Source organism: Crocodylus siamensis, chromosome 9 (assembly GCF_052110815.1).
Source record: "Crocodylus siamensis isolate JL-2025a chromosome 9, ASM5211081v1, whole genome shotgun sequence".
Classification (NCBI taxonomy): Eukaryota; Metazoa; Chordata; order Crocodylia; family Crocodylidae; genus Crocodylus; species Crocodylus siamensis.
Window position 1 is genome coordinate 58,607,887 of NC_143403.1, and position 117,903 is coordinate 58,725,789.

Here is a 117,903-nt window from a genome sequence, read left to right on the forward strand (position 1 = left end):
AGTTGCTTTAGCAAAGCAAGGAAGCATGAAGGAGGGTTTCACCTCAAGCCAATGGATGATCCCCAGCATGGACTTTCACCTTCTAAACTAAAAAACAAGCAGCGGAATAATCAAATGGAGGAAACGTTCAGTGGCTGAAAATAAGTCAGTCTCCCCATCATTTTGTCCTGAGCCCACCGCCCAAGAGTGAAATGTCTGCGACTCGCATCGACTCCAGCAGGGCTTCTGTGTGCTCAGCATCCTAGAAAGTCAGGCCACACTCACAGAAGTGCTTTCATGTGGATTTTGGAGCCATCATTAGGCACTCAAACCTGACTATTCTGGGTTTGAAGTGTTCATGCAGCATTGTGAAATACAGCAATTTGGCAACCAAATCTGAGCTCCATCTCACTCTGCAGGGTTCAGGTTGTATTGGTACAGGTAACCGAGGAGCTCTAACATGCTTAGGCTTCTGTACAGCATCTGATGTAAACTTTGGACACTGGCAGAAAAGTAAGTGCCATGTAATATCCACAGAGCAGGGGCCAAATGGATGAAGAACTAGTTGACAGGCCTGACAGCAGGGATTCCTTGCTGAGTGGGGGGCAGCTTTGAGTAGGGGGTTACCAGGGTCAGTGCTACATCAGGCACAGCTCAGCCATCTGGAAGCAAAGAGAAAAATCAATGCTGAAGTCACAGAGAGAAGGGTGACAACTACGCAGAAAAGGACAGCTCAGGAGACTCGTGTGTCTTCCTCCGAGTGCTTTCTCTAGCCTCTTCACTGGCCACATCACCTTTCTGTTCCCCTTTCCATCTCCTCCCCTATGCCCTCCCCTCTCGTGCCATCTGCAATGATTTCATTGATTTCATAGACATCAGGGCTGGAAGGGACCTCAGAAGATCATGGAGTCCAGCCCCCCGCCCAAAGGGCAGGAAGTCAGCTGGGGTCGTAGGATTGCAGCAAGATAAGCATCCAATTTACTCTTGAAGGTGTTCAATCTAGGTGCTTGAACCACCTCCGATGGCAGGCTGTTCCAGACCTTGGGGACTTATGTCCAGCCTGAAAAAGTCTTGCAGCAGTTTGTAACCGTTTGATCTTGTCATCCCTTGGGGCGCTCTGGTGAACAAACGTTCCTCCAGAAACTGGTGGTCACCCCTGATAAACTTACAGGGGGCCATCAGATCACCCCTGAGCCTGCAGTTTTCCAGGCTGAAGAGCCCCATGGCTCTCAGCCTTTCATCATAAGGCCTGTTTTCCTGACCTCTGATCATGCGCATGGCTCTTCTCTGGACTGTCTCAAGCTTCTCCACATCCTTTTTGAATTGTGGAGTCCAAAACTGGGCACAGTACTCCAGCTGCAGCCTCACCAAGGTCGAGTACAAGGGGAGAATGACGTCCTGGGATTTGCTTGAGAAGCGTCTATGGATGCAAGCCAGCGTTTTGGTCACTTTACTAGCTGCAGCATTGCATTGCAGGCTCATGTTCATCTTGTAATCAATGATGACCCCCAAGTCTCTTTCTTCCATAGTGCTAGCCAGCATAGCACTGCCAAGCTTATAAGGATGCTGCAAGTTTTTCCTCTTAAGGTGGAGAACCTTGAATTTTTCAATGTTAAACACCATCAGGTTCTCATCTGCCCGTTTGCCGAGCCTGTGCAGGTCAGCCTGGATCACCCGCCTGTCTTCTGGTGTGGATGTTTTGCCCCAAAGTTTGGTGTCATCGGCGAACTTGGCCAGTCCGCTCCTGACTCCGATGTTCACATCGTTAATGAAGATGTTGAACAATGTGGGTCCAAGGACAGAGCCTTGAGGGACCCCACTGGTCACAGCACATCACGATGATTGACTTCCATCAACCACCACCTTCTGGGTCCAACCATGGAGCCAATTTCCCAGCGGATCGTGGTGGACCCAAGGCCACAATTGTCCAGTTTCGCCAAGAGGTGATCATGGGATACCAGATCAAAGGCTTTTTTGACTCTTGCTTCCACTTGCAGTCCTACTGCCTCTGCCCCTTGAGATTTCTGGAAAAGGTCTTGGTGGCTATCAAGCTCTCCGCAGCTGGAGCACCATGTTGCTTGGAAGTAGCTGCTTGCTTTGGTGAAAAGTCCTTGGCTTCAGAGAGGGGATGGCAGCTTGGACCTTTCTACAGAATCACTGTTGATTGGGATGGATGCCACCACATCATTCACCTGGGACCAACCAGATGGGGTTTGTTCATATTTGACCATCAGATTGGTCTCCATATAGCCCCATAGGGAAACACAGAGATATTGACCATACATAATTGTGAAACTCCACTCAAAAGTCCAGTGCTCATTAAGAGTCAGGAATTTGGCCCCTATATGCCCAATGGATGGCTCCCTTCATAGAAATAACACTGCAAGGAGCTCACAAGGAAACTCGGTAGGCAGGAGCCTCTGGGGCATAATCCCTGATTCTTGGATGATCGTTTTTAACATGAGACTGCATGCAACATGGAAATTGCTGTGTACACTCCTTTATCAGGGTCACACTCCCTTCCTTTTCATAAGTCTCTGAGGATGCCCATGCTCAGGAGAGCGAGCGTCTTGAAGATCCTGTGCTGCACAAGTTTCCTCCCTGATGCACCCGTGGCAGAAACCATTCACATCAAGCCTGCTACAGGGGTGATAGATGAGAAGCACTGGCCCAAGTCACCCTTGTGCCGTTTCACTATGAAATGCTAAAGGCGACCGGTCCAGGCATTTCGAGAGCCCTTCGAGGGCACTTGTCTGAGCCTGAGCTACAGCCCACATCGGACACCAAGAAAAGCATCTAGCCCAGCATCTGCAAGGGTGCTGACAATCCCCTAACCCAGGTTATAGCAGAGCCCCGCTCTTAAGCCTAGTACGAAGGCTTGGCTAGGCTGCGGGCCGTCAGCCGAAAAGAGCCTCTGCTGTTCCCTCTGCCCTGGCATAGCTGTGCCAACACAGCCCCCTTGTGGAGATGCCGAATACACTGTCAGCAGCTCTCTGACTGTCCGCCCTACCACGCCCCATGGGCATGAGCGAAGACGGTGGCGCTCGACCTTCCTAGACTCATGGCACCCTCAGAAAATGCCAGCTCTTAGCTTTCACTCATTTTTTTGACTTACGAAAAAACCAGCAGAGCAATTCTTCTGTTGCTCAGAAAACTCAGACCAGGGCAGGATGTTTTTAACACTATGGATTCCTATGTGAAATCTCTGGATTTATTCTTGAGAATCCTGCGCAGGTGCTGACGACACACCTCACAGTGGTAATACCGCAAAAGACTCCCGTGGGACCCAGGGCGCCGTTAGCTTGGTTGAATGTCATGGAGCTGAGCTAACATGCCAAAAAGGGCGCCCTTGCTGGCATAGCTGCATCTCCAGCAGCGGTTCTGGTAACAAGGCCTAGTTCGAGTGGCCAAGGTCTGGAACGGGCTCCCAAGGGAGGTGGTGCTCTCCCCTACCCTGGGGGTATTCAAGAGAAGGTTGGATGTGTATCTAGCTGGGGTAATGTAGGCCCAGCACTCTTTCCTGCTTATGCAGGGGGTCGGACTCGATGATCTATTGAGGTCCCTTCCGACCCTAGCATCTATGAATCTATGAATAAGGTCCATCAGTCCAAAGTTAATGCAGCTGCAGGCCACATGCAGGTGAAGACAGCGCTCTGTATTAACAGAGCTGTCAGAGCCCAGTCGTAGGATGGCTGTGGGGACAGGAGATGCTGCAGGTCACTGGCAGTGTTGAGGGAGGGGACCCTGAGCTTTAGCTCTCATGCTACGAGCATCTTCTGAACCATGATGAAATGAGGGGAAACTCCCAGTAAAGGGCTTTGTTTAAAGCCTTCATCCCTGATCCTTGCCACCATCATTGCCCTCAGTTCCAGGAGTAAAATACCCACCTACACCAAGGAACCTTTAATAGAAACCAAAACACCTTTATGCAGAGCGGAGGTGCTGGAAGGCTCTGGCAGTGCATGAAAGAACAGCAGCATCCACTCCTCGTCGCTAGGCTCCTGCCCTTCAGCTCCCAGGAGGACCAAGCCACCCCAGCAAGCGATGCCCCTCGTCATAGCACACAGGCCTGATGCAGCCCCTGCTACCAAAGGGAGCGCTGGCTTCGGGGAGGGAAGAGGAAAACATCTATCCAGCAGCACCAGAAGCTGCTTGCTCCCCAGAGAAATGAGGGGGTCTTTTCTGGCACCAGCTCCCACCCCCTTTTCAGCACTGAAGCAAGTAATTAAACAACTCGACCTCACCTGTACAAGCTCCTTCTGCTTTCTCCTAGAGACCCCATGGCCTCCATCGCTGACCTCTTGTTCCTGGGCATTGTACTGTGGGAGGTTTTGTGGCCCAAGAGACTGAGCAGCAGGGGGCCAAGGATTCCCTGCTTCCATTCCTGATATGCTGCCTGGCGCTGAACCAGTTGCATTATTGCTGAATGGCAGCTTCCATTCAAGGGCCCAGCTCCCAGCATGCGGGGCCTAGTTTTCTGAGGGTTTGAAAATGGAAATAGCATCAACACCTTAGTATCTCCCTCTGCAGCTTACAGGGGCTCTAGAAATGAGCCTGCAACCTCTCATACTGGAATCAAAACCCCTGGGCAGCCTTCCTTTCATTCTCCACGACCTTTGCTGCTCTTCACTTCTTGGGCTTTGCACTCCGGTTTACAGCAGAGCAAGCATGATCAGGATCATGGGAGCTCGTATTTAACTGCTGAAGGCTGCCATTGGCATAACACATTTAGAGCTGGGTAAGCCCCTCCTAGCTGCACCAAAGGAAAAAAACACATTAGCAGGTCTGGGCTTTTCCACCCAGTAAAAGGGGACCTGCTGAAACTGGAGGAAAAGATTCTGCACAAGCCTTCTTAGCCTTGGTCTTTACTCATAGTCTGCAAAGGCAGCATCTGGGAACAACTGGCAGCCCACAGCCTGTAGTTCCTCTCCTAGTATAAAGCAGAAGTGATCCTCATAGTAAGTAGCGCCCAAAGGCTGAGAGCACAGTGACTTTTGACAGGTCAGAAGCAGCACTCAAAAGGCATTGTCTGCAGTAGTTTGGGGCCTATGGTATGTTAGGGCATCACTGGATTTAGCACTAGGCCACCAGAGCCAGCTCTTTTGTACAAGCATGTGCACAGGGGCACAGGAGCATCATAGCCAGCCCATGGTCTGCCTCATCTTGGGGTCTTCCCTAGTACCAAGCTCTTCAGAGCACTGCAAGAAGTTGCATGAGGCAGAGGTGGGATGATGCAAAGCCCAAGGCTTCACCCTAAATGGTCTGGACTGGGCTTAAACCAACATGTGAGGATTCCTCCCCCGTCCGCCCTGTTCACCTCCTCAGAACATGCTGCCATTCCCAATTCTGTGGTAGATCATCCTTCCCTCTCTTTTCCAGCTGGGGGCTGCTGAAGTGCTGACAGCCTCCTATTCTAGCCCCGTCCTGGAGACAGTTCACATCTCTGGGAAGCACAGGAAAGCCAGGAGCAACCCCCCTGCTATCCTTTGCTCCCTGTTCCAACTACGGAAGGCATTACCCTTTGGCCCAGTTACCCAAAGTTAGCAAGCCTCCTAGTTCTCAAAGCGATTCCTGAAATACAAGGGAGGATAACTGCCCAGCAAGGGGCCCTGGTATGTGGGGCTGACCCCGCAGAGGACACGTCTCCATCCCCAACAGGGCCTGGTCTTGCGAAGAGGATCCTGCTGCATTCTGAATTGTGACCCGACACAAGCCCCCATTTAATCTACCAGCACTGCGCTCCTGTGCGATTAGAGAGTATCCAGGATACAAAGCAGACCAACCAACCAACCAGAGGACATGCTCAGCTTCCTCCCTAGCGGTGTTGCTCACTCCCACATCAGCCTGCATCCCCACACTGACTTAGTCACAGGCCGAAGGACAGAGAAGCTGATGCTGTCCTTACAGGGAGCACCCTGGCCATGTCAAAGGAGGCAGCTCCCTTTGGGGACTGATGTCAGTAAATAAGAAATAATATATGAACATACTGGGCCCAGAGGATTGGACCTTAATTAGTCCCCCATGGGAAAAGCCCTCCCTAGATGTCTCCCCATCCCTCCCCCACTCAGCAGCCCTTCCCCCCACCATTTTTCCTGCATTAGTTTTCGATTAGGGCACAGATCTCACTCCCAACACTGAACTCCGCAGGTATGAAGAACCAACCCAGACTTGCTTTCGAGGCCATGGCAGCCACCAGTCAAGGAAACCGACTGCTCCCCAGGTCAGGCCTTTGGGCATGTCTATGGAGCCTAAGGAAAGGTGTGCTGCGTGGCAGGAAGCCACCTTTGTTTCTCCCCCAAAAATCTCTGCTCTGTGACAAATTGAGGATGGGCCCAGCAGAGACATCCCTTTACCCTCTCTCTTTAGGTAACCTGAGCTGGCTACATTCCTGAGGGAGGGGGACACCTGCTCCCTCAGCCTACTGACTTGTATCAGCTACCTGGGTGAGGGGCTTCTACCTGGTAGGCTAGAGTCTGCCCGGCAACTAGTGATGTATTTCAAATTGGTTGGCCGACAGCCAACAGGTGCTGGCCTCCATTGGACCAGGTGAATGAGATCACAGGAGCTATATAAGTTAAGACTGCCCAGGAGGAGGGGGCAGCAGCCCTGCGGGGGACTCAGACTTAGAGAGGAGCTTTACCATCGGAAACTGGCTTTCGCCCCCACGACTCATGAGTGAGGCACGGCCTGCCTCCAGAGGGGATCACCAACAGCCTTGGGATGATGCTTGTGAGTAAGCTACTGGAGATCTGGGTAGATATCTAGCTGGCAGTAACTCAGATGCATGATCAAAAGGCTACCTCAGCCACACTGTTTTGTTCTATGAGATTTCTATGATATTGCTCTATCTTGTACCCTATTTTCACCCTACCCCTGTAATCAATAAAGTTCTCCTTTGTGACCAGTGTAGGAGACTTATTGAGGGGTGGGTCTAAATTATGCCTAAGAGGCCCCTTAGGTCTGTGGACTAAGGGAGACTTTCCTTTTTGGCCCCGATTTGGGGAAGTGCCTCAAGTGCCTGTATTGGGTCAAGTACCCACAGGACTATTAGGCCTGTGTTTGCCCAAGGACACAGGGCCGAGACAGTCCCTTCTCAGGGTGGTGGCAGCACACGTTATCCCAGGGCTAGTGAGTGTGCTCCAGGAAAGGGGGCAGCCAGACATGAGGCGCCCCTAGGGAGGCACTTGGAGCTTGGAAGGTGGTCGGGCACAGGGAGGTGGGTGGCTCAACACAGGAGCGCCCCTACTGGTCCACCACATGCTGTAGTGATTAGTCCCTTCAGGACCTCACCCTGTGGCACATACCGAGCGTCAGGCCCCAGATCTCACTACCCAGCCAGGAGAGGAGTGGACTGGGTGGGAACTCCTGACCTCTTTGCCATCACATGGGGTGTCAAGGCAGCAACAGGGCAAATACCCTGCAACCGAAGGGGAAGCACATGGCTATTTGTGTACTGTAAGCCAAACTGCACCACACGAGGGCTAAAACAGCCTCAGCAAGTGACCTGAAAGCAACAGAGTGGGGCAGTTTCTATGTACTCAACCACATCAGTGACACGGGGTTGCGGGGACTGGGCCCTGAGACCCAGGACTTCACTCCAGATGGCTTTGCTCACCTGAAAGGCAGGAGAGGGGGAGTTTACATCCAGTGAGCAAAGTCTTCACACAGAGGCAGGATGCCACTGGCCCATACACAGCAACCAAGAGAGACTTGTTAAACAGGAAACTTTGGTTTATTGTGGATGCTCTCACCAAAGAGCACCAGTTTGGCCTTGACAATGGCAAGAGAAAGACTTGCTCTACCATTCAACCTCAAGTGCAATACTAACACCCTCCACCCCAACAAGCTTCAAAACGAACCCTTGGGTTCTACAATAGTAGCAAGAGAGGAACAAAGCACCTGACCAGGCGTCCTGTATAGCACTCCCCCGAGAGCCAGCGTGCACCCTGGCCAGCCAGACCACTGCAAACAACCGTGCTGCGGGCAGCTGCCAGTGACTGTCGGCAGATGCATGGCACACCAGAGGCTGCCAATGCTGCAGTAATGTACGTGGCTGGAGCTGCAAGGTCCGGGACCAATACTGTGGAATAGCGTAGTCAACTACTGAACACGCACTCAAGTGCACTTGCACCCTGGTAGGGATGTGTGCTGGCTTTTCATGCTCAGGCTTCGTTCAGAAGAGCTTTCGATTTTATTCAAGTTGCGAACACAAAATGTAATAGAAAAAAAAAGTCTCCATGGCTTTGAAGCAGAGAGTGACACTCTCCTAACTCCTCTGGTATGGTAGTATTAAGGCTGTATTTGTTACCAACAGAACATTGAACAGAGAGACCCCCACATCTCCATCATAGACAAGACACACAATTTGGCACAAACAGACTGGAATCATTATGAGCACTTGGCACTGGGCAGAGACCTACAGTTCTCTTCAGATACAGTGCAGGTGTTTACTAGGTCCACATTGAGTTCATTTAGTCTCTAGGTACTTATATGGCCCTCATCACCTGGAACAGAGAAGCAGAAAGGGGGCAGGAGGCAGGAATGCACAAGAAGGAATGCCCTAATGAGGGAAAGGGCCTCCTCGCGAGTGGTACAAAGGCCAAGCGTAAGGCAAGAGGGTGTCACCTGTGCTCTTGCCCCACCCTCACACCTTCAAATTGTAAACAGAGGGGCTTCAGCAGAGGTGCTGCAGGTTCTGGTTGTTCTGAGGATGTTTCCTCAGCAATGAAAACCAAAACTTCACTGAGACCCAGTGGCATGGGTGCCTTCGGTCCATACCAGAATGTTACATGTCTGGGCTGGAGAGTCAGGGATGTGCCAGGCCTGCAACAGCTCTGCCAGATGCCAACGGTGAGAGGGGAGGACAGGACAGGGCATGCTGTCTGCCCTCAACTACAAGGAGAGGCGGTGCAGAATGGATTCTCCATTCTCCTCCAAGGGATGCTGCTGGCCTGGCAGAGCTGACAGGAGGGCGGGCGTGCTCAGAACAGATTTAAGGCCATGGGTCATACTGGATCTGGCTCAGAGGGGAGGGACAAACCAACACTGGCTGCCCTGTGACACCCCCCAGCTTCCAGAGGCAAAACAGCCAATATAGGCCACACAGCATTAAGTTGCCCCTTCCAATGGGAAATGCTGCACTTGAGGCAAGGATGAGGTCTGCTAGAGCAGGCTGGGGTTCCCCATCACTGATGGAGATAGGCTGAGATCCAAACCATCCCCTCTAGCAATTTCTGCATCTAGAGGCTGGCACTGGAGTAGCTGGGAGCTCCCCTACAGCCAGGGCCCTCACAGCAAGGCAGGGGATGCAACAAGCCCCCCAGCCTCCCTCAGTGCAGTGCAGCCTGCTAGGATAGACATGGCATAACAGTGCCTGTCAGTGGAAAGCTACTTGCTGGCTAATTTGGTCCAAAGGCAAAAGGAAACTGGCTGAATTCTGAGCTGAAGAACCGTGGCGCCTTTCTCACTCATGGGCACCGAGCTCCTAGCTCCTCCCACCCCTCCAAGCAGCCACAGCTGGCCACTGTGAAGCTTGAAGATAAGATTTCCCCCTCCCCCCCATCATGGCATTGCACAATCCATAATTTAAACCTATCCACAGTTCATTCCTATAAATAAAGGTCACTGGGTTTGTTAAAAGAAGGGATGGGGAGGGGGACATGGGGTGGCTTCCCCTGCCTGCACACACATGGGAGACTTGAGCCCCCAGCACCGCCTCTGGTGAAGTGTCCCTCTGGTTCCTCTGGGGTTGGTCATCCTTCTCCAGCTGTGGCCTGGCAGAGGTGAAGGCGGTGCCACTGCCCGGAGCCATGGGCTCAGTCCGTCTTCCACACCTTGTTGAGGAGCTTGACCACTTCATCATAGATGACAAAGACAATCGCCACGTCCAGACAGACCCGACCCAGGCGCGGGACGGTGCCCTTGTAGAACCTGTCAGCAGGGGAGAGGCAAGGGGTGAGCAGGGAGCCTGGCAGACTGGAGTGAGGTAGTACCTGGGCTTCCTTTGGTGGAGCAGGAAAGGCCAGGACTATGACACCTCACCCTGCTCTCCAGCTCAACCCCTCCACCATAAGTTGTGAGCTGCATGTGTCCTGGTCCCTGCTGGCAGCAAGGTGTTATGGAGGAGCTCCCTCCAGGCCAGGGAACTCCAAAAGGAATTTCAAAATCAGCAATGACAAACTTTCAAGTACCCTGACCAGGGGCTTCTACTAACAGCTGTGAAGCAGGATCTCTTCTACCCAGCTGGCTCAGCTTCTCTGGAGGTTCTGGACCAGTTCCTCAGCTGGTGCAAGCCAGAAAATTTCATCGTAGCCCACAGGCTGGCGTCACTTGCACAAAAGCTAATAAAATCCTTACTTGCTCCCCACTCCCTTCCCTATCCTTCCAGCCTTCTACATCTCTGCTGAGCAGCTCACACCCAGACCACACCTACTCCCTGCCCCTTCTATTCACCCTGTTGTCTTTTTTAGACTGCCCCTTACAACCAGGGACAAGCCTCCCATACACACAGGCCCAGAGGCTTCTCAGCCTCCAAATCCCAGAAGCAGATGCCTGTTAACCAGGAACCCCAAGCTGACACCTGTTCCTCTGTTCAGCTGCTTTGCCAGTGGCACTGGATTGTGGTGGAGGGATTGTTCTCAACACCACCCTCCTCCGCCTCTTTCAGAGCCCCAAGCACCCGTGCTGCCCTCACACCAAAAGGAGACAAGACACAGGACTCACGCCAGGGGCCCTTCGTATTTCATGATCTTGTAGGCACAGTCCCAGGTGCTCTTGTATTTGTGCGCTTCCAGCCCCTAAAGGAAGTAAGAGAGAAGGGTCAAACACTGACATCACAGCCCTGGGGTAGGTTAATAGAAAACTCATTCCTAGGCAAGGGAACCTGGGGCCTACACCAGTCGTGTTCACCATCCTGTGGTTTCCCTGGCATAGAACTCATGTCCACACAAATTATACACAATGGGCCAAAGGTACGGCCACCGCTATTCAGGGCAACCCGAACCACAGCTTGGCAAATCTCCCGTGAACCTCTCCTTCAAGGAGCAGCACAAAAAGGTACCCAGAGGGCAGTGTCACTTACAGCCAGGGCTATCAGACGAAACTACACTAGCCCTAAATCCAAAACAGTTCAGCTAGTATGGACATGACCACCCAAAGGCACCAGTGTTGAAGGACTGTCATGGGGAATGCTCTTGGCCCCTGCTCTTCTTTTGTACAGCAGTTCCCTGTGCTGCCATTTCTACACTTGGCCAATGGGCCCTGAACAGGTATACATCACTGTGGGTAGGGAGGCCAACAGCAGGCTCTCAGTAAGTGCCAAGGAGTTGTGACTACACACTGTACCTGCATCCTGGTTTTCACCACATCCAGCGGGGTGTTGCCAAAGACGCTTGCAGCTCCAGCAGTGGCCCCAAACACACCAGTGATAAAGGGGTTAATGACCTTATTTGGATCATCCCCTGGGAAGAGGAAGGGGCCAGGTGTTGAGGGGACAGCAAGAGAAGGTGGGTGGGAGAAGGTTGAAGAGAAGAGAAACATAGGACAAAGATGGTTAGAAACCAAGCAAGGGAAGGGACATCACCAAATCCTTCTGCACATAATGGCTGTGCAGGCTCTGAAAGGCTTGGGTGGCAACCCAGAGCAGTACTAGTTTGGGCCCCAACAAGCAGGAGTCATGATGCCTTTGGGGACACAACAGGGCTGCAGGGACCAGAGACAAGCTTTCTGCAGACACCAGCAACAGGCAGGAGCTGGTGCAGCCATTTGAGGCCGACTGGCATTTACAGAGACTTGAAAGCTCACAGAGCCCCTAAGATCCTACTGGACTCAGGGCCTGGAGAGCAGGAGGCCCTGGCACACTGGTCTGGAGTGCAGGGGTGAGAAAGTAACTCCTGGTGGCTCAGTTCTGTGTAGATCCAAGTGTCCACAGGAACCCTGGAAATATGATGAGGGAGCCCTGGAAGTACGATGAGGGAGCCTGAATGATGCAGCAAGCAGATGTGAGAAGGCAGAGCACAGCATGGGAGGGGGGCCTGTTCCACTGCTCCTGCTGGCTTATGTTTTGAAGTCCCTGGGCTCCTCTTCTCCCCACCTCTGCACTGTCCCTTTCTCCATCCAGTAGAAGCAAAGCTGCAGAGACGGAGAGGGGGGCATTCTTGTTTGAGGGAAGGATTGAAGCTCAGGGGAGGCTGGAAGAAGCCTAAAAACTCCTTTTGATGCAGGAAATCTTAGACAGTCTTGGCCAATGGTAGCCAGAGCTCCCGGAGCTGTGCAGAGGCAGGGGTTGGCCTAGAGAAGCTGGGAGTCAGCAGCTGTACTGGGAAGAGCAGAGTCCCCATACCTTTGTACCAGTTCTTAAGAGAGGTCATGACAAAGAAGCGAATGGCCTGGTTGGATCCCTGCTTGAGGACAGTGGCTGTCAGCCCCTGGTAGGTGCCCTTCAGACCTGCAGCAAAATGGAGACAACATTAGGGGAAGGACACAGCAGCAAGAACAGCTCATCCAAAACCACCACAACACCCTGCCTCTCAGCCCTCAGCCCCACAATACAGCCCTTCCCTCTCCACATGCACACCAGGCACAAACAGCCACCATCTTCCCCTGGGGTCCCACCTGCTTGGTTCACACATATATTTAGCTTGGACAGGATGGTACAAAGTGTCGATTTGTGCAGGATGTGATGTTCAAGTTCACACTGGCTGCAGGGGTGAAGTCTGCATGGCTTTGGTGAGCTGCCAGAAAGCTACAGCCACCTGTCATTTGGTCTCCCCTTCCTTGCTACCCTGCTCCAGAGACCTCACTCACCTTGCTCACGGACAATCTCCCGCACACCATGGAAGAAACCATGGTACTTGGGCTTGGGGGAGCATTGGTCATGGATAAACTTCACCTGCGGGGGGGGTGGAAAAAAAAAATTAGAGCTTGCCATGAAGCCCCACCAGGATGTAGAGAGACCCCCCCCCCCTTGGGTATCCCAGAACTACAGGAGTCTCAGCACCCCCACCCAGATGTCCAGCAGCTGTGCTTTGCTTGGGAATTCAGCAGTGCAGGGCTAAAACTCTGTATCTACCCATGTGCAAGCACTAATGGAGGCCAGTCAGGAAGAGCACCCTGCAGTCTAGACATTTGCCTTACCCAGAATGATTTCAGCTGAGGAATACCCAAAATGTACAAAGGTAGCAACCTGTTGAAGAGAATCTGGAAGTCCAGGGATGGACAGGAGGGTGGGTATTACTAACTCATGTCACCAGATCACAACTGAACCTACTGATCACCTGTGAGGTCTTAAATACATTAGTAACAATTGCTTCCCACATGGGAGAGTTGAGGCAGAGGGGTGAAGTGATTCACCTAATAAATATTGGTCTAATAAATGGTATCATTTTGGAACCAAGATTTCTAGTTTTTCTGCATGCGATTCACTTAAGTCATTCAGCAAGGTCAGTGGCAGAGCCAAGAACAGCCTCCAGGGTCCCAAATCATCTGAGTGACAGCACACTGTGTTCTCAACCTCCTCTCAGGGAGAGGCAGGAGGTGGTCATGATTCCTCTGGCCAATTGTCCAGCCTGGGTTTCAGACATAATATCACACACTACAGGATGCCTTTGTGCCCAGTTACCATTTACAGGGACATATTTTGCAGTTAAATTCCTGTTTGCAGCCCATGCTTCACAGGAGATGTTGGATCTGGGTGTCAAAGTGAGGAAGGAAAACTGAGCCCAGCACATGGGGAAAGAGTTGAGAGAGAAATAGCTTCAGAGCGTGGAGCAGCTTGCCACTGACTGAGGTACTTGGCCATGCTTTTTGCATTATTGCTGTTCATGTTAGTATGTTGAGTGTCAGGTTCTGGGGTCAAGCCCCTAAACAAGTCTGCCAGCACGGGAGAGGTAGGCCAAGAAAGTCAAATCCAGTCTGAGTTCTAGTGAATACAGGCAACCCTCACTTAAAGAGGTTTCGTTATCGTGCTCATTTAATATACCTATCTAGTTTCACTCAGCACTGAGCGCTTCGTTATAACGCTCAGCATGGGGGTGGGAGAAGCAGTGGCCATGGTGGTGAGGGAAGTGGCAAGTGGCAGCCGGTGGGAGCCCAGGGAGGGGTGGTAGAAGCCTGGGGTCTGCTCCGGCATGTGGTGCTGGAGTGGGCAGGGAGGAGTGGTAGCAGTGAGAAGGGGAGGGTGAGGGGCCAGGCGGCGTGAGCTTGGAGCCCAGGCGTGCAGGGTCTGCTCTGGCACGTGGCGCTGGAGCGGCAGCGAGAAGCGGTGGGTGGGGCGCATTAGCACAGGGGCTGAGCCAGCAGGAGCACGGGGCCCAAGGCCAGGGCTGGCAGCAGTGCAGAGCCTGAGCCAGTGCAAGCCAAGCCCACAGAGCTCTCCCACCCCCGGGCTGCAGCCCATGCTGTTTTGCTTCAGGTCACACACCCGTGGGGCACAGAAGCCGTCTCGAGCCTGCAGCAAATTTGGTGGTGGCGGCTCATCCCAGTGGTGGTGGGCCTGGAGGGAACCCCCAGTGGGCAAAGCAGGGCATGGACAGGTAGGTGGCCCTACTGCTTACTCTGCGCCCCATGGATGGGTGGCTGGGGGCATGCACAGGTGCTCTGGCAGCCGGTAGGTGTGGGCCAGCAGGGGCCATCACAGCAGGGGAACAATGAGGCCAGGAAGAGCTGAGGCCTTCCCTGGTACAGCCCACGTGGTGTCTTGCTGGGAGCAACCTGGCCAGGGCTGGCAGGTGGTGCGAAAACCAATTATCTTTATTTACACTAAATCCTATGGGGAAATGGGTTTTGCTTAACGCTGTTTCACTTAGCGCTTGGTTTCTCCAGAACCAGTTAAGAGCGCTAAACAGGGGTTGCCTGCACCGTCCATCCACAAGGAAGTCCCTCTAGGGAAAGCCTGCTCTTGAAAATCCCACTTCTCACCACTAGGGCTCATCAGAAGGCCGTAGTCATTTCATCTTCAGCAAAGCACAACTCCATTCTTGGCCACAGCAGAAAAGCTGAGTTTGGCCAATGCACTGCTCCCAGTGTTTGGAAGTGGTTTACTAGCTTGAGCTCTAGGTCATGCAGCAGGTATCAGGGCAAAAGCTTCCTCCAAACATGCAAGTCTTCCCAGCCTCTTCCCTCCTGCTCCGACTCATTCCCAGAACATCCCAGGGGCAGCAAAGAGCTCCCCTCTGTGTAGGCCCCTATGTAGGCTTGCAGGTCTCTGCTGTACCTTAATGGTCTCCATGGGACACACCACCATGACTGCCTCTGCCACCCCAGCTCCCAACCCACAGAAGAGGCTGCGCGTGCTGTCCAGCTTCCCCTGCTCATCTCTCATCTGGTTGCTGAGGAACTCGAACATGCCGAACCTGGCAGGGGAGAAAGGCCACAGATGCGAAACTTGCTGGACCCTGCAGAGAGCTAGATGGTGGGCACAGAGCTGGGGGCAGCTGGGGCCCTTCAAATGGGATTCACTCCCTATTCCTGCTCAGTATCGAGGTGGAGAGAGGCCATAAGAAGGGCTTCCCTGGCCTGGCCCCTCCCTAATGCCATGCCACTGCCTGGCCTCCCCTGCATCCATCATATGCAGACCCTCAGGCCCTTCTCCTTTGCCAGCTGCACCTGTTTCTAAACAGTCCCCCGGGAAAGCCAGGTGCAAATCTCCCAACAAGCCAAGGGGATGGGGCCAGGCACCAGGCTGGGACTACTGACGGCTATCAGTGACAAGTAGAAACAAAGACGCAGCAGCCTCTGCCAGGGCCAGTCTTGCCAGCCCCAGCATCTCATCCAGCCTCCTTCCTTCCTGATTCACGACCTCATGTTGCCACACCAGGAGAACTGGCCAATTGCAAACATACTGCTTTACATCACTGGAGAAAAAGTCACCTCATGGAGGTGGCACAGAGAAGGGGTGAAGAACAAGCTACTCAAACCGCTCTTTGAGCCAGCACCTCTGGCATGGCTCTCTGCCGCAGCTCTGGATTGTTTTCTCAGGCTGGCCCAAAAGGTGAAGGGCACATAGGGCCACAACCTTGCTGTCTTCTGGGGGATTGAAGCACTGTACAGGAACAGCTCACCGAGAGCGAGCCGCCCTAGTGACGTGCCCCGTCACCCCTCTGTTCCCTCACCATTTGTCCCAACAACACTGCACACATTGTTATTATGGAGAGAACCACATGCCCGAGAAGCTCCTCTGCTCTCAGAGTTGCTCAGGGCTCTAGGGACAGACCCTACTCTGCAGCTCCTTCAGGGGATGTACATCCACAGCCAGCCAGGAGAGGTGCCTGGAAGGCAGGAGGCCTTGGGTGCTAGGACAGCACAGACCCGGCTTTGCATTTCTTCCTTCTGCAGTGCTAACCCTGGCCAGGGCAACAGCCCCAAAGTGCCACAAGGCAAGGAGGACAATTTTCCCATGGAGATTCCAAGGGATCTCTTTGGGGGTTTGCTCCACTTGGTCTGGGAGACTCGTGGGAGTAAGGGAGACCATAAGGACCTCCACAGTGGTGTCCAAGTCAGCTGGGGACAGCCAGCTCACACACATGGGTAATGTTAATCCACTGGGCCTCAAATACATACTGCTGCAGCCAGCCTAACTGGCTGGACATCATCCAGAGCCATCTCAACACCCCAGCCCCCACCCACCAAGAGAAAACCATCCCTGGAGCTCCTTACCTCACAGCAGCTTTGGGTATGGAGCCATACACCAGCGAGCTGAGACCTCGGTACAGCCCCTTTACTCCATGGTCACGCACAGTCTGCTTCACACAGTCCGCTAGGGAAAATGGCATGGACCAAAAGGTTTGGTCACCTCTTCAAGCTGACATGGCAGCACCCCCACCAGGCCAGGCACTGCCCTCACCATCCCCAGTGCTATGGATGTTCATAGGGGCAAGAAAGAAGAGCTGGGGGTAATGTGAAAAGCCGGCTGCAAATGCTCCATCAGAGACCTTTAGACACCGGCCAGTGAACGTGCTCACATCAGCTAATACCTACAGCCAGTGAGCTGAGGAACCAACCTTGCCTGCAGTTAACGGATGTGGGCCACATGGCAGAGCACGGAAGTCGTGGCCTCTACAGGTGAGGTTAAAAGTCACATGCAGCAAGGTCTCTGGCATATGGCTGACTGCTCATGACTCCCAGCACACGGGCTCTGCTGGGACGCACATGCAGCAGGACATTGCCTGCAACTGCAGCGACGTGCTGGACAAAGGAGCACCTGCAACAGCAGGTGGAAGCACTGGGTTGCAGAGCTACTTTTCAGCTGGACTTGGAGCGAGTCATGGGCTGACATCTCCACAGGTCCTTGGGAGCACAGCTCCAATCCAAACACAGAACCAGCAGCTTTGGAACCACATACTCTGCCCTGACCTCAGCCTGCCTTGCCAGCCACTGCCTGGCTGGCTGTCTAAATCTCAGCTGGGAGAAGGGTCAGAGGGCCAGCAGCAGTGCCCAGTACTGACACCATGCAGCAAGTGGCCTGGACCCCAGCAGGAAGTTTTGGTTCTGCTAGTCAAGGACTCCTGCAGCTCTATCTGGCCTGGAAAAGAAGCCATCATGCCTGGGACTCCTCCAGCTCCTTTGTTCTGATGCAGCCTGCACTTGCCTAATGCACACACTGGCTTGGAGCCTTGCCTAATGCATACACTGGCTCCCAGGTGCCTTGCATGATATGTGATGCGATGCACTGGGGGAAGATCTCATCTAACCGAGAGGCCTCTAAGGTTGGTTACTGGTGGACATTTAAGCTTGAGAGACTGCAGGGATCTGTTCTAGACATACCACAACAATGGAAGGGTTTCTTGGTGGCAGGGGAATACTAGGGCCCCTTCCAGCTCAGAGGCAGATACGGACTGCAGTCCCCATGAAGCCAGCATGAAGCTACAGAGGAAGAGGAGCACCCACCCGACTGCAGTGGCTCCATGGGCTCACGATCCAGGCAGACTCCCCCATCCCATGGCCAGGCAACTCCAAACCTGCAGACTCACCGATGCCAGCATACCGCGGTGGATGCGCCTTCTCATCTAGCTGGAGCTGTGTCTTCACGTACTCAGTGGGGAATGTAATGCAGATTTCAATGCCACCAGCAATGCCACCTGGAGATAGAAAAGAGAGGGAGCTGTAGCAGGGGACTAAATTATTATTCCAACACTGAGCATTCCCCTGGCATGACCCATCTACACACTTTCTGACTGCCCAGCCCCATCTCACAGCACTTGGAGATGGATGAGTGCCCACTCTCCTCCCATTCCAGCACCAAAGCAAGGAACAGGTTTTCGGAACCTCCTCCATAACTTACAAGCTCTTCAGCAAACCTGCTTTTATCCTGGTGTCAAAAAAAAGGAGCAGCTCTTGAGATGAGCAACTCCAGCCACTGGGTCTCAGCTGAACGCCTGGCCCACAGTGGTGTCTGCTTACTCTGTTGAAGAAGATGCTCTCTGCTCTCCCTACACGTTGGGCGCGTTCAGACAAGCACACATGTGCCTGTTGCCGCGCCTCAAACCCCTTTGAGGGAAGGCAACAGGCACATGCAAGAATGAAAAAATGTTCCCCGTGCTGCAAGTTTGCAGCACGGGGAGAAAATAGACCCATGGATATCCAGGGGTCTAAAAAACACACTCCGCAATACAGCAGAGCAAGGCACGGTTCAAGACTGTGCCCAGAGCCAGTCCTCCAAAAGAGACACTCTGGTTTTGGCCAGAGCATCTCTTTGTATTCCTGCTTCCCCCAGCACTGTCCGAGGTAAGGGGGGGGGGGGAGGGTGAGGACCTGGCCCAGATCCCTGGAGGCTTGCTAGTTTGGCTTTGCACTGGAGCGGGTCACAGGGCTCCGGGAGGCACGGCTCCTGTGCATGCTTCCCAGAGCCGTGCTACCCGCTCCAGTGCAAAGCAAGACTAGCGAGCCTCAGGGATCTGGGCCCAGCCCGGCTGGGCTGCAGAGGGGCCCCAGAACCCAGCTGGGCCTGGCACATGGTCCCCGCGTCCTACGCCAGGTCCTGCTGCCAAAAGACCAGGCTGGCTAAGCAACAAGAGCAGTCCCAGGGACGGCAAAACCAAGCTGGGCTTGGCACATGATCCCCCCGCTGCTGCTGTTAAAGGTTAGTTATGGGCCCTGGGCAGGGGCCCTGTGAGGGTAGGGGCTGTGGCCCTCCAGGGTGGAGCTGTGACCCTGGGCGGGGGGGGGGGGGGGGGCTGCACCTTGAGGGGGCCAGGGGACCCACCCTTCCTGAGCAGCCCCCACACAAGGTCCCCCACACCCACAGCGCCCCCAGCAATTGCCCCACTCCTACCCACAGACCAACCCACATCCCTCCAAATCCACCCACCTGCCTTCCCCCACACCCCTTATCACCCCCTTTCTACAAACACCACATCCCCCCATGACACACCCATCATGTATGAAGATAACCAATAGCACAGATCAACACATATAGGTATTCAGAATTTACTTTTTCATGATGATAAAGAAACTGGTAGGTTTCCACACTGCTTTAACATCGTAAATATACCAATAAAGCATTACCCAGCTTATCACTGTCTGTCTCTCTAGGTGTGTGTAGAGTGGTTTTTTGTTTTAAATATGGAAGAACATGGATTTTGGAGTATTTAAAAAAATGGATTTGGGATGCTGCTGCAGCAGTCCAGCTGGCACAAGGGCTGGCACAATGACCCCAGGTATCAGTTGGCTGGGCCCCAGAAGCTCCAGAGAGTGAGTAGCTCCAGGCTGCTTGCCAGGGTAACTTTTTATATGGATGGGACCAGGACAAGGCAGCTTTTTATACTGCTGAGGACAGCACAGGTGCTGGTCCTGGGCTCTAGCTCCCCCTGGCTACAGATCCAGGAGGAGCCAGGCAAGGTTATTTTGCCCCAAGTGGCACAATTTGCTTCACACCAAAGTGCGCGTCCGAGTACGTGCGCCGAGGGAAAAAGCCCCGGCTCAAATTTGCACCGTTTCTATTTGCACGTGCCATGACCTTTTCAGGACAAGGTTTATCTTCCGTTGAGCATACAAAGAGCACCTTGCACCATGGGTCTCCAACCATCACGGAGCTTCCAGGTGCCCCGTCCCATAATCATCAGGGGGTTCTGCTGCCAGAAAAGCGTTTAGTGCCATTACGCTATGGCACCAGTGGAGCATATCATCTGAGTCAGGGGGCACAGGGCAGACCACACATTGTACAGGCCAAGGACACACAAATTTTGATCCTAGCTCTGGCCCCAGGTACAGTCAGTGCCACAGGCAAGTCCTCCGTCTCATAGGGGCTTGTTCCACCTACTTGTGTCAAGTAAGGATGCTGCTCACAAGACACAGAAAATGAACCCAGCTACTTTACAGGTTCAGAGAGATGGTTCTCCAGACACTCCTGCCAAGACTTGCTTCAACTTCCCTCCCTCCTCCACTCCTAGCTCCTTTCACCACACCCAACTTAAGAACTACCTCTCACTTCCCACTACCAGCTCCCTGGGCTCCCTGACAAGTTGGTCTGCACATGCACATACTGAGCTGCAAAAGATGTGACCTGCTGCATAGAGTTGCTTGCATTTGCCTGGTAAACTCTGCCTCTGCTCACCTCCCACATGGCACCGTGTGGCAGGGCTGGCACTGGACTCCCTGCTATAGAGGCTCTGCACAGACCTGGAGGCATGTGCAGCAGCCTCAGCAAACTCTGGTTCTCATTGGATCCTGGGAAAAGGGCCATCCTGGTGAAGCTGGGCAAGCAGACTGGCCCGTTTCCAGGGCAGCTATGCAAGGCTCAGCCCCAGGTTCATCTTTGGGGTTACGCACTAGATGAGCAACAATGGAGACTGCTTAGGATTTTACCCTCCATGACTGCCTTTATGGTAGCCTGAAGCAACAGGGACAGCTTCAAGTCTCCAGCCCCCAGCCCAGCAGCTCCTCCTGGGTGTCCCACCCTGCGAGGAATGCCAACCTGGCCATGCAGCTCCCTGCTGCCCCTGAAGGGCCCTCCACCCCTTTCCCCTCACTGGAGGGGCAGGCGCCTCGCCTCCCCTCCCCTGCTGCTGCAGCCCCAGCACTGGCAGGCACCTGCCCCCCTCATATAGCCATCCCACTCCACACCCCACTCATACCCCAAACAGTCCCCCAACCCACCCCTTCATGCAGTTACCAGGGCTGCATGCCAGCCATGTGCATGTGCGTGTGCAGAGCCATACGATGCCCCTGACTCTAAGTGCCCTCCCCCATTCCCCCAGCCCCAAGCACCTCCTAAGGCAAGCCAGGAAGTGCCAGGATAAACACCAGTGCTGAGCAGAGCAAAATGCTGGACATTTGTTCATATTTTAGAAGACTGCCCAGAAGAAAATGGTAGGACCCACTACACAAACTCCCAGGGAGAAGCCAGCCCTACCCCTTAAAAGCTGTCTAAACAGGCATGAGGGACCAAGTGCAGCTGGGGAAGCAGAAGCACAAAGAGGTGAAGTGTCTTATCCTAGGTCACGCAGCAGGTCAGTCTCCCAACTCTGTCTGGTGCCCTATGTACTAAGGCACACTGCCTCTCCCATGTAATCCCATCCCTTCCATGACTCAGTTTCCCCATCTGTAGAAAGGTGGCATCTTGCAGGCACTGAGACTAAGTTACTGGCTGCTTTGGTAGAGCATGAAGAATAATTGCTGCTAACTGCCCCAGAGATACAGATGGACCAATAAGACAGGAGCAGAAGTAATAACCCAGAGGAAACTATGCAGGACTGGCACTTCTCTGAACGTGACTGCAAAGTGCACCAAGATCTGTCTGACTCTCTACTCCCATGTGTCCAGGGGAGATGGCCCATCGGAGCTGGAGAGAGGCCAGGCTGCCCAGCTCAGCATCCTGAGGAAGGGGGCTGCTCATGTGACAGTGGCATCTTCACAGCAGTCCTACCCTGGGCTGGGAGAGGGCAGTTCTCTGTTCTCCCCTCAGGGCTGTGCCAATCCACCCGACAGCTCGCACAGCGTGTTGTCACCATACAGACAAACCACAGCACAGCTTCATTCCTCTCGCCCAGCAAGTGCAGTGCCAGCAGGGAGGCCAGCAAGAGAGCTGGAACAGCACATAGACAGATGGTGGGAGACAGAGCAAGGAAGGGGACAAAGAAGGTGCGTCAGACAGCACGGAGGTGCCAGGAGCAAGGCGCTGGCGCAGCACAGCAGGACAGTCCATCTGTTACGATGACCTGCCCCTCTGTTTCAGGCAAGACGGCCCTAATTTGTCCCAAGGGGCCTTTTCTGGCATTCATCCTGTTCAACCCACCAGCCTGTGATGGGTTAGCTCAGCTACCTTTTTTCTTAAATTCTGATCTCTCAGCCAGCCTGCCCTACCCCAGTTCCTAGATTGCAGAGGACCCCCTTCTACCCAGGGCAAACTAATCAACCCTGGGGTGCCTTGCAGGGCTTTAAATAAATCTACCTCAACACCCCATGCCTCTAGGCTAAATGCTGCCCTAAGGAATATGCAAAGGCAGCTCTCTCCGGAGTCAGGAGCAGCTGCCTGCATGTACGAATCTGAACCCACAGCAGGGTCCAAGGAAAATGTAGCTCCCTGATGTTTTGTGAGCATGAGATCAGCAACAGGAACCTCACTTTCAGCCAAGTGCTGCAGAAGCCAATTTGCAGATATGCAGACCCAGCAGGGCTGTGTTATTATAATTACGCCTGCACAGGTATTCCAGGGCTGACTCCGACCCAGGGCAGGGGGAGGCTGGTGTGTGTTAAGAGCTATTCGAGAACGATGTTCCCATGCAATAAATAAAAATAAAAATAACAGCTTTCAGCAGTTAGCAGTGTTGGGGTGGCTGGTGATGGAAGTGTTTGGGGCTCTCACCAAGCTCTAAGCTTTCCAAGACCATCTCCAGCTCCCATGCTATGGGCTCTAGGGTAGGCACTAGCTGATACCAGCACAGCAAGGTGTTCTGGTTCAAGAGGAAGGATCAATTCAACCCTGAATTCACAGGATGTCAATTCTGGGTGTCAGGACAGGATGAGTATTAAACTCACTATAAAATGCCTCAGAAAGCCTGCAGAGAAGAGCGAGGAGCCATGGAGAACCCTTATAGACAGCAGCTTAAGTATAAAAAATAATTGAAGTATTTTCGCCCTGCAGCAGCGGTTCCCCAGCAGAAAGGGCCTTGCAAATATGCCTAACCCTAGGCACAGGGATTTCTGAAGCAGATTTACCACCACATGCTTCTTGTACAGACCCTGTGGTTTTTAATTCGTATGGATTAAAAGGCACCAGGGAAAGCCTGCACAGAACCCAACCCAGACCCACGGTCACACTCCCTCCCTGCCACCTTTTAAATTTAGTTCTTTTCAACACAAGACCTATTATTTGACTCCCACTCCATTACTACTGAATTAGGGCCTTCCTTATTCATGGTACAGCCATGAAACAAATGTAGCCAGCCCGAGCAGCTCTCAGGAGGCAATGCCAGACAGAAAAACTGGCCTTAATTAAATCAGAAGGACAGAGCAGACCCCTGGGCGGTTGTGCCAGCCTCTCTGACTCAGTTCTCCTGCCTGCAGGCCTGTGTTTCTGCTGGAACCTCAAATAAATTGGGTTAAGTCCCTAGCCCGGGCAGGGCTAATTATTTTGCACCCTGAAGTGGCACCTCAGAAGTCTGTCAGGGCTCAGACAGGCTGAAGCTGAGGAAGCGAGACAGAGCATGCCAGCTTTCCAGCCTAGGTGGAAGCAAACTGGTGCTGAGATCAATAGAAAGTCTTCTCTCTCAAAATACTGAAGTCAAAGGAGCCACCAGATATCTTAAGCTCTTCCTGCCCAGCTTGGATTTGAGCTCTCCCAATGTTTGCAGGGATGCAGCACTGTTTGGGTCCAAGGTTTGGGTTTGATTCATTAAGAGGAACTAGGCCAGCTCCTGATCAGAACTGCCTTAGTGCTACGGGCATTTGGGTTTGGGCATTTTCATCAGAACTGCTCTCTTCTGGTCTGTCCTACCCACTGAAATCGGCAGCCAGCATGCTTGAGCTGTAGGACCTCCATTTCAGATCAAACCAAGGAGCTACAGGTTTAAACATAGCAATGAAGGGGAGGATAAAAAAAAGAGGGTGCAGCTTGAAATCCCCACCATTCACACATGTTGCTGCCCCTTTGGGAAATAAGAGCATGCATAATGCCATGCTGAAACCACACACACACACTTCATAACCCATCCTTTTTTCTAGGCAGCACTGGAGGCACAAGCTGACAGTACTTCTCCGCATCCCAAACTCCATCACTGGCTTCCATTCTGCTCACAAATCCAGCTCCCCATACCTGCCCGCCTGCCCTCTTCTCAGCTCCCCCCTGCATCAATTTGCTAATGCTACTGATGCCAACACACCAGGCCAGACAATTTAATTGCTCTATTTGCCTCCTCATTCCACCTACTTAGCACTTTCTCCTACACCAGCCTGCTCAGCGATTGCCTAGCATGGCCACGTCCTGCTGCCCTGCAGTAACACGGGTCAGATCAGCGCAGTGGGAGGACTCTTGCCTATTACAAAAGGAAAACTATGCTAAACATTCAGAGCCTACAGACTTCTGGATCTGCGGGGACCAATGGTCTGGGGGAGGGCTTGTTAAAACCTGATTCCCCGTGTCCTGTAGCCCAGCCAGCCTCACGCATCCTTTTCCATGAGAGTCAGCTCCAGTAGCCAAATCTAAGGGCCCAAATTCATATATATAGGCATTCTCCGTTTCAGATGCAGGGGTGATGCCTGCACGAGCAGAGAAGGGTAGGACGGAGTTCCTCATCGGTTTCATCTCTGCCTCTCCTTCCCATCCGACTGATGCCACCTAGCCCCCGCTCCGCCGAAGTCCTCCTCCCTACTCTGCCCCAGGCCTGTCTCCACCTCCTTTTTTCTTTTCTTTCAACAGCAAACAGCCATGACCCTGACTCAGCAGAGCCGTGGCACACCCCTACCACTGGCAGGCGAGCCAAACACCCAGACAACATGTATTACAGGAACAGGATCTGCCCTGGCCGGGTTGCCAGGGAGCTGGCAGGGATTGGGAATTGTTCATGATGACAGTTGTGAACAGGAGCAGAGCAGGAGTTTTTCCCCATATAAAAAACGGAAAGGTCCAAGGGTTTATTCTGCAGCAAGGACAAGGAGTTTGAGATTCTGGGTCCGGGCTGCTGCGGCTGAGCTAGGAGAGCGGGCAAAGAGAGAGCAGGCACCCTGTGCCAGAGGACACATCACAGGATTCATTCGATGTGCACCCCTGCCCGTAATAGAGCAGCAGCTTGGTCAGGGCTGCTGTACCAGAGCATGCCCTGCAATTCAAGGTGGATGTGCAAGGTCTACCCTAGCACATATAGCCTCACTTACAATGCACTGCATACTAGAGCATCCTGGAGCATCACCAGATAATAAAGCATATTAAAAGGAGGCCAGGTGCAACACCCCCATTCTACAGATGGGCAAACTGAGGCAGAGGGGTGGAAGCGACTCAACCAAGGCTACCCATTCAGTCAATAGCAGAGTTAGGAAGAGACACCACTGTTAGCCACCTCAATATCACAACATCCTCTTGCCCCTGTCCCTGCCCCCTCCCCCCCCCAGATCACAGAATTTGAGGCCACTCTTGAAAATCTGTTCTTTTCCCTCCTCAGTACTTCTGTTATTCCTTTAGAAAAACAGATGGTAGAATTCAGCCACCTCACTGACAGGATTAAGCTGGTCACATGGCCAGCTCATGGAGGTACTAAAACCTGAAATCAGGAGTTGGTGGGGGGGGGGGGTTCTTGGTTTTCTTTTTTTTGTTTTGTTTTGTTTTTAAAGCCTCAACTCCTGGAAATTGCACGGTTCCAAGACAGTGACTTTGAGAAACCTGGGGAGGCGGAGGAGATCTCAATATAGGTATCTAGGCCTCCATAAAATACACGTAAGCCACAATCCGTCGAGACGCACAAGCCAGAGAGAACAAGAGTCCAATTCATTTGGAATCAATCTCCTGGCTCCGAAGCCTGGGCACTTCGGCTCGGCAGCACGGCCAATTCATGCTTGCACAGCGCCCCGCGCTCCTCAGAAGGCACTTGCTCAATGAAGGCAAAACTATTTTTTAGCCCAGGGTCATTCCCAGACAGGCAGAAACCCCCACAGTGGGGTGAGGATGGTCTTCTCAGACATGTCCTTCTAAAGCCAAAGGGAACTGACCTCACTTTGTCTTCAGCACAAGTCATGACTTGTCTCAAGGGAAAGCATCAGCTAGGAAGGCGGGTTTGTGCATCACACTTGGCTTGACATTTCATCCTCCCCTGCACAACCCACAGTACACTTCGCTGGGCCTTTCCCTAGGGGATCCCTCCCCGAGCACTGCCCACATCACTGCTGTCATCCCTGTCCAGGACAAGTGCCCTGTTAGTCCTGGAGAAACTGGCAGGGCTGCCCCCAGCCCCTCACATCCTCAACTTGATGGAGCTCTTCCAACCTATAAGCAACACAGCTAAGTTCAGGCATTCACATGGGATGAGCCCTGACAGAAAACCACACAAGAACAGCTTACAAAGCAGGAACGTTTAAAAAGCTGGATTTGGGATGTCTCATCTTCTTAACTGCATGTCTAGGAGTCACCGTCCAACGCCCTTGGCTACTCTGAGGGCTAGAAACTCACAGCCAGACTCCCTGCACACGTGCCTCCAGGCGCCAGGGCTTCCAATAATACAAGCCTCAAGATAGAGCTGTGAGAGTTTACAACGCTGACAAGCCTCAGGCACGCAGCAGACCTCAGGTCCCTCTTCTGCCGTGCTGTCCCCACACCTTGGCTGCTTACAGGGCACGCTTAAAGCAGGTAACCTTATCTTGTGTTTCTGCTAACTGCAAGGGGTCTCTTGAGGGGAGTCATGCTGCCTTGCACACTCGGGTTTACCGCCTCCTCCACATTTGCTGGAGAAACCAGTTTCACACACACACCCTTGAAGCTCCCCTCCCTCCTCCAGCAGTTAAGTGGATCTTTTTCTACAACAAGCAACCATCCTCCTAACAAAGGAGAGGTGCTCAACATTTTCCCCTGGAGACCCTCTTGCTCCAGGTGTCTTCCCTCAGCCATGCAGAACCTGTGCTAGGAGATGCAGCTGCTCCCTAACATGCAAACATCAGGTGAAACCTGGAAAAGGATCCTGACAAGGGGAAAATAGAGACTGGTTTGATTTTACATGGGCTACGGCAGACTGACCTTGCCCTCATTGTTGCAAGCAGGCTGCTGGCATCACTCAGGATGAACACAGAGCTGCCTGAGCTCTCAGCTCCAGGTAAACAGGGGTCAGGGAAGTGGTTATTCATACACCCATATAGCCCGCTGTTTTGCACTCCCACCAGACAGCAGAGCAGTGCAAGCAGGAATGCCTCCCTACTTACAACCACTTCTTGACCACTTTACCACAATAATGTAACATGCCATGCCATTTGTGTCACTACCAAGTTTGGAGCCTGGCATTTCTTTTTTAATTAGGAAACCCAGGAGCTATGTGGCCTAGACAGCACAGAGGTGGGTTTGCCCAGATTCAGACCCAGATAAAGTCATTCTGGCATCACTCTGCTGACCCCAAGATAGTTAGTGGAGCACTGAATCTGATCCAGTGGGCACAGGCAGTGTGAGACATGTCCTGGCACTGGCCTGCAGCCTGTAATCCCAGGGCATTCCACTTCACGCTGCTTTGTCCACAAGTCTCCGATTGCTGGCACTGCCAGTAATTTAAGTAACGTAACCGATGCTGGCCTGCCAGGCCAATACACAGAGCCCTTATTCATCCTCACAGATACAAGTGCCCAAGGAACACCTATCTTGAGCTACAGTAATGCCAAAGAAGCAGCAGCAATCCCAGCTCTAAACCATGCACTGCTGGATAAGGGAGCAAGGAGTGAGGCCAACTCCTCTGAACTGCGCCACAGACAAAAAAAAAAAAAGCAGCTTGTTTGCCTTCCAATCCCCACCCCCCTTTACAGTCAGCATGGGAAAGCTGACAAGTACCCTGCATATTGCAAGATGAGAATCCCCTGCTTCCTCCCATCTGCTAGAGCTGCTTCATCCAATGGGGCTTTGCACTAAAGTGAACACACCTTCCTAGTGAGGGATAGATACCCGAGCTCTGATGGGCCTCTACATTCAGAGCATTCACGCCGCAAACATTCCCACTTTACAGACAAGACAGAAAGAGGATGCAAGTCACCCAGGGTCACACAGCAAGTCAACAGCATGGCCACAAATAGGACCAAGGTCTCTGAAACACCCACCCCACTTCCTTCTCCGTCTGCCCCCCTTCAAAAAAACACCATCAATTTCCCCTTTCCATCAGTCTAGTGTGAGGATGCAAATGCTCATCCTGGACCCCAGGAGGATAAGCTCATTTTTCACTCTAACAGAGCCTAGAGCTTCAGTAGCTTTGGTTAAGACCCAACTTTCAGCATAATACAGAGAACAACAGTCCTGCTGGCACTGATTAGCTCAGCAGTCAATAAATAAGCAGAGTAGCTAATGGAGCTCCGCGGTGCCAGAGAGCTGCTAGGAGCCACAGGCTCGCTGCACTTCAATGGCATCCACTACACCCACAGACAAGGCAGGCTGCATGGTCAAGGTCACCTTTTCAGCCTCTCCTACAATGCAATGCTTTTTTATCTCGTACATTTTAAGAGTTGTGAATCATCTGTTCCCAGACAGTCAGGGCCACTAGTTGATGCCTTCTGAATTGCAAGAATGACATTAAAAGGCCAACCATGGGAAGGGAAGAGCTGCAGCCGGACAGAGCTGGCAAGATGAGCAGGCTTTTTTGAGACCTGTAGGACATCTGCTTTTAACTAGCTCCTTGCTGCCGCGCCTTCTACATTCCCAGCCTGGCCTGGGTGCTTCAGGGGAATGTCACTTTTAAGAGCATCTGCCACAGCATTTAAAACACGGGCCAGATTCTGGCCCAATTACAAGAGTGCAGGTCACCTGTGGATTTGTACTAGTGTTACTAAGCAGAATTTAGTCCCAATGCCTTGCAATTCTCCTGTGGGCAATAAAACCCTCTGTCCTGAACAGCGAGCACACACAGCAGCTCTGTGCATCAAAGCCTTGCTGTAGGGTGCCTGCTTAAAGCCCATCATCAGGCCTTGCTCCACTACTCAGGACTGGACAAACTAAAGGTCAGCTCTGGCTAGCACCCAGTTGCTAACACTGACACTTGGCTTTTTTCAGCAACAGCAGGAGGATGAGCAAAGTGGGGAAAGTTTACATTTTGAGACTGCTGGGATGCCTTTAAACATACGGAAAACGCACTTCATAACTGAGCATGTTCTTGCATCTGTGTCTCAAGGCGTATATCCTGCTTTATCATCATGAGCAGCCACAAACCCTGCCTCCAACACCCGCTTGAGATTATAAACTGCTGACGGCATCCAGAGGGAAATGAGGAACAGCAGGCAGTGCAGCGGGCCAGCTAATTGCAGGCCTGCTCCATAGGAGCTCAGCAGACTCAGTGGGTGGAGAGGACTGGATGAAAGCTCTCAGGAGGCAAAGAGCTGCATCTCCCCTCAGGCAGCAGGCCGCAGAGCTTCCTCCTCCCACTGCACTGCAATCCGAGCCCCACCTGCGTGGGAAAACCGGCAAAACAAAGACACCTAAACCACCCTGGGGCAATAGCACCCTGGGAGACCACCCCAACACCCAAGCCTTTACTCTGAAGGGCCCCTAAGCAAAAGGCTCACACAGCCAGGCTTTTAGCTGCTGCTAGGATTGGCAGTTAATAGCCTGGGTGTCCATTTTTCTGTGGAAATGAAGAAGTGCAAGGCCAGGGACAGCTACTGAGCACACTCCCCTGTAAGCCTCTGCCATTTTGTCTGTGTTGGCCCAACTCCCCCCCATACTGCACGGGCCACTTGCTGTGTCAGAGGGTCATGCATTCCCAGTTCATGGGAAGGTCATGAAGACTAACTGTCCACAGAGCACTTTCAATGTTAGAAGTGCTCAGCCCCAGGCTGGGTACAGCTGCTGTACCCAGCAAACAAGTCTTTCAGAGCCAGTCTGCTATGGGGGGGGGGCACCACCTTGTAAGGCATGGCCCCTAGTCGAGCTCTGGAGGAGTGACAACACACGAGCAATGGGAAGTCTGCAATACATTCTGGGACAAGCCTTAGGCCATTGCATCACCACTGCTCATCCCCCTTCATAGGGAAAAGCTCAAGAAGAAGTTGAACAGACAGGGAGCCCTCAAGTCCAAATACCTGCACATTTCCCTTTGCTCAAACGATTTCAGACTCCTACACAGATCAGTCAGGCATCCTGCTCTCACCAGGCACCCCCACAGCCCACCCTTCTCCTGCTCAGCTCTGTAGCTAGGGTCTCCCTTCACAGCCTGAAAGCCAGGCTGCTGACTTGGCACCTCCAGGAGCCAAGCATCAAGGAAAACATCTGAAAAACATACAGAACTGCCGGGGGAAAAACAGCACTCAAGGCAGAGGCAGGCAAATCAATAGCAGAAGCAGATGCAGAGATGCCGAAGCTGCTACGGCCTTGCATCCACCCACGCAGAGCTCCCTTTTGCAGCCTACCAATAGTACAGCCAAGCTGCAACAAGGAAGAGTGCCAAGCACGTTTTCCTTGGCCAGCGTGGGCAAAAATTGTTTTTCACACCCTTAAGCAACCCAAGCTGCAGATCACCCCACCCCATATGGAGCCTGTGAAATGCTATGTAGGGCTGTGGCATGTTTCAGACACTCACCAGGCCTGCTGCTGTTTCCCCACCCCACCAAGCAGGGCCTGGTTCAAAGGTCAGAATGAAGTTTTACAATGTCCTTACATGTCTCAGATAAAGCAGACAGCAGAAGAACCATGCAATGTATACATATGCCCCTTGTCAGGTCCTACCAGTTCTTTATAAGGGAGCAGAGAGCTGGTAAATAAGGAGCGGGGAGAGGGACTTCTTGCTTTCCTTATTAAGGACCTTCACAGAAGTAAGGAGCCCCCAAAGAAAGGAGCTGTGACAGCTCTACTGCACACGTGTTGGGCTGGATGTCAACAGGGGGCAGGAATGAGGCCTAGTCACACAAAGAAGCACAAAAAGATACTGCAGTCCTTGTTACAAAATAAAGTTAGAACATTAAATAGGATTCCCAAAGGGCTACACGCTCCTCTGGCTAGGGAGAGATCATCCGGAGTTGCATTAGGCAGGGCAAAACAAAGCGATATCAGCCTTTGTGCTGCAGGATAGAAGGCAACCTCTGACACGGAGAGGGCTGGGGAGACGTTTTCTAATATAATCAGGTTGTTTTACCATCATCCATTCCTAGGATTCCAGACACCTCTGCCTCAAACACGTGGTATGGGTCACTGCTAACAGCAGGATGTCAGATCAGAAGGACCACAGGTCTGACCAGATATGACAATACCCAGAAGAACTCTACAGACATGCTACAGACACCATGGGTATGCCTACTTCCTCCAACTGAGTGCTGGGTCCAGGGCTGGCCTCTAGGCCAGGAGTGTGCAAAATGAAGCCCGCCAGGGCATTTTATCCAGCCCGTGGGGCCCCTAAAAGATTCAGAAAATTAATATTTATCTGCCCTGGCTGCCTGTCATGCCGCCCTCAATGGCTTGCCAAAATTCAGTAAGCGGCCCTCCACCTGAAATAGTTGCCTGCCCCTGCTATAGGCCATGCTGTAGAGAAAGGGGATGCATCTTCACACTGAACAGTGCACATGAAAGCGGCAAGTAAAGGGGAAGTGTCAGCCATTCCTCATTACCCCCTGAAACCAACTGTGCTGTATAGTCCAGGAGTGGGCTGTTCTCAGTCATGCCAACCACCTGTAAAGCGTGAACTGCTTCCAATGCTGTGTATAATCACAAGGACATCTTTACCACAGAACAGGTTTATGCAGAACAGCTTTATTTTCTTTTAAATCCATTAGCGTAAGTTTCCCCAAAGGCACTGCTAGGGAAGGATCCTGGATTAGCAGCCCTGCGGTCTGCTGACCCCATGAACACAGATGGCATGGGCAGCTGTAGTACAAGCCTCTGCAAATTGACCCTTGTGTACACATGTACGCACACCCAAGTGCACATAACACACCAAGCAGAACATAGGATTCCCAAGAGACGCGAGCGCTGACGATGGCAGTGGAGAGGGTGAGGAGAAGAGCACCGATCTGCTAAGATTTGGACTAAGGTGACAACTCACATATTACACAGAGGTCCCTGAACAGCCTTCACCTGGTAATGAATTTCAGGCACTGCAGGCCTCAGCTAAATTCAGGCAGGCAAAGTTCCATACTGCATTTAAGAAAAAGACAAGACACACACACACACGCATGCATGCACACGCACACCACTTAAGGGATCCATTCTTTATTGGGTCAAGCAATTCTGATACCTCCAACTATAATAGGGCACATGTCACTAACTGAGCCCCAGGTCAAAACATTCACTGGAAAAAAACTAAAAATAAGATAATGTTTTAAAATGATCCTTAAAATCCCTTGTGCACCAACAACCCCACCCGCCCTCAGCATGAGCCATTTTATTTATGCAGGAACTGATATTTCATGCAAATATTGTGGCGCTGTGCCTAAGACAGAACACAACCTGGACAGCCATTTAAATACCTGCTCCCTCCCCTGGGGGAGTGCAGAGAGCTTCACAACCTGTTTGCCTGGACTTTAACCCATAGATTTATTTCTTGCAACACTAGAGTCAGCAGCAACAGAGTCAACTCTTCACTAAATCACGAAGGAGGTGAAAGAGCAAGCAGGAGGGAGGGAGAGTGCACAGCCTGGACTCTGAGCCAAGCTCTCAATCACTAACTGGAGCCAAAGAGGGAACGTCCTTCAGGGAAGGTCACAGTTTGCCCACCCTGGCAAGCATCAAGTCAGGAGCTGGGACAGTTGATGGCATCCAACAATGGAAGGGATTCCCATTCTACCCCAGCCCAAGTGTGGAGCTCTGTGTTGAGGCAGGGAGAAGAGGAGGTGGACAGACAGCTTTCAGCCTGTTTCTGGTTAAGTCTGCAATGCCCTGGGATGAAAGTGGTTAATGAACAAGATCCCAAGACATTCACAGAATCAAAGCCACATGGGAAAAGAAGTGCTCCCCCTGGGAACCTTACATTTTATGACAAAAAGCTGAAAGCTTTTTGTTTTGCCAGAATGGGGTTGGTTTGTTTTTTGTTTGTTTTTGGGGGGAGCAGGCTGTTTTGGTTTTTTTGTTGTGGGGTTTGTTTGTTTTTTTTCTAAAACTCCCCAAGAGTTGCTCTATGACAGGTCTCCAGACCTCTGACACACTGACTGGAAAAGAGGGGCTGGAAATGGATTCTTTTTTCCAGCCAGAGCTCAGCCTTTCCTCCAGGCAACGCTCATGTGAACCATGACAGTGTGCACCTAGGACATTTGATTTTTTTAAATTAAATTAATGGGTGGTATAAGTCCAATTCAGTGGCTTTTGGACATGTGACCCACAGAGTAAGCATTTGATTCAATTGCCTATATGTGACCCTGTCAAGGGCCCTCCAATTAAACCATCTCAATTCAGTCACTGTGCTAGCTGCACACACACACGTATTCCACACAGCCCTGAAGGCCAATAAACTTCAGCCTCTGCTTAAATTGAGTTCAGCCTACAGCACAGAAGTGAGAAAGGCTATGACTCTACATGGGTTTCTGAGCCACAGGGACCCTAGTGGCAAAGACACCCAAGCACAACGCTTAATCCAAGCTTTATACAAGAACCAACCCCTGCTCATAAGTGGCTTAATGCTTCCTTCTTGCTGCTGACTATGAAGGGTTTGTACGGTCAGGATTAAATGCCTGGTTTGACTCATTACTGGGCACTAGCAAATGATTAGAATACTTAGCACATCAGTAGGTCGGGGAGTTCTCTTTGAAAGAGACCCCTACACCCGGCAGAAAAAAATAAAATAAAATGAGGGATAGGTCACTCTATACCATTACAACAATCCTCTGGGTCATCTAGTTATGCATATACACTCTCTTTCTCTGGATCAAAAGCTGTCTTGAGAAGTCCATCCACAAAAGATTAATGTTGAAAAAGCCAAGCGATTCGCACAAAGGACAAGAGATCACCTGGAAAAGGAAACCAAAGCAGGGAACCACGATTGCAACTCCATAATTGAGAGCATAAGAGAGCTTCTACTCTTAGCGCAAGTTGTAACATATATGCACATCCTTAACTTCCAAACAAAAGCACTATTCAGCTTTGGATTTCACAGGGTTTGTTTTAGGCCAGAGGAATTATTTTCAAGGTTGAAGTCAAATGAGCTAAGTTGTCAGTCATGAAGTACAGGGCTGAAGGAAAGGAGTACTTTCCTGCTCTTTACAACAGATTAGCAGCCTGGCCCCCAACTATGAACTGCCACCAAACCTGAAGTCCCTACTACTGGAAAAGGCTTGGCCATAAGTCCCACTCCCCCAGCATCACTCAAATGCTGCACAAGTGGTAGGTTATGTTTACATGAGAGTAGGTTGCAAGGCTGCCGGTCTCTGGCAATGCCAGGTGGCTTTGCTAGCCTTGAATGGTTACGAAGGGGGGGGGGGGGGGGGGGGGGGGGGGTATCTCTGTGCTTCTTCCGCAGCACGGGGCTGAGCCACCAGCTCCAGGCACGCCCCAGAGGGGCCATGGCTGCTCTGCCCAGTTCCAGAGTGCCCCCCAGAAAACATGGTACCTGGGGCTATTGCCCCAGTTCACCATACCCCAGGGACAGCTTTGGCTACAGTGATACCACACGTATACACACTACAGACGATGCCTTGTGGAGCTGCAGAGATCCAGAACCCAGAGATGTAATCCTGGCTCCACTGAAGTAAATGGGAGTTTTGCCGTTGTCCTCAAAGGACCTGATATTTCAACACAGGGCTTGTGATTATGAAGTTCTTCTGGTTCATTTCACCAACAGTTATTTACCAGGTATTATGCAGACAAGGAGCAGAATGAGCCGTACCTAAATCAGCAGCAAAACTGTATTCACTTTGTTGTATGAGGCAACTCTGACAACACACCCACCGTCTCACTAACTTGCAGCCAAAATACTGTTTCCTTTAGAGGAAACAAATACTGGACCATTATATGTAAAGGAACTAAGGGACAGGAAGGACTGTACCCAGGTAGCAAAGGCATTTTTTCTCTCTTAAGAGTAGATGGCCAAGTAAATTGTGTTTACTGCTAAAAGAGGGAAGAGCTAGCCTCTCTACCACAGTCTCCTCAGAAAAGATCTGGCCATCTAGTCACACGCATCATGGATTAGATGGATCACCTCCTATCAGACATCATCAGGCAAGGACAGTACTAGACACTGATTTCATCAGTCTCACTGGTAAATATCTTTGAACATAGCTGCATACGTAAGATCATATAGTTGGGAGAGAATGAAGTCCTTCCATCAGGTATTTGGGGACTATACAGAATGACAAATATTAGCTTTGCCCATTCTGTATGCTATGTTGTCAGGCTAGTCAAATAACCCTGTGTAAACAACGACAGATAACACCATGGACTGGCATCGAGTAATTTGTACCCAGCTTTACCAGAAATGTCCCTGCCTCAACAAACTGTCCTTTTGCAACTGGTTGGCTCACATTTTCTTTTCATTAAGGTTTGAATGTGCTGATAATGCAGCACATTATTTTACTCCCAGGTAAGAAAAGGGTCAGTGTAACAGCCACAATATCAGAAAGCTCAAAGGCAGTTCTGACACTTTCCTTGTGTGTACCAGCAAACAGGAGGACTTTTTATTCTCCTCCTGCTTCCCACCTCTCAGCAAGAGGGAAAGGAACCAGCTGCTATTGTGGGATTCCAGGTCAGCCCTGGGCAGTGCCAAGCCGGCATGGAGTCCTTATTTGAACGGGAACTGCTTGAAAGCATGCAACACAAAAGAAAAGAAAGAGTGCTCAAATGATTTATTGCCTGACTGTTGCATTCCTGACTCTAGAAAGGGGTTTGAGACTAGAGCAGACTTAAGAGAACAGAGACAACTTGTACAAAAGCTATTTTCCTTCACTAAAAGTGATGTAAAAATGCCCAATATGCTCTGGGAGGCAAGTGGGGGGTTAATTAGCAAGCTGTGCTAATTAAAAGCGCCCAGGCATCACGTGCATTAGCATCCCCCATGCTGAAACATGGCGGTGGGCCCTTTGAACTAAAGCTCATTGAACCAGCTTTAGCTCAAAGCACCCCACTGCCATGTTTCAGCATGAGGATGCTGATACACGATGCTAGAGTCAGCTGGAGTGCAGTAATTTCCATACTCCAGCAGACTTGATTAAATCGATTCTGCTTTGATGCGCTGTCTAACCAGGGCATCTACAGGAGTCCATTGCATCTGCCTTCAGCTCAGATTTCTCCTTCACAGTTTGTCAAGCCCACTGTCAAGCCCAGTACACAAGGTGAAGATATACTTGAGTGCTTACGATAATGTACTACTGCCTTTGAAAGGCTGACAGTGCTGACAAGGTTGGGGGGGGGGGAGCAGGGGGGGGAAGGAGTGACAAGGAACCAAACCCCAATTCCAGAATTAAGGTCCCTGAAAATATCCAAATAATTTCTCAAGTGTGAAAGGCAGATTAGGTTCGAGCTGCTAGGTTCTGCCCTCTTCTCCCGCCCATATGATAAAGCGGTCTTTAGGCAAGAGCAGAAGAAAGTGGGATACAAATCTGCTGCAAATAGTGGATGAATACATCTCCTCAGAAAACAACTTTTCCTCCATAAGGAAAAACACATCTTCCTAAGGTCTTGCAGATGAGCCCGATACATTCATCCCACCCTCGACACCAAACCCATTTCTATTTGTGGGTGAACTGTAGTGTGGATGACAGCTGCCCTTCTCTGCAGAGCCAGGAGAGCACATCAGCAGGACACGCTTCCTCCAAGTTCCCTGCCAACATGCCTCAGTGCTGACCTGGACTCTGTCCTTGGCCTGCTACCAAAACGCACTGCATTAGCGAGGCCAGTCTTGCAACACATGCTCCCGTGAGTTCAGTCCACCTGGGGAACAAGTAAGTACCAACCACCCTAAGGAAGGGGTTAACACTGCTAGCAAGCATTGCACTGAAACTAAGAGAGCAAGGAGAAGACTGGGGTGATATTTTACAGGAGATACTTTGTTCATCTAGCAGCCAATGCCCGGTGCAGAAGGCCTATACCAGTAAGCAGACACCTAATGATACACTGCTTTGTTGTAGCTCCACTAAGCACCTCCATGCAAACAGTTGATCTGCAAACCACAGGGGTCTAGCCAACTGATGCAGTGCAAAATGCTAGCAGGGAGTCTGCTCTAGCTGAGGGTCTTTTCCAGCTTTGGGAGTCAGGACAGGAGGAAAATGCAATAAGAGCCCCGAGAACACACACCACCTTGCCTAACTCACCTCCCTTCCGAGTCAGATGTGCAGATCCAAAACCTGGGAGCTGAACCTCACTCACCCCCCCCCCCCAACTACCTTTTCAGTTGTGTCAAACAAAACCTTCCCCAAGCTGCTTGATTTAAGTCCTCAACAGGGAAGATCCACAGAAACCAGTGTATCAGTGGCCCCCAAGACTTTGCTGATAAATCAGGTCCAAGGATGAAGAGATTACAAAATGAATCCCAGCTGACAGGATGAAATCATTTACATGCACAATGCAAAGCCCTCCAGAGAAGGGGGGAGGGGGGGGTAGAAAGAGTAAGGTAGAAAGATGCTTGTAAACATCACCAAACTGTCAGCTAGAGGTGCTGATTAACTCAAGGAAGAGTGATGGCTGGTTCCAAACAACTTATATAAGCACAAGGAAAGAGCTGGCCTGTAGAATACAAAGTAGAGCATCAGGAGTGTGAAAAATTTAACTGAATACATGTACAGATTCTGGTGAGCCTCCCACCCTCCTGTCCACACCCATACACTGTTCAATACACAGCTAACAAGGCACCAACGAATTAGGGCTGGCCCAGCTGGGCTGCAAGTCCCTGATAAATAATGAGGTTGGTTTTCTGCTAGCCACATGCCCAGCAGTCTGGAGCAGCCTCAGGCCTGCTCCAAAATGAAAATGAGCTATGGTTCTTGAAAATGAGCTATGGTTCTTAGGCTAGGTGATGAACCAAGGCTTACAGGAACTTGACAATACAGGTTTCCCTTGATTTATGCAGGTACTGTATGCATGAATTTGTTCTTATGAGATGAGGCTTTTTTATACCAAAAGTTTGTTATATGCAAGATAAAGTCACTCTTATGCAATCTGTGTGGTGGAAGTCCGCAGCCAGTGGCTTTGTGCAGTGCATTGTGGGAGTGACGCACCAAAAACAGTCTCCTGGGTAGATCCATGCTCCTCACTAGTTGTCTGCAACACGTGTTTCTATAGCTGTTATCCCCATTATGGCTTCTAAGCATCCTGCTAGCTTATCTCCTACCCCTTTCCCAGGTCCATCACCTCCCTCTCCACACCAGTTAAACATTAACTACCATCCTGTGCTTGTGTGTACTGTTGTTGATGAGTACCAAAAGTGTCTTGTAAAAATGATAGGAATGGGTCTGAGGGCCAGTACAGTTGAGGTCTTGGAACCTATCCCTATTTGTTACATTGTAAAGTGGGTTCCCTTTATGTGAATCTGAGTTATGTGCCATTTTCCAGGAGTTCATGTACAGCATAAAGTGAGGGAAACCTGTAAATCCACTGAGGGAAATGACAAGGGAAACTGCCTGATAGCAAGGGACTCTTCTGCATTAGGGAACTCCTCAAGCCAGCAAGAGCCTCTGGCTTTATAACCCCTTCAGGCCAGTTTTAAGTACAGTGGAGAATCCAACTCAGTAACACTTGCTCCAGAAACACTGCTCTTGCCCCACCATCAGCCATCTACTGCTTCTCAGCTATCTGATCCCTTCCCACCGCTCGCAAAACAGGGCTTCCCATGGAAACGGGCTGCCTCTCCTCAGCCTATGCAGCAGTTTGGTTTGTGGATTGGCCAGCCTTTCTTTGCTTGACTGTTTAAGGCTGCATCCGAGCCCAGAAACATCAACAGCAATATGAAATATGAATATGCATATATGGCAATTTGAAAGCCAGGCTATGACCCTCTTTCCCCATCTCTCAGCTGTGGATAGCTTTTTTTGTCATTTTCCCTGTGGGGTTGCAAGGGACAATAAGAAATCTGAGCACTCTGATCTCCAGACTGCCATTAACCCAGTAAGAGGAGCAGCCACATAATCCCCAGCGTAACAGGACTGTGCTCCATTCCCCAGCACACAGGGAGGAAGCTCAGGAGCTAAGGAAGCCCGAGAGCTCAGGAGAAAAATTCCGTGCCCTAAAACGTTAAGACGTACCATTGTTCTGCGTCCGCTGCTCTGGGTAAGAAGCATGCTTTCAAGTTATCAGTTGAAGGGGAGGATGCCCAATTACCTTTTTTATATGCCAGAAGATGACAAAAACAATAGTTAAAAGTTCCCTGCTCACCAAGGGGGGAAGAGCACTCTTAACAGTGGGAGACTCTGCCCTGGAGCAGCAGCAGCTTCTACACCATAGGAGAGGAGAGAAGGCACTGGCTGATGCACATCAGCATATATATATCCCCATCTAGAAATCGCCTTTAGGGCTGCTGACAGGTAGCAGACTAACAGCTCCCATCACCCAAGGTCTTTGTGGATCCCCAGAGCAAGAATGATCTGGGATCACGTGGGGGGGAAACTCCAGCTAACGTGCCTCTGCCTAGACCTGGGCTGCTGGTAGCATCTGTAAGTGGCTAGAGCTAGACCAAACTACCTTGGCAATGGCCTAGAAAGGTATTCAATGCAGAAAAGTCAATTATCTCATCTGCAGTGAGCAAAGCCCACCCTGAGCAACCTCCCCTAACTGGGAGTGCTCTAGCTAGATGGAGACCAAAATAAAATTTCCACAAGGCATTCAGCAGCCACAGGGCACGTAACATTCACTTGGCTTTATTCAGCCTGACTGGATGGCAAAAGGGGCATGAACCTGAGCCAGGAGATCACTCAAAAAAACCCCATAAAACCCTAAAACCAAAGCTTCATATAAAAGGTGTGAGCTGGCTGATATCCCCCTTGGACATCTCTGCTCCAACTGGAGCTTCCCATAGCTTGGTTTCTTGACTTCAGGTCAGAAACCAATGACCTGGGAAATACGCTATGAACCTTTCATATCAAAACAGGTGGCCATTCTCAAATGAACCTGACAGGGGGAAGAGGCTCATTCTAAAAGGATAAAAATATTCTTTTTAGAAAGAAGACATCCTCTGAAAGCCACATGGGAGAAAGAAAGGATCAAGATGGAGCATAAGAAAAACAACTGAGAGCTGTTTCTTAAACCAAATGCTTGAGCTGAACCAAGTGCTTGGTACGTGTTAGAGACAAGTGTCTTTACTTGTCTAAGGGTTACCGAGGCACCATAGCAGCCCATTCCTTGGGAGCAGAGGACTTCGATCAGCAGAGGTAGCAATGGGACTGGTTATTCTACAGCTTCCTGGAGCTAAGTAAGCCCCAAGGCCTCGCGGGGGCAAAACCCTTTGAGCATCTTCCTCCAATTAATTCTTGACTGCTCAAGATTAAGCTTTGTTACCATTCTTCATTTTAAAACATTGCAGCAAATATAAGGGAAAAGCCCCATCCTTGATAGCATGAGGTACACTCTCCTGCGGGGAACATTTGCAAGCACCACTGCTTCAGACCAGACACAGTGCTAGAAGGGAAGTGCTGGCCCCTAGGCTGGCAGAGGCCCAGATTGCTACAGGCCCAGTCGCACCATTTCTGCACTGGTATGACTAGATCAACTGAGGTGTGGGACTACCACCAATGTGGCAGTAGCTTGAAGAGAAGCTCCAATTATGGAAAAGTATGGAGCAAAGTTTTTAACCCATCGCAGACCCCTGAAGTCTGAGGATCTGGAATGCAGTCAGGTAGTTTATCAGTAATCACTTAATTGGCAAGCCCTTTAAATATCAAGACACACTTTTAACAAAAAGCAGGTGCCCTTGAGCCTGCGTAAGTAAAGGAACGATGGCTCCATGCTGGCAGGAACAGTGCAGAGTTAATGTCCATTCCTATCTGAAGACAATCCATTTATTTAATGAAATTAGGTCCAGAACGAGGCCAGCTGGGTCAGTGTGTACATTAGGAGCCTATTTAATTTACAGCATGTGAGGGCAGGACCAGCACTCCAATAAGGCTGTGCTTCATGATGACTAAAAGCAGGGGGGTGGAGAGGGTGGAGGGAGAGAGGGCAGGACTGCTTCAGGCTAGGGCTGTACATAACTTCATGCTCCCTTCCACTCTTTTCCTCCTGACCAAAGCCCTCAGCCACACCCCCCTTCCCTTGCAACAAAAGCTGCAAACACTGTGCTTTAGCAGACCGTAGACACCATCTTCCAAGGGACGTCAAGATCCACTGCAGCACCCTCTCAAATTAAAGGGATAAGCAATTTAAAAACAAGGACTCCCTTGTGAGCAGTAAGCTTATGTGCCCGTTTGAAATGGCAAATGCCTGTGGCGCCCGCATATTCATTGTGCCACATGGCCTTTCAGAGCCTCCAGGCTGCCTGGAGAAGACCACCCGCAGTCCAAGGGAATGCCACAACCCTGTTTTGGGACCACCAGGCCTGTCGAGCTGCAGGATGGATGGATGGATGGAGCACGTGCCACAAAAATGGCAGTAACTGAGGCATCCTGACTGACAGCAGGGCCAGAGATCAGAGCCAGCAAACAGAGCTTGACAGGCAGGGAGGCAATGATGGCCACCCCTGCATGAAGAACAAATAGGCAACTCGACCCTCTCATTCCTCTCAAGTCTCTTCAGCTAAGCTGGAGCTTTACTGTCAGATAGAGGAAGAGCTGACAGGCAGAAGGATGAACAGAGAGGAAAGATGCCATCAGAGAAAGGGAACTGGCTGGGAAATGCATAAAAGTACTAAGGGTGTACAACCTGCCACAGCCAGTCCAGAGAGAAGATAACAGCCAGTCCAGAGAGAAGATACGGATCTCCACTTGGGGAATTTCCCTGCAAACTAACAGAGGAAACCTGATAACTAGTAAAACTTGCTTGGAGCTGTTCATAAGACTTTCCTGGCACTACTACATACTTGTTTTAGCTCAGACATGTAGGCAGATACATAATTAATAGGCCAAGTTCATCCTCACAGCACTCCACTCACTTTGTGTGGGTTATATTAGAGAGATGTTGAGCTAGTGGAATAATTCAGTGTTCAAGGGGAAAATAAAAAGTGCATTTGCAGAATTTCATCTTGTGCGATCACAAAGGGGCAGCTAGATGAGAGCTGAGAAAACACTCCAGCAGAACAGCTTTGGGGACAATTCCTCAGTCAGGATGCAATAAGGTAGTGAAGCAGGACAAGCCAGGGGAGCCAATTCCCATTTGCTTCCTTATCCATCCTTTCTACCCTCTTTCCTACCCATTAGAAACTCAGCAGACTTGGCACATGACAGAGACCTTGCACAAACAAAGGCTGCTTCAATGAAACCACAGGCTGTGCTCAGAGAGCTTGCTGTCAGGAGAGGAAATAATTCTAGGCAACCTATAAAAAAAGGCCTGTAACCATTTACCTCGCTCACCATAACTCTTTTGTCTTGCAAGACAGACAGAGAGGCCTATCATCAAATTAAGGTTGCAGTCTGTAGCTGAGATCTCACAGCCAAACAAGTGGATAACTAACTGCCTTTCCAGTGGCACATGGCACTATCTGAGACTCATAACAGCCCAGGAGTAGTTTGCATATAAGTAACTTAGACTTATGTGCAAGGCAAACCTAAGCACTGCTGCTCAGCTTGGGTCACCCGTTTTCCCTGCTGATAAACATGAACGTGGCTCTGGAGCAGGTCCAAAAATACCCCAAGATTAGAGCATCTTGTCCATTCAACCACGTCCACCTGCCCAGGAGACGAGCACCCTCGCTCTGGAAGTTGTGGCAATTAAGTGCACTATGGGGAGCCCTGCAGCCTGGAAAACAGCCCCATGAGGCTCATTCAGCCTGCAGCCCAGAGGCTGGGCACTACTGGTTTATACCAAGAATTCACAACTTCCCCTTCCCCCACAAAAAAAAAAATTCTGGTCTCGAACACCTTTGGAGCTGGAATGCAAAACATGAGCCCTCCCCAACAAGGCAACAAGTGAAGGTAAGGCAAGGCTCAGAGAAAATAAAGAAAAAGCAAGCATGGGGCTGAAAGTAAGCATCACAGTAAAGGAGCCAGGTCTGTGCCCTGATCATTACTTCCGGGAGGAGGCCTTACTCAGATTCCCCTCATTGATTAGTTGTGGATTGGGAACTTCGCTCATCAACAGGAAAAGCCTCCTATTTGGGACTTCAAGGGCCTGCAGTGCACTGAACACATCATCGCCCCACCACAATGAATGGAGTCCCCTCCTTCTAAGTAACCAGTGTTGCAATGAGCCCTGCTGGGGGGGGGGGGGGGGGGGGGGGGGGGGGCAATATTTGTAGGGATACAAGTCTAGCCCACGCCAGGTAAGCACAACATGTTGCCCGATGTTAGAACCCTAAACCAGTGAGTCTCAGCCAAGGTGCCACAGCACCCTGGGGCGCCTTGAGACCCTTTCCACGGCACTACAGGGTCAGCACTGCTAGGGATGCAGCCATGGCTCACAAGATAAACCCAGAGATTTCAAACTGGGATCCACAATGTTAAAACCATTCTGACCTGTTGTGGGCTAGCTGAGTTGGTTGGCAACAGCAGAACTGCTCTAGTATTTTCTTGTAGTCAAAAATATGTGAAAGCCAAAAGCCAGCATGGGGGGGGGGGGGGGGCGGCTCAAGTTTAAAAAGGTTGAAAACCACGGCCCTAAATGAAGACTTTGGCTTGCGCCAGACTCAGCCCACAACCTGGACAGGAAGCCTTGTTATTCATGCCTGGTGCAAATCGATGCACAAAGCTCCCACAGCCTCTGACACAGCAGGCTGGGCGTGCAGGGGGGCCACTCCCCAGCGGGAGTGGGTGCTCTATTTTTCATGAGACAAGGATTTCTTAAGAGTGAAGAAATCCAGCAATGTCTTTTGTCTCACTGGATCCCAGCTGCAGCTTGTCCAATAAGAAATCCCCAGCCCTCTCCTGATCCTGGGACCACCTCGACTACAACGTCCCTCTTGCACACTGTACTTCTTGCTCCCCTGCTCCCTCTTGCATCCCCTCCCACACCCACTCAACTCCCTCTTGCACACACAACCCCCACCTCCCGGCCTCCTGCACACACCCCTACATCCCCCGAACTTCCCCCTCCTGCACACACACAGCCCCAGCCTCCTGCACGTGCCTCCCTACACACCCCAAGCTTCCCCCTCCCGCACACACATAACCCCTCACCTCCCAGCCTCCTGCACACGCCCCCCACAAACTGCCCCTTCCTGCGCGCGCACACGCCCCCTTCTCTCTCCCTCACCCCCCCGCGGGCCGGGCACGCACCTGCCAGAATGGCCTTGCCGGGGTGCGTCACCTTAGCCTTGCCGGCGGGGGCGGCAGCAGCCAGGCACCGCGGCGGGCGCAGGGGGCCGGGCGGGGCGGCCATGGTGCAGCCGCGGCTCCGGAGCAGACGTGGCTCCCGCCCGGCCCGGCCCGGTTATAAGCGGCGCGGCGCGGCGCGGGCCCGCCTGCAGGAGGGGCGGGGCCAGCGCGTCACGTCCTCGGAGGGCGGCGCTGGCCCGAGGCCCCTGCGCCCCGCAGCACCGAGCGGCCGGCGGGCTGCAGGCCCGGGGCTCCCAGCGGGGTCGAAGGGGCTGAGGGGCAGGCGCACGCCCGGGGCACTCGCCTCATCTCCCACCTTCGGCTTCCCCCCCGCCCACCGAGATGCAGGCAGGAGGCCCGGAGGGGCCTGTCATGACAACCCTCAGCTGGTCCGGCCAAGCTTTTTGAGGCAAAGTTACAAAGAGCGCGAGGTCTGGTCACCCCTACGTTGCGCAGAGCGGCCCGGCCAAGCGTGCATCCGGCATTTCTCAAGAAGTCATGTGCGCGCTAGCTGCTCTGCAACCATGTCCTGCTCCTGCTGGGTGCTCTTCCCCCAGTGCCTCGGGCCTGCTGTGTCCTTGTTGCTGCCAGCGACTTTTTGGAGGAAAACCTGCCCGCGTTTGTTTTCAGAGCAATTATGTCTATAGGCGGAAAACTTGCGAGAAACATCTGTGAATCCTGAGCCCGTCAAACCTGACAGGCTGGAGCATGAAGACGGAAAGCTTTCCCTCACCCTTGCAAATTACTGAAAAACATGCACCATCAGTGACAATCCTTCCTTTTTTGTGTCCTTGTGACAAGGTATTTAGCAGAAGCCACACATTCGTTGGCATCTGACAGGGTTGTGCTATGCTGAGCTGGACTGGCCCTGACCTGTTGGCTCCACCCGTCCCCATGACCAAGCCCTTTAGCCAGGCTGTCCATCCTTTCCCTTTGTTTTAAACATAAATTCCATAGCAGCCATGACATATGATGCTATACAAAGAAGAGATTGTGCCTGAAATTAAATCAGAAAATTAAATCAGACTGTTTTTTCACAAGTCAGAGGGGCAAGGCTTACCTCCCACTAAGAGACAGAAAAGCAGCAAAACAAAACTCCAGCCAATTTAGACTTGAGGTGCAACAGCCCTGAAATTTGCCATGTTGCTATTTACATTACATGCAGTCAACACCTCACTCAGATGGATTGGCTAATTCATACCCGAGATCTGCACCAGCTGTGAGTTGGCAAGTTCAAATTTACAATCAGATCACCTTGTGGGAAGACAGAGATGTTGCCTTTTAAGCTTCTGCAGCAAGCCTTGGGAACCCTAAAATCCATAGGGCCCTCTTACAATGTGCAATATTTGGCTATATCGCTCATTTTACCATAGCACAGGGTTCAGCAAAATGCAGCCCGCAGGCCAGATGCAGCCCGCCAGGCCATTCTATCCAGCCCGCGGGGCCCCTAAAAAGTAATTTTCTAAATTTTTTATCTGCCCCTGGCTGCCTGTCATGCGGCCCTCGATGGTTTGCCAAAACTCAGTAAGCGGCCCTCCACCTAAAATAACTGTCCGCCCCTGCCGTTTCTCCCATCTTCCCCAGGAGAAACCGTGGAAGGCTTTCCAGCAAGGTTAAAGCATCCATGCTACACCTCTATACCTTAATATACACCATAAAGGCAGTGTCTATTGATGTAATAGGGCCAAAGCGAGTACAAAGGCCAGATTTCAGGGAAACTGATTAACTACAGGAAAGCTGAGGGCCTTGCGGCAGTTTCTGATTTTATGAGAAAGGAAGTTAAAAGTTACAGGCCAAACCTAACCAGCTGTGATAAAAGTTGCCTGAAGTGGGGGGTCCCCAAGTGATGCACTATCCGTCCGGTGCAGGGCCCCTCCCCTCAACTCGCCGGCCACAACTTGGTGTTATTAGATAAAGGGAGGATTCAGTGGAGATCTTCCTGGGGGGTCCCCTGGGGACAACAGTACTCACAGTTCAGGTGCGATGTTCCACAGGGCTCCGCCTCCCCTACACCCAGTCCACTCGCTAACCGGATGGGCACAAACGGTGTGGTTTGGTTGTGCTTGATCAACCCCTGCTTGCCTAGAGGGGGGAACCCGTGTCAGTGTGGGCTCTGTTGGAACTTGTCAGGCTGCCCTGATGAGTAGCCTTCCCATTGTGGAGACTGGCAAGCTGGACTTGAGTTGGCTGGTGCCTACTTCAGCACCTCCAAGTAAAGCGCTTCTGGTTTTGCGCCTATTCTCTTTTGTTGGGGTTTTTTTTTTTTTTTTTTTTGTCAAAAGACAGACCCCTGGGGAGGAGAGGGGTGTGGAGTTCCCTCCTTTCTCCCAGCCTCCTACACGGGGCTCAAAACGACTCCCCTGCTCTGCCTGCTGGTGTTGAGCCAGCTACGCTGCTCCTGTCTGCTGCAGAAGCTTCAGTACATCTGGCACACTCCACGCTGGCGTGCTCCCTTGCTCTCTCTCCACCCTCCCAGGTTCTGGTGGGCTTTTAAATCTTCCCGCAGCAGCTGGAACAGCTGCCACAACTGGCTTGGCTTTTCCCCACCTGGGGAACAGCTGATTAAACAACCAGCGTAACACCAGCTTGCGCGGCTGTGGCTTGGGCTGCGCCCCCGGGTGGTATGTTTCCCCCTCACGGGGGTGCTGTTTGTGGGGTTTGGGGCCCGTGCAGACTGCCCTCTCCCCTTCGGGAGCCTGTGGGGGCATCTCACTGCCACACCAGCTGTAAGGAGTGGCATGATCCAGCCCTGTCCAGATGGGTAACCTGCATGCTCTTTCACAGAGTCAGTCCTAAGCCAACAATTTTTGGAGGATGTGAAGGCCTAGAAAGCCAAATAACGGTGAACACAGCAGTGGAGGTGTCTGGCTTCCAACATTTTTGCGTCTGAGGTTCTGGGCAGCTAAAAATGTTCTGTTTATATACTGGTAACTACAAGTGCCAGCCAACCACTAAACTTTCCACAAACCCTATAACCTGGGAGGGAAGCACCAAGTGGTGTTTCATGACATTTTCAAGCTACTGTTCAATTCACTTTCCCTTTTCATATCCAGATGAACTGCCTGCTTCCCCGCAACACCCAGCTCAGTCAAGTGGATGGAAGCCACATCCAAGGCACCAGGAATGCTGCTATGTAAGTCATCGCTTGGGTCCTGCCCTTCTGGCTCCAGTGAATTGCCAACACATGGGAAGGATAATACCCAACTTCGTTCCTCCCGCAAGCCTGACCAAAGGAAGGAGGAACAAACATGCTTAGGCACGCTGACAGACTTGAGGCTGCTCTTCAGTTCCCTAGATGGCAGCATTGTTTGGACAGTACAAGAAGGGAAGAGAGAGAGCCAACAGGTGGAGATATGAATGCTGCTGCCATCCTCTTATGGTCTTTGCAGCTTTGTTTGCTTGTTCCTCCACAGTGATTATGGCATATAAACAGATACAATCAAGCCGACACCCCGTGTGCTATGGTAGGTCACTTCCTTGAACTAGTGGTTGCTGCGCTGACTGTTCAGCAATACAGTAGGTCTTTCTGACTCATGTCAGCAAGTCAGTTATACATGGGCATAATCTCATCCCTATTCCACAAAATACTTAAGTGTTTGCTTAAGTTTAAGCATACACTTAAATCTCATTAACCTCAATGGGATTGAAACAGGCACTTAATTACTTCACTGCCCAGAGGCTAGGATTATCCTCCTGAATGAAGTCAAGCACAGGCCTGGATTGGAAACCCACACAAGTTTCTCTATAAGAAACTACTGCATCAATCATCAGGAAGTGAGTTGAGCGTATTCTCTCAAGAATGACAGGCATCTGAAGTACAAGAGGCTCTAGACTAGGGGCAGGCAATTATTTTGGGCAGAGGGCCGCTTACTGAGTGTTGCCAAGCCATTGAGGGCCACACGATAGGCAGCCGGGGCAGATAAATATTAAATTTTCTAAATTTTTAGGGGCCCCGCGGGCCAGATAGAATGGCCTGGCAGGCCACATCCAGGCCCCAGGCTGCATTTTGCCCACCCCTGCTCTAGACAAAGAAGTTTACACATCTGAAATGTGTGTTTGGCATGCAAGGCTCTACTGCCAAACAAAAAGTCTTCACAAGAGCTCTCCCTGGCTACTGGATGGGCCAAAAAAAAAAAAAAAAAAGGGTGAAGAGGAGTGCTGACTTGGCATAGTAGCATTTTCAATCTTCTACCTTCTTGTTCAATCAGGCAATTGCCATGGAAGCAAGCCATCTGGCTAAAGCAAGCCCACTGCTGATGGCTCCTGCTGCCATGGAAACAGATGCCAGATTAAAACATGAATATAGCTAATGATAGATTTTACAAATTTCATCTTCCTTTGTGGTATATGGCCCTCTGATTTGCCCCAAAATTTAATAAAGCTGCTGGAAAGCAAAGGTATGTGGAGGCCAGTGAAAACTTTCCCCTGTAGACGGTAAGTGCGGAAAGCTGTGCCAGCTACTTAAACAGTCATTGGCTACAGGCAGGTCCTGACTGGGCTGCATTAGTAGTAGCATTGCCAGCAGATCGAGGGAAGTGATTCTTCCCCCTACTCAGCACTGGTGAGACCACATCCGCAGTATTGTGTTCAGTTTTGGGGCCCCACTACAGAACGGATGTGGGCAAATTGGAAAGAGTCCAGCAGAGGGCAATGAAAATGGTCAAGGGGATGGGGTACATGACTTATAAGAAGAGGCTGAGGGAACTTATTTAGGCTTATTTTAGTCTAAAGAGAAGACTGAGGCAGGATTTAATACCAGCCTTCAAATTTCCTGGAGGAGGGTTCCAAAGAGGATGGAGCTGGACTGTTCTCAGTGGTGGCAGATGACAGAACAAAGAGCAATGGGCTACCGCTGCAGCAAGAGAAGTTTAGGTTAGATATTAGGAAAAACTCTCACAAGGAGCACAACAAAGCACTGGAACAGATTACCTAGAGAGGTCATGGACTCTCCATCCTTGGAGGTTTTTAAGACCCAGTTAGACAAAGCTTTGGGGGTGGTCCTGCCTTGAGCAGAGGGTTGAACTAAGTTATTTCCCGAGGTCCCTTCCAACCCTGATTTTCTATGATTCTATGACATGCCTTTGGTTTGTGGCCCTTCAGATGGGAAAGTTCCCTTTTCCTCCCTCCTTACTCAAACAGTTAAAAAATATAGTTACTTTATTGACTAAACTCCAGGCAACTTCCTAAACAATATCTCTGCTCTACAAGACTGTCCCCAGAGGGCAAGATGATGTTTTCCAAAGGAGCAATGTAAAATTAATCGACTCTTCTCTTGTAAGCACTGACAGTGGTTTTCAACAAACATGGTGCCCAGTGGTATGGTGTCACCAGAGACCATCAAGTGGTTGATGTAAAGTGTTCAGAACATGCACGTAACTTATCTCATGGATGTTGGCACATTATAGAGCAGCTGCCTAAGTTATCCAGAACATAGTAAAAAAAAAATGAAGCATCAAAAGGAGAGTCAAATGACCCAGAAAACTGCCATTACAAACTACTCCACAGGCACACACCATTCTGTGCAAGCTCTTATGTTGCAATGAGAAGTTTAGAAGAAAAAGTTTAATTTCATCTTTCTCCAGAAATGCAAATTCAACCAAAATACTAATGCCAGTGTTCCAAGTCTGACAGCGCAAACTCAGGATGGAAGAAATGGCACAAAGGGGCTTGAGTCATAGCACTGGGTGAGCTTCAGGTATGCCCCACAGCCATTACAATTCCCAGAAAGAAGGCAACACAATTCTATGGCACCTCACACTCTGTCCCAAATGTGAGTAGTACTTGCCAGTATGAGTCCATGGTAGAGCTATATAATCAGACTCTAATGGTTCCCTGGCCAAAGGGTTTGAACCCTCCTCTTCCTCCAAGTTGCCTTTCAATAGAACTAGACAAGTCTCTCTACTATTTTAACTACCCTGCCACTGTAGGAAGCACAGTCCCCATGGCATGAAATATCTTGTTGCTCCAAGAAGCACTATTGACCAGCCCACTTACCTTAAAGGCATCAGTTTTTATCTTTTGATTTGAGGGTAGGGGTGGGTACAATCTTCTACAAAACAACAAGTTTAGCAACTTAAAGCTCACCCATTGCCACAATGACTACTTCAGTCTAGCATCTTGGTCTCTCTCCATCCTTACACACTGTAATGTGACTGTGGCAATCCTGGACAAACTATAGACCACAGAACAACACTGCCCTCTACACAAATTTGATGGTGACATTGCAGATAGATTCTCTTTCCTCAAGAGCATTAGACCAGTTAACTAACCTTAAACTGGACTTACAATTGTTGCTCCAAGTCAGCCATACAAAAGCAGAAGTAATGCTATAGAACCTTTTATGCACAAGGTAAATGACAACCCAGATCCTCTGCTATTCCTTTCCTAATGGTGTCTTTTCCACAAAAGGTTAAGTATGCTGCTTTAAAAAATAAAATTAAAATTAAAAAAGGCAAAAGCAAGAGTTCTGGGTTGTTGTTTTTTTCAAGTGTCTCAATTAAAAACTACAACAGACAAAATCATTCTTTCAGCATGGACAAAGATGCATGGAAGGATAATGTTCGTTAAAGTGAATTAAAAATAAAGTGAGAAGCCCCTTAGTGGTACAAGGTTTTAGAGAAGCTGAACAATGACACTTTCCACAACTATAAATTTAGGTCACTGCTTCCTTCAAAGAGAAATAGAAGAGCCATTCAGCCTGGTGCCTCTCTCAGAAGTCAGCCCCCTGCACTTTAAACTGCCTATTTAAGTTGAGGGAACCTTCTGCTCATGCTCTTTCAAAAGGCCTGAACCCTGGAATGGCTCTTTGTTCTTGAAGGCACAGCAACAAGGAGGCTATGTTCAGTGCTCTCAATAGATGAGGGCATCCCATGTCAAATATAATCAGCCTCACTGAGTTTTGGCACAACCTTTCTAGCCCCCATTTGTGCACTAATTTTCTTATTTACAAGGGAGACGTTCTTCCATGAACCATGATAGGAGCTAAACGGAGGAGGCAGCATGGGCCTATTTGAACTCAGCTGGTAAAGGCTGATTCAATGTAAAGCAGCAGATTGCTCACAGAAGGGCTCAGTCAGATTCTAGTGCTGAACTCAACGTCCAGCTCCAGACCAGCCAGGACATTTTTACCTGAGCCTTCCCCACAGTGAGTTAGTAATTTAACAAGGAGACATAAAGGACAGAGGTTGAATCTGAATAGAAACAGAAATGAAACGTAATGGTTCTGCATGCCCTCTGAATGGAGGGTATATTTACACAGCAAAATGATGCACAGGTCTGCAGAGCTGTGCTAGCTTTAATCTAGCCAGCTAGCAGGGCTAAAAGAAGTGCAGTGAGGCTGGCCTAAATACAGGCTCCCCGCTAGGACTCTAGGAATGTGCAGTGGCTGCTAAAGCATTTTGCCAACACCTCCACTGTGATTACCTGTGCCAGCTAGGTAAAAGCCTGCACTGGGACACCTGCTACTGCTGCTATTGCAGGTCCACGTAGCTGCAGAGACACAGCCCTAAAGTATTAAAACTTTACAAGAAACACCCAAGGCCCTGAACTGTAGACATCTTTTCTTTGAAGGAATATTTTACACACAATGGAGAGACACTTTCAGGCGTGTTCAAGAAGCATCTTTCACCGTAGTGTTCCAAAGGGCTTGACTGACTCGGTTCAACGTTTCTGCAAGGAACTGTAATATCTTCACTGATGCAGTGGATCATCCAAATTCCCCTGCATGGTGGCACAATCAAGTAAACCTAGAGAATCCCTGAGGGATTTTCAGGTAGTGTGGTTGAGCACTTCACTACACTTACAGTAAACCAAGTCTGCTCCCCATATCTACCCTAAAATACCTTTGCTGACAATTCAGATGACATCTTATCCTATCCGCAGCAGATATGGAGAACAAACTGAGCACCATCTTTCTAACTACTTTTACATATGGAGAAAATTTATCACATACCCCCTCCCTCCTCCCATCTTTTCTTTTCTAGAACTGAAGAGAACCAATTCTTCTGCCTTTCCCCATTAGTTAGGTTTTCTGAACTCTTATTCTCATCCCTTTCTCAAGTTCGTAGTTGTTAAAATCAAATTTGTCCACCTTAATAAAGTATGGTGCCCAAAACTGGACATAGCACTCCAGATAAGTGCCAAGTCAAGTGGAAAAAATTACCTCCCTGGTTCTATATGATGGCCTTGCTCATATATCCTTCGCTGAGATTCCCTCTTTTGCAGCAGCATCACAATGTTGATTTATTTCATTTGTGATCCATTATAATCTCAGTAATGCTACCAAGACAGTTACATTCTCTGTTTTATTTTTAGGTTTTTTTGGTGTGTATTTGATTTTTCTTTTTTACCTGCAATACTTTTTTTTTTTTTTACATTGAATTTCATCTTCTTTATTTAGGACCACTTCTCCATTTTATCAAGATAGTTTTGAACCCTGATCTTGTCCTCCAGGTTGTGTACAAGTACTCCCTACTTGGCATCACCTATATATGTTAAGCATGCTTTCTGTCTCATCATGTGAGCCATTAATGAGAATATTAATGATAACCAAGTCTGGGACAGACCCTAGTGGGACCCTACTCACAGTGTTTTCCCGGTTTGACAGTTACTGAGCCAAATGCCAGACTTTTAACCAGTTATAAATCTGCCTTATCAGGGCATCCATAGCTCTGGAAGTACTGTGGGACAGCAAAACTACAGAAATACTACACCTATGCTTTACTTTTATCTCCTGGGCCAGTTACCGTGTCAAAGGAGGAACTTAGATCTACTCAACTATATTTGTTCCTGCCAAATTTGCACATTGATTGTTTTGTCACCCTACTCCCTAGATACTTATGAATTGATTAATCATTTGTTCCAGTATCTTTCCAGGTATTGACATTAGGTTAACTGGTCTATAATACCCTCGGGCCTCTTTTTCCCCCTGCTTTAAAAGCAGGTACTACGTTTGCTTTTCTCCAGTCTTCTGGGATTTCCTTGGTCCTCTATAATAACTGGGAGCACAGCAGCGTCACTTGCTGTGCCAGCAGCTAAAAAGCTCCCCTTCAGAGCTGCCAATGATTCCCCTTCACACAGTGCCACCAGAGGTCCCTCCTCCAGCCAACAAGCTCCCAACCTGCCATTTGCAAGGCAGCATTATGGAGAAGGAAAGCACCCCACTGCTAGTCCCTCTATTGTCTTGCCGAATGGCACAGAATTCTCTTTAAGTGCTCAGCCAACACTGTGGACTGCCACCAGGTGCTTTGGGCTACATGAGGTGGGTGCCATGCAGAGCGCTTATGTCCTGTAGTAGTGCGCTGTCAAGAGCATCTCTGTATACAGGCAGACCCTGCTACTACTCTACTGCACTTGAGAAAGGGGCCATACAGCACCTCTCTCAAAGAGTCCTCCCTCAGGTGATGCCTGCTTTTATACATAGTCTCAAAAAGAAAAATCAAGAAAGAGGCCAGGTGCCTGTTTTCCCAAATATATAACTTTTCCTCATGTGGATTTTGCCAGAGATTAGTTATCTTTGCTATAAACAATCCACACTGATTCCTTGCTTTCAGGAATACTCTGCAGAAGAGAATGGCTTAATACTGACAACTCCCCTGATTTTAAAACTGAAGTTTCTTACTGTTGGTACTTCTGCAGGACCCAGTACCTTGAGTCATGCAATATCAACTTCTTTGAGAGAAGGTAACAAACAGTAATACACGGAAAGCAGCCCTTGGGAGTAGGAGGCTTTGGGCAGGCTTGTAAGCACAGGCCAGCAGGAGTGCTCCAGCTATAGCCACAGCAGGAAGCATGCACCACCCTTTATTCCCTCAGCATGGGGTACAAAGGCGGCAGGGCAGAGCTATGGTAGAGGGAGTGCTACGGCAAAAGGCTCTGATCAAGTAATTGGAGGTATATATGTAGCCATAGCATGGAAATGCATATAAAAAGACACATAAAAGGGAATCTCCCCTACCATTAAAAAGTTTCTAGTCCTTGTGGCTGCGTAGAAACATTTGAAAATATTAACTTCATGGCTAAAGGGCAAACAAGAACCCTAAAGAAGGGTTCCTCCCGAACCAAATTCTCACATTTTTGGAAGCTGAAATGTTGGCAATATTGACTTGAGCTTGGAAAGTCAGGGAGGTGGGGGTGGGGGAAGAGGTTGGAGCTTGCTGGTTTTTCAAGCCAAACTATCCACAAACTCTCGACAGCATCATTGAAATGTATAGGAGGCTTCAGTAGTAAAGATCTGGAAAGGAACATTTTGACACTGAGAAGAGCTTGAATTTTGCTTGGAAGTATGAGGCAAGATTTGTATTTTCCCTTGCATGTGCCTCAGGCAACAGAAGCACACAGATGATTTTTGAACAGTGGTGTGTCCAAGCTAAGAGCCAACTCAGTTTTGAAAGGCTAAAAAGTCTGCAGGGAAAGGCATAATAAATAAGAAGACTAATCCATTAGACTAAAAATGATGCATCTGCAGCTGGTAATAGCCCATACAAAGCCACTCTGCCATCCACAATTTAGAAACTCACTGAAAACCTGCTGAAAAAAGCACTCTGTTACTGAGCACTCCTTAGCCACAGGTTTCACAGCACTCTTAGAGATTCAAAATGCCCTGAACTCCATTCTCTGCTTGAATCCACTCACTTCTATGTTCCCCTGCAGCGCACAAGAGAATGAAAGCAGAAGTATGGTTTAGACTGAGAGCAAAATGATGAGCCAGGTTACATACAGTAAACTATTAAGGTTACAGCAATATAGCTACAAATGCTAAAGGCGAGAAGGGCATTCTATTGTAGAGTAGCTTCTGTAAGTAACCTTTACAAGTACTGGTTGTGTATAGCCTGCTGCATGCAGGTCTGAAAACTTCCAGAAGCAGACTGCTTCCTACCTGCCATTTCAGCCAAGAGGGTGTTTTCAGCACTAGTTGGACCCACTGTAGCACAGTGGTTAGTCAAGTGGTTTCAGCGCTCTCACCAATTCATCAGCAGGCCAGAATGGTTAGCTGCTGAAAGAATAGTTAGTTGAGTGTTCAACTCTGCAGCAAAATTAGTTTTCATAAGGAGCTTTACCAGGTACCTCAGATATGACCAAATACAGAGACATTTTAAATTTAACCTGCACCATAGCACAAATAAATAGCACAGAACACTAGACATGGTAAAAGCACCTTAAAAGCACTCTTACATTACAGGTCAAAAGAGCCACATCCAAAACAGCTTAAAACCTATTATTAACTGACCAAGAAGGAACACCTAACTTTTGGCAGGTGCATTTTAAAATGAATAGTTACATATTGGCTACATACTATTTTTCAAACTTTAGAAGCCCAATTGTTAAACAGAGCCATTGCATAAAAGTCTGCTCAACACACATTGAAATGAGGCCCAGTACCTTGGGATAGTTAATCCAGTTTTCTACACATGTGCTTTGTGGATTCCTACAGTACCAGCCCTGGCTAAAGACAGCCTTCCCTACATCGTTCCACACATCTGATGAAGTGAACTTCAGCTCACAGAACCTTGTGGTCTCTCCTATCCTATCCTGCCCACCTGTCTGTCTAATTTATTTATTCCCTAGATCTCTGTCTTCCTAAGAGGAAGCCTATATCTAGACTGATATACAAGATAGATACCCTCTCTTACTCTCTCGTCCTATATTGGATATCTATCTTGCATATGTATATCCATTATAATGCATTACACTTTGGGTTCTGGCTACAGGATGTAAAGTAACATCTCCTGGAATTACCCACCAAGGTACTTTCACTTCATTCTTTACTGTGTTCATGTCTTTTATTTGCTGTTCAGCTTGATTAAAGGAACCAAAGCTTCCTTTGTTTGTGGCACAAAAATCACATCTTCCTAAACATAACCAGATACTTGGGGGAAACCAATTAATCATCAGGCCACTCATTACCTGGGGGAGTGGTAACATCTGTGAGAATATGCACTCTGCTAGTTGGCCAAAAAGCATGTACTCCAATTTGGATGGTGATGGGTACTTTTAATACAAAATCCTTCTCAATTAATTCCCTGGGAATACCTGGTTGCATCTACTTCTGTCAAGTACAATGAGGGTCCTAATTTGTCCTGAACATAAGGCCATTCTAATTTTGGAAACTTTTTTCTAAGTGATGGGTCAGTTTTAAATATTACCTTGTCTCCTATATGCCACTGGTGAATATCTCTGCTTTCATCAAGTGTGGTTCCATTTTCTGTTGTTCTACTCTGTGCTGTGCAGCAGAAGCCCCTTAGACAGTGCTTACCCTGTGTTTTAAGCTACTCATCCAAGTTGTGCTAGCCAGTTCCCTGATAGCTTCCCAATCGGGGGCATAGAGCAGTTTTTCCCATCCTGGCATCAGTCAGCCAAACAACACCTTGTATGTGCTGAACCCCATCATCCTGTCTGGGCTAGTACAAAGCCTCATTAACACAGATGGGAGTACCAGATCCCAATTTGTTCCCATTTCATTGCATATCTTAGACAACTCTATTTTTAAAACTTTTGTTCATTCCTTCTACTTGTCCTCCAGCTTGGGGATGGTAAGGACTACATAGTGGGAGTGGAAGAGCAGCCCATTCTCCCATATCTTGATACCTCTGACTTAAGCCTTGATACATGTGACCAATAAACACCGGTCCATTATCAGAATCAATACTTTGAAGGAGACCCCACTTGGGAAAGATCTCTGCTGCCTGTATCTTTTGTAGCTGTTTTACTATGAATTTCCCATTAAGGCTGAAGCTTTAACCAGCTTATCTGCCTCATCATTTCCCCACTGGAACAGACCTTTCTTCCTATGCACTTTGCTTTTTACTATTTTGATCTTTTGCAAATTAGCTGCCAAGTTCTCCAGCTCTGGCCACAACACTCTGTGTTTAATTTCCGATCCATCTTTCCCCACAAAATTCATGCTCATCCACCAAGGCAGATAAACGGTGAGACCCTTGTATACATAATCTGAATCAGTTCAATAATTAATTCTGGTCATTTTCCTTTCATCAATTCTAACGCATATGAAACACAGTTATTACCTCTGCCATCTGGATGCCTCCTTTAGCTAACTTGAACAGAAAATATTTCCTTGCCTGCATATCTCCTGCTACAAAGATTTCTGCAAATCCTGTCCTTCATGGAAATAAGAACTACCATCAGTTTACAAACCAAACAGTGTTCTCTATTGCCTATTCTGCTGTGATAGAGGTTAGGATGCACTGTAATTTTAAAGGCTATCTGGGGTTCACAGACATACTTCTGAGCCTGTAGTGTAAAACCCCATATGGAGATTTTTGGCTCTTTCAAGGTGACCAACTGTACGTTCTCAGCCATAACAGCAAAAACCCAACACAGCCTCATTCACTCACATTTCCTTTAGATAAATTCTCAGCTAAACAGTTTTCCTAAAGCATGATGACTTTTAACTATAACCTGACTTGCTCCTATGATAGCCTGTGCTTTCTGCAAAGTCCAATAAGCTGTCAGAGCTGTCTGCTCACAAGCCCCTGATTTACTTTTTGGGGGTGTCAGTGATCGACTGCAATATGCTAATGGGTCTTTCTCCTGCCCCAGTATCCTGAGTAAGCATGCTAACAATTCAGAAATTCTTTATGCTAGGATATAGAATAGCAAAATCATTTGGTGCTGCTAGTGTGGGAATTTCCATAAGAGCCAGTTTAAAACACTCCCAAGCCTCTGGCTTCTGTAGTCCATGTCCACTGTGGTCTTTTAAGAACCTCCTACAATGGAACTGCTTTTTTCTGCATGCCCCACAATGAATTCTTGGCAGAAATTGTTGAGCCCCAAAAAGGACTGCAATGATTTAGTATTTGCCAACATGGGCAAAGTAACAACGCACTCTATCAGTTCCTTTGCTATTGACCTCCCTCCTGCAATAAGCCTTACTCCCAGATAATGAACCTCTCTGTTTGATTTGTGACTAAGGGATTAAGCCTTACCTTGTATTTCAGATAGCACTGCACCCAGCGCTTTACTAGCTGCACATGCTCTTTCTCCATCTCACAATCAGTACGATATATTGCACAAACTTCCTGGTCTGCAAAAGTTCCCCCTTTATCTAGTAAAAGAGACCATATGGATGTAGTTGAAATTTATTTACAATCTGTTTAGCCCATCCCCAAATCAGAGAAAAATGTGGGGGCACTGCCATATTTATTCTCATGGGCTGTTGTAAACTGCACTCCAAGTTCTGAGACGTGCTGTCCTATGCTGACCAGAGGTCAGTGACTGGGTCATTAAGACCAGGTGCACAAATGGAAACAGCAACTCCAAACACCAAACTCTGGGGCAAAACATCCACACCTGAAGAGAGGTGGGCGATCCAGGCTGACCTGGACAGCCTCAGGAAATGGGCAGATGAGAACCTGATGGTGTTTAACACTGAAAAATGCAAGGTTCTCCACCTTGGGAGGAAAAACCTGCAGCATCCTTATAGGCTCGGCAGTGCTACACTGGCTAGCACTACAGAAAAAAGAGAGACTTGGGGGTCATCGTTGACCTCAAGATGAACATGAGCCCGCAATGTGGTGCTGTGGCTAGTAAAGCAACCAAAGTGCTGGCTTGCATCTATAGATGCTGCTCAAGCAAATCCCGGGATGTCATTCTCCCTTTGTACTTGACCTTGGTGAGGTCACAGCTGGAGTACTGCGTCCAGTTTTGGGCTCCACAATTCAAAAAGGATGTGGAGAAGCTTGAGACAGTCCAGAGAAGAGCCACGTGCATGATCAGAGGTCAGGAAAACAGACCTTACGACAACAGGCTGAGCCACGGGGCTCTTTAGCCTGGAAAAGCGTGAGCTCAGGGGTGATCTGATGGCCACCTATAAGTTTATCAGGGGTGTTCACCAGTATCTGGGGGACCATTTGTTCACCAGAGTGCCCCAAGGAATGACAATGTCGAACGGTTATAAAGTACTGCAAGACCGTTTCAGGCTGGACATAAGGAAGAATTTCTTTACTGTCCAAGTCCCCAGGGTCTGGAACAGCCTGCCATCAGAGGTGGTTCAAGCACCTACACTGAACACCCTCAAGAGTAAAATTGGATGTTTATCTTGCTGGGATCATATGACCCCAGCTGACTTCTTGCCCTTTGGGCAGGGGGCTGGACTCGATCTTCCAAGGTCCCTTCCAGCCCTAATGTCTATGAAATCGATGAAACTCTGTTCCTTTTGCTTTTCTTTGCATCCCACCTCTCTACTTATCAGACCAGCTTGGAGTTGTGCCTGTAATTTCTCTATTTTCTCTTTGGACAAATACTGCAGGAAAACAGAGGTGTAGGTTGTAGCCATGTTGGTCTAAGGACATAGGCAGACAAGGTTCTTTGTGTGACTTAACCACAGGCATTTGTTCCTCAACCTCACACAGGGGAACACATGCTGGAAAACAGGGCACTCAATCAGGACCCACTTGGCATTCTTTCCAGTTCCTCTACCTCTGCCTTTCCTTCCCTATCTATGACCTAAGGACACATATCCTGATCCCTCTCTACCTTCCACTCTAACTGGGTTTGCAGTTGGTTAACAGGTGTCCCCTCATGGTGTTTAATGGCCGTTTCTATTAGAGGTGCACCAATACATCGGTACAATATTGGATCGGCACCAATATAAAGAAAACCGACCACATTGGAAATTGGCTTTTTTTGCCTGATGCAGCTGATAATTTGACCAATAAATGCCCCATGCATGTGCACAGCTACAGCGCAGCATGTAGGTGGCGAGGAGCACAGGCTGGCAGCTTGGAGAGCTGTGTCCAGCTGGTAAGTCTGTTGTGGTGGAAGGGGTGTGGGACAGAGGCAGATCAAGGCCCCTGCAGTGAGGGAGGGAGTGGAGCTGAGACTGGGGCAGGGTATCAGAAATCAAATTTGTATCAGCTGATATGTCTCCTTAAAAATTGGCAATCAGTATTAGCCCCAAAAATTGATTGGTACACCCCTAGTTTCTATTTTACTTAGCCATTCTTCCACAGATAAATTATCATCTCCTCCCTTGCCCTGGGCATTCATCCATTCTGATGTATTCATAGGGAGTGCCTGCAATGCTGTTTCTTTGATCACATTCTTTCTTACCTCATCCTTCGAACACTCTTTTAATTGTCAGAATCGGTTTTCCATTTCTGGCCTCAGACCACCAGTGATACTTAGGTATTTGGTGGGTGTTGCTGACCACCAAGATCACTTACAGGGAGTGGTACTCTTATTTGTTGCAAATTCAGCCAGTTTCCAAGTTTTTATTTTGTCCCTGTACTTGCATTGGCATAGCCTGCTGACCCCCCAATAAATAAAGCCTGTGACTTCCAGTGCTCTATGGCCTGTATAGCTTGTTCTAACTGGTCTTCTCTATGGTCTGCTTTGCTAATCTGGCTGCATGCTGTTGCAACCACTTAATAGCCATACCCATAACTTTTTTTTTCTTCTACTTTTGTTACAATCCATTAACTCCAAAATTTCTACCATGATCCTGCAGATTCCTGTCCAAGTCTCCCCACTTTTCTTGAAACCTGTACAGACTGCCTATCTCCATTACCCAGGCTGTCCATACTTCAAACTCTGGGGGGATTTGGAGGAACGAAAGAATCCTAACTTTGAGGATTCTTGTCATTATAGGCTGTGAACCTGGAAGAGGGCAGTTCACTACTTACTAAATCAGAGGTGGGGGGTCACCAATGTCCTGAGGCATGTGGAGCACTCTCAGTAGTAGCTGGTTGCTGTCGCTTTTGATATACAGACTGCTGGGGTCTGTATGTTCTGGAAGGACAACGCTAGCAATCAGTCTTCTAGACCCCTAAGACAATACAAAAAGCACAATACGATACATATTTGGTGGTGAAACCTCAGAAACGTGCTGTCCAACCGCACCGATTAACAGCGAGTCCAACTTGGTGAAGCTTGTCTTCAATTGGTAGGACACATTCAAGCTCCCCTAAGTTTGTATGAGGGACAAGTCTTCCAATCACTCCTGCACTGCACCCTGTCCCCCTTCCCACCCCCTGATCTCATGCCCACTCTCATCTCTGTCAAAATGTTCATCTTTATTTTGGTTGCCAAATCCAAGCACCTGCACTCTTATTAGGTAAGTTTTAACTTTTACATTTGTAGTTGGTGTTTTCATTATCCCTTCAATTTCTTTTTATCAGTGCATTTTTTTTTCTTTTTTACTGTGTCATCCAGTGGTCAGGAGGCCCCTTCCCCCATACGGTTTTTCAGCACCATAATTTACAATAGCTTAGCATAATTATGGCCTAGCACAACAGGAATTCCTATAATAGGAATATTCCTATTACAAAGGAACTCCAGTTGTGCTAGGCCGTAGTACGTCTGTGTGTGCGTGTAATTACACACATACACACAAAATTATATATATTTTACTAAGTCTATAAAAAGTGTGCATCTACTTATCTGAAGCTCATACACACATTCTACATTCTTCCCAGGAAATGGAACTGAATTATATTAGGGCATCACATGGCAAGGTTTTCTGCTTGACTGATGCAGAGCTCTGCTGCCACACAGCACTGAAAAAGGTAATTTTTTGTGTAGTCAAGAAAAATGGGACCTACCAATGAGAAACATTTTCCTGAGCTGGGCTGAAGACAAAAGATCTGCATCCTAAAGCAAGGAAGGATCAGGCAAAGCTTTTCCTGGGAGAGGCATCCTTCTTCCCAAAACCTAGTAAAACAGCTTTAGCTAGTCATAAGAGTATTAACCTTCAGGAGAGAAAGCCAAGACAGTAATGCCGTTGTGTGCAAGAGCCTGTGAGGATTGAACTGGCTTGGCTCACCACAGGCCAAAGTTTTAATGCCAAAAACAGCACAGAGGCAATCCCCGCTTAACACTGGTTCACTTAGCGCTATTTTGATATAACACTCATTTTAAATTGATACTTGATTTCACTTAGCGCTCAGCGAGTTTCATTATAGTGCTCATGGTCACCATCTTGGGTCACCAAATACTTTTGGTTTTGCTTAACACTCATTTTGCTTAATGCTGAGTTTTTCAGGAACCAATTAAGAGCGCTAAGCAGGAGTTGCCTGCATGTGTTCTTACTATTGAGGCAGCCACACTCACAGGTCAGTTTTTACCTAGCCACTTCAGGTCTGCCTGCCAGAAAAGGGGTTTATCTTCTACAGCATGCCAGGCTGAGAGGAAAGAAAGCTTCCATGTAGGCCGCAAATAACCTTACCCAAGCATTGATGAAGACAGAGTCCATGGCTACTAGGTAGAGAACAATGGCAATAGGATGGCAAGAGTCCATGTATGGAAGCCCTTATAATCTAGCACATCCACTAGCAAATCTGGTTCCTGTCCTAGCAGCAGCCATTTCCTAACATGGCACAGGAGCGTTAGATGCACAGAACAGTGTTCCCTACTACAATGTCATGGTGCTATTGCTGTAGGAAAGATGAGACCACATTTCTCTAGAAGAGTTCAATTACCAGGCCACAGTCCACTGCTGAGCCATGGTGGGTCAGCTGCCAGACTAGAAGTGGCCACAGATCAGCAAATTGTAGCCCCCCAGCACCAGGTGGAGAGGCTGTGGCTTCTTTTACAGGGTCCATGGCAGCACAAGGTTTGGCCCACCCCCCAGCCCAGGGGGCAAGGGTATCCTTACCCATCTGCCAGCCAGAAATTCCAGGCACAGTCAGCTGCAGCCACTTCCAGACAGCGGGTTTGCCAGGATACATATAGGCTTTATACTCTTTTCTCCTCCTTCCCCCACACCTTGTCATGTTTGCTGATACTAATGACTGATTATTAGCAAGCCAGATCAGCCGATACCAATCCAATTGCCAATATACAGCCCAGCAGCTTGAAGAGTAGCATTGGGCTGGTAAGTCTGTTGGGTGTGGGGGACTTAAGGGGTACAGGAGGGCACAAATCAAGGCCTCCACCATGAGGGAAGAAGTGGGACTGGGGCAGGGTAGGATTGCTAGCAGCTTGTCCAGGGAATGTGGGGGGCTCCTACCACTGTATGTACCCCTGACAGAGGTATGGGGGGGTAATGTTCCCCTCAGATCTGTGTGGGGCAATGGTGGGCTCCAACTGCTGGCTGAGGTGGTACCAGGGGCTGGGCCAGGGCTGTGTGGGACACAGTGCAGCTACAGCAAATTCTGAGGTGGGACTGGGAGCAAGGTTACATGAGGGAGATTACAGCCATCTACCTCAAATGCAGCTCTGGCCAAGCCCCCCTTCTCAGAAGAGCCTGGTGCCACCCCTAGCACATAGGGGCAGCCTGCTTTTGTACCCTATACAGACCCAGGTGGCACAACCCCTATACCTCCCCCTGGGATGTGTACAATGGTAGGAACCCCCCCCCCCAAGACAAGATGCTCGTGACTGCTGCCCCAGCCCCACCCTTCTTTCCCCTCAGAGCTACCAGCCTGAAGCTCCTTTCTCCAAGCTTCCAGGGTAGCCACCCCCCACCCATTTACTGTGATAGTATCAGCCACATCAGGCAAAAAAAAAAAAAAAAAAGAGCCAACTGCCAATAATGTCAATTTTCCTTTTATTGGTGCCAATACAACAAACTAGTGTACTGGTGCACCTCTAACTTTCAACAGTGCTTTAGTTTTCCCCACAGTTTAGAGAACTACAGTGGTGAGAAGGTACAGGTAGTGAATTAGGAGCCATGCAGTAGGTAACCTAGTTGAACATTTTGTCTAGGCTGTTAGAAGCTCGAGTCCAAGAGATGTAGTCCAGTTCAGCTGCCTTTCAAAAAACTAGGAATAAATGGATCTTGTTTCCAAGTTGGGTATGTACTATACTCACTGATCTAAGAAATATATATTTCCTAGATCAGTGAATATAGTACATACCCAACTTGGAAACAAGATCCATTTATTCCTAGTTTTTTGAAAGGCATATATGGGGCAAAATATTATCTAGATCTATATCTAGATCTATATCTAGATCTATATCTAGATCTATATCTAGATCTATATCTAGATCTATATCTAGATCTATATCTAGATCTATATCTAGATCTATATCTAGATCTATATCTAGATCTATATCTATATCTAGATCTATATCTAGATCTATATCTAGATCTATATCTAGATCTATATCTAGATCTATATCTAGATATGGCCCACATGGAAAGGAAAGAGTCATGTGATTTAAGCAATGAACTTAAAAAGCTCTCTGGTGCCAAAATTGCTTGGAGAACTGAATTTGGATAATCTAAATATGAAGTTCACCACTAGTTACAAAAATCATTTGCTTTCTAGATAGTATTGTCAGGTACTATATTCCACCCCCCAAAATTTGAATCCTCAAAAGATAGGGCCAGATAAGTTTGGGGGGGGTTACATGCATTTAAACTTGTTGCGTTCAGTAGGTAGTTTATGGCCTTGCACCTTGTCCAAATGTTTCAAGTTCACCATAAGACTTGGAAATGACTGCTAAGTATAGTGAGGCCACTTCTCATAAAGTACTGTGTATCCTCCTTCCCCCACACCTTGTCATGTTTGTGATGCCTTTTGAAGCATTAATTAACCGTCTTTTACAGGGCTCATCCACACTTAAAGATGTGGAGGGTAAAGTCTCACAAGGGAATTGATCTTCCAGGAAGTTTAGCAGGATAAAGCTTAAAAATTTCAAAGCTAGTTAAGTCTTAAGTAAGAATGTGTTCAGAGAGCAGTTGCATAGTACTGAACCATTTCCTCATATAGATGACATCCTTCCCCCCCACAACCTCCATTTTAAAATTCTTTCCTCCCATGGATAGTTAAGCCCCCACTGAGTCTTATTGTGGGTAAGTTGAAAACAAAGAGACTATCAGAGCTGGGCAAAGTACAACAGTTAAACTTAGTTCTAGCTCAGTTTAAAGAAAGTTGTTCCTGCAGCAGCTGACCACAAAAATCAGTACAAAGGAGTTTGGGTCTAGAAACCCCTACCTGCCCAGAGTTCAAAGAGCCAGCTTCCTCTGCAAGTCTTGGGGAGCTAAAAAGTGCTTCTTACATGCCATGAGAATGCCTAGCAAGCACCTCATAGCAAGATTTTGTACAAGCCTGTATGCTCAAGTGTTGCTCCAGCTGAGGAGACCCCCTACAATTTTAAGCATCAAAAGAACCATCTTGTTGTGCCTATACCAGAGATCCAATTGTAAAATACACACCCCATTTCAGTATTTGGTCTTCACCCTTAGCTCCAATCCACAAAATCCATTAGGTAACAAATAAAATGTGCTCCATTTTGATCTACAGCACCTACGAAGTATAGGAAGGCAGTGGGTGTACATGTGCCACTAGTTGCTACACCTGCCAAAATTTCTGTAGTTTAGTTTAAGGCTGGTCAAGATTTTTTTTTTTTTTTTTTTTTTAAAAGAAATCCGAGGAACATGTAAGCTGTACTTCTAAAATCGATGGTTTCCAAGTAAAGCAGGGGAGGAAACATTAGGATTTGAAGACAGTAACAGCAAAACATGCACTATAAGAATTCCCACTTCAGCACAAAAATCAGAGTAGTGAATAAGCCAGTGTGGTAGGAGCAGGGAAAAAAAAAAAAAAAAAAAAGTCAGCTATTTGAAAAATTTCTTCTGGCATTGAAAAAAAAAAAAAAAGAGGGGGGGGGTTTAAGCCACACATTCATATGCTGCTTTTGCTTAAGTTTCTCACATTTCTGCAGGACACTGGCTTTCCATGCAAACAACTGTCCAGCTTGCATCTTAGTCCATACATGATACCTTGCTTCTGAAGCTGCTCTCAGAGAGCACTCAATTGGATATTCCACCTGACAAAACATCTAGGGGAGAACAATGAGTCAAACACTAAGTTTTCCTTGGAAATTTGCTCCTCACTAAGAAAAAAGCAAAAAATCAAGACTAAGACTTAGTGGACATTGCAGTTTTACATTTATAATTGAACTTTTATAATATTCATGATTAGCACAAGATTCATAACCATAAGTTATACATTGTTATCTAATTTCAGTACATAAAACGTTAATGATACATGTATTTGGAGAGTGGCACAAATTAATAATACATCCCTGTTGGCACTCTCAAAACAAAGTGTGTGCGCATGTGGGGTGGACATGCCAGTTATATTACCGCAGCATAGCAAAACCAAGAGAGTCACCGAGTGCTGTCAGTTCAGATAGCACCCCATGCAGAGTCAGGAGTTAGAATCCATGTGACAAGGTGTGGCAGGAAGACAACCCTAGAAATCAGAATTAAAAAAAGGTGCAAGACCAGGATCATGTCCCCCTGATTACTTCAAAAATATTTTTTTTTTTTTAAAGCAATAATGTCCCTCCCCCCATCCCACCACTGTGCTCTTTGAATCCTCATTACCTTTGCATATACTCTAGTACTTTGGCAGCCCATGCACACACGCGCACACTCCTGCTATTTTCCACTTGCCATACATATAGCTGAGGTTTCCTTTCATACCATTTAACGTCAATAAGTAACATGCTCTCCTCTCAGACAAAACAGCTTCTGGGAAGTGCTTGCTCTGGTACAGATTTATTTCATTTAGTCAAAGTCTCAAAACCTACTCCAAAAGAACAAACCTATCCTGCACCCGACAATTTAGCAGGAAGAACTTTTCCCAGTATTTGTCTACATTTCCAAGCCATCTTAAATATTAGAAAAAAATTTTTTTTTTTTTGCACATAGCATGGCAAACAGAACAGGGCAGTCAGGTTTAGACAAACTTCCAGCAGTCTCTCAGCAAGAAGATGCCAAGTTGAATTCAAACATCCTGGCTACTCAGTAAGTAGCTTTGAATTAAAGCTTTAACAACTTGGTGCCAGGCGACTGCCCAGTGCAGGCCACTGCCAGCAATGGGCTTTACAACAAGGAAAAATGCACTCCTACTTCTCCCTGGCCTCAAGCAGTTATTGCTATGCATTGAGTTTTAGTGAAGTAGTGCCTTGACTTCAGACAAGTCTTGCAATGTAGTTAACTAAAGCTGCCTTTCAGAGGTTGAAATGTAACTGGACAATAGCAATAAATAACAGCAACAGGCATCCTCTGGAAGTCTCGTCACCGAGCAGGGCAGCAAAAAAAGTAGCGTTTGGCCAGAGGGTCATCTGTGCCTTTAGGACCATCATATGCTTCCTAGAGGAAAAAAGTCAAAAAGGGACGAGAAGGGAGAGAACCCAGCGAAGGTCTATCAGAGAACTAGTTACATATTGAAGCCGTAAACAGGTGGCTGAGTGAATCCCGGTGCTGTGTATCCATAAGGGAAGTTTGCCTGGGGAGGTACTGCATTTGGCCCTGCTGTTAGCATCAGCTGCTGGCCTGATGGAGGGAAGAAAAATACAGTATATTAGTTTGAAAAGCCAAAACCAAAACAACTCTACACAAAAGCTTTGCAAGTCCCTGCAATACTGTTCTATAAAAAAAAAAAGAAGATATGATGATTCTGCCTCCTCAAAAAAAGGAGGAGACAAGCTATTTGGAAGGAGTTAGCCAGACCCAAAAACCCTACACAGAAGGGAGGATTGAGTCTTTGCCATTCAGTCTGCTCTACACCATGAAAAAGGCAAATACATGCTAAAAATCCTAGATCTGTCAGTCTGGCCCAGAGAAGACCACACTAGTTAAGTAAGCTATGATTTAGGGACAGAAGGGGATCCAAGTGCCCAAAGTCAGTTTGTTCTATAGCCACAAGTTTACCCAGAATGAGCAATAATGGCTTTAAAAATCATGCAGTCAAGTCAAAGCTATTCAAAACTATTAGTTACATTTAAGCAGCATATGTACATTTACCACAAGACTAGTTTGCTTTCAGGAGCACAAGTAGCACACATGCTTCATGCAGACATGGAACTTGGGTTTCTAGAACAAAGAATTAATCAAGTCTCTGCCCCTTACCAAAGCTGCTCTAGTACAGTAGAGCAGAATATACTTTTCCACAATTCAACCAACTGTGCTGCTTTAAGTGGTGGTGGTGGTCCATAAGCAATTCTGCAACATGCTTCCCAGTGTCCATGGGAGTAGCAGACTTTTCTCTAATATCCCATTTTGATCTCATAAGAGATTGTAGAACAAATTTGCTTTACTTGGAAACCTAGAAGCTGTAGCTGCATTCACCTGAAGGCTTCTGTTCCCACACTACAAGTCTTGCAGTTTGGGGAGCAGCAAAAAAAAGGGTAAGCTCCAGTGGGGAGAACGTAACTGGTGTTTCAAGTTAAAAAAAAAAAGTGTCACATGAAGCTTTCTAGCATTTATGCACTACCTGCTGGATTCATCCAGCATAAAAGAAACTTCATATATTCCCCATGAGGTATTGAAAAAAACTGCTTTGGATTTGACTGGATGTAGAATCAACCCCACTGCAAAAAAGGCACCAAAAAAAAGACTTGGCCTACACATCATGGGAGACCCAACTGAAAATAGCTTGCCATCAATAAAGAAAGTAAGTCTTTCACCTACCAAATACTATTGGAGTGGGTTCAGCTACTTGTTCCTCTTCTTTCCTTAGGTTTTCAGAAGCATCAAGTTTATCCACCTATGTCAAAGTGAACAGGAGAGGTGTATGAAGACCTTGCCTAGATGTCTCACCTGCCACCTCTTTACAAGAGATCAGATGCTTCAGATATGGCATATGCTTTCCAAGGCTTAAATTTTGAAGTTAACATTCTAGTGGTTTATGGACCAATACATCCAAAAGGGAAGGTTTTAAAAAAGTTCTCAATTGCTCTGATATACGAGCAAATTTGATATTAGCCTTGAGGGTTAGCATTTGTTGGAATCCTACTCTAGCCAATATTAGAGACTTACTGAATAGCATTTTGGAGCCTATTCTTACGTTGAGAACTACACCTTCCAGATCTCAAGTTGGTGAATACATTTCCCTCTGAAAAAGATGGCTTGCCTATAGATTGTATATGGGAGGGGGGAAAATGGACAGAAGGAAAGCTGGCTTAAGCCACAAGTACAGTTTGGAGCATTTATGCTTTTCTGTAGACTCAAGTCCCATGGCCTTTATGCCACCTCAGACTGATAGAACAAGGTCTCCAATATAGACTTGCAACTGGAATCTATGTAGTTCTTTTAAGGCAGCTCTGTCCTAGACTCAGGACAGTATTGTCCATGGGCAAGTGAAAAAAAAAGGGGAGCAGATCAGAAGAGACTTGATCAGAAGCTCATTGGAGCCTTCAAGGTGTACCTTAAGTTGACATCTGGCCTGGAAGAGCATTTTAAAAATGCATCTTATAAGCCAAGTGAACAGGTTGGGGATGCATCAAAAAAGTGCACTAGAAATGAGAAAGCCCATTACTGAACTTCATCTGCCACCCCCATACTCCTTTTCCCAGAAATCCAAATTAAAAAAACCACAACAAACAGGAAGCTCATAAGAAACAAGGACTTAGTCTGAAGAGAATCTAGTTACCTTGTGGGGGCTATCAAGTGTTACAATTAATTCTTGCTGATGAGCCAAAAGATTTGTTTTAGTGTTCCTTGGAATTATTTACTAACCTGGTTGGCAAAGGATCAAGTAAAAACTATTTTGGTACTACAGCTAGCAGCAGACCTTGTAAGGGGATGGGGAAAAGACATCTCTTCAAGCATGAACTAACTGCCTTTCCTAATGGATGATCCAGCAAACATCCACAGCAGGTATCTGTATGTGGTAAAAAGGACTTGAGGAATCTAGCTTATTTTATCTGGCATGACCATCTGATACTCAAGTAAGGAAGCTTGCCCACCAACTGAAATGCAACTATTCTTCCAGCACTTTATATGCAGTCCACAGCATCTTTAACACCATCCACAAGTGAGCTATAGTACTCCAGTAGAGATTGAAGCCCAAAAATAAATAAATAAATAAATAAATAAATAATAAATAAAAAGTCAGTCAATCTTAGTTAGATTTTGCTGCCAGCAATCTACTCATCCTGCTTCTTCCTACAGTGAGAACTTCTCCCCACTGATTCTTAGTAGTTCAAGTATCATCTCAAATTAGAGATACTTATAGGAATACTTGAACTGGAAGCCAGTTCCAAAATGAGGCAGCCTTTTTTGTTCCTGTATTTTGGTGTTTTTCCCCCATCCCCAATAATAGAAGCAATTGGGTGTTTCCTGCCAAGAGAACCAGTCCATATTTCCCAGTGAGAAAATATAACATGAGGGCATAAAACAGCACATCAGTTAGAGAAAAGCCCATTCTATTCCACATTCTCCATAGTTAATTCCACAGACTAGAATTAGTTCCACTGTAACCAGTCTCACCATGCATGTTCTTCTGGGAAGTTATCCAGTATTTAGTGGGTAGTGGTCACTTGCAAATCCAACCAGCAGTTTGAGTGCTTTTAAAAAACATTTTATTCCATTTAGACCATCTACTGTACTTGGGTTTAAAGTAAAGAAGCTTTAGTCTCACATTTAATACCAATAGTTTGTAAAAAACCTCACATACAGCAGAAATACTGACCTGCTTAAAAACTGAAACAATATACACTTGGGGCAAGGCGTCCCAAGACAGGTCAGCCACTTTTTAGAGTACCATGCTGTGTGTGGAGTAGTTGGAAACTCATCTACAGAACTCGTTTGTCAAATATATTTCCCCTAGTCCTACCTCACCCATTGAGGTTTCCAATAGCAGAAGCCTTTATCAGAAATACCCCCTGCTACCAACAAAAAGTTTGCAACATTCAGTACAGACCTTGAACTGTTGTTTCAAGACAGTCTTGAAAAGTATTAGCCAAAATGTTTTTATAAAGGAAAGAGAGCACTCATTTGCCTCCCAACCCCCAGAGGAGAAAACAAGCAAAGTCTGGTTGGATTTTCAAGCTGTTTGAGAGAGAAACTGTTTTTCTAGTGCATTAGAAGTGAACAGGAAATGGAGTTAGACAAAATAAGCTAGATTATGCTGCTTTTCTGGCAGAAACTACAGCTAGGTTCCTGTAACAGAATCCTACATTATGTCAAGGGACAAATGAACACAGAGTTTAAAATCAGAGACTGTCACCTTATTAAACAGCCCATCAACCTGTAAGAAAATTCAGAGGGAATTACTTAAGTTGACAGTGCCAACAAACCTCAGAATCAGTTTCTAGGTTATTTAACTATTAAGAAAAAAAGCCCAAAACAAAGCTGTTACTTGTGGTGTTTAAATAATGATAGTGCATAGGCATTGGAAAGCTTGCTTGTTTGTATATGGATACTTGCTGTGAGGTAAGTAGACTTGTTCAGGTGATTCAAGATGCACAAGTATCTAGCCAGTATGTGATAAAACTCTCAACACTGAGATGGCCTGCTCTCAGGTGCTTCCATGCAAGGACTTGCTATTTGCTTTACACTTGTACTGCTCGTTTGTTAGCCAGAAGCATGAATTACACTTGGGTCTGACTATCCACCAGAGACAGACAACCTCTACTGCTACAGGGCTATTTAAAAAAAAAAAAAAAAAAAAAAAAAAAAAAAAAAAAGTAACCCGATTTCCTTCAGTTAGAGGAAGGATTCAGCAGCTAGGTGGTTTGCAAGAGAGAGTTACAGAGGATGCAGCAGCTTTTGGAAAGAGTTATGTAGACTCATCCCACTTGTGTCCCACAAAGGGCTTTCAAAGCAAAAATTAAAAAAAAGGTCTAAAGCTGCATTAACAAGTAGGGCACAGGTAGCCAAGGATTCAGTTGGATGACCAGCATGTTCCTTTCTTGACAACTTGACACCAATTAAATACATTTAGCATTCATACTGGTGGAGAATTTACAATAGTTTGGCCTGAGAATCTGGAGCTACATACTTTAGTTACTTAGAATAAGAGCAGCACGCCCTCACAGGTTGTGGATGTGGAGCCATTCATAGTAGAGATGGCACTTTTTTCCCCTCCCTAAAGGCAACCCCCCCCCAGCACTCCAAGCCCATTACCCTTCTGGCAACCCAAGATCCAAGCAGCCTTTGGTGTTTTAGAGTCTTGAGATTACAGTCAAGAGCCATGATGTTGAGTCTAGAACAGAAAAAAAAAGCAGCCAGAAGAGAGACACCCCCCCCTTCCAGTTTTAAAGGGCACTTGCACTGCCCAACTGAAGCATCTGCAGTTTAAAAGCTACAGCCAGGCCACATGTGTGAACAAGGCAACATTTGACTTGCTTTTCCTGATGGGAGTTTGGAGTCACAAGTCCAACTTTGGTGACCAGTCATAGCTCATACTTAGGTCTTTTAAAACCTGACAGTTAATGTCCAATCAAACTAAGCCAAGTTATAAGTGCATCCAATCTGAACAGCAAGAGTGAAATCAAAAAACACAGGAGAGAACCTCCCTCTCAAACTAGCCTTTGAGAAGAATTCTGTACAATGAAGTCCATGGCTTGTCAAGCAAGACATTTACAAACAAAATAGATTAGGGTAAAGAACCGAGCTTTCCAAGAGAAACAAATACTCACTTTGGTAAGGTATTCCCTCATCACCTGGATGAAATAAGGCATTGCAAAGTCCATGATGTTATGCCTCCAGGCCAACTCAAGGACTACATCTGGATGCAGCAAGTCATAGCATGTGAAGAGACAAGCTGCAAAACATTCCTGCTTCCCTTCTTCCAGGAACCATTGGAGCAGTTTCTCTGCCAGCTCTGCATCTTTAGACTCTGCAGCATACTGCATAGCATCCTACAACAGGCAAAGTGTTTAATGAGTTTCATGAAGTTGCTTCAAACCCAAGTTCCAAGCAAGCCAGGTTTGATTTGGTTTGGAGTTTGTTTTTGTTTTTTTAAAAAAAAAACCAAACAAAACACACACCACACTGAAAGCTGACCACCACAAAATATAAAGGGGTGCTTTGGACAAAAAACACCATCAAGGCAAGCTGATAGCAAAGCAAACTTTAAAAGCCTTTAGAACTAGACACCCTTAAACTTCTGTACAAGTAGCAAGACCTATATACCTGCCAGTAGCAAATATCTGTTGGCTAGTGCTTTTATACAAAGCCTTAAAAGTAGCTAATACAACTTACAAAATAGCTGGTTTCAGCTGTGCCTACCCACACAATTTGTTGGTGTCAAGTTGTTTTAAAACTTGGTATTACACATAATCCTTATGAAATGCTGGATTAGCACCTCATATACACATTCAAAGTCACATTTGTTTGTTCAAATGGCCTTCCTGTTAACAACTGATATCTACGATGTGTCAGAGTCTGTTGAGATAAAATACTTCATTAAGGAGCTCCAACACTTAGCTTTCCTGGATTATTCCAAGGCCAACCACAGAATTGCTGCTATCAGGCAGTGTTTTAAAAGCCAGTTTGAGTGGCAACTGCAGAAGTGTTATCTCCTCCAAACAGACAGGATTGCGTTAAGTATATGTTTATACACAGGAATCATGGCTTCTTACCCATTACCTGGATCAAAATGTGTCCTTTGCTTGCATATCCCAGCTCTCCCCCTTCCCCCACCTTTTGTATTCAAATAACTCACTCCACTCTTGGGCTGCACTATGCTCATACTTTCACAGCATCTGAAGTGAGCCTGGAGTTTATAGAAGTCTGTGGTCAGTATCTTCAGTTTGACCACAAGGTACATATCTATCTGGCCTTCAGGGGGAATAATAGCCAGTAACCCATCATTAGACACCTGTCTTAGCCTCAAAATCTTGACTCGCTTCCTCAGAAAGTCTGTCAATTTGACATTTTGCATTCCCTGGTACTGCTCAACAGAAAAAAGTAGTAGGGTTTCTTATTTATTGGACCTCAATAGCAATATTATTTCACCTAGGCTTCAAAATGCTTAGTTAGGTCACAAGGATTCATGGCAAGACACTGCTGCCTCATTTAGGAGGCAGTTGACAAATCTCAGTCCATACCACTCTAATGTGTACTTAGGCCATCAACTTGCTTGTATATGCACCGTCACCAGTATCCCTCTAGATACAGGCCAAGTACATACCTGGGCCATTCTAGCTGAATTTTAACCGCAAAATCTTAACTTAAACAGGGAAAGCACTTCAAACTATGGGCAGGGCTCCAACCTCATGAGACACAGTGGCAAAGCTACAGCTCTATGAATATAAATTAGTCTCAGAGCAAGAATGTCACCCATATTCCGAAACACTTCCCCCCCCCCCCACAATAAGAGGCATCTTGCTTAATACCAGGCATTCAAGAGCCCAAATTGAAGAGTCAAAGCTTGAACCAGTTTCAAGACTGACAACATTCCAATTTACATGGCTTGAAGACTCCTTTGCTCCTCCAAAAAGGAACAAACCTTGTAGAGACGATCCTTCTTGCAGAGTTCCACACTTTGTTTCCAGCGATTGTTCCCCTTGTACAAGTATGCTGCAATACGCCTGAATTCGATCAGTTCATGCTTCTCTAGACGCTGAGCCAGTGTGATGTTATCAAAGTTGTCATAAGCATCAATAGAAGCTCTCAAACCCTGTTTCAGAAAAAGAACCATTAGTTGCAAGACATCAGGCAAGCTTTTGAATGGCTTCTAGAAAAGGCAGAGCCCCCCAGAAGAATACATAAGCCCGAGTTGCTGCATGGCTAAAGGTGATGTCAACTGTAAGTTACAGAAGCTATAACAAAAAACTCTTCCTAGCACCTCCTGCTCAGTTTTGAAGAACTGGCTTTGGAACAAAAAGCTCAAAATCAGTTCCACAAGGCTTACACAATTATCCAGGTAGATTTAAGAGTGCCTCCATTCAGGAGCTCCTTCCTCCCCCTTTGATCTCTTCAAAAAGTGGAAAGCCATTCCATTTCTGGAAGTGAGCTTTAAAAGTTGAAAAAAAGTAACAAAAAAATTAGCCATGCAGGGCACAAAACATGGTAAGTTCACAGCAGCCTGTAGGGATGTTATGGGAAATGAGCAAAAACAGGGAGGTAGGAGAGCCAATCCAGCTTCTGGTTTGTGGACAGAGGCACCAAATCACCCTGCAACTCCACATAGGGTTCTATGGGGAAGGCTTACCTGGTAGTCTTCTTCTTCTGTCAGAAGGTTGTTTAGAGCCTCATTGACTCCTTTGTTGTTGTGGTTCTGGACTGAGCGCAGGTAAGGCTTCACTAGAGGCAACTGATTTACCTGGAATAAAAAAAAGGAGGCATGCATCAAATGCTATGGTCAGTTACTGAGCTGTGTGCATGCATCTGATCAGCTCTTCAAGGGCAGCAGCAGTCACTGCTGTCATACAAAACTATTAGGGGAATAGCCAGCAGCTCAAAAGTAGTTCAGAGAAACTGCTGGCAGGAAAGAAATCTTAGCAGAAAAAAAAAAAAAAAAAAGTTTAAAAAGCTCTGAAACAATTCTGACCTTTCCATTACTACACCAAATCTGGGGAGATGCAACTAGCTCTACTCCATGGCATTCAAGTACTATTTAGACTCCTAGCCTTGTAAGCAGTTGAGACCTAGTTTCTCAGGCCACTGCCTAGAAAAAAGAGCCACTCTGGGAAGGTCTCAAAAGAAAGCTTTGTTTCCAATATGTACAGCCATTATCTCACCTTTGCAAAGAAGCTAACTGTTCTGGTGTGGTCCAGCCGTGGAGATAACACCAGCAGAAGATCATTAATCAGCAGAGGTTTGTAGTCCAAATAGAACTGCAGGGCTTTGTAATACAGCTCCACATTGGCCACCTAGATAGGCAGGAACAGGGAGTTCAGAGATCGTTCCTTCTCCTTTGGAAGTTCTACACAACATTAATGATCCTTCATGGATTTGAAGCTTGGTGACAACCTGAGCACCTACTTTAGCAGGATCTCACAAGCTAGCTGCCATTTACCTTGGCAATTATATCTTTGAACTGTCCTTCTTTCCAAGCATCAGTGGGATGGTTCATCATTGTGATTATTGCATTGTCATACTCTTCATACTTGTCATACAGGAAGACCAGTTCTGCCCAGAGGTGAGCCTGTTCAGCAGCTCTGAGCACCTGGGACAGGACAGAAGATGTTAAAAGGGGGGCATGTCAAGCAGTCACTCAACCACTCCCTAGGCACTTGATATTATGCAGAGATCTACCTTTGGAATGTTAACTCTAGACCAGAAGAGTTCTAGATGTTCTCTCATCTTCTGAGGCTTGAATTTGGAGTACAAGATGGCCAATTCTGTGAACATTCCCATGTGAGCACGCTCAAGGCCCAAAGCAGCTTCCAAGAGAGCAATCAGCTCTTCAAAGTAGCCACGATCCTGCAATGAAGGGGGATGTTATTTGGAGACTTACAGGAAAAAAGGCAAGGAAGTTCAAAAAGGATTTAACCCCTATAGCTTAGTTGAAGTTCTTCTGTGGTAGAGTAACATTTGGATTTTAGCAGGAGTAGGGCTTAGCAGAAGACCCCTCCTCCATTTCACTGAAGGGTGATAGAAAAAAAAAAAAAAAAAAAAAAAGCAGTGACATGACAACTCCAAGGGCAGGTGGGGGGGGAAGGGGTGCACATGTACATGCTCCCCTACAGTGGAAGTTTCCCCATCTGTTGTCTGCTCCAAGTACACCATCCTCCTGCTCCTTTCACAAACTTTGAGGTTACATTTAAAAAGTGTTTTACACAAGTTCCATTAAGTTGACAGAACAGAAGCTTGTCACTTTGAGATCTAGCAAAACTATTCCTCAGTTCTGAGGATTTTTAGTTTATGGCTAGTTTCTTAGGTCATTAAGAAAAAAAAACCCATCACCTGATAGTAGCTAATCAGCTCTTCAAGTTCGTCAGCATGAATTACTATATGCAAGCCACATATCTGTGCTAATCGGAATTCTTTTCCATCCACACAGGCAAAGCACACCTACAATGAAGAGTTTGGACACTAGTCAGGATTTGGACATCCAGTTAGTGATCAATTTTTCAACTAAGTGGAAAAACCAAAAGTTTGTACATAAAAAATGCAAGATGACATCTCCTTGATCTATTTTTCCAGCATCTTGGATTGCCACCCTTAAAAACAGAAGAGGTACCAAGTCAAAATAAGAACTTGATTTTGCCTAGTTAAGAAATTTGTAGCATGCAATTCTTTAAAAACAGCAATAAGCAGCTTCAGGGCTGGCCACTTCTTACAGGTAATTCTGTGAAGTCTAATTTGAGTTGCCCATGTTCCGCAATTACAAACTACAAGCAAGGTTTGCCAACAGGCAAGTGCTCTAGAGAGAGAAAAAAAAAAAAAAAAGAGGAGAACAGCCTAAAACTTTCAGAAGTATTAGTCCAAATGGCACTCATAGGAGTATCCATCTCTAGATTGGAAAGGGCACATCACTGGATACTCAGAAGCACTAGCATTGGCTCGGACAGGTTTGGAGTTCAAGATGAAAGCACAATAGCTTACCTCCTTCCATGTCCTGGTGCTGTTGGCTTTGCGGCCACTATCCACTGCTGCCTGGTACTCTCCAAGGTGTACCAAGGTAGATGCCAAACGACCAAAGTTAGACACATTGTTGTAGAGCAGCTTGGCTGCTTCATACATTCTTTCATCATAGCAGCGATCACCAACCTAGAGACAAGGACCCAAGGTATTTGGATTAGATAATGGAGAGGGAGAGAAAAAAAAACCACACACACACACACCACACAAAAAAGGGAATTCCAACAACCTTGAGATTTTAAAGTCTACAGGCCATCAACAAGTATTTAAGCAGAACATACCTGTTGTATATGGGCATTGTTAGGACCACTAATGAACTCCTCCAGCTCTGACAGGCGGTTGGTTTTTGCCAAAGCAAAAATGAGTTCAGTTTCCACATAAGACTCTCGGGCCTTTTTCCTGGCCATTTGCAAGAATTTAACCAGATCCTCCCAGTTGTCTTAAAAGATTAAAAAAGAGTTAGTTAAACCTCTTATCCTAAATTCATTTCTATGCAATTTCTCCTTTTCCAGACTCAATTCTCTAGAGGACAAACCATGTAGAGCAAGTTGTTGTACCAGAGTGGATATGTAGAAGTCACTGGGCAGTCTTATTAGGATATTTATAACCACCCCTCTTAGAGTTCTTTAAAAGGGAAAGAACAATGCAATACAAATAAGCTACACACTGCAGTTTCAAAGAATTCAAGTCAAATAAAAGCAATTCAGTAGGCTGTGCCAAGTACTAGTCTCTCCTGGACAGCAATGACCAAGACTGGTCAAAATCCTCTAGTACGTGGGCCCAAGTGAGAATACTATTAATCCTTTTTAAAAGTGCTTTCTCTTCCAAGAACTCAAACTGCAGCTCATATCTCCAAGCACTTGTGTGTGGCAAGCCTGCTTAATTACAGATTGAGAGTCTTTGGCTTACTATTTCTATTAGCTGCCTGAACCACTTCCATGTAAGCAGAGGGATCATCAGCCTTTATGTAAGAGTCAATGGCTTCCTTCACCAGGTCCTTCTGAAGCTGTGCTCTGGCTAGTTGGCTCCAGACAGCTGGCTCATTACACCTCTCAGCAAATTCATAGGCACGGTCAAGGTTGCCTATATGCTCTATCAGCACCTAGGAGTAGGAGGGAAAAAAAGGGAGTGCTCCTTAAGAACAGGCATTCTGGAGAGAAAGGTTAGACTAAGACAAGTCCAAGCAAAAAAAGGAGGTCCTTCTTCCCATGCCCAACTGTTTTTGGGAGACCACTTCCCCACCAAGAAAGAATGAAGCAATTAAGCCATAAGACTATTCATATTCTAGATAAAAAACAAACAAACACAAACAAAAACACACCACTACACAAATACCACCCTTGACCTTTGGGTTCCTTTTATGGGAAACTGTTTGGTATATTGGTCATTCACCCTCCCACCCCATTTCACCCATGGTAAAGAAGCCACCAGTAACAGCATCTCACTTGTATTGCAGATGTGTTGACATCAAATTTCCGAAAGATGGCAAAGGCTTCTTCATACAACTCATTGCTGATAGCAATGTTTGCAATGTCTGGGGCATCATAGTTATCCAACCGATTGATGTATTCCATCACACGAGTGCGATCAGCCTTAATGGCAGTCAGGATCAGTAGATTCTGCAGGTTCCTTTAAGAGCCACAGGCAATGCATTTAGAATATTAGGTAGCATTATCCAACCCATTAAAATCAGGCAAAACTCCAGAAGCAGACTCCTGCCTTTCTACATCCTGAAAGGTACTTGCATAGAGTTTTGCCAAGTGCCTACAAGCAAGTAATCAAATAATTAAAGCTAAGCCAACTCTAATATTAGTACAGCAAAAGTGGTGTTAGCCAGCTCTTTATTAGCTGGAAAGCTATTAAACCAACGTCCAAGGGATGCAGCAAAAGCAAGACGGGAAGTACCACTTCCGGGTTTCACTGCTGCCGCCACGAGCAGAGTTCTTGCCATTTTTTCAGCCTGTGGCTCAGGGCAAAAAGTAGCCTGCACATGGTCCCCCTCCCTGTCCCCCAGCACATGGAGGCCAGGGAGTACACATTTGATTATCTAGCATCCCCCATTCCTAGGGGATGCCAGATAAGATGTACAGTAAAAGCTTTGTCATTTCCAAATTGCTTCACTTTTACTCAGTTAAAGCGAGATATTACTTTGACGGTCATCTTTGCTAGGAGGTCTTGATGCCACTGAAGTCGTTAGACTACTTTTATGCATCTAGGAGTCAGTGGTTCAGCTCTGTTCATGTAGTGCTAGCAGAGGAACAACCCAAGTAGTTCTTTCCTTAACAAGTTTCTCAAAAAACCAGGAAGGTGGTATGTGGATGCCCCCTACCTATGCTCACTGAACACAGAGTTGTCCAATACTATCTTTTCCAGCAGCTCAATTAGTTCGTTGGGAAGGTCTGCAGTCATGAAGGCTTTCACTGTAACAGAAACTTCTTCTGGATCCTGTGTTTCTGACAAAGCTGTCTGAACAACCTGGGTTGGAAGAACAGAGTTGGAAGGCTTAGTCTAGTCCAATTCCAACTCATTAAGTTACCAGCCCAAGCTATAAAGCAGAATAAGCATCTTCCCCCCCACCCAGCAAATTAGAAAGTTCTAAAGCATTGCTATTTCTGTATTGCCTGATAGTCAGGAGAACCATTTCTTTTGGTCCACTTCTAGAAAAAGGAGGGGAAAAAAAAAAAAAGGTCTAGCCTCTCAGTACTCTAGGGTAGGCTCACTGCACTACACTCCAACCTCTAGACTGTAGAAGCTCAAGGAAGAAAGCTACAGATTAAAATATGCACCAACTGCAATGGCTAGCCATAGAGGACTTTTAGATGAGTGCAAACACTACCTGCTTAACATGAGTCAGCTGCAAGAGCAAAAAGGGATTCTGAAGTCCAGTACTCAAGACTAGACTTTTGTTGCTAGCTACTTCTACCATACCTGATCAATGAGCTGTCGCCTGAATGGATTGTTTTCTTCAAGAACGTTTGCCCAAAGTTCTGGATCCTTCCTGCGTACAAGGTAGCGGGCCTCACTCTTGAACAAGGAGTTCTCATTACAAACCTATACCACAAGAGACATTAAACACTGAAAGTTGTGCATGTTCAGTAGAAAGTAAAATTAAGCTTTTCATTCAACTCTTGGCCACAAGTTTTGAGTTGTCAACTAGAGTTTGTTCCAGCTGCAACTCAAGTGATAGATTCCAAGCTGGAGTTTGTATCTCTGCTCTGTAAAGCTTGCAGAAAACTAGAACTTCTACAGAGCTCCTGGGACTTTGATTCTGCTTAAGATTAGGTGTCAGACATCCCATTTATGGCAGATAGGAATAGATACCATTGAGATGTTGAAACTTTTATAGTCAGAGAAAATGGTGCATGTGGACTTAGTTTCTGAATGCAGGAACTCACCTAGTCTTGCTCTGCTTCATTGCCACAGAATGATGATATTAAGATCATGGTAGAAGAAAATGTAACACTCCAAAACAGTCCCATGAATTAAACAGCAGATCACATAAGTAGTTACAACTCACCAATTTTATGTTGAGCTAAGCCTAGCTACATATATAGTTAGAGGCCACTTGACACTTGTACCAGTAAGTCAATATCGACTCTCAGTAATGTGTCTGAAGGGGGAGGTCCAAGATCAATTTTCCTTCCATTATTTGGAATAGAGTACCAAGATACAAGCTTTAGTAAGTACTGTCAAAGACTAAAACCCATGTTATTTTAGTACCAGCAGTCCATCACCCTTCCCTCTGCTTTATGTGCATGCAGTAATTAAGGACTGTCCTCTGGGAAAGTGGTTAAGATTTCCCATGCTCAGACTAGTCAGTTTGGAGACAAAAAAGTTAAGCTACTGGAAGAGATGGGAGCCCCTTTTCAAGTGAACAGAGGTGCTCTGTGTAATATTCACAACCCACACCCAGAGAGGAAGCCTGGAAAGTCAGGGCCAGCTACTATCAGCTGGCAGCTGATCCAGAAGCTTTCCAAAAGCCAAAAAAGGGAGTAGTCAGCCAGCTTTTCAGATGCGTTTTGCATTTTGCCTATGCTGCATAACTGCTGCATCATTACTGCAGGTACAATGATTTATATTACCAGTCATCACATAGTGAAGGACAGAGGGCTCTCATGGCACCAAAGCAAGCAGCTTGCCAGTATTGGTATGGAGTAGGTATCTAGTCAATCTAGTTGTCTGAAAGCTTAAGACATTCACTTCTGTATTTAAAGCAAAATACTGCAAAAAGAATTTGGCTAACCTTAATAAGTTCAAGATCACACTGGCCCCTCTCATAAGCAACACAGGCCAAGTGCGGGTCCCTTTTTTCACAGTATTTGCCTACAACACGGCTGTCATAGTAAGGATTCTCACGGAGGAATCGCTCTGGGTTGTTATTACTGTCAATGTAGATTTTGGCCAGAGCATTGTGGGTGGCAGGTTCTTCACAGCCTTCGTGAATTCTAGATTCAAGCCACGGCAGCAGCAATTTGAGCCTTTGGAGAAATAGAAAAAAAAAAAAGAGATAGAAGCATGCTGCATACACTTTTTACAACCCAAGCATGAAAACTTAAGTCTGTCAATAATAGGTTTACTCCTGGACTCTGTCCAGTGGAGAACCATCCATCTGGGTCTTCAAGATATTCTTATGAGTGAGCATCTCTACCCAACCTATGAAGTAGCTGTCTGAAGTGACCCTTTATTTTTACTGGAAGGTGCATTCGTGTTCCACAGCTTTTCCAAGGAGGGCAACTAGAACAGCAAAGGAAGAACATGCAAAAGCTTCACAGGTTCAAGAAGAGTATGCATGAGGAGGACCTATTTAAGCAGTAAATGAGGAAGATCTTGGTCACCAGCTGGCACTGAACTAGGGAGAATGTTTTAGTAAACAAGACAGGAGGTAGTGTTCAGATTCTGTTAGTGGTTAACAGGAATGAGTTCTGTGAACCAAGGCATCTGCCAGGTGACAGGAGAAGACAGCCAGCCAGCCAGCCAGCCAGCTCAGGGCAGTACTCAGTAATTGGCTTGGTTCCAATTTTTTCCAAAAAACTTGTAACCCAGTGTTTGTGACTGAAGGCTCTCCCACACTTCAGTTAGATACCTGCAAGTGTACCCCTCACCCCAGGTTTCAGGAAGCTATACAGGAAGAGCCTTAAAAGCTTGGAATCTTGGGGAAATTAAGCTTCCCTGTCCATTTAAATAAACGGAAAAAAATTCTTGTCTACTTCTCTACATCCAAGTACCCCCTTCCCTGATCCAGTGAAGCAGGCCAAGAGGGCACAGTTATTCTTTTTGCTTTTGAGCAACTCTGAAGCAATGCTTGTAAACAACTGTAAAAGCCATTTATCAGCATCAAGTACCTTTATATTCTCCAGACTTACCTATTTCTTTTTTCCACTTCAGCCACCAACTCATCTGTTGAGAACTGGCCTCTAACCACCATAATCAAGTTCTTAATAACATCCTCAGAACAATCCACATCAAGCAGCCCTCCAACAACTGCTGGTATACGACTTGGATTCACCTAGAAGCCATCACTAAGATTTAGTTCAGGGCTTAGTAGCTATACAACCAGGAGATAAAAAAAGAATTCAGACTTGACTGCAAGTCAGTCTGCTATTGGAAGTTGTGGAGCCACACACCAGCATGGCTCAGTATTTCTGGCATAGATATACATTAGTAGCATGTGCTCTCATCCACAAGTACTGTGCTCCCAAGTTTAAAAACAAACATTCCAAAAGTAGCAAGTTTGGTCTAAGATTTGCCATTTCATTCTTAGAGGGGTGGGAACAGATGACCTAAGCAGGGTGTGGGGCCTGGGGCAAGTAATCCACCACTGGCTTCCTTGCATGAGGCTTTGGGGGGGGGGGGGGGGGGGGGGGGGGGGGGGGGGGGGGGGGGGGGGAGGCGGGCGGCACCAAGCAGCTAGATGCAAGGCTAGCAGCAACGTTAAAAAAAAAAAAAAAAGCAGCATAGGGCAACTACCCCAGGCCCCAAAATTTGCCCATCCTACAGATGGCCTTGAGTAGAAGTTAATTATATCTGTGGTATTCTTGATTTAGGATCAGCTTCAGAAGCCAGAACTCCATGATGAGTTTGTTTTTCTTTTTACCTTCTGAACATAGATCTCTATGTACTTCTGTAGGTTGTTGCGGTACAAATAGAGAACCAGATCATGAACAAAGTCAAATCGGTCACACACAATGATCAGAGGAAGCTGGTCTGTGAGCTTGGCCTCCTATATATTTCAGGAAGAGAAGGACAAGAGGTTGGAGAAGCAAGAAAAGGCTCATTAAAATTTAAAACTGTACAGACAAGGTGGTTATCATAGCCCTCAATTTTTAGTAGCTAGCCCACTGACTGTCACTTGGGGGCTGCTATTCAGTGAAGACAGAAGTGCAGTCTGGTATCTATTTTGGAAGTCTTCCCCCAAGCCCACCCCCAATTCCTAGACAGCCAGGTGAGCTGCATTTTGACTAACTCTAAAAACTGACCAGTAATTCTTTAAATTTTGAGGTATAAAACAACAATCAAGCATTTAAGATATTAATCTTTTTAATCCAAATAGTTCATTGAGTTAGTCATCTGGGCTAAACTGTGTGAACTTCATCACAAGCCTTCTTTTGCCAAGAGTCACTCACAGGAGTAAAAGCTTGTTTTGAAGGAAACGACAAGCTTTCTGCAGTAGGCTTAGCAAGGCTGTAGGAGAGGCATCCGAGGATTTGGGTGCCACAATGCTTTGTTTTTTTATCCCCATAAGAAGTGGCCAATAGCTATTTTGGTAAAAAGTTAGCATCTAAAACAGACCTCAAGATTTGATCAGATCAGGAAACACTTGCATGCAGTCCCAGTAATATGCAAATTTATCTTAATGTAGCCCAATTATTCCTAGATGTAACCAAGAAGGACCTCTGTTAGCCTAGTATTTCTACCCCACCTCTATTTTATTGAGAAAGTTCCACCACCCCCCACACCTAGATTGTGCTGGCATCTGCCACCACTGAGAACAAGGAACAACACAGTCTCAAGATGCAGCAAGGGAAGTTTATGTTAGATGAGAAAGTGTTTCCCCAATTAGGTAGTAAAAGCAATGGACCATTACCTAAAGGCAATTATGGACTCTCTATCCCTGGAGGTTTAAAGACCCAGCTAGACAAAGCCTTGGCTGGAATGATATAGTTGGAAGGCCCTGCTTTGAGCAAGGGGCTGGACTAGATGACCTGAGGCCCCTTCCAACCCTCCCTTGCTACAATTACATTTAGTACAATTAAAGTCCCACTTGTTCCTAGAAATACTGGCAAGCTATTTAGAGCCTCACTGCCACCTAGAATTCATGAGGTATTCAGCACTCCCTGAAGTAACAGCTGGCAACTAAAGATTAGCTGTGCTAGAGCTAGTTCAGGTATCAGACACTATACTTTCAGTATTAGCACCATTTCTATTGAATAGTTCTAGACAGATGTTACCTTCAGAAAGTTTTTCACTCGTTCAGGGTTATAGCAATTGCTTTCACGACAGATCCTTTCCACTTCCTTGATTTGGCCAGTCTTGCAAGCTGCTTGGATATACTTGAAGTGGACATCAGGATCCTGGCTGAAGTTCACAATTGACCCCAGGAAGTAGAATAGTCCTAAGGGGGGGGCGCAGAAAAGATAGGTAGCCTTCAAATCTATGAACACTTCAGTGAATGATCACAACTTTGCAGAGCAGTTTAAGATAAATCATAGAACTTTGGAAATGCACTTCCAGGTAGGCAGGGTATTTTAAGATGTTTTTGGAGAGCAAAAAAAAAAAAAAAAAAAAGAAGAAGAAGAAGTTGTCACTATGGTTACTGTACACATTTCTATGAAAGGTTGCCCAGAGGCTAGGCTATCTGTATAGCTGCTAGCCTCCAGGACACTTACATACCTAGAAAAAGCCATACAGCAACTAAAATAGCTCAAGTAGTAGTGCCTAGAAGATGACTCAAAACCTGGAACAAGTCCATCAGCAACTTTCTAGAAGAAGTTTGAGCATAACAAAAAAAACCCCACAAACAAGTGCTGTACCTTCATAACTTTTGAAAGATTCAAAGAGCTCCACAAGAGACTGGGTGCCAAGCTGCTCATGGTATTTAGAAGCCACCTGCACACACAGCTGCAGATTTTGCCTGATGTTGGCCGACAGCATTGCACGCAGACACTCTACAGAGTCCTCAACCGACAGGGAGCCAAAGAAGTTCACAAGCCACTGAGAAAGACATGGAAGTTTCTTACCAGAAAGCAGAGAACAAAAGAGTTCTACCTGCTTACTGCATTTTTGCTATTCCTCTTTAACTTGGAAAAGAGATCTGCTGTATTGTTTAACCCCAGAACTGGGGTTTTAATTGGTGCATATTTCAGGACACCAAAAAGCTACAAATTCCAGCATTAAAAAGGCTATAGGCAGCAGCTGAAGGAACTGTGCTCCCCTCCATCTCTCTCTCAAGCCTAGGTCATAGACAGGTGGCCCAGTTTCTATTGGGCATGGAAAAAAGCAGCAATACCCACCCCCAGAAGAGACCCATGACAGAAGAGGTTATTTGAATTAATCTAAGGAATCCCACTCCATATTCCTGGAAAGGAGAGACTATTTCTGTTTTCAGAATGGAAGCCCCTAGTTGCTTAGAGACAAGCTAGTAACTTTAACCCAAGTAGATTCAGGTACTACTCTTACCTCGGGGTTCAAAAGGTGTGTGTGAACAACAGCACGTTTGATATCATAGAGGTCAGTGTAGTGTTCTAGGGCTCTCTGCAGCAAGCCTGCCTTTTCACATAACTGGGCAATGTGAGCACGATCATAGTGTGTAAACATTTGGTTCCCAAGAATGGCATCCGCAACCTAAGACAAACAAACATGTTAAGAAACACCTGAAAATGGCTCGTAGAGAGCCATGTCTTGGAACACAGGGAAGAACCATAAAATCAGACATTTGAGGCTTGCTATTTATTCACCTCTTTAGGGTCCCACTTCACCATATTCCTGCAGGAAGCCTTGTATTCTTGGTCAACTTTTACCTCAAGCCCAAATATCCCTCAACACTAGTCTGCCATCCCCCAAAGCTACACAACACTAGCCTCAGGGTACCATTCAGGAGTTCAAGCTTGCTTTAAACTAGGCTAAAAAAGCACAACAGTGGAGGAAAGCTTAGCTTCAGGTCTTACCTGGGGTGCATGAATTAGGTTCATTTCCAGTAGACGAGTCTGGAGATGTCCTTCAGCAGGGCAGTTGTTTTTCAGTGCATCCAGCAGAAAGGACGTGCACTGCTGAATCAGACTGTTCTCCATGAATACATCTACAATCTACAAATCCAGAAGAGATGAAGGTAGTCAGTCACCTCATTTTGGAGTACAAGGTTCCTGCATGCAAATGGTGGTTGCCTGCCTGGTCCAATACCAGATGGATTGGGGAGCAGGGAGGGGCAATTGCCAACCAGTTTGCCACTGACCATTGGTAAGGGAGCACTTAAGAGCAGCTGAATGTCTTCAAGTCAGCAGGACCGCATTGACTACACCCAAGAGTGCTAAGGGAATTGGCTGGAGTCATTGTGAGACTGTTGGCAAAAGCCATTTGAAGACTCAGTGCTTAGGAGAGGCCCTGAGACTGGCACCACACTAGCCTTCTGCCACTCTTTAAAGGGGAGGAGGGAGGATTTGGGAAACTATAGGGTGGTTCTGACCTCAATACCAGGTACAAATAGAAGGAAAAAAAAAAATATCTATATCCATCTATCTGGGAGGCTGGCAGAAGGCACGATGCCAAGGGACAGCCAACATGGTTATGTTTTGAGAGAGCTGCATCTGTTCTTTTATAGATGAGGTTGGTCAAACACTTAAATGTGGGAGACACGGTTGATGTCAAGCTTGGGTTTAAAAGAGGTCTTCAATATGGTCTCCCATAATGCGTTTTGGGGGTGGGGGGGCAGGGGTTTAAATATAAAAGACTGGGGGATTGTGTGCTGGCAGAACCCATGGTCAGGTGGGTTGGGAAACTGGCTAAAGGGGTCAACCCAGAGAATGTCCGTACCATCTTGGTGGGAGGTGACTAGTGGTGTCCCATAGGGTTTAGTTCTTGGCCTCGTGTTGTGGAACTTCTTTATCCTTGGCTAAGTCCATTGAAAGCATGATGGCCAGGTTTGTGTGACTAATACTAAGTTATGGGGGAAAGCAGTCATGCTAGGGGATAGCATGTGGATCTGAGCAGACCAAGACAAGCTGGAAAGTTGGACAGTGTAGAACTGGATGAATAAGGAAATGCAGAGTGCTTTATCTGGGGAGCAGTAACCAGCAACATGAATATAGGTTAAGGGGAAGACACCCTGCCCAGTACAGTGGCTGAAAGGGACCTCAGGTTTATGGTTGATCACAAGATGATCCTGAGCCATCAGTGCAATACTAGTCAGAGCCAAAAAACACATATTAGGATGCATTAGCCAGTGTATTGAGAGCAGGGTTAAGCAATTCCTTCTTACCCAGCATTGGCAAGCCCCTAGCTGGAGTACTGTGTCGAGTTCTGGGCACCATACAAAGCCAACCCACACACACCAAGAACTGTTCACTAGGGCACCCCAAGAGAGGACAAGGAGCAATGGCCATGAACTGCTAGAGGATGCAAGGAAGAACTTCTTTATGGTAACAGTGACCAGAATCTGGAAGAGGCTTCCCAAGCAGGTGGTGTAGCCCCAACCTTGGAAGTTGTCAAGAGACTGAACTGACACCTTGCAGGGATCTGATCTCAGCAGTATTCCTGCCTAGACCAAGGTGGCTGAACTATTTTTTGAGGTCCCTTCCAGCCCTTAGTTTAAGATTAAGTGTACAGTGATGGCACAGCTGGGTTAGGGTTTTTTGTTTTATTTTTACCTGGTTAATGTTGGCTAGTGGCTCTTCATCCTGCACCAGCATCTGAGCAAACTGCAGACCCTGTTCTGGACTGACTCTCATTACACTTCTCAACAAGAAGACCCAATCTGGTGTATAGCCAACCTGAAACATTGGGCAAAAAAAAAAAAAAAAAAAAAAAATTGTCAGAAGTCAGATCCTCATATCAGTTCCAGTAGAGCCCTAGGAGTTTCTAAAAAGTCACCCACTGAGCGCACCTAGATATTAAAGTTAACCAACAGCAGCTGCATAAACGTGGCACATGATTCTCCCTTCCCATCCTGGGATAAATCATCAAGTCTACGTACTAAATCTAGATAACAAGCTACTGAAAAGAGCAAGTGGAGCTCAGGGCACTATAGCTTACTAAGAGTCAGAACTAAGATTCATGAAGTCTATACAGGGCATTTAAGGAAAAAAAACCCACCAACACACAACTTTCCCCCATCTAGAATTTAATGCAGGAAGGACAGAACACAGCCAAAGTTACTTTGTCCAGGATTATACAAGGTAAGTCCCATTAGGGAGGAGATTTTAGATCAAATGGCACCCAATACAGAGTTTCTCCGACATTAAGATCCAAGGGTACCTATACACATGCAGTGAGGCTGCTCCAACATGCTGCAATTATAGCAGAGTAGATTTTAAATAGTCTGCTGGAGCAATAAACTACCATGCCCCAGCATCTCATGCATTAGCATCTGTGCACCAAGAAGTGGTGGCAGGGGTCCTTTAAAGCTCATTGAATAAGCTTTAGTTAAAAGCACTCCCACAGCCATTTTCAGCACAGGGACACCAGTTTGAGATTCTCTGGGTGCTTTTCATTAGAACAGCTCAAAACTCCTCCAATTTAAGTGCCCTGAAACATCTACATTTGCTGCAGAAGACAAAAACTTGAGACTTGCCCCTCTGAAGGGTAGACAGGATTACCATGTCTTTATTGAACAGCAAATCCACCTTGCTCAATTTTTACTGCTTATCAGTTTTAAAGATGATTGAATAGTTAAATCCTTGCCTTATCGCCCTGAAGTTGCCCTGTGAAGATACAAGTTACACTGCTGGACTCTTGTATTTGGGGCTGTTACACCACCTTATATTTACCTTTTTGGCATAAAGAACTATTTTCTGGAATTGGCCAGTTTCTGCAAAGCACTGAATGACTTTGTTTGGCACATTAGCACGAAGGTAAACGCTGAGTGCAAGGGTGGGGTCAGCAGCCTTCACCAAGTCTCCAAGCTCCTCTGAACATTCCAGCTAAGAACAAAAGTTACCATATGGTCAGACCAAAAAAAAATAAAATCAGCATGCACTAATAAATTATTACCACTCATGGCAAAGCAGCAAGCAAGAGACATTTGTATACCTTATCTTCCTTCAACCATTTCTCCAGCAACTGCTTCCGGCCTTGTTGCAGGACAGGACGGCACAGTTCCAAGGACTCAAACTTATTGAGTTGCCCCTGATCAAGCAAGATCCCAAAGTACTGCAGCAAAGGCGAGGCCTGCCCTGGTTGCGCTGGCACACTCTGGAACTTCCTGATAGTGTCACTGGTACGCAGGATGCCCTGAGGAAAGACAAGAGACTGTAAGATCCTCACCATCTTGCATCTGCTATTCACCCAGATAGCCTCAATTCTTCCTGCACTTGGATGGAAAGCCACAAGAACTATCCAGCTCAGACAGCTGGCACTGACACCCTTTAGGAGGTTCCTGATCCAAAGGTGTTGTGTTTTGTTGATACTTCTCTAACCTAAGCCCACCCTGGGCTGCAACTTCAGTAAGTTTGCAGAATCCACATAAAAAGAGTTTCTAGCAGACTCATTCACCTTTATCAATTTACACTGTACTGCAAGTCAAGGATCTCAATTCAGTTGGTAGTAGTTTCATTTACAAATAATAATTAAATGTGTCTATAGGATTTAGTGTGATCTTCTTGCCAGGATAAGCTTCTTGGATGTTCTGATCACCTTAACTACAAAGCTTCAAATCCTACCACCGCTCACCTTTGGTGCAGATGCTGCTACTTTAGCAGCTTCTGAATAGCTTCCTTGTGCAAAAAGTGTATTGAATTTCCTGGCAAAGAGTTCTTCTGCCCCAGCCAGGTTACTGCGGATTGCCATACGCAGACCCAGGTCTGGATTCTGGAGAACATTTGTAGCATAATTCACAATGTTATCTTCTTCTACACAAACTGAAAGCACCTGGAAGGGGGGGACACAACAAACCACATAAGCAATAGTCCTCAGCACCAACTTAGTACTTAAAAATGAGAACATTAGAACAACTGAGCATTCAAAGTCAACAGCACCAGAACTGTCTCTAGCATGATTAAGCCATTTCTTTTCTCCTGCCCACATAATATTTGCATAGCTTTTGGACTGCTGAATATACTAGATCTTTAGTTAGGTCTACTGCTTTCTTCAAGTACTAAACTAGTTCTTCACACCTTCAAATGCTAGGCAAGACCTGGCACTGGACAAAAAGCAGTCCCTTTCAAGGAGTTTAGTATTACTACAGTTTACAGGCCTCATGTCTCAACTTGAGATTTTTTCTGCCAAGGCTGTCCCATTAGGTCTGATGGGACACTAGAAGCTAGGTAGAGCTGCTCTACCTCCATATCTTAGGAAGACTTTCCACATTTCACCCCAGGAACTGTTACTTGGTACAGCAGTCATGCTGGAAGCAGGTATGTCACCATGTTACACCAACATCAAAACCCCCTATTCCAACCATGTACCACATTTAACTAATGCCATCAGACCAAGCATCTTGCATGTGGATTCAAAATTGTGTCTCTAGGTCAAGACAACTGAAGGCAGAGTTTGCTCCCTTGGCAGTTAACATCCAAACAGCTAACTGGATTTGACTACTTCAGTGATCACAAGGTAGTCTACAAGCAGACAAACCGCTTACCCCTGGTGTTTACTTGCCATGGGTTCCAAATTTTATTTTAAGAGTTTTAGGCACTACTTGCCACTTAGGGCCATTTTTTTTTTTTTCCTTCTTCTGTAGTTAAAGTTATAGGGAACCATAGAATCAATAAGTCAGAAGGGACCTAGACAGATCATCTAGTCCAACCGCCCTCACCATGGGCAGGAAGGAGCATTGGGGGTGGGAGGAGTCATAAGACCCCAGCCAGGCACCTGTCCTGTCTCCTCTTGAAGGTCTCCTGGGAAGGTGAGAGCATCATCTCTGGGAAGCCTATTCCAGGCTTTGGCCACCCTTACTGTGAAGTAGTTCTTCCTAATATCCAACCTAAGCTTATCCTCCCTCAGCTTGTGGCCATTGTTCCTAGTGACTCCAAGGGGGCCCTGGTGAACAGGCTTCCCTCAAGTCCCTGCTGCTGGCCCCTGATAAGGTTGTAAGCAGCCACAAGATTCCCTCAGCCTCTCCTCGTAGGGCTGGCCACAGAGGCCCCCCAACCATATGAGTTGCCTCCTCTGGACCCTCCCTAGGTTCTCCATGTCCCTCTTGAAGTGCAAGACCTAGGACTGGATGCAGTACTCCAGCTGCAGCTGGACCAACACTGTAGAGGGGGAGCAAGACCTCTCTGGACCTGTTAGTGATGCCCCTGTTGATGCACAACAGGGTGCAGTTGGCTCTGCTTATTGCTTTGTCACTGACTCCAGGATGAACACGAGGAGTTGACAATCATGACTGCAAGATGCCTCTGTGTTGCCAAGAGGGTCAGCCCCTAACCTATAAACCATAATGCTGGTTCCCTCTCCCCAGGTGCATTCTGCACTTGTCCTTGTTGAACCGCGCGAATCACCACTGCATTCCCTCCCCCCCCCCCCCCCCCCCCATCTCTTCAAGACTGCTCATAACTGCCCTTCCAAAAAAGGCTATCAAAGCATTACAATGATTTCTTCTTGCACTGTTTTAGTCGAGATTTGATTAAGCTAATGGTTCCCAAACTTTTTTGCCATGACCCACTCTTGGGAGCAGAGTGCAGTGGCAGCAGTAGCCCTGGAAGGGAGAAGCACCCAGCATACTGCATGGCTCATCCTTTGTGGAGGTGATGCCGGCAGCATTGTATGTGACCCTCATTTGGGGTCACAACCCAAGGTGGGGAACCACTGGATTAAAAAGCTAACAAACTTCTAAATAAGCTACTGTAGTGGTGATTTTTATCTAAGATACTTCATGCCATTTCAAGATTTAAGAATAGGTTGCAGGACTACCTGTCCTTTCTTGTTTACACCAATGATGCCAGAGGTAGGCTCATGAGGAGCAGTGACAAAGATAGTGTCAGCACTAATACGGTTCATGTAAATGCACACTCCAGATTCCAAGTCATACATATGTATGTATCCATATTTTGTGATTAGGTATATAACTCCATGCTTGGCTCCAATCTGTCAAAAGGAAAAAAAAAAATAGTTACCATTTTGGTTGCTCATTTAAAAATGATACTGCCCAATATACATCTTACCTGGATTGGAGGGGGAGAGGGGGACCACACCCCCAGCAATTATGACTTCAGCCCAGAAGGGGGTGGGGAGGAAGGGGAAAGAAAAACCTACAAGCAACTCTAAACTCAAGAGCTACAAAGCCACAAGTGGTTGGTGCAAGGTCATCACCCCCAGCCTCAAAAAGCTATAGGAAAGAGTCTTGGTATGACTAGCTAGGATATTTTGATAATAGGAGGCTTCTGGTATAGAACAGTTGAGACAGAGTAGTAATGCTACAACCCCAGGATTCTTCTCCATGAAGAGTCTCTTTATTTGGGCAGCCAATTCTAAAAAAGTTAAAGCCTTGAGGTTGCACAGGTCAGTTGCTATACATTTCAGGCCTGGAGAAATGCTTGCTTTGCATATCCTGTTTGGATTTTGTTTTTCTGGTTAAGAGCCCCCCTCCAAAAACCCACACTATACATGCCAACCCTCAATCATATTCAGTTATGTAGGCAACAGTGTTCAATGCTGTAGAACTCAATATCTCAGGAGCTGAAGTGCAAACTCTGGCATGCAGCTTATGCTACCTTTTCCCCAGAGGCTGAGGGGCAGTTAATAAAGAACAGAACTTTCTGCTCAAACAGCACAACCTAGTTAGTAGAGACAATGTTAAGACCGCAGGTATTTGGCTTCTCAGTACAATATTTTCTCCCTACCCCACCACAGAATCTCATTAAACTACCTTCTGCTGTGAACACTGCCTATCATACTGTTCATAAGCTTATTAAAAGGGACTTCCCCTCCATCTGCTTTTGCTGTACCTACTTGCTATATCCTTAAAATGGCTTCTACCCATGGAGTTTGCCTTTTTGTTATGTTTATGTAGTTTCCAACATAACTCCTATGAAAGGAAAACAGATACTACAGAACAGACAGCAGCTACATAAGGAAAAAGACAGGCATATGAATTCATAGCAACTACTGCTTGTGTAGGCTCCAGCTAGAAGTAGAGCCAAATGCTCTCCAGCCTCCCCTTCCACATCTCCTGAAGGTCTGGTTTAGCCTTCCCCCAGCCCTAGAGTGGCTGCTTTGGAGTAGTTCACACTAGGCATGTTCTACTTTGTGGAACAGACTTTAAGGAATTCAAGTTACTCATGCAACTCCATTGTGAAAGAACAGGTGACATCTGCTGTCTCTTTCCCCTCCTTGCCTCTTGGGGGAGAGGAAAAAAGCACAACTGCTATAGCCAAAGTGGCATTTGAAATCCCAGCTCCTGGCTCTGTCCAAAGTGCCAACTACGTAGGAGAAATGCTGCCAAGTATAAGTCAATTAGATGCGTGCCATAAAAAAAGACCCCCCCCCCCCCACCAAAAGAGACTGCACCTTCTAGTAGAGATGAGGTATAGGTGTGCCCCACACTTGCAGTGTGACACCTCCAGAGAGAGTAAGCAATTGCAGTAAGCCAAAGTTAAAAGTAACAGGCCAAGGGCTTGGCTTCAGTGACATTTACCTGCATTGCCACAGGAAAATCCGTCTGTGCCTCAGGAGGGAAAAATACATCAACAGCTTTCTTAACAAAGGGCTGGTTTCCAGCAGCAGGTTGACCTACTTCAATTATATGCAGCTGGGAAGAAAGAAGCACCAGAATAGATTTCAGGTTGATTCTACCCAAGAAACAGCATTAGGTAGAGAGAAGTGCAATCCAAGCCATTTATAGACCAAAGCCATTAGCAGCTTAACATCTCTGAAGCCACTTACCCTTTAAGATTTCAAACTAATATTTATTATCCACAAGCACTAGGGCCAGGGCAAGAGGATTAGGATATTTTGGAGAACTTCCAGTCTTCTAGAAAGGAGGAAGCACCTGGCTTTAAACAGGTTCAATGAAGAGATTTTTCCACCTTTTTGGTAGGGGTACTAAGTAGAATTGGCACTTTGAGGCCGATACTGGGTTAGGATTATTTCAGTTCCATTTAGTTACCAACAACTTGAAGGGTCTGCAACAAGCCTTCAGCCCAGAAACCACAACTCAAGCTTTAATATACAAGACTACCTTAAGAGAGAGTCAGCACACTAGACCATACTCAAGTAGTTGAGCAGTTTCTGTACTGCGAGTAGTGACAGAGCAACCCCTGTACTATTCTAAGTTTTACAGAATTGCTTGAACAAGGAGGTCCCAGACTTGCCTCTTCAGGGAGACAGTACAGGAAGCTGCAATTAAAAAGGTGCTGCACATTGTTAGCTGTATGGATACACAAGAAGCAATACAAAGGCACAAGATGTTCCCCTTAATGTTATAGCATGGCTCTTATGCCTTTAAGCATAGGTACTCTATTGCCTTCTGCAGTTCTTTAAGATGTTAAAGAAACTAAGCTGAACTAGTCCCCCTTTGGCTTTCAAGTAGTTTAAAGTAGTCTACAAGCCAAACACTCCTTGACAACTTAGCAGATGGTCATTTTCAAAAGGACCAAAAACAACTGCAGCCATTTTGCATTAGGAAAGAGATGGTCAGTAAGTGGTGCAGACTTACCTTGCCTCCTGCAGGACTCCTCACAGCAAAGCAGAAGAGCGTGGAAGGCTTGACATTTCCTTCTATTTTGAATTCTGCAAAGGCTGCTGCATGGCCTTCAATAGGTTGAGAGACTTTTCTGTCAACCGAGTAGAGCTGCATTGCACCAACGACACGATTTTGCTGGCAATACAGCAAGGGGAAAAAAAAAGGGTTAAAGACTGCAAGTTTTACTCAGCCCAAAGAAGGTGTGCATGTCAAGACTGTAGGGATCCCAAACTAGACAACACACGACAGAGCAGCAGGCAGCAAGATAAAGTTTAACACATACCTGTGCTGAAATGCCAATAAGTAGCAACCATTTTTGATGTTCATCAGTCCTGTAGTTTATAATCTGGCAGCCTGCCAGACTGGCATGCCTGTCAAACATCTTCTGGGGCTGAGATTCTCCCTCCATGCTCCAGTGGTAGACAGCAGTTTCTGTCACCAAGGCGACTGTATTCACAGATATCCATTTCCAGAAGATCACTTCCTCTGCCATGGTGTGGGCTTTCATTTTACTTTTCATCTCAATGTTAAAGATCTGGAGCGTCTTCCCAGCTGATGCGAGTCAAAGGGAAAAAATAAATAAAGTAAATAAAAATGGTGATGAACAGGTATAAGTAATCCTCCATTCTATAGATTGGAGGCTAGATGACATTTAGAGAACTGACTCAAAATTAAGTTAAGTTATCCCACTTCCCTTATTTCAATAAAAGGGAAACTAGTTGTTAGCCTACCATGTCTTTACTGTACCCAAAAGCAGCTCTGTGAAAGCTAGTTACAACAGCCTTAAGATGTTGCACCACAAGCTTCAATTCCTGAACAAAGAGGCAGTATGCATCATTCTTACTTTTCTGGATTCAAGGGAGTACATTCATCAAGTTAGCTCTGACTGTAGGCTGACTAGGCTTTGTAAGACACCCCACTAGAGCAAAATTTGGTTTAGTCTTGATACAGGAATTAGAAAGACGTTAAAGAGCATTTCTTTCCAAGTGGGCTTTAGTACTTGGTTTACTAGCTCTACTCATGCTATGGCTAGGTTCCATAGCTTTGAGCAAGCTTATATACAGATCTCCAGTAGCATATTAGAACTTTGGCTTTTGACACCTCATCTAGAGAGTTACAATATAGATGCCAGCTATTGTATAGCATCATGCCCACAACTAGGTCAAAGCAGATTTACATTGCTCAATGGCCCTCCCCATAGAGTGGTCAACCTAAGCAAACATCAGAAAGTTCTCCATAGAGACACCTACACCAACTAAACAGCTGCACAATCCAATTGGTAGATCAGACCTTTTAGCTTCCATGCTTGCCTACCATCATACTGTTATTTTAAAAATGTCCATTACTCCCTTGTCTCCTTGTCTAGTTGAGTTGATCCATTGGAGGTACCCTAGCTTCCTGTAAGCAAAGGGCATCTTGCTATTTACTGCAGCATGCTGAAGCTTTACTTTACCCAATACTCAGAGTGAGCCAAGACTACTCCATAATGGTTTATTCCTTCAGGGCCTGACCTAGTAATAACTTTCTATCTAGAAGCAACAATATGACTTGCCATCATAAGCAAGTGGGGCAGATGTGAAGTAACCTCAGAAGTTCTCCACTGGCAGGGGCACAAGAGATGGCAAAATAAACTGGTCAAGAGATTCAAGTTGGTCATCTCTTGGGAAGGAGGAGGGGGCAAAAAATGCATTTACTAAAGAAGAGTCCACTTAACTCAGACTTCTAGTCCTTTTCCTTGAAGATTAAATTAACAGTGATTCTCACTTATGCTGAGTAGTGATTTTAGAAAAATCCACAAGGTTTTTTTTGTTTTTGTTTTTGTTTTGAGACTATGGAACAGAAGAAAGTTTGTTGAGAAAGCACTAGTTTCTTTAACTGACAGATGCCAAGCAGTACTTCCAGAAGAGCTTGCCAAACCAACTCTATCAAAATGCAAGAGAGCCAAGTTAAAGGTCCCTGGATTGCCAAGTAAAAGAGCTAGAAAGAATCTATCATCAGGACCACATTTTATTAGAAAAAGTCATACTAAACAGCAACTGTCCAGAAAGACTGAGAAACACAAGAAAGGATAGTAGCAAGGAATAGGAATTGGTTTAAAGAGGAAAGCAGCCATAAGATGAAGCATTTCAATCCTCCAGAGGCAGATCAAATGTTCATTTGGAGCCATCCTCTCCCCCCAAGGAATTATTTTATCCTCAGTGAGAGAGGCACCCAATAAGAAGAATCTTTCAAATTTATCTCATTGCTCAGTTAAACAGCACCACAGCTTCAGCCTGCATAATCCTTGGCCATTCTAAAACATACAGCTTGATCTGCTTCAAAGTGCCATGGGTTGGTTGGCTTCTGGCTTAAATAGCCAAACTCGTTTAGAAGCAAAGCCTTAATGCCACCTTAAATGGCGGATATGATCTTGGGCAGGTTAACCTTCCAGTTGTAGGTTCTGCAGAATAAAAAAGTTCACCATCACATTAGATCAGGACCAAATCATTTAACCCAGTCCATGTTCCTCAGCATAGTCCCAAGGACAGATTGCAGTATTCTACTAGTATTGTTTGCTGGAAAGACTTAAACATCCTGCTACAAGTTAAAGCAGGGAAGTTCACAATGTTTGTTTTTCCCTACCCAGACTCAAGATGCTGGCTTCTTTCCAACTTCAAATACTTTAGGAGATCTGACTGGATCTGGCACCCTTAGGCAGCTAGGCCTAGTGTCCTCCTGCCCCTCCCTCATTTATTTTAAACTGATCCATTTACTGGAAGTCTTTACTAAGAGGCAGAAAGTTACATTTCTGTTAACTCAAGCATGACATTGCATTTTTCCATTCCATGCTAATGGATGGAAGTGCCTTCCAAAAGGCAAGTGCAGCATTCCCCGCATTTGTTCTGACAGACTGAAGTGCTCTCACAATACAGAACAAAAAAGCAAGAGATCCATGGATACAGGGGACAGTGTAATTAATGCTCAGTACACTAGGAGTACCACATGCAACCAAGAAATGCAATTGTGCACACACTAAACCCTAGGAGACAGCCTAATTTAGGTAACATTTCCCCACTTAAAATTGGAATTAACTGGTTGCTCACCAATTCATCCATTATGAGCAACTCCCAATCATGACATTATGCAACAGCTCAGAGACTTACCACAAAATCAGCAGGGAAAGTTTGCAGTGCACCAGCCTTTAGCCAAAACAGCCAAGAGCTGGAGAATCAACCTTTGCTTATAGCTCATGGGAAGTTTTCTGCAAGATCTTTGGACAACCACAATTGTGTTTAATAATGGATCTATGGTACATTAGAGACAAGGGGTTCTACCTCGGCACCACTCCATTGTTCTGCTACCCTCCAATCTAAATTTTAGGGACGGATTGCCTCCTCTAGCCATGGTAATTTTGCTGTACCTTGACATCAAGTGCAGCATTTACATCAGTATGGAAGGGCATGCCCCCACCCTGCTACAAAAAAAAAAAAAAAAAAAAAAAATCACACAAAACCAACAGCATATGCTGCTTAATTACATTTGTTAAAAAGGGGACATTAGCCAATATACTCTGAAGCATTGGGACAAAAATTTGACAAGACCTAGATGTTGGCAAAATAAACTACATTGTTAGAAGCTGGATGACACCGACAACCCATTTTAGTTAGTAAGTTAGTTTTGGTTCTAGACAGGTTGACAGTTATCAGTTTGAACCACATGACGTTTTAACAGTACAGAGGATGCACTTTCCTTGCCAATAGGTTGATTTACAGGGGTCCAAGATTGATTTAGCATATTTTCAGTGAATCCAAATCAGCCTTGAGATACCAGGATGCTCCCCATTTCTGGCTACCTTGCATGTGGAAGCAGTTCATAGCCTTTGAAGAAAAGGCATGCAATACCCAGAACGAATTTCAGCTGAAGTCAATATTCCAACTATTCCATTTTTCAAAAGCCAGCTTCGATTTTGAGCCAGCAACTTCTACTTTTCTACTACTAGTTTGCAAAAAACTAAAATTTTAAAAAAAAGTTAGTTCTTGGACCCCTACTTGGCATCACCACAAGTAGAGACTAAATACCACACTTAGGCAGAAATGAGTGGCACACAAGACATGCTAGCAAAGGTCTCTCATAAAAGTATCGTGACTTGGTTTTGTCTACCAACTGTACTAGTTACACATAGAATGCAGTCCCCATTGCTTGGTACAGTCAATAGTCAAAGCAACCAAACAGTTAGCAGCATGCCAATAGAGGGAGAAACTTGTAATCCCATGCCTGGTACCAAGTCAGCAATTCCAATTAGCTGTAGAATAAGCTACAGCTTCTTGCAAAGAAGTTCAGTACTTTATGAGATTTGACCATTTTACTATTAAACATGAAATGTCAGGACAAAGTTAACTCACCATCTGTTTAAGACAAGAATGCAGGAAGAAAAGTACAAAGTCAGTAACAAGGTGAAGCAGTTTAAGGATTAGACACCAGAATGTTTGCAAAAACTATTCCGTCTTCTGAAAGGTTGGGAAGTCTTTAATCCCAGGTGCTTTGGCAGCTTAAGTTGTATTCAGAAGAGCCAAGAGTCACTTACAAGTTAATACAGAAAACCCTTCAGCCAAGCACCAGATTTTAGCTGCCGAGTCACAATTTAAATATTTAACTTCAAGCTTAAAAGAGCTTGTCCTAGACAAAAACTTCTCTCCAAGCACTGCTCCCACCCTTACAGGCTAGCCTGCATTAAATATACAAGTTTAAAAAAAATTATTCTAATAAATGCACCATTTCAGTTATTAACTTTAAGATCTCTCACATTCATTAAGTAGGAAAAAAGGTGCTCTCCCATTTCTTCTGTTCCCTTGAATAGTAACAAATACTTTCACTGCAGAAGAGATTCTGCAAAAGTAGTGTCCCGGTCTGTCCAAGAGAAGATAGTCTAAAGAGTTACTCCATTTGCAAACCTAGTTATGACATACCCCTAAATTGCCACATGTACTGGGGTAGCTCACCTCAAATTTAAGAGGGAAATCCGGTACTAATCAGTAAGGACCCTATCAAAAAATGTTCCTACAGAGGACTACATTAGATTTCCATGCTTGTGTCACTAAACACTAGATATTCCAGTAGAACAGCATTAACTCACCTTTCAGAGCAATTACTTTAGAAGCTGGATTCATGATAGCACTTTCTGCAGAGATTGGGCGTCTGATAGGAGTAGTTGGATCACTCATGTCAATTATCACAACTTGTGCTTGCTCTCCTACTTTCTCTCTGATGCAGATGAATTTGTCAGATTCCATTGTCAGGGTACTGAATCCAATGTTTGCTGGGTTAATCCCCAGGTTTTGAAGCTAAACAGAAAAAGACAAAAAAGTTAGTGTTAACAAGTAGCTCCTCCACACAAAAGTCAAGAACACACAAAACTTCAGGCTACACTAGAGGCAAGCCCCCTCCTTTCCTCAAAACCCTCAGAAGAATAAAAAAAAGTTTCCTAGGAGAACTAGACAGAAAGGCTAGCAGGAAAAAAAAAAAAAAAAAAAAAAAAAAAAAAACCCACACAAAAAAACCTCACTAATTTTATTGAAGTCCTCCAGTCTCCATGGAAGATTAAGTTTCACATTTTCAAAAGGAAGCTGGAACCAAGTCTTGTATCCCCACATGTTGATATGCAATCTTAGATTCATTCAAGAATATTTGGAGTATTTTTTGGACCACTCCCATGTCAACTTTCTCTGACCTTTGTCCCAACTCAGCTTCAGCATTAAAAATACTGGAATTAAGATGCACCTCATAAGAGCTGATTGATGCTTTGATGGGTGGCCAGTCTCCAAGCATGTAAAATCCAGCATGGGACAACTATGCCAGATTATGTACTCTTAGCTCAGCTCAAGTCTCACACACTACATGGCTGAAGCCTCCTATAGTAACAGAGTGCTGTTCAATAGCTTTACAGAGAAGCTTTAAACAAGCCAACCAGCCACAAAGACTATAACTGTCTAACCTTGGTAACAAGGAATCCAGAACCAGATTGGTCAGGAAGTTCTAGATAACCATACAGAAAAAGATGCAAGGAATCAGGAGTAAATTAAGTATTCCTGTGACCAAATATTCAAACATATTGAACATCAGGAATTTAAGAGTAAAAGATGTGAAGTGGCATAGCATCAGAAACAGGAGGCTCATACAATAGTAAATAGGTACATAGTCATCCCCAGTCTAGAGCAGGGGTAGGCAAAAAAAAAAAAAAAAAAAAAAAAAAAAAATATAGCTTGTGGACCAGGCATGGGGGGCAGCCCAGCAGCTGGACTCCATTTCCTGACAGCAAGGGCTCCTTCTAGCTGCTGCAGTCACTGGGCCAAGCCTCACTGCCCAGAATCCACGCAGGAAGGACACTCTGCTGGGGGCTGAGATAGGGCACAGGCTGGTAGGGAGCAGGGTCCAGGAAGGAGATGGGTGGGCAAGGCTGAAAAGATACCAAGATCTTAGGGCAGCAGCAACCTGGGGCCTAGAGCCATGATCTGCTGCCTGCATGCCCAGCCAGGGGCCCCACCTGGTCTCGGCAGTGCTACGTTGGTTAGCACTACAGAAGAAAGAGACTTGGGGGTCATCATTGACCACAAGATGAACATGAGCCTCCAACGTGATGCTGCGGCTAGTAAAGCGACCAAAATGCTGGCATGCATCCATAGATGCTTCTCAAGCAAGTCCTGGGACGTCATTCTCCCTTTGTATTCAGCCTTGGTGAGGCCGCAGCTAGAGTACTGCGTCCAGTTTTGGGCTCCACAATTCAAAAAGGATGTGGAGAAGCTTGAGAGAGTCCAGAGGAGAGCCACGTGCATGATCAGAGGTCAGGAAAACAGATCTCACAATGACAGGCTGAGAGCCATGGGACTCTTTAGCCTGGAAAAGCGCAGGCTCAGGGGTGATCTGATGACCACCTATAAGTTTATCAGGGGTGACCACCAGGATCTGGGGGAACATCTGTTCACCAGAGCGCCCCATGGGATGACGAGGTCGAACGGTCACAAACTCCTGCAAGACCGTTTCAGGCTGGACATAAGGAAGAATTTCTTTACTGTCCGAGCCCCCAAGGTCTGGAACAGTCTGCCAGCGGAGGTGGTTCAAGCACCTACATTGAACACCTTCAAGAGCCAATTGGATGCTTATCTTGCTGGGATCCTATGACCCCAGCTGACTTCCTGCCCTTTGGGCAGGGGGCTGGACTCGATCTCCCGAGGTCCCTTCCAGCCCTAATGTCTATGAAAAAAATGAAATCTATGGAGGCCTTGTAAAAAAAAAAAAAATCACAGGGCAGTAACAGCAGAGCCAGGGCCATGTGGGAAGCAGACTGCAGCTCTGCCCCAGCCTCTCAGTGTCACTCTCCATGGAGACTCCAGATCATGGGAGACCAGCCAGGAGCTGTGTTCTGCAGGGCATGCAGGGAGCTGCATCTGGGAACTTGGAGCAGTGACAGCACAGGGCTGGGACAGAGACAGAGCTACAATCTGTGCTCTGCACACCCCTACCCACAGAACTGGCACCCATTGCAGAGGCTTGCAAGCAGCAGATCATGTTTCTGCCCCATACTGTCACTGCCCTTTGACCCCAGCCATACCACAACCTGAACACTGCTCCCCACCCCACATAGGGAGTTTTGACATGTTTTGCGGGGGGGGGGGGCGCAGTATGCTGATGCAGTCCATAATAGCTCTGCATAACTCCTTATGTGGCCTACAAAACCACACACACACACCCCTAGAGGCAGAAGCAGCCCCTAAATTGTTTTTTCATCCGAGTACTTGCCTCTTGCTTTTATATTTAAAAGTCACATTTCATAAAGCCTAGGTCTGTTAGTCCATGTAAAAAGTTGATGATGTTCTCCACCCCAAAGTTTCAGCAACTGGGCTAGCAGAGAGCCTAGTTTCTACTCACAAGCAGTTGGAATGAGCTGACAATCTACACATGACATTTTTCTCCAAGGTACTCCATCTAGTTTCCTAACTTCTGCAGAGATGCTGCCAGAAAGACCCCACAAACCAAAATAAAGCTTTCAAACTTGCATGTAGGAGGCCAATTTTGCAAGTCCAGCTTGATAGATAGAAGTGCTGGGAGGAAAACATTACTTTGTTAGCCTATATTAAGTCATATAACCCATTTCAACTTGGATAGAGCCATTTGGGGGGGGGGGGGAAATAGTGACCAAACCAGAAAGAACCCCAAAACAAACCCCCCCAAAAAAGCTTAGAAGCAAATACATCCATCCATCTTCAAAGCTTCTTAAATAAAAAGAGGATCAAGAAGCAATACTACTCAGTGCTAGAAGTCAGTAACAGCTGTACTCAAGCCACAGTATCAGAAATATAGTAGTGTGTTATCCAGGCATTAGGCCCCCTCCATCTACTTCACCAATGCTTTTATGTGAAGATCCCCAAAACAAATGAGCAGGTCACATGATGTTTAATAGCATGCACATAAAAAGTTTTGATCTGACCCATCATGGTTTGCTACAGTACATAGCTTTATTCAAGCCAAGTCAAACTGAATGTGTAATTACCACAGCACTACATTTTAGCAGAGATCTCATCCAGGAGGGCTGGGCTTAGGGATTTTTTTTCTGCATTCAGATTATTCACCTATTACTCATGGACTACAGAGTGAACTACAGCAGCTCCATTAGTGTCCCAAAGGACTCTAGTTAACTTCAAGGACTGCAATACAAGTCAAAACAAGGCAGGTTCCAGGCTTCCTGCAAGTCACTGAGATGATACTTGCTGCAGCATAGAACTGGTCAGAAGTTAGTCAGACACTTGAACTTTATAGTAGTTTGGGGTCAGAAAGGACCTGAACAGATAGATCTGGCCTAACCCCCACCCCAGCACTGGCCAGAGCATGGACTGGGATCACAACCCCAGTCAGGTGGTTTTCATCTAACCTCTTTTTGAGTTTACCCAAGGTAGGAGCAAGGACCACTTCCCTAGGAAGTTAGGGTGGCTAGGATCTGGAACCGACAGCAAAACAATGCCTCCTAATCTCTAACCTGTACATGTTCTCCAGCAGCTTCTGGCCATTGTTCCTGGTCACCCCAGGTGCTGCTGCATTTGGGGGGGGGGGAATAGGGCCCTTCCTATTTGCTGCTGATCTCCCCTAATGAGTTTGTAGGCAGCCAACAAATCCCCCCTCAGCCTTTACTTGCTGAGGCTGAACAGGTTCAGGTCCCTCAGCCTCTCCTCACAGGGGCCTACCCTGTTGCCCTGCAACCATGGAGGTGGCCCTCCTCTGAACCCTCAAGGCAGGCCACATCCTTCTTGAAGTGCAGTGCCCAGAACTGGATACAGTACTCCAATTGTGGCCTAACTAAATGTTATGTAGAGGGGGAGTATCACCTCTGGACCAGCCCGAGATGCATCTCTGGATACACCACAAGGTGCAGTTGGCTTTGCTGGCTGCAGTCTGACATTGGCAGCTTACGTTCATCTTTGAGTCAATAATGACTCCGAGATCCCTTTCCACCTCTGTGCTCACCAGGGGGAGCTCCCCAGCTTGTATGCATGCTGTGGATTCCTCCTCCCTAGATGCAGCACCCTGCATTTATCTGCATTGAACCCCATCCCATTACCATCCACTCACTCCCGTAGTTTGTGAAAATCTAATTGCAGCCTCTCTCCCTTCAAGCATGCCTACCTCCCCCCACATCTTGGTGTCATCAGCAGACTTGGACAATGCGTTTTCCACCCCCTCGTCCAGGTTGCTGATGAAGATGTTGAATAGCATAGGCCCCAGGACCGAGTCCTGGGGGGACCCCACTAGTCACATCCCACCAGGTCGAGTATGACCCATCCACCACTACTCTAGGTGTGCTCCATCAGCCAATTTTTGACCCATCCCACTGTGTAGGCATCAATGCCACAGTTTCTCAATTTATTAATGAGAATGGGGTGAGAGATGCGTCAAAGGCCTTTTTAAAGTCCAAAAAGACTACATCCATGATGACACCATCATCCAGGGATTTAGTTACCTGGTCATAAAAGGCCATCAGGTTGCTCTGGCAGGACCTGCTTTTGATGAACCCATGTTGATTTCCCCAGGCATGATCTCCCCTGCTGGCCCCTCACAGATGTGATCCTTGGTAATTTTTTCCAAGAATTTGAGGTCAATGTGAGTCTTATGGGTCTATAGCTTCCTGGGTCCTCCTTTCTACCTTTCTTATAAATGGGGACATTAGCTAGTTTCCAGTCTCCAGGCACCAGCCCTGTGGACCACAATCACTCATGCAGCCAGGCCAAGGACACAAACTGTAGGTTTAAAAAAAATAAAATCATCATCAAGGGTCACTCATGCAAAAAAGTGTTGCTCAAAGAACTTTAACTCCATGGTGAGGAGCTTAACAGTGCTTTGATGCTCTGCAAGACAACCTGTACACAGTCTGTAGCAATTGTGATGAAAGCTGGCCACATTGCACAAAAAAGGAGTTCCTTCCCCATCTTAGAGGAGGACAGGAAGAAAAAGTTGTTTTTGGGTGGGGGGTTTTAAGCCACTGCTTCCACCCCCCCAGCCATCTTGCTAGAAGTGGCTCCCTCCCAAGTTAACTCTTTGGAAAGGCCACTTTGATAGCTCAACTTGTACTGCAAACTATAAAAAGCACTTTTGTAGAAAGGTGCAAAGCTAACTTTCCCAGTGCTAGCTGGGACAACAGCACTTATAGTGCCAGCTTACTGTTGTTCCAGAAACTTGAAGTTTTAGGAGGTCTCTCTAGTGTTAATGCTCTAATAGGAGAGCATTTTGTCTTCTTGTAAAATTATGACCAGACCCTAGTCCCCACTCCATGTGCTTCACTGTGAAGTAACCAGTATCAATACATATTATGTTGCATGGTTCTGTGCCTTTTCCTCCCACCTACCCTAGCCAGTTCTTAATACTACACTAGAAAACCTGCCCCAGAGATTTGTGGTCTTTCAGTGACTTGCCAGTTTCTAGTAGTCTCCTCAAACTGGAAGCCCTCATCGGATATACCATCAGAACTGACCACGCAATTTAGTCAGCAACTCCTGATCAGGAGTAAGGAACAGGAGCCATTCATAAAAGAGGTAGGCCTCTAAACACAGCGGTAGATAAAGCATCAACTCTATGGCCAAATATAGTCTTCAGAGAGCAAAGTACAGGGGGCAAGAAAATAAGATGGGTCTCATCTACGCATTGAGACACTCAACATGCAAGTTGCACTTCAGTATTTTTCTGCTCTGGAGAGACCTTCAGGCTGTAACATGGACAGCCCCAGACTCATTTCCTCAATCTACCAGGAGGAAAACTGTCTTGCCATCTCACTTATTCAGTATCCCATCCCTGAAACAACTTACAGCTGAGAGATTTTACTTCAGATTCAACTTGGAAATCAGTGTTATTTCTCTCTAAATTCCACTTTCCATTTCTAGTATTTCATGGGGGCATATTGCCTTGCTCATACTGATCTTTAATGATTCTAGATGTTTTAGAAATTAGAGGGAGAATTAGTAATAGGGCTCAGTTACCTCATATGCTCCAATCCATTGTCCCATCTAGGTATAATCTTGTTTGTATAGTTCAGTTATTATAAGTCTGAATTTTAGTCCACACAGCTCTAGAAGAAATCACTTCCATTTGCAGCAGCTCACCTTGCTCTCCCTTCTTCCCAGATATTTATCAGGGTAATTAAATCCTGATCTTCCTTTAAGAGAGGAATTCAGCAGTTCAAGGAAGAGATGGGGGCAAGAGTGGGAATGCCCTATTTAATCTTTTACCTCTACCTTCATCTCAGGAAGAGAGCTTCCCATTTTAGAGTACCTCAAGGCATCAAGCATTTTCTTGGGGAGTCAGATGCATCAAGACATAGTTAGTTAGTTAGTTAGTTACCAATTGTAAGAACTCTACCAGACAAAACAAGCAATACTCCTGCAAACTGATTAGTGTAGTAGTAAACAGTATGCATCCAAGTAACACTCTTGCTGAATTATTACAACAGATGGCCAAGCTTCCCTAAGCTCCACTGTTCTCCTAGTTGTAACTTGCTCCTCTACAAGAACTCCTGCCCTGCTCAAGTCACCATTTAAAAAGGGTGTCACAGGTCATCCACCACATGATACCACCCGAGGCACAGCATTCAAAGCTACAGGAGAGACATGACTCAAGGATAAGAAGAGTCAGGCAGACTTCAAATCCTGTGTTTACCTAGGCCTTCATATGAGACTAGATACTTTGTTATCCACCTTAAGAAGCCTGGACCAGGTTATCTTAAATCCATATGCTGACCAGTTTGCCAACAGAACCATTTCAGTTAACTATTAGGTAGAAGACAAGACAGAGTAACAGTTATTCCCTCTTTTGGAATGAAGGCTACAGATTGGGGTCAGAAATTCTTACATTTGCAGGTATCAGGAAGTTGAAAACTTATTATTTGGTGTCTGCATGCATAAGAATCAAAATTTTTCATTTTATTCTTCCCAGTTTTTCTGCTTCTAACTAGACAGCCCTCAGAGTTTTGGGAGTTTGTTTTTTTGGTAGATTCAGGAATATCTACTGAGGCAAAGCCTTGCTTCTCCAAGCGTAAGTAGGGTAGTAGCCACATGTATCAAGAAATTCTACTTTAACCACTAATTCTGCCTAGTGAGTAGAATGGACATACTTGAAAACTGGATCTTTTCCAGTCTAACCCACTTAAATTTTCACATGGCTAGACAAGCTAGTCCATTTTGCTACCTTTATTTATGCTGCAGTCTCTCAGAAAGAGTCTTAAGGCTCATCTACACTGCAGTCTACAAATGCAGACTAGAAGGATGCTCCCCTTGTTTTTCCAGTAGTTTGGAAAGAAGAAAATTGTTGGGTGCTTGGGGGTTTTGTTTTTGTTTTTTTTAAACAAAAAAACAAGAGCACAACACAAATAGGCAGAGACTGGTCATACATAAAACTACTTTAGACAGGAAGAACCCCAAGTTAGTTTTTGCTTATATACTCCGCTAGCCTTGCTCCAACATTTATGATAAGGCTAAGCAAGGTCAAGAACAACCACTCCACCCCATCAAAAATTCAAGTACCCAATATCCAAATATTAAAAATGTATCTGCGATAGTTTGTTGCATAAGTCTACTAACTCTTAAATAAGGTCACAAACTAAGGTAAACTAAATCTACTTCTGTATTATTGACTATTACTCATTCTAACGCCACACGTTGTCCTAACTGTACTGCACTCACCCAGTTATACAACTGGTAGTGCATCTCTGAACCTTATCAGAAGAGAAGATAAGTGTATAGGAGCTGTACAAAGAACTTACTGAAATTTAAAAGCCCTAAATTGCACCCCTTCTCAAGTCACCAAGTTTCTCTGCAGTGGCATGCTACAAGAGGCAATTAGTGCCTACTCAATTACCTTGAGTTAGCCACCTTACCAAACAGCATCTCTTGACCACATTTTACCACTAAAGATCAGGGGAAGTCACCACAGGCAAGTGTGACCTTTTGTACACAAAGTTCTCAAAGACGGTAACTACTTTTTCCCAAGTATTAGTCACTTAGTTTTAGGAACCAAAGGTTTCCAAGAAACAATTTGCAAGTTTTGAAGTGTTCTGTGAACTCTGTCCTTGGACTTTGCTGCAACTAAACATGCAGAGGCCTTACTCAGTTCATCACAATTCTTACTCATCTTAAGTCATAGGTCTGTTGCATAACTGACAGCAGTTCCTGCAGTCTTTCTGGGAAGCTCTGTCATGATAATTGAAGCTCAAGAGCATGCCCATGTACCTATATATTGGTACCCATCTTGCAGCTGCAAGAACTACAGCCTTTAATCTCAGATTGTCAAGATTATCTACCATAGAAGATGACTTGAATACAGAACACATAACTAAAGTCTCATTTAAAGCGATTAAGAAAAGTGTGCTTTAATGCAACTAAACTAATACAGTGCAACAGTCCTCTACTTAAGCCATAAATAGTCAGCTGCAGAGATGCAATAGTCATGTCTAACCTCTGAACTGGTTAAAGTTATCAATGCATCTCTTTTGACAGTAGTAGCACTCTTCACCTGTAGAAGAGGCATCCTCTTTATCACTTCAGTTTTTCTACTAGAAGAGTGGAAAAGGCACGTGAAGTTCAAATGCAGGAAAGCTTGATTTTCTTCTTCTGATAGAAGTAGTAAGCACAAGGATCAAGTCTACTAGTTCTAGAATCTAGGTCATTTGAGGTCGTTGTCATTCAGTTCACCAACTTCTAGAAACACTTTGATATACATTATCATAACAGTACACCTATCATAGGTGTTCTTAAGCATCTAGCACATTAAGATATTCTTATGTGCATCTGATCATATAAAGGCTTTTGAAGTGAAGTCGAGTCAAATAAATGTTCCTTCATCAAGGAGTACAGATGTCAGGTAAATAGGATGCATTACTCAATTGTAAAAGCTTACTTACAAAGCTAGGATGCTGCATAGATCTAACAAACTGTATTTAGGGAATTATAACATTTATGGCAAAAAAACTCTTAAATGAATTATACCAACTGATAGGATCCAGCCACTCTGAGTTGCTTCAAGTTAAATTTAAAGTAGTGAGAAGATTTAAATACTCCCCTATGCTGTCTTTACAGCAAGTCGTTTAAAAAACTTGAGCCACCTCATTCATGAAGCATGTGCCTACAAAGTTGGGTTCAGTTTTCTAATAGTAGGAAGACATTTGTAAACAGCTGGTATGTTTGGCAGTTCTAAAATTAAATCTAGGCTAACATCCATTGAAGTCTCAGATGGAAAGGCATATTTACATAAACATGATGAGTTAATGCATTCACCTCATTAACTCCAAGAGCTCACATCTCCCTTGGTTTTCCCTACTAAGAAACAACCTGCTAATTACTAGGCCAGTTATATTTTTTTTCCTCCATCCACATATTAATGCCTGTATTTTCATTTGATGTGGAAGTCATCCTCAATTCCTAGTACCTTTGGATTTAGTTTGCATTCTAGGAGGCAGGTTCTGCTGGAGACAGTGGTCAGTAGAGTTACCCTTAGATTTCTTCCACCATACATAGTGGGAAGAATGGTCCTCCTTACCCACCTTGTTACAACAAATCACCACGTTGCCACTGAGTCTGCAGTGTCATTCAAACTTCTCATTAGGCATACAGTTGAACTTGTCCATTTAAAGCATGTCTGGAAGTCAGACAGCAAGTCCCACAATAACTGGAAGCAAGATGGGTGCAGTCAGACTGCATGATTTCTGTGCTATGATGCAGGGTGACTTACTGCTGTGCAATAGCAGGCTCAATGCATTTGAGAGACAAAATGCAGTCAAGCCAGTCAAAATACTACCAACTGCCACTTTATAAATATCTACCTACCACATGTGGTATTGGTGTCTCAGAATTAGCTGGTTCAATTGTTGACCAACTGTACTTTTCCCTAGAATTGATTAGGGTTAGTAATGCTTTTAAGACAGAGCTCACAAAAGGGGATTTAAAATCTTCACATCTTAATACATTTCCAGGGGTGATAAGGAGATGTAAACCTAATATTGAACTTTAAACATCGCACTTGATAGGAAATTTACTGCACAGCTTTACACCTTTGACACCAATGACCACCATCTCCATTTCAGGTGGCTCATCTGCACTCCAAGATAGGAAGACAGATTTTGTCCCATCCCTCCCCCCAGAAATTTTTGGACCAGCAGAAAGAAAGAAAGCTTTCAGCAGAGACAGCAGCCTGAACCAGCTTCCTTCAAAGAAGGGCTGGTGGCAAAACTGTTTTCATCTCTCGAGGCAGCGGTGAACTTCCATGAGCCGCGAGGCCTGTCTCGGAGGCAGACCCTCCGCACAGGCCGCCTGCCCAGGTGCTAGCCTCCCCGGGGAGAAGAGCGGACAGACAGGAGACAGGCGAGTGCCTCCCACCTGCTGCAAGAGGAAAGGGGTCTGGCAGCACCCGAGGTGTCTCCCGCTCCCTCAGGCCGCGGCGGGGGGAGCAGAGCGGGCTGCAGGGCCGGAGAGGGCTCGGCCTCCGCTCGCGGGCACCGGGAAGGCGAGGGGAGAGACGAGAGCGAACCGCTGCGGCCCGAGGGAGGGGGAGGGCGGGGCCGCTCATTCATTCCTCACGACGTCCTCTGCCGGCCCCACCACCCCCGGGCCGGGCCGGGCCGGGCCGGACCGAGCCGAGCCGAGCCGGGCGCCGCCATCCCCGGCCGTGACTCTGCACAAACGGGGGAGGATGCGAGGCGCGGCCCGAGGGGCCTAGTGCGCAGCCCCAGCCCCAGCCCCAGCCCCAGCCCCGCTCACCTGGAAGTGCTCCTGGAAGCGTATAGGCAGGATCTGAGCCATGTCTGCGGGCGGCGGTGCCCGCGGGCGATGCGACAGGACGCGGGACGGTGCAGCGACAAGCTCCGTCCGCCCCGGCGGCCTTTTCTGTGTGGGCTCCGCGGCCCCCTCACTCCGTCGAATCACTCCGCCCGCCCCGGCCTCAGCTCCACAGGGTCTCCAAACAAGTAGTCCCTGCCCTTCCCCCGCTCCTCCGCTCCCGCTCCTTTGCAGCCCTCTCGCGGCTTCCCCCGCCCGCCGCGGCCACTCCCTCTGAGCAGCGTGTCGGGATTGCGGAGGGCAGGCGGGGGCGGCTGCCCAAACCTGAGGCATCGGAAGGATGCAGGGAAGGAGGCACTTGTCAAGCCCTCGGTATCCTTCCGCCCGAGCCGCGGTACCACGTGACCCCATCCCCATGGGGCGGGGGAGGGGGGCGGCGTGAGACCCGCAGGCGCTCAGCCTGCACGCCCGTGTGCCAGCTCCCATGGGGGCTCGCTGCCTGAGGGGGTTTTGCTGCCTTCCCAGGAGAGAAAAGGTTGAGGGGTGGGCACAGTGCAATGCCCCACGGGCGGGGGTGCCAGGCAGGACTCTCTTGCCTCCCCACGCAGCAAAGTAAGGGTCAGGACTGTCAGCAAAGGTCTTCCTCCCCCAGCACGGCCTCGCTGGAGCACAGGATGCAGCCCAAGCACAGACCTGGGTTACGCTGAAAATGAAGCCAAATTGGCACCACGGCACAGTCGTGCAACACACAGTTTTTACGTGACGCTAATGCGCAGTGCAGTAATTCTGCGACGTGTTAGTGCATTTGTGCGGGTTTTGCCAGCCACGCTAATGTCCGTAGACCCGAGCTGCTTGGTGTGGCCCCTTGCCCCCTTCCAGTGGTGGCAGGGACACGTGTTGTATTACAGGAGCCTGCTGGGTCTTTACTGGAGCCGGCTTTCCGGCAGTAGCAGCCTCTGTGAGAAGCACAGGCCTGGTCTTACATCTGACCCTGCACTGCCCGTGACCCACCCAAGGGGCATGGCATTACAGGGACAGCAAGCTCCTGAGCACCATCACGCTGCCTTCAGCAGGGAGCTGAACAGATTTATGACCCATTAGTGATGTCTGATGCGTGGTTAGATTTCCCTGCGCCGTACAGGAGTAGGAATGCCACTCCTTCCCTTGGGCCTCGGTGTTATAAAGTGACCAGACAGCATGACCAAGAGCTGGGGGATGGCATCTCCAAATGACCCATAAGCATTCTCTTCTCTTTTTTTTTATCCCTTTCCCTTCCCTTGGGTGATTGTGATCAGCTGGCAGAGGAGTGAACAATGACAATGACAGTAATAGTATTCGTGATAAATTGCAGCAATCAATTGTTTTACTTGGAGAAGGAAGCTGGCTGCTGCAGTATTTCTGACTCCTGCTATTTTATCTGGGGGCCTTATGCTCCTTTTCCTGAAAGCTCAGCTCCTGGAGTCATGTGATTGCAGGAGAATCTCAGGTTCACATTAAAAAAAGAGTGTTTTCCTACTGTCCAGGGTAACCAAGAAAAGCTGAAAAAGTGACACCTAGGGGTTCAACACTAGAAGTCCAATGAAAAGAACTCCAAAAGCTCACGAACTGTACACTTGTATTATTTTTCAGGCAATGACATGATTTTTAGAGCTGGACTCCTGGATTTTTTTTTACTCTGTGGAATAGGAGGTTACCAGCACTGAATTAGATTTACGAAGGGATCGGGTGCTGAGGCATCCTGTTAACCTGCTGCAAATTGCAAGCTGGAGTTACCTGCCTTGGCTCCCTACACTGTGCATTGGGACTAGGTGCCCAGGAATGGGACCCATAGGAGCCAGCAAACGCAACGGGCATCCCGAACCAGACAGAGAGAGATGCCAACAGAAAACACGACATAAGCCCTGCCCCTCAGAGGGGTTTGGGTCTCTAACTCTGGCCTGGGTGGATGCTCTTTTCTCCACTCACATTCCCAATGTGAACCTCGGGAGTTGTAGGCTCCTTTCTAAAACGGAGGAGGGACCATACCTCTGCCTTTTAAAATAGGAGTGGGGATAGTGCCGCCTCCAGCCCAGTCCTGGCAGAAAGTACTAAGCCATGAGTCTCTCTCCCCTGGAGAGTGCCCTAATAATGAGGCATTACAATCAGGCTCTCTCTGGCCCAGCTGCGTGGTGGAGTAGCTACAAGAGGATGGACTGTACACCCTACAATCTGGTGGGTCTGAATTTAAGTGTCCCACACCCACAGCTTTGGGGCTTTAGGCAACAGGAAGGGCACTGTCTCCTCAGGCCATGTTTTTTTTGGTTAGATGTAGGCTGAGCACACTTGTTTGATCAGTGAGATTGGCATAGGAATGCCTAGTTTGGAGGGGCTGAGAGGTGAAGCCGGCACTGAGCAGCTCTACATTGTCAGGGATTTAAGCAGTTATGAGCAGCCCAGCATCAGAAACTTGGGTGCTTCTGGACTCAATCAGTTAAAACTTTGGTGCTGAGGGACCTATTGCCCACCAGGAGTTAGACAGGGCTTTTGTGAATGCCACTGATGCTGAAAGGTACGTAGAAAGGCAGTGGGGCACCCTAGTCTCTTTGCAGAGCCAGTCTACAAATGCTGCAGGCATTAGGAAGCAATTGCCCAATCTCTGCTATATCCTTCATTTCGCAATCAGGTGGGTGTTTTGTGAGGGAGGTTGCCTGCCTCCCAGGAATTAGGTTTAGGCCACTGCCTCAGGGATGATCTACACATGGCTTTCAGACCTAGAAATCTCTGTTGGCTTAGAAACATAAAGTCAAATTAGCACAACTCCCTAGTATTGGCACGTTTACCCTATCATGAAGGGAATTGTATTGGTACTGACCTAAGCTGTACCCTTGTACAGCACACCTGTGCCCACAGTTGTTCACCGAGTTCTTGATGTACTCCCCTGATGTAGCGGTGAGCCACTATCAAATCCCCTCTCAACCTTCTCTTCTTTAGGCTAAAGAGGCCCAGGTCCCTCAGCCTCTCCTCCTATGGCTCGCCTTGCAAGTCCCTGATCATACGGGTGGCTCTTTTCTGGACCCTCTCAAGCTTTTCCATGTCCTTATTGAAATGTGGCACCCAGAACTAGATGCAGCACTTCAGCTGTGGTCTCACCAGTGCTGAGTACAGCAGGAGTATCACTTCCTTAGTTTTACATGTTGATACATGCCAGCGTGTCGTTTGCCCTGCTGACCACCACTTCGCACTGACAGCTCACATCCATACGATCAATCATTACTCCTAGGTCCTTTTCAGCCGTGGTGCAAGTCAAGCTGTCACCACTGAGCCTGTGTGTATGTTGAGGGTTGTTTGCCCCCAGATGGAGCACCTTACAGCTGGAAGTGTTAAACTTCATCTGGTTCTGGTCTGCCCAGCATTTGAGCCTGTCCAGGCCCGCCTGTATCTGCAACCTTCTGGCATGACCATACTGCTTCATAACTTGGTGTCATCTGCAAACTTGGCCAGCGAGCTTTTCACTCCCCCATCCAAATCATTGATAAAGATTTTGAAAAGCATTGGTCCAAGCATCCCTGAGGGACAACAGTGGCCATTTTGCTCCATTCATGGGATCCGTTCATGAGAACTCTCTGGGTCCTACCTTGTAGCCAGTTTCCCACCCACTGAACCAGCGAGCAGCACAATCTTCCAGTTTTCCCACAAGGATATCGTGAGATGCTAGATCAAAAGCCTTCTGGAAGTCTAGGTATACAACATCTACCATGTCTCCCCTGTCCAGGTGGCAAGAGACCTGGTCATAGAAGAAGATGAGATTGGTAAGACAAGACCTACCCGCAACAAAGCCACGCTGGCTGTCGTTCAGAATCCTACCTTCTGCGAGCGTATCGCACCTCGATTCTTTAATGAGTTTTTCCAGGATTTTCCCTGGGATGGAGGTTAGGCTGACTCGCCTATAGTTGCCCAGTCCTCCCTCTTCCCCTTCTTGAAGATGGGCGCTATGTTGGCCCTCGTCCAGTCCTCAGGGATCTCCCCTGTGTGCCATGAATTCTGGAAGAGCTTTGCCAGGGGTTCCACAATGACCTCGGCCAGCAACTTCAGCACCCTCAGAAGGAGTCCATCCGGTCCTGCTGACTTATAAATGTCTAGCTTTTCTAATTGCTATTGCACCCACACAGCATCCACAGTGGGGAGGCTCTCAGTCCCAGCATGTCCCCTATGAGCCTTATCTCGCTTGACTTTCCCCTTGGTCTGGGGAAATACTGAAGCAAAGTGGGCATTCAGGAGTTCAGTTTTTTGCCTAAATATCAGCTACCAGCTGTCCTGAGGTGTTAAGCAGATGTCCCACACTTCCATTTGTTTCCCTTCGACTGCCTACATACCTACAGAAGGACTTCTTATTGTCCTTGACTCCCATAGCCAACTTAAACTCCATCACCACTTTGGCTTTCCTGATTATTTCCCTACAGCACCGAAGCACTACAGCACTGTTGTATAGTCCTCCTTGAGGACCGTCTCTAGCTTCTACTGTGTGTACACCTCTTTTTTCTTTTTGAAGAGGACCGCAATGTCCCTATTAAGCCAGGAGGGCTTGCCAGCCCTTCTGCTGCCTTTCCTCTTTGCAGGATGGTTTTCTTTTGTGCTTTGAGGATCGTATCCTTGAGCAACGACCACTCTCTGTGGCCACATATCCTGCTCATGCAAACAAGGACATGAGCAGGATATGACTGTCGGTGGATTCGTTCTAGGAAAATAAATCATACATATCTATTTGCCTCTGCAGTTACTCTCTTAATGCTGATTATCAAACATTCAGTGTTATACCTTCTCCTGTCCCCTAACTGGAGACTTTTTAACTAATTAGATCTGGAAGAAACAGGTGATTTTCTCTCTTTGTGGGGAAATGCTTTTCTTCCTGAAAGTGGCAGGTATGGCTGCACAGTCATCATGTTTAATTTCTTTCAGACTCCTTGACTGCATAGTTTCATTTCATGGAATCAGGAGAACTACAACTTAGCATTTACAGAGAAAAATATTTTAAATCTTCAAGTCATAGGCTTGCAACATTCCCCATTTCACAAATACAACAGGAATCTTCCTCCATTTAAATGTAAAATTTTAAAGGAACTAATCAGAAAGAGGAAAAAGCAGCTACTTTGTCTTTGAGAGTCTCATAACATTCCCCAAAAAGCAAGTGAGGGCAAAATATGGATTGACTTAACTTGCTCTAGATTCCATTTTAAGAAAAGTATGCTATTAGTTATCCTGATTATGTTGCTGTAGGCCTTAACGGCTGATGCTGGGAATGGAAATTAGTGGCTCAAAAATTCAGAAAAGCTTGAAGTATTGAAAGGTTACAGCATTTCAAGCTTTCAGTACAGAAATAACTTTATTAGCAAGAATTATAAATGAAAATATGAACATTTGAGGGTAAACGCTTCACAATCCGGCACAAAGCAGTTGGTTGCCTCCAAGCAGCTCCCCTGACAAGAGAAGTGAGATGCCTTTTCTCCAAAAGTCAGACTAAGGTGTTTCTTAGCTCCCCATCCCAGCTGCTCAAAAGCAAGTTACTTCCTGCCAACTCCCATCTTGCCCAGTCCACCCAGTTTCAACAACCTTTATTCAGTTTATTCCAAAACACCATCATGCTCGCCTCATAATTGACAGATAAGAGAAAAAAGATCCGTTTTCACATGTTCTTATTCACATTTCTTGATTGGCAGTCTCTTGCCCTTCCTACCAAGCAACTCTGATTATTTTTGTTGCATTTTACCCTCTATTTTCCCCTGGTAGTTCACTGAATTCCATCCCATGTAACATATGTGAGCACTTCAAGTGAGCCTTTGCTGTCTGGGGTACTGACCGCTCTGTATACCTATTCCTAGATGCACCTGTACATTTACAATTGGTGGTGCTTCAGATGACAGACACTATTGTTCTGGTCCAAATTAATAATGAAGTCAATGGGAGTCTTTCCATAGACATCCATGGGCTTTGGATTGAGCCGTTTAAGGAGAGCATGTGTTATTATTGCTACTCTCTCTGGCTGTTTAACTGCTCCCACCTTGTTCCCCTTCTAAACTGCAGAGTCACCACGCTTAACAGGTCTTAGAAAGGCTGCATTTAGCCTGCAGCAGCCTGGACGGAAAACCCAATAATCGATGCTTCCTCCTCAGTTTCTTGGGCAACTGCTTTCCTCCAAAGACTGTCTG

General features: G+C 46.9%; 2 protein-coding genes across 6 annotated transcripts; both read right to left on the reverse strand.

Annotated features, from left to right (window-relative positions):
• Positions 1 to 7,695: 7,695 nt before the first annotated feature.
• SLC25A1 (solute carrier family 25 member 1) lies at positions 7,696 to 58,421 on the reverse strand. 2 transcript variants are annotated; one of them, XM_090063802.1, is made up of 9 exons: positions 58,323 to 58,421; positions 17,946 to 18,053; positions 16,633 to 16,732; positions 15,191 to 15,329; positions 12,784 to 12,868; positions 12,320 to 12,424; positions 11,323 to 11,438; positions 10,702 to 10,775; positions 7,696 to 9,909 (listed from the first exon to the last, which is right to left on the reverse strand). In XM_090063802.1, exons 4-9 carry the CDS (start codon positions 15,320 to 15,322, stop codon positions 9,795 to 9,797), a joined length of 627 nt encoding a protein of 208 aa, XP_089919928.1. In that variant the 5' UTR covers positions 15,323 to 15,329; positions 16,633 to 16,732; positions 17,946 to 18,053; positions 58,323 to 58,421; the 3' UTR covers positions 7,696 to 9,794. The 2 variants fall into 2 exon arrangements, with proteins under 2 accessions (XP_089919928.1, XP_089919927.1); XM_090063801.1 differs by lacking the exon at positions 58,323 to 58,421 and adding an exon at positions 44,341 to 44,563.
• A 7,794-nt stretch (positions 58,422 to 66,215) lies between these two features.
• Positions 66,216 to 112,057, reverse strand: LOC149857707 (clathrin heavy chain 1-like). Of its 4 annotated transcripts, XM_090063797.1 has the most exons (33): positions 111,704 to 112,057; positions 100,555 to 100,762; positions 95,725 to 95,993; positions 95,415 to 95,576; positions 94,395 to 94,508; positions 92,672 to 92,845; positions 90,491 to 90,688; positions 89,852 to 90,052; positions 89,590 to 89,742; positions 88,471 to 88,593; positions 86,776 to 86,913; positions 86,288 to 86,452; positions 85,642 to 85,822; positions 85,060 to 85,223; positions 83,706 to 83,831; positions 82,975 to 83,117; positions 81,855 to 82,089; positions 80,540 to 80,662; positions 79,941 to 80,086; positions 79,057 to 79,240; positions 78,521 to 78,713; positions 77,893 to 78,050; positions 77,576 to 77,740; positions 76,934 to 77,041; positions 76,283 to 76,450; positions 76,044 to 76,193; positions 75,766 to 75,897; positions 75,237 to 75,347; positions 74,532 to 74,702; positions 72,718 to 72,939; positions 71,304 to 71,324; positions 68,765 to 68,840; positions 66,216 to 67,627 (listed from the first exon to the last, which is right to left on the reverse strand). In XM_090063797.1, exons 1-33 carry the CDS (start codon positions 112,052 to 112,054, stop codon positions 67,512 to 67,514), a joined length of 5,349 nt encoding a protein of 1,782 aa, XP_089919923.1. In that variant the 5' UTR covers positions 112,055 to 112,057; the 3' UTR covers positions 66,216 to 67,511. The 4 variants fall into 4 exon arrangements, with proteins under 4 accessions (XP_089919923.1, XP_089919925.1, XP_089919924.1 ...); XM_090063799.1 differs by lacking the exon at positions 68,765 to 68,840 and having other exon boundaries at positions 111,704 to 112,056; XM_090063798.1 differs by lacking the exon at positions 71,304 to 71,324 and having other exon boundaries at positions 111,704 to 112,053.
• Positions 112,058 to 117,903: the final 5,846 nt, after the last annotated feature.

Bases quoted from the DNA above. Each gene is read 5' to 3' on its own strand.
- LOC149857707 (XM_090063797.1), bottom strand. From the start codon at position 112,054: ATGCCTCAGGTTTGGGCAGCCGCCCCCGCCTGCCCTCCGCAATCCCGA. The intron at 95,577-95,724 runs GTATGTGTTAAA...CTGTATTGCCAG, and splicing joins TTATTGGCATTTCAGCACAG to CAAAATCGTGTCGTTGGTGC. The intron at 89,743-89,851 runs GTATACAAATGT...TTTTGTTCTTAG, and splicing joins AATGGTTGAAGGAAGATAAG to CTGGAATGTTCAGAGGAGCT.
- SLC25A1 (XM_090063801.1), bottom strand. From the start codon at position 44,443: ATGGCCGCCCCGCCCGGCCCCCTGCGCCCGCCGCGGTGCCTGGCTGCT. The intron at 12,869-15,190 runs GTACAGCAGAGA...CCCCCCCCGCAG, and splicing joins GTCCCATGGAGACCATTAAG to GTGAAGTTTATCCATGACCA. The intron at 9,910-10,701 runs GTGAGTCCTGTG...CCCTGCTGACAG, and splicing joins AAATACGAAGGGCCCCTGGC to GTTCTACAAGGGCACCGTCC.